Source organism: Siphateles boraxobius, unplaced genomic scaffold, assembly GCF_051911475.1.
Source record: "Siphateles boraxobius isolate OS27281-9 unplaced genomic scaffold, OSU_SipBor_1 20, whole genome shotgun sequence".
NCBI classification, from domain to species: domain Eukaryota; kingdom Metazoa; phylum Chordata; class Actinopteri; order Cypriniformes; family Leuciscidae; genus Siphateles; species Siphateles boraxobius.
This window is the reverse complement of record NW_027508811.1, coordinates 19956672-20076667: the sequence shown is the minus strand read 5'-3', so window position 1 is coordinate 20076667 and position 119996 is coordinate 19956672. Positions and strand designations below refer to the sequence as shown.

The 119996-nt window shown below is 37.6% G+C and overlaps 7 protein-coding genes and 1 long non-coding RNA gene across 18 annotated transcripts; 6 read left to right on the top strand and 2 right to left on the bottom strand.

The window, feature by feature from the left end:
- Positions 1-5382: 5382 nt before the first annotated feature.
- LOC143745299 (RING finger protein 145) lies at positions 5383-12941 on the top strand. Of its 3 annotated transcripts, none has more exons than XM_077237341.1 (11): positions 5383-5631; positions 6041-6376; positions 6469-6577; positions 6686-6777; positions 7595-7836; positions 7915-8084; positions 8151-8291; positions 8368-8550; positions 9259-9406; positions 9512-9868; positions 11587-12941. In XM_077237341.1, exons 2-11 carry the CDS (start codon positions 6208-6210, stop codon positions 12022-12024), a joined length of 2049 nt encoding a protein of 682 aa, XP_077093456.1. In that variant the 5' UTR covers positions 5383-5631; positions 6041-6207; the 3' UTR covers positions 12025-12941. The 3 variants fall into 3 exon arrangements, with proteins under 3 accessions (XP_077093456.1, XP_077093457.1, XP_077093458.1); XM_077237342.1 differs by having other exon boundaries at positions 5479-5706; XM_077237343.1 differs by having other exon boundaries at positions 5498-5631; positions 6185-6376.
- A 4638-nt stretch (positions 12942-17579) lies between these two features.
- Positions 17580-24778, top strand: ube2d3 (ubiquitin-conjugating enzyme E2D 3). 2 transcript variants are annotated; one of them, XM_077237361.1, is made up of 8 exons: positions 17593-17913; positions 18955-19018; positions 19107-19138; positions 19603-19680; positions 19761-19866; positions 22428-22521; positions 23062-23143; positions 24177-24778. In XM_077237361.1, exons 1-7 carry the CDS (start codon positions 17890-17892, stop codon positions 23108-23110), a joined length of 447 nt encoding a protein of 148 aa, XP_077093476.1. In that variant the 5' UTR covers positions 17593-17889; the 3' UTR covers positions 23111-23143; positions 24177-24778. The 2 variants fall into 2 exon arrangements, with proteins under 2 accessions (XP_077093477.1, XP_077093476.1); XM_077237362.1 differs by lacking the exon at positions 23062-23143 and having other exon boundaries at positions 17580-17913.
- Positions 24779-26111: 1333 nt separating this feature from the next.
- On the top strand, positions 26112-40744 carry manba (mannosidase, beta A, lysosomal). Of its 2 annotated transcripts, none has more exons than XM_077237318.1 (17): positions 26112-26497; positions 26602-26696; positions 26837-26942; positions 27079-27252; positions 27956-28079; positions 28212-28378; positions 28510-28614; positions 28701-28852; positions 30511-30628; positions 30710-30796; positions 35260-35427; positions 35509-35727; positions 36823-36987; positions 37999-38143; positions 38300-38445; positions 39645-39905; positions 40102-40744. In XM_077237318.1, exons 1-17 carry the CDS (start codon positions 26279-26281, stop codon positions 40330-40332), a joined length of 2682 nt encoding a protein of 893 aa, XP_077093433.1. In that variant the 5' UTR covers positions 26112-26278; the 3' UTR covers positions 40333-40744. The 2 variants fall into 2 exon arrangements, with proteins under 2 accessions (XP_077093433.1, XP_077093434.1); XM_077237319.1 differs by having other exon boundaries at positions 26146-26497; positions 26602-26700; positions 26841-26942.
- Positions 40745-40957: 213 nt separating this feature from the next.
- Positions 40958-45398, top strand: slc39a8 (solute carrier family 39 member 8). Its single transcript, XM_077237352.1, has 8 exons — positions 40958-41071; positions 41219-41453; positions 42468-42639; positions 43344-43513; positions 43650-43772; positions 43859-44035; positions 44790-44994; positions 45085-45398. Exons 2-8 carry the CDS (start codon positions 41304-41306, stop codon positions 45321-45323), a joined length of 1236 nt encoding a protein of 411 aa, XP_077093467.1. The 5' UTR covers positions 40958-41071; positions 41219-41303; the 3' UTR covers positions 45324-45398.
- A 2608-nt stretch (positions 45399-48006) lies between these two features.
- On the top strand, positions 48007-50193 carry LOC143745308 (putative N-acetyltransferase camello). 2 transcript variants are annotated; one of them, XM_077237355.1, is made up of 3 exons: positions 48007-48134; positions 48319-48391; positions 48668-50193. In XM_077237355.1, exon 3 carries the CDS (start codon positions 48671-48673, stop codon positions 49337-49339), a length of 669 nt encoding a protein of 222 aa, XP_077093470.1. In that variant the 5' UTR covers positions 48007-48134; positions 48319-48391; positions 48668-48670; the 3' UTR covers positions 49340-50193. The 2 variants fall into 2 exon arrangements, with proteins under 2 accessions (XP_077093470.1, XP_077093471.1); XM_077237356.1 differs by lacking the exon at positions 48007-48134 and having other exon boundaries at positions 48272-48391.
- Positions 50194-51598: 1405 nt separating this feature from the next.
- dctn1b (dynactin 1b) lies at positions 51599-99479 on the top strand. Of its 6 annotated transcripts, none has more exons than XM_077237336.1 (30): positions 51640-51696; positions 61993-62244; positions 62344-62422; positions 80364-80395; positions 81585-81605; positions 85928-85945; positions 87525-87545; positions 87632-87805; positions 88609-88806; positions 88906-89110; positions 89615-89693; positions 89786-89945; positions 90773-90877; positions 90982-91173; positions 91285-91398; positions 91614-91766; positions 92605-92765; positions 92925-93093; positions 93591-93659; positions 93734-93946; positions 94042-94203; positions 95150-95281; positions 95363-95488; positions 95565-95707; positions 95850-96019; positions 97585-97697; positions 97790-97976; positions 98057-98130; positions 98211-98300; positions 98383-99479. In XM_077237336.1, exons 2-30 carry the CDS (start codon positions 62017-62019, stop codon positions 98518-98520), a joined length of 3726 nt encoding a protein of 1241 aa, XP_077093451.1. In that variant the 5' UTR covers positions 51640-51696; positions 61993-62016; the 3' UTR covers positions 98521-99479. The 6 variants fall into 6 exon arrangements, with proteins under 6 accessions (XP_077093453.1, XP_077093451.1, XP_077093452.1 ...); XM_077237334.1 differs by lacking the exon at positions 51640-51696 and adding an exon at positions 56554-57029; XM_077237338.1 differs by lacking the exons at positions 81585-81605; positions 85928-85945 and having other exon boundaries at positions 51599-51696; positions 80364-80434.
- Positions 99480-103245: 3766 nt separating this feature from the next.
- desi2 (desumoylating isopeptidase 2) lies at positions 103246-110844 on the bottom strand. The gene is made up of 5 exons (XM_077237357.1): positions 110301-110844; positions 106268-106340; positions 104560-104653; positions 104314-104455; positions 103246-104221 (listed from the first exon to the last, which is right to left on the bottom strand). Exons 1-5 carry the CDS (start codon positions 110337-110339, stop codon positions 103979-103981), a joined length of 591 nt encoding a protein of 196 aa, XP_077093472.1. The 5' UTR covers positions 110340-110844; the 3' UTR covers positions 103246-103978.
- Positions 110845-111885: 1041 nt separating this feature from the next.
- Positions 111886-112759, bottom strand: LOC143745316 (uncharacterized). The gene is made up of 3 exons (XR_013205976.1): positions 112649-112759; positions 112336-112366; positions 111886-111958 (listed from the first exon to the last, which is right to left on the bottom strand). It is a non-coding gene; the product is annotated as an uncharacterized LOC143745316 (long non-coding RNA).
- Between the last annotated feature and the right edge of the window lie 7237 nt (positions 112760-119996).

Here is a 119996-nt window from a genome sequence, read left to right as displayed (position 1 = left end):
CTGTCTGTGTGTCGCACCTGCCGATCTGCATATCCATACAATGTTACAAAACATGTTACTAACATTATAAGTGATCCCAGGCAGAAAAACGTCTCAGGTTATGACTGTAACCCTAGTTCCCTGAGTAGGGAACGAGATGATGTGTCGATGACGCTTTGGGAACGCCCCTGCGTGATTGCGTCTGAAGCACGTGTCAACTAGTCCAATGGCCAGAATGAGCGTCACGGGCGGGTGACGGCATGACCAGGAAAGGATAAAAGCACATCTGATTTAGAACCGCGCTAGCTTCGAAAAATGCCGAAGCAAGTTGATCACAGGGATGTAGGAAGTATGGCAAAGTGACGCATCGTCTCGTTCCCTACTCAGGGAACTAGGGTTACAGTCGTAACCTGAGACGTTCCCTTTCGAGGGACACTTTGGGTACGAGAATGCCCGAACGCCATACAGCCAAGAACCTGTCGTGTTAAACTGTCATGACATGAGAACTCTGGCCCCCGGGGTATCCATGTCTAGGTCATAAAATCTGACAAACGTAAGCGGGGAAGACCAGCCAGTTGCATCACAAACTTCTTGAATGGACACCCCAGAAAGTAGGGCCTTGGAGGGCACCATACCCCTAGTGGAATGGGCTCTTGTGGCAAAGGGTGAAGACTGGCCCAGAAACTGATATGCAAGAGAGATAGCCTCGACTATCCACTTGCTAACTGTCTACTTGGATGCAGGAAGGCCTTTCTTAGGGGGCCTAAAGCGCACCAATAATTGATCAGACTTTCTCCACTTGTCAGATCTGTGAACATAAGTATCCAGTGCTCTGACTGGACAGATGAGGTTCAGTTTCTCCTGGTCTAAATCCTTGAAGGGAGGAGGACAGAAGACCTGCAGTACAATAGGCCATGGTACATTGATTGGAACCTTAGGTACTTAACCGTGTTTAAGATAGAGGAACGTTTTGATCATCTCGGGTGCAAACTCAAGGCATGAAGGAGATACCGACAGGGCCTGGAGATCTCCTACTCTTTTTAGTGAGGAAATGGCAAGAAGGAAAACAGTTCTGAGGGTCAGAAATTTTTCTGAAACAGACTCGAGAGGCTCAAAGGGAGCGACAGATAGACCTTCTAGAACAAGAGCCAGATCCCATGCTGGAATTCTGGTACGAACTGCAGGCCTCAGCCTCAGGGTGCCACGAAGGAAACGTATAATGACAGGATCTCTTCCATTAGATAAACCCCCCAAGGGGGCATGGTAAGCAGCAATAGCCGCAACATAGACCTCCTGGAAGGAGATAACCCTGAAGCAAAATGATCTTGCAGGAACTCAAGTATTGAACCCACAGTGCAATTAACTGGATCCCATTTTCGTAGTTAACACCAAGAGATAAAAACTCTCCATTTCAGGGCATATAGTTTCCTTGTGGACAGAGCTCTGGAGTTTAGTATGTTCTATGAGCTGGCGTTTCTTTTTCCCCCATTTCGATGCTCAGCAAATCTAGTTCCTCGGAACTAGACAGCTAAAGCACCTGTGCTTCTTCCGGAGCAGAAGGAACCGCAGGACGGGCTTCCAACTCCAGAGAGAGAAAACTGGATCAAGAGGGTAAAGGCTAAGAAATAGTGGGGCCCGTCTCAAACCCCGACGTGAGATCCATTTGAGATCCCCACATCAAGAGCTCACGTGCTGCCTCTGCAGCAGCGGGGTCCGAGCCACAGGGAATGCTCACTTGAACACCCTCCTCGAAGAGTGACAAGCGAGAGCGGAGCGTGCGAAGTGGCAGCCTCTCACAATGCTCACAATCAGCCCCCTCGAAGGCTGACAGAGCATGCTCCGCTCTCAAACACATCGAGAAGGGTATTCCTGCACAACCGGAGGCTGCAGTTTCAGGACCCCAGTTCTAGGACCGCAGTTCCAGGACCCTATTTTTTTGTGACAAAACCACCTACCGAACTCGATCACCAAAAACACTAATTTAACCCCTTTCGCAGCAAAGATAACAGACAGCCCCAGATTATTGTTGTTCAACATTCATTACTCGTTAATACATCACACTCTTATATGATCTAGACAAACTGAGCATCATTAGAAAGATTTAAGAATCCAGCTTCGTTATTTTGAATAGAAATCATCACTCATAAAGCAGTCATTCCTGTCTTCTCCGGTTTATTTATGTTCGCATACATGCAATATAGGCTACATCATCCGTCAGTGATGTCCAATGGTGCGCATATTTAGAGAAATAATGATTTATCATCACAGGTTTGTAAAATATTTTGTCAAACATAATAACATTTCTATTCATTTTCCATTGAATTATGCGATCTGAAGAACTCAAAAAGCGAACACAGCTAGCAGTCCAAGGGGGTAATCCATCAGCCGGAAACTGAAGCCTCGTGGGAGCCGCCATTGTAGCAGAACTTCACCTGCTGTATGACCTGCTGTTAGCATTCCATTGACTCCCATTCATTTTGGCGTCACTTTGACAGTGAATAACTTTACATCTGAGGCGTCCAAAGACTTCATTTGTCCATTATTTATTTCTAAAGAAACACGACAATGTATAAAAGGCTCCATTATTTTGTATCTTAAGTTATGGGCTCGTAGAAGCTGTTTTTGTAAAAATAAGCTCAGCGCTCTCTCATTCGCTGTACACAGCTGTCAATCATCTCACGTGGTTCAACGTGACCATAATCCTGCCCTTCTGCCTGATGCGGTCCTGTGTATACTTCCTCATTCTAACCTCCGTGATAACAAAGCTAAAAACGCATCTCTTCACCTGAAACAAGAAGCTAATAAATGTACGATTTCGAGTATATGTGGTTTGTGTGTGATTTTCGTGCGATTTGGGGTATTTTCATATGAATAAAGAATGTTTACAGTATACATGCTAAGCAAGGTGTAGCCATTAGCTGCATAAAAAATGCTAAATATAACATATTTAAACGTTTTTATTTTATTTTATTAAAACCATTTTAAACCGCGACCGGAATATGATACAAATACTCGATGGTGGTTTAAAGTGAGCTTTAAGTAAAAGTGTAATATTAATCTTTTAAATTGTGTCATGTAGCTTGTTGGTACTTGTTGCTCTAATCCACCTGCTGCAGGAGCTTTTCTATTCTATAATCTTATTTGTTAAAAGAATTCACATAAGGTCCCAAGAATAGTTTATTATTTTTTTATAGGTGGAGAGGTGGATCTTGATACTCACCTGGGTCCTGAAACTGCAGCTACCGCTGTATCATCCAATTCGGTAGGTGGCGCTGTTACAAAAAACTAGGGTCCTGGAACTGCGGTCCTAGAACTGGGGTCCTGACTCCTGAAACTGCAGCCTCCGGTTGTGCAGGATTACAGTAATTTCAGGAACAGCTGCGAGAGAACGTGCTTGAGTTGCCTCTCTCTCTCTCTCTTTCTTATATCTCTCTTTCTTTTTTCTTTCTTTTTCTCTTTCTCTGTTCTTTCTTTCTCTCTCTCTCTTTCTTTCTATCTCTCTCTTTCTTTTTTCTTTCTTTCTTTTTCTCTCTCTCTTTCTTTCTCTCTTTATATCTCTTTCTCTTTTTTCTTTCTGTCAGTCTTTCTTTTTTCTCTCTCTCTCTCTTTCTTTCTTTCATGTTAGTTGTCCATATTTGTGAGAGACGATGTAACAAGATGGACGTCCCATACAGTACACACAACTTGTATCAAACCAGTTTACTGTAGCATTTTGGAGATATGTCACTTTAATTGACTTCAGAGGTGTATAAAGACCTAATTTCTAAGAAGTAGAAAAAACTAATAGTCAGGTTTAATACAGGACGTCCCATATAGTATACAAACCTCATATCAAACCATTTTACTGTAGCATTTTGGAGATATGTCACATTAATCGAATTCAGAGGTGTATAAATATCTAATTTCTAATAAGTAGAAAATAACATTGGTCAGATTTAATACAGGATGTCCCGTACACTATGCATACCTCATATCAAAACATTTTAGCAGTTTGGAGATATGTCACATTAAGTGACTTAAGAGGTGTATGAATACCTAATTTCAAATAAGTAGAAAAAAATAATGGTCAGGTTTAATACAGGACGTCCCGTACACTATACAAACCTCATATGAATCCATTTTACTGTAGCATTTTGGAGATATGTCACTTTAATTGACTTTAGAGGTGTATAAATAACTAATTTCAAATAAGTAGAAAAAACAATGGTCAGTTTTAATACAGGACGTCCCATACAGTACACACACCTCGTATCAAATTATTTTACTCTAGCATTTTGGAGATATGTCACTTTGACTTAAGAGTTTTATAAATTCTCAATTTCTAATAAGTAAAAAAAACAACGGTCAGGTTTAATACAGGACATCCCATACAATATGCACACCTCGTATCAAACCAGTTTGCTGAAGCATTTTGGAGATATGTCACATAAATCGACTTAAGAGGTGTATAAAGACCTCATTTCTCATAAGTCAAAAAAAATAATGGTCAGGTTTAATACAGGACATCCCATACAGTATACACACCTCATATGAATCCATTTTACTGAAGCATTTTGAAGATATGTCACTTTAATTTAATTAAGAGGTGTATAAAGACCTAATTTCTCATAAGTAGAAAAAATAATGGTCAAGTTTAATACAGGACGTCCCATACAGTATACACACCTCATATGAATCCATTTTACTGAAGTATTTTGGAGATATGTCACTTTAATTGACCTTAGAGGTCAATGAAGACCTAATTTCTAATAAGTAGAAAAGAACAATGGTCAGGAATATTAAACCTGACCATTGTTTTTTTCTACTTATTAGAAATTAGGTCTTTATACACCTCTGAAGTCACTTAATATGACATATCTCCAAAATGCTACAGTAAAATTGATTCATATGAGGTGTGTATAGTGTAGGCCACGGGACGTCCTTTATTAAACCCGACCATTGTATTTTTCTACTTATTAGAAATGGTCTTTGTACACCTCTAAAATCACTTAATGTGACAGAGAGAAAGAGAGAGAGAAAAAGAAAGAAAGAAAGAGAGAGATGGAAAGAAATAGAGATAGAAAGAAAGAGAGAGAGAGAGAGAGAGAGAGAGAGAGAGAGAGAGAGAGAGAGAGAGAGAGAGAGCTCAAGCACGTTCTCTCTTGCATCTGTTCCTGAAATTACCGTACTCATAGTAATAGGCGCACACGCCCCTTTTTGGCGGCTGGCCTGACCGCAGTGCGGAGCTGTATATATATATATATATATATATATACAAAAATGTAGGATATATATCGTGACAGACAACAATAAATAAGACAATAAGACAGACAGTTTGTAACACAGAGCGCTTGCTGAGGCACAGAAGCTATCGCGGTTCTAAACCGGATGTGGTTTTATCATTTCCTGGTCATGACGTCACCTGTCCTTGACCTGTCTATGTCCGTGACGCTCATTCTCACCATTGGACTATTTGACACATGTGCTTCAGACGCAATCACGCAGGGGCGTTCCCAAAGCGTCATTTTGCAGTTGACGGTACAACCACAACCAGTGTGTGGTCGTTACAGGTGTGGGAACTGTTTATTTTTCGAGGATGAATTGTGTCGAAGCGCTTTTGTTTTGAGACGAAATACTGCGAGCTGCCATGCTGCGATAGCACACACACTGGAGGTGGGAGGCTACCGTCTTTAAAAATACATTGAAATATGCAAAAAGTGACAGTTTGTGTTATTTCATTCCTATCAGGTAACTTTAAAGCAGGATTGAATTACATAATGTATTAAGAAGTTTTGCTAGATTGTGTTCTGGCTGCTAGGCTTGTCTCCAGCTGTTCTAGATGGTCTCCCTACTTGACTATAGCTGTAATTAAAGTTCTCAATACACATTTAAACCCGTCCGAGTAAGTTAGGCCGGGAGAGCAGCTAAGACTGCTTTAAGATGTGTTCGTAGCAGCATTTAGCATGAAGTCTTTTTGCTGAAAGTCAGAAAATAACCCGGAAGGATTGTGTCTTGCGAGCAATCAAAGACGCATTTTGATATCTTGAAAAACAGGGATATGTCATTGTTTCTCTTCCCACAGTTTTCACATTGGATCTACTGATTAACCAGTAACCACACACTGAGAAATGACTTTAACCTTTTCAAGAGTTCCGCCAAACCGGAGCAGAATGCAAGATCTGGATCTTCTGATGTCATAATGTGACAGTCTTCCTACATGGTGCAGGTGGTGATTTTGTCAGTGTTAAGATGCCACGACTTGAAGAGGTAGCTAATGTTGTCCTCAGGGTGCCCAGTATCTTGGTGTTGGACATGCTGTATAAATGTGACATTGACAGCTTCACGGATCATCTCAAAGCGAGGACTGAAGACATGCTCTTCAAGTACAAATATGTAATTTGGAACATATATTACTTGGGTAAATATTATGTGATCATTATGAGTCAACATTATTTTGCAGTATTAGCTCAATTAGCAATGTATTACATTATTGTTGGGTTTGTCCTGCAGGTCACATAGTAAGTGCTGTGGTGCTGCTGTTGCCACTTGGACATATTATCCAGCTCTATCTGCATGTTCTCTGTGGCCTGCTACTTTACATGGGTCATCAGATTGTCAGGTAAAAATATGAACGTGATTTTGGTCATTGCACATTTTTGAAGGGTGTAAATAAATATGGTAGAGTTATTTGTTTGACGATTTTCAAAGGGTTTTATTTTGTTGACAGAGATTATGTTAGAGGTGAAGCTCAGTATGGGTATGATGGGGCAATCTTTTTGGACTCTCCAGCATTGAACCGTTTCGTGACTGCACTCACCAGTAAGTTATGAGTATCACAACCCTTACGGTGATGCCTTAAAGCACATGGACCTTTAAAATACTCTTAAATATGTATTAGTTCAATTGTTTTAGATTACACAATATGATACAGTGGGTCTCAATAAAGTTTGGACACTTAAGTTACACTTAAAAATGTCAGAATTTAATTGCATTAAATACAAAATATCAGACCAAGTAGCATTAGAAACAAATTATGCTATATCCCTTCTCAAAACAATTTTTTCTTGGCTGTGTAAAGTCAGTGAATAAGCTTATTTATATTTAAACATATACGTTTAACAACCAGAAAGACTTTGTGTTTTTGTCTTCATTTTGAACACTTTCTCTATTGCTTATATTGGAACCTTGAAAAATTACAAACTGTATTTTGTGAAATATTTATTAAAAAGTGTGTTTGTGCTATATGTAATATGTAATAAATGCCCCTGATTTCTAACATTCTTAAATGTGGCTTAAGTGTCCAAATACTATTTTGTTTATAGCCACTGCATATAACCATTTTTTAAATTACTTGCTGTAATAAATTAAATTACTTGCTCGCGATTAATCACATCTAACATAAAAGTTTGTGTGTATATATATATATTTACAAACATTTTTGTTAGATGCGATTAATTGTGATTAATCAATTTTACAGCACTAATATATATATATATATATATATTATTTTTGTATGGTTTGTGCAATGGCCCAGTTATCTTTGAAATATTTGTGGATATCAGTATTTATTATTTGTCTAATATTATCAGTGTCTTTTACTGTATCTATCTGTGTGTGTCTGTGTGATCACCTGCAGGTCAGATAATTATCAGTACGCTGTGCGCGTTCCTTATGCGGACTCAACGTGTGTGGCTGTTCTCAGCACACTTGCTCCCTCTTCTGGCACGTGTGGTTTCCCTCCCTCTGGACTGGCTCCTCACGCTCTCCTCTGTGTCCATGATGGTCACAGGGGCCGAGGTTGCCGTCTTTCTCCTCGCCAACCTCTTTGTGCCATACAGACTGGCCAGAGCCACTTACAGAGAAATAATGGATATAGAGGTAAAACACTAAGACACCTGCATATCTGCACATACATCATCTCGGCTCTTCTTTTCTCAAACTCCGTTGTTTCTGTAGGTGACTGAGTTATACAGACTGATGGCAGTCGGGGTGTCTCTCTGGCATGGCTTTGCTGTGCCTGTATTGTTTAGTGTCTTTTGGTTTGTGCTGTTCGGAGTGCAACTTATCACCAATTTTGGCACTATCGCTACTGTCCAACAGGGGCCACTCCTCTACCTCCTGACCAGGTAAACTGCAGGGTGCTCAGTCTGCAATATGAAATGTGAATTGAATCTGACGTGTGTGTTTTACAGTGTATCTGAATGCTGTGCTAGCCCATACTCCCTGCTTGGCCTAACATTTGTGGTGTCTTATACGGCTCTGGGACTCCTGAGTCTCTGTAAGTTCTACCTCGAAGGATTCAACGCTCTCCAGAACCATAATGTCATGCACAGGTAAGAGAAGATGGTGTACATTTATTGTGTGCATGTGTTTGCTCAGTTCAAATGTTTATGTTTCTATATGTTGTAGGGGTGTGACAGAGGGGGTGACTCTGCTGCTGCTGGCCCTGCAGACTGGGTTGTTGGACATGGCAGCTCTACAGCGCTGCTTTCTGCTCTTCATCATTCTCTTCATCGTTCTCACATCTACTCTACAAAGCATGAGTGAGATCACAGAGCCAGTTGTGTTGGGGCTTGGAGCCAGTAGAAACAGGTATGTAATTAGGGCCCAAAACCTAAGGGGCGGTAAAAAAAAAAATCTACCTTTTTGGGCCCTTAACATGCTCATAAAACTTTTGAAACTTTGCACACTCGTTGGAATCGTCCATTTAATTAATGTATTTAATTCACTGGAGTATCAAAATACGTAGCTATAACTTTGTTATACATTGTGATTTGTGAAATATTACTTCAATGAATTTTTCAGCAGCCATCACTCCAGTCTTTAATGTCACATGATCTTTAGAAATTATTGTAATATGCTGAATTGATACTCAAGAAACACTATATGTTATATCAATATTGAGTGATTTTGCTGTCTAATATTTTTGTAGAAACAGTGATAAATTTGATGAATGGAAAGTACAGCATTTATTTTAAATATAAATATTTTGCAACCTTATAAATATCAGTCACTTTACATTCCCTTTTAATCAATTTAATCCATCTTTTCTTATAATCAAAACACTTTGGGGATTGAATTTCCGGAAAAAATATACATTTTTACTGTGATTTTAACATTTCTTGTCCAGCATTATACTGTATATTATTTATTGATTGATTAATTTAGTTATTTTAGTACTGTTCTGTGTTTACTTTGAGTGTCTGTTAAATTTGAGAATTTAACATAATTTTTTTTGTGATTTCAGGTTTTTCAATGCTTGATCAAATCTAAATCAATATGGTCTTTCTCTCTCCACAGGAGTGTGTGGAAGCATTTGCGTGGTTTATCTATGTGTGGGTTTCTGCTGCTGTTTCCAGGATTCATGGCCTATAAGATCTCCCAGTTTTTCAACATGGATTTCTGGCTGCTGATTTTGGTCTCTAGCTGTATGCTTACATCACTGCAGGTATGCTCTGTTTGAATTTGAAACATTTATTTAATTTTCAATTGATTTTATTTTAGTGAGATCCCAGCAGCTGTGCTGGATAGTGATCTTTTAATTGTCTCTTAGGTGACAGGCACTCTGCTGATCTACAGCCTGTTCATGGTGGAAGTGTGGCGCGGTTCAGCCCTGCCCGGTTTGGATGAGATTGTTTATTACGTGAATGGAGTGTGCCGAGTGTTGGAGTTTGTGGTGGCTGTGTGTGTGGTGGCTTATGGGGCGTGGGAGTCACTGTGGGGAGAATGGAGCTGGATGGGAGCGTCGGTCATTATCATCCACTCCTACTGCAATGTGTGGCTACGTGCCCAGGCTGGCTGGAAAAGCTTCTTGCTTAGACAGGAAGCTGCTCGCAAAATCAATGTATTGCCAAGGGCCAGCGCAGAGCAGCTACGAGATCACAATGATGTCTGTGCCATCTGCTTCCAGGTCAGAGCAAGCATAAGTCAGGCTTTCAGCATGCATCAAGTTTTGTCCTCATGGTTGACTTGCAACATATTCAAATGTGCTAGTAGAAGTTGTGAGAATGTTTTTGTTAGGGGTGTAACAATATATCGTGAAACAAAAATCCAACATTATGTATTGTGGATAGCGACAATATGCATCATGTATCGTTTAGACATTATATTTAGCATCAGATGCAATACAATGCAAGCACGTTTAACTTGATTCTGCAGAATCATGAATATTCTGGTGTCACCATTGCCCTGTGCTTGGTGTTGAAGGACCAAATCTAAGCTTATTCAAGTCCATTTCTGATGTTATGCCTTCCTGATGTAATACCAAATTTAGCATTTTAATAAACAGTACTTTTTTAAATACCCCTATTATTCTATTTTAAAGTTCCTTATTTTGTTTTGTAGGTCACCTATAATAGTTTTACATGCATCCAAGGTCAAGAAACACTTTAATTTTCTCATAATATACATGGCATCACCTCATTTCTCACAGTGTCTGAAACAAATCGATCAAGTATTCGGTCTCTCTAAATCCCTCCTTTCAAAGGTTCTGTTAACACCTGGTATTAAGATGCATCTTAGTCGATCGGATCACAAGTGGACGACGCTTACAGAGATAGTCGAAAACGAAATGCATTTGAACAATCACAAAAGATGCCTACTCTCCACCTACTGACGTAGGGCATAAACATTATGGGAAGCGTGGTAGCCAGGCGGGATTTAACCTTCATCGGCTGTAGACCGTAGTTTGAAAATTAAGTGAGCTTTTTTCGTCCATTAGATCGAAAGATCTAAAAAAGCACGTACATTTTCCCGCCCATAGATCCTCCCCTTGAAGAAATCAGGACAGAAGTGGTTGAAAGTGGACAAAATAGACAGATTAAAACACCAGGTGTAATCGGGAATGCATCTCCCTCGTCTACTTGTGATCCGATTGACCAAAACTCATTTTAATACCAGGTTTAAACAGCCTAAGAGCCTGCTTTGCTCTGATTGGTCAGATGGCCCAGTCTGTTGTGATTGGTCTACCACTTACAGCGCATGTCTGAAACGAAACACCCATTTACCATATGTAAATTTCAGCTCCGGAGGCTTCCTCCACGCTTGTAAACAGTGATACGAACAGTTAACATGGCATCGTTATCTGCAGCGACCAATGAAGACCATAGGCTGGCATTATGCAAATTTGTTACAAACTTAAATAGGTTGGAGCAGGAAGTAAGACTGGAATTACTGACAACTCGTTTCAGGCAGTTTAGAATCGCTTCTTTCTTTTAGGAGATAATAACTCCATTTTTCGCGCACTTTGATATTTAAAACTATCAGAACTTTTACACTCACAAACAGCCAAAAAACACACTACATGAAAGTAAATTTCCGAAAAAGCATACTAGGGGCTCTTTAATGGCTTCCATATGTGTTAGAAGTAATCATTTTAAAAACTAACCATTTTAACTTTATTTTGGCTCTGTTCAAAGTATTGTTAAGAGTGTTGGACCGTGAGATCTGTAGCGTGTATGAAACTGAATCGTGACATGAGTGTATTGTTGCATACCTAGTTTTATTAAAGGTAGCATAACATAAATGATAACAGAATAGGATCCTAGGGAAGATCTTCAAAGTAATCGACTTAAACTTTGCATCATGATGATAAGATCCATTTTAACCTTTTTTTTCCCTAACCTGCAGGATATGACATCAGCAGTGATAACATACTGTGGTCATTTCTTCCATGGCAACTGTTTGAGAAAGTGGCTTTATGTGCAAGAGACATGCCCCATGTGCCATGCCTCCATCAAACCCTCCTCGGCCAAACCAACGGCTACGGCAGGTGAAGCTCAGCCGACACACCAAAACCCACCTCCATCAGAACAACACCCTCATCCTGAGTCCCATGAGGAGGAGGAGCGGGGTTCACAGGGAGATGATGTGTGCTCTCCAGAGAGGAACTGTGACAAGTCTGCCAGGAAATACCCTAACTCTGAGAGGAATTGTAGCACAGAGAGTCTCCAACACTTGCACTGTGGTGCTAATGGTGATTCCCAAAGCGTGGCAAATCCTGTACCAGGCTGCTCATCAGATGGGGATCCGAAAGTGGTTTCGCAGGAGCTTAGGGAAGCGGACTGAAAGATAAGCTCAGCCGGAGAAGCATAACACAGAGAAACTGCCATTGGAACAAGACAGACTGACAGTGGCAGAAAACATCTTCGGATGGAAAGCTCAAAGAAAGTGGGACATATCAAAGGAAGCCACAACAGCAGAGGGTTACAAATATCTGACAGAAATGCAGGAAAAAACTGCAAGACGTCCTGCTGATTGTGTGCGTGGACTAATTCTATCACAGCACCTCAGCAGTGTTAGTTTAATAGATACCAAATGATATTCATTTTGAAAAATCTTTTCTTGACATTTGTTAAGATGTGTAATGTTGGATTATTCAATGATGATTGTCCAATCAGGGGAAGACATGAAAGATACACACACAAACAAATTCATGTTGGCAGTTAACTAAGTCTATGGTTTGTATGTGTTGTTTGGGCATCTAAAGGACTTTTCTGTATGAGTTCTTTCAGATACAGATTATGGTACGTGAGTGAATAGCATTCTAAGTGATGCAGAACTGTTAATATCTCTGCCTCTGACTTTTCTGATTCACTCTATTGTGTACTTTTATTTGAACTGAAATTATGTGGTTGTGATGAAGGTGTCCAAGTCATGGTGACTATTCTCTTAATTACAATATGATTTGTGGATGAGTTCTGCCAGAATGAAGGGAGACAATAGTAGACAGAAAATAATAGACTGTTAATAAAGTTGTGTTCAGTGCACAAAGCGAAGGTCATTGTTAATGGGGAGATTCCAGTTGAGTCTACGTTTCACAGAGCAGAGAATAAAGATGAAACGCTTATACAATCACACTCATTAAAAAATTGTTCTTGTTTAAAACCAGTATCAGTGGGATTTGGAGACTGTTCTATGTCCAGTTTAGTGTTTCTTCAATTGCCTTAATGGTTATGATGATTAAACAACTGAAGTTATTGCTAGATGTTTTCTTTGTGGATTTTTTAAAGAACTCAGTCACTTGCAGACTCCTGAAAGTTCATATCATATTGCATTACCTTCTTTTATCGAAGCTCGTTTCTGCTACAGAATAATAAAAAAATCCTCACAATTCAAGCTTTCAAACACAATTGCGAGTTTATATCTCACATTTTTGAGAAGAAATGTCAGAATTGCGAGTTATGAGAACTAAAGTCAGAAGTGTGAGATAAAAAGTCACAATTACCTTTTTTATTTTTAATTCTGTGGCATAAACAAGCATCAATATTCTTTACACTTTACAATATTGGGAATAATTTATCAATCTGGCAAACATGGTGTTTGATATCTGGTATATGTTATTTTCTGTGTGTAAATGTATCATGGTAATACTATACTTTTTTGTACCTTGAGGTAGCAAGTGATTACTATGAATATGGTGTTCGTTGAATACCAGTACATCAACAACAACAAAAAATCCCATAGAACAGTGGTTCTCAACCAAAGGGCCCCAAGATTATTTAAAACCAGCACTAAAAAGCCAAAACAACTAAAAATGAAGACTTCTTATTGTAATTTTATATTTCTTAATATAAATTATTTTAATTCACCCCTCAAAACCTGGATGAATAAGGCTGAGCCTAATTCAAGTAAATTAATCATAAAATCGTAAACTACATGGATTTTTTTTAATGAATACACATTTTTGTAGTTATGCCTAAGCTAGCTAAAATATTTTATTAAAAAATAATTTAAATTTAAAAAAATAATTTGTAATTTAAAAAAAATCCTCTGTGATGATCATTTGTGTGTGTAACCCTGAGTTAATAATAAAGAATAATAAATATAAAGAAGCCTTAAACTCCAACAATCTTTTGGAAATGGGGTGTTTCAACCACACAAACAGCTAATTTGATGAAGCTCCCATTACAGATGCTTTCAGGCCAGGGGTGTCAATATCTGCAAAATTAATCAGATCCAGTTCTCGCCCCGTCTGGCCCCGAGTATAAAGCCTAACATGATTGGTTGTAGCGAGAACGTGCTACGATTGGTCAGCTCAATGTGGCCGTTATCTGATTGGCTTAGGTAAAGGGTGGGTGGAGTACACTTATTCGTGGATTTGTCTGCACGTCGACGCTAGAAGTGTTTCAAAATCCACAAATGCGTGAGGGGATCTACAAATGCACATGAACCGATTCACAAATGCACAAAAAACGGTTCAAAAATAAATGCCAGGCAGAGTTGTGTTTGTGGTATGAACAAAATTTGTAAATATATTTTTTATTTGCAAATATCATTCTATTTATTTGTAAGTTTTATAATTCTTTGTGAAACTCTTTACATGTATTTGTGGATCTTAATCTATTTATTTGTGATTTGTATATCTTTTTTGTGAATCTCTTTACATTTATTTGTGGATCATAATCTATTTATTTGGAATAATGCAAAATTCTACCCCCATAAAGCACCTCTTCAGCTGACTGCACCCATTAGTCTTTCAGAAATTCTTGATTCTATAAATAATTTAAAAAGTAATAAATCCCCAGGTACTGATGGACTATCTGCAGAGCTTTATAAAGCATTTAGTCAAAAATTAGCACCTTTTTTACATAAAATGTTTTTAGAGAGTATTGTGAAAACCAAGCTTCCTCCCTCTTTATGTCAAGGGCTAATAACTTTGATTCCTAAGCCCAATAGAGATCCCCTTCTATTAGAAAATTGGCGCCCGATTTCTTTATTGAATACCGATTATAAAATTATTGCCTTAGTTTTAGCTAAGAGGCTAAAACTTATTCTTAATAATATAATAGATGAGTGCCAATCAGGTTTTATGCATCAAAGACATATTTCTAATAATATACGCTTGATTTTTGACTTGTTGGATTATTCAGACCTTATCTCTACTGATAGTTTTATCCTCTTTCTTGACTATTATAAAGCATTTGATTGCTTAGAACACGAATTTATGTTACAAGCCCTGCACAGATTGGGTTTCGGTAATTTTTTTTGCAAATGTATTAAAATGCTTTACTGTAATGGTAATAGCTCTATACGACTCAATAATGGCACCTCTCCTAGGTTTTTTTTAAAGCGTGGTGTAAGACAAGGTTGCCCTATTTCCCCATATCTTTTTCTAATAGCTACACAATTTTTAAATTTACATATTAAATAGAGCCCTGTGAAGGGGATTTCTATTGCTGGTACGGAATTGTTTATTAGCCAACTGGCAGATGATACAGCATTGTTTCTAAGAGATGTCTCTCAGATCCCAATTGCTTTAACCTTTCTTCAGTCTTTCTCTAATGCATCTGGCCCTTTGCTTAATGTTAATAAATGCGAATTACTCCCCATTAAAAAATGTGCTGCAACCTCTATCTCAAACATTCCCATCAAAGAAAGTGTCACCTATTTAGGAATAAAAATAATAAAAGATACTAAACTAAGATGTCAGATGAATTTTAGTTCCGTTGTGGAGAAAACACAAAAAAAATGTAACTTTTGGTTGTTAAGAGATCTATCTTTGAAAGGCAGAACTCTGCTTACTAAAGCAGAAGGGATTTCCCGCTTATCCTGCTGCTCAGTCTTTATTTGTGGATAAATCTACTTGCAAGTTGATTGATGTAATGTTGCTCAAATTTCTTTGGAAAAATAAAACTCATTATATTAGAAAATCAGTTATTTTGAATTCTTATAATAAAGGTGGCTTAAATTTCATTGATTTTGATTCTCTTAACAATACCTTAAAAATTAATTGGCTTAAACGTTTCCTTCACAATCAATCTTCTATTTGGAGTATAATCCCAAGATATATCTTTTCTCAATTAGGAGGTTTACATTTTCTTTTAATGTGCAATTATTCAGTTAGTAAACTTCCTGTCAAACTTTCCAATTATCATCAGCTGATGCTTATGGCTTGGAGACTTATTTACAAGCATAATTTCTCGCCACACAATTTTTTAATTTGGAACAACTGTAATATTCTACATAAGAGGAAATCTTTATTTTTTGAAAACTGGTTCAATAATGGAGTGATGTTAGTAAACCAGCTATTTGATAGTGAAGGTAATTTATTTAATTATTCAGATTTTGTTTCAGGATACCAATTCCCAGTATCTAGTAAAGAATTTAATATAGTTTTCAAGGCCATCTCTTTGGGTATCTGTATGCTGTTTAGGAACAATAATAGTTCTACAGTGACCTCTGTTTATCCCCCTATTCCTGAATCTACTGTGGTTGGTTCTATTTGTTTTTCAATGCATACATCCAATTATAAAATAAGGTCATTATTTTTGGACCCTGTTACTTCAATTCCTTCCTCCATTTCTTATTGGAATAACCTTTTTGATGATATTAAATGGGCATATGTTTGGTCACTTCCTCAGAAATTCTTTCTAACAAATAAAGTTAAAGAAATATCCTATAAAATAATTCAAAGATTTTATCCAGTTAAACACTTTTTAAAGAAATTTAGAAGTGATATTGATACTTCCTGCTCTTTCTGTGAAGCCTCCTCTGAAACTGTTGATCATTTGTTTTGGGAATGTCTTTTTACTCGGTCTTTCTGGAATAATATTGATGCTCTGATTGTCCAAAAGGTTTTTTATAACTTTTCTTTATCATATAGACACATTCTTTTTGGGTTTTTTATCAAAGACAATAATCTAATTAATGCACGTTTTTGTATAAACCATAAATGTAAATATATGAAAAGTAAACCCCACTTCAGCTTTTTCAAAGAAGATTTGAAGATGTATTTAAATACAATTTCAACTTCTGTTAACAAGAAAGCAATGAAAACATCCAGAATTTGTGCCATGTTTAATATTCTCCATTAATGCTTTTTTCTTTTTCTTTTGTGCCCTCTTCTCTTAATTTTTTTCCCTTTTTTTCTCTCCTTTAATTTCTCTCACATTGCCTCTCTTAATGTATTCTGAACCATAATTTCTGTTTTGTTTTGAAAGATTGTTTATATTTCTTATATGTATCGACTTGTTCTGTTGGTTAATATTGCAATTAAAAATAAATAAAAAAACCTCTTCAGCGGACTGAAACGCAAGCTGTGAACTGGCCACTCCGCTGCTGTGCGTGTTCCGGTGAAAAGACGAACAAGAAGCTGAGCTCGTGACGTGAGCAGTCAAAAGCAGTCATATATTTGCGCTTTTATATATTGCTCATCCAAAGCATCACTGTAATATTATTTTATATTATATGTTATATGAAATAATGACATTACAAAGTCAAACTATTGCAGGTGTTTTTCGTTGCACTTTTTTATTTATTTAAAAAATCTTTCCGTTTTTATTTATTAAATTTTGGAGGTGGGTGAGGTAAAAAAAAAAAATTTAAAGGGGGGGGGGGGGGGGGGACGAAAAAAGTTTGAGAACCACTGGTTTAAACCATGTACTGTGAAAAAAAAGAAGGTTTAAACCTATATCTGTGCATTTCATGTAGAAATCTTTTATTTCCCAGGAATAACATACACATGATGCACGAGAATCCCTTTACAATTCTCCTTGACAATAACAGTTGATAATCTTGGCAGTGTAAAAAATTGTAATAACGCTTGCAAGTTTTTCATCCAGCGCTCACGGTGGCGCTCGGCTCATAATTGCGCGTTGATTCGCCATTTAATCCGCACGATTGGAAGAAGCAGCTAGAAGTGCTAACAACAAGCTCACGGACATCTTGTGTCAGCACTGACAAACTGAAAGAGAAGTGTACACACATCAGCATTACAGTCACCGACAGGGATCAGGGCCTGTCTGGATTTACACGTTTGATTGCCATATAATTTTTAGACATTGAATGTAAGCTATATTTTTGACATCCTGACATATTTAATGTTAGCTTTTATGTAGTTAGCTGGCTAGCTCTCAGGTTAGCTCACATATTGAGAAAGAGAGCGAGATTTAGGGCGCTAGTTATTCAGGAGCCACTGCACCCAGTGGGAAGATGGCGCTTAAACGAATCCAAAAGGTAAGTGAGAAATTATATATGCCAGATATATTATAAACCAGTGTATCTTTAATTATTTTAGTCGTCTAGCAGCGTGTTGGCGTATTGCTTATAAAACGAGTGTGTGCTTATTCTCAGCACGTTACAATGAACGAGTTATTTGTATGAGTATTTATAAGGATATCAAAGCTGCTGCTTTATTTATTACCCCCCTGAAGTCTGTATACAATTATAACATGCCACTGTCAGGGAGTGTGAATACAGGACTTGACAGCTAAGTTAACGTTAATAATTGTTTACGGAAGACAGTCTCGAAGTCGTACCAAAGAGTATAGAAGTTACTTCTATACTCTATGGTCGTACGTCGTATTATAAAATATGAAATTAATAGTACAGATGACAAATTTCACACACTTGATATTGAAACAAATAATTATTATTCATTTTATTACTGTAGTTTTGGCGCGTTGTCTCGTTATGTGGATATTAAATTCTTACCATAGGTTGTCTATATGAAACAAAAACTAAACGTCAGGTCTCCTTAAAACTTCCCTTTTTTATTTGATCTTTAGTGACTGCAAGGTTTCATTTGGGATCCTAAACAGTTTTGTATCCATATTATGAAGTAAACCTATCAGACCATATATTTCCCTGTGTTTCAGTGTGTTGGGAAATTCAAACCTGTCTGTGGTTGTGCAATTGAAAAGCTCTAGAATGATGACTGTTAGAACCCCCCCTGTCATGAAAACCCCTTAAGTGTCTTCCCAACCAACAGACATGTTGAAATAAAAATAAACGTAGTGTTCCTAAAGTGGAGGGCGCAGACAGACATGCCTGTGGGCTCGTTCAGGTTGTGTTCCAGCTCTTCTCCCTCATGACCCTCTCTAGAACTATAAATACACTGTGCTGCTAAACATTCTATCTGCTGGTTTCATCTTGCAGTCACTATAGTGATAAAAGAGGCCAGCGCCATTATTGACCCTTCATTATGGAAAGTCTGCTTCTTTTCTGTAGTTCTGCATGCTTGTGTTTCATAAAACTTATTCGGGATCTTCCCTGTAGGAATTGACTGATTTGGCACGTGATCCTCCTGCACAGTGTTCAGCAGGTCCAGTGGGGGATGATGGTGAGATCCTGGATTTGCATATATTGTGGTGTTTATGGTTGTATGCATTTACTGTAAACTGATGTTGTTCATGTGATCTTTTCTGTAGTGTTCCACTGGCAGGCAACAATCATGGGACCGGTGAGTACAATAAAAAGCATTGCTGTAAAAGCATGTTACTAAATATCATAATACTGGCAGTGAATGTACACTACAATTTAAAGGTTTGGGGTTCGTAAGATTTTTTTAAATGTTTTTGAAAGGGGGTAATTTTGTGAATTAAAAATAATAATAATTTTCTATTTGAATATATTTTAAAAAGTAATTTATTCATTTGATAGCCAAGCGGAGTTTTCAGTATTATTACTCCAGTCTTCCGTGTCACATGATCCTTCTAAAATCATTCTAATATGATGATTTGGTGCTCAGAAACTTTGTAGAAAAGAAAGTTTATTTTAAAAGGATTCTTTTGTAACATTTAAATATCTTCACTGTCATTTTTTTATCATAAATTTAATGCGTCCTTTCTGTGAAAACAAAAAAGAAAATCTGGCCCCAAACTTTTGAACAGAATTGTAATTTTTTCCTTTTTTATATAAATACAGAATGAAAGTCCATATCAGGGTGGTGTTTTTTTCCTAACCATACACTTCCCTACAGATTACCCCTTTAAACCACCTAAGGTGAGAACTTTGGTAAAAATGTTTTTTGCCCTTTGTGTGTTTGTTTGTAGGTGTGTATAACATTGTTTTCTCTGTGTTAGGTTGCTTTTACTACAAGAATCTACCATCCTAACATAAACAGTAATGGCAGCATCTGTCTGGATATCCTCAGGTCCCAGTGGTCACCTGCACTTACTATTTCTAAAGGTACATGCACAGTAATAGATGTTGCTTTATTAGAAAATGGTCAGATAGAGCTTGGGCTGTGACTGTGGTGTGTGTATATATATGCATACATACAAAAATATATATTGTTAGTGCGTTTCATTTGAATAAGTGTGAACGTTGCCATCTGTACACTGGTGCGCACCAAACAAGTGGACCGTGACCCCTGAAAAGATGGGTCTCAGGCCCTGTCCACACGGAGACGCGTTTAGCTGTAAACGTACAAATTTTTTATCGGATCGGCGTTTCGTCCAGACGGATCCGGCGTTTTGGGAGACTGAAACCGCTATTTTTTGAAACCGGGTCCCAGGGTGGATAAATCTGAAAACGACACCCTTGCGTCTTTGTGAGTACGGCCAATCCGTATATTTTGTGAAACGATGATGTCATCACCCCATGTGTCGACTAGTCAGACGCACTAAATCAGTAACAACAACTGCGACTACTTGCTTGAGTTCATGCTTTAGAAGCTACTGAGCCTCTTTTATTTCTTTATTTATTATTTAGGCCTACTTTATTGTATTTTTATTTTATTTCTTTATTTTACTCTTTATTTTTTTATATTTCTTTCTTATGCTATGATGCTTGTATTTTGTCTGATTAAGACATTTTGTATTTTGTAGGGATGGGCATTTCAAGCAAAAATAATATTTGGCGATCGCTGGGACTTATTTGATTATTATTCAAAAAACACACCTCTGCCCCTCATGCTCACCCGTGACACGGCGTTCGCTCCGACATTAAATTTCTCTGTACTGTAGGCCTACATGTTGTAGCCATTAAAGAAAAGTCAGTTTCATATTTATGTTTAAATAATACGTTATTTTTTCCATTTCATATATGTTGATTATATGAAAAGTGAACAGCGTGAGTAGCCTAATCATAAGATGCGCAATATCGAGACCCATTTTGACCACTTCATTAAGTTTTGTTTTATATAAATCCTTTCTTTAAAGTGAATTTCGTTTTGTATAAATTGAATCTTAATTTTAATCAATGTTTTGAGCATCAACCAATTGCCTGGATTTAATAAATTAGAAGCATATAGCAGACAATAGCCATCAGGACACGGAGGCGCCGACTCTCGTCCCGCGTATAACTTGCATCCCACGTGAACTGGAGCTTGTCTCATAAATGAACAGAAACTCAGAAATACATCTAAGCTTGAAATGTCTACTTTTAAACAAAACAATTCAAAACGAAAAGAAACAGAGAACTCTCTTATAATCCGTTTGAAGTGTGCATTTATCTCTATAAGCACCTTCACCTACTGCGAAGGTGGCGAGTCAACATCGTCACAGAAAACACTAGTTTATTAATAAATAATTAAAATGTCTCCTTTCTATATTTGACACATTCATAATGATTAGGCTATTTGCCGTTTCTATTTTGTACCAGGCCATTTATGGTTTTTCATATTGTTCAATAAAGTTCTTGGTTAAAAAGAAAGAAAAAAAGAAGCTACCATTCCTAATATTATTGTATAGCCTACAGCGCAAGGTTTATGCGCAAGTCTTCTTCTCTGTTTTTAGTGTAGGCTATCTGTGTCAGAATTACAGCGCCTCGTACTGGTGTGGCATGTATACTACATCGGTTTCAGTGTTTTCGTGTACGCAGATATTTCTTGAGACGGCGCCGTGTTTACGTAATTTTTTTTTAGAACGAGGGAAAAAAAAGATCGGATAGGGAAAACTCTGGCTTCGTGTGGACGTGGCCTCTGTCTGCTTCCAAAAAAACTCTAGTGCGGTTCGAAATAAATATTAACGCAACACGGACATGTAAAGGCATGTAAACGAACCAAAAACAGGACATGATGCCACAAGATGCGACCATAAAAAGGATATGATTCGTTCAAGCATACCTGTTTTATCCCATCATTCGTTACAGACATCAGAATCGCGTCTCCTCGCAGCAGATGTTCGTTTGTGTGTGTGACGGAGGGATTCCTGCCGCTGTTTTAGCTCGGCACACAACATTGTTTTGGATGTTTGACAAGTTCCATCGCTAAATAAGTGTTTTTTTGTTTTGTTTTGTATCTTTAAAAAAATACTCTGTGAACGCTAAGCGAACCAGGACTAAATGTATAATTTTCACAGGACAGAACCATCTCTTGTCCCTTTGTCTTTTCATGAAGTTCCAAAGCAACTGACACTTGTTGTAAAAGGTCTACAGAGCAGATTTTATCTTCCGCAGGTGCAAGACATTTAGCCTATATTTGATGTTACACTGCCAGCGAAAGTGAAACTAAATTACCAGCGTGTGCAAAACGCACTATACAAATAACCTTGATGTGCAAGTCTAACAAGCACAAACTGTGTTAAATAGAATTTGACGTGCAAGTAAAAGGGTATCTGTCCTACAGCATTTTTCTGCTTCACCACAGTAATAAAGGATGCAAATATGGTAATTAAAAGTGAACGAAAGGAAGAAACTTTATAATCTCATGCTAAAGTGACTCGAGGGAAGATTTGGGAAAAGAAACAAGATTCCATGTCAAGTAGAGTAACTCATGGAATATTGTGTTATATGTGTCCTCTCTGTAGTTCTCCTGTCCATCTGCTCACTCTTATGTGACCCCAATCCAGACGACCCTCTTGTGCCAGAGATTGCCAGAATCTATAAAACAGACACAGAGAAGTACGTACAGACTGAAGCACACAAGTATTTTTACACGCATGCATGCGCATATCTGATATGTTGTTTTTAAATTGTACAGTATTTGCTATTTTTAACATTTTGTTCTTAAATATTTTTTTATATATATTTTCCTAACTTTTTACAATTTTTTTGTCATTTTTTACTGTTTATTTGTTATCTCCCTTAATTTCATTTCAACTGAAAACTGATTTTACTGTCAGAAAAACAAATTTTGTATGCAGTCAGCAACAAATAGAATCAGATGAGCTTGCTACACAGATCACAGCATTTTATCACATTTAACATCAGCATCAAACCTTCATTTAACAACATTTTGCAGTTGTAAAAAATATGTAAAAGAAAAAAGGGCACCTAATGTTAGTTTTTTCTTCTGAAGTGACATAGCTGTGGGTAGCATTTTAAAAGAAAAGGCTGTAAGAACAGCAAGGACTACAGTCCTTCGAACAGTTCGAGAAAAGGCATGTAAATATAATAGAAGTGAATAGACATATCCTTCTCTAACACACCATGCTCTATCAGGTATAATAGAATGGCAAAGGAATGGACAGAGAAATATGCCATGCTGTAGGTGAAGGGCAACTCTGCACTGTGAACATTAGAGGTACTGTAGAGAGAGTGAAGCACTCCGCTTCCTGTGTGGTGCAGCATGAGCGTGTGGCTACAGCAGGTGTGCATCACTAATATATGCTATCACGTCTCTTCTGAAACAAATGACTGAAAAATGCACAGGAAAGTCAGATTTGCTTTTCTATTTCTCAAATGCAGCAGTGTCTTCTGATTTGTTAGGGTTTATTCAGTCCTGCATTAAACCTTACCGTAAGCATGGCTTTTAGTCAGCCATAACGTCTTACAGTAGCATGATGGTTTTGTTAGGTATGTAAAAAATTGTTAGCTGTAAATTGTATTGGCTGAGCATTTTTGGTTTGTGTAAGCTAGTTGTACTGCATGAGAAGCATCAGAATGCTAGCAGAAATATAGTATTCATTTAAACTATAAGCATCTGAAAACTAAGATTTTGTTGTTAATGAAAATGGGGAAGTAAAAAAGTGATAAACTGAAATGCATCATTATTAAAGGTGCAGTAAGCAATTTCTGAGACAAACTGTTGAAAATGTAAATCAACGCCTAAACAAACATTTTTGCCAATATTTTCTCCATTTAATAGAATCCTCAGTATCAGTACAGGTATCAGTGATACTGGCCTTCATTCATAGTGCATAGTAAAATATCCCATTAAACAAGTATTTAAAATATACCATCTTTATGTTGTTTCTACATTATTTTGCAGATTAAATGTTTAAGTATTACAATATAAAATATATTAAAAACTTTAATGTTAGATGCGATTAATCACAGAAAAATGTGAGCTTAATTAATTTTTATATTGATTGACAGCACTAGTTTGTACATAGTCCTGTCTGTGTAAATAGGAGACAAAAGTGGATTGCACTGATTCATCTATACTTATGTGAGCTGTCTGATGTGCCAGTTGTTTCTAAAGAAATCGCTTACTGCACCTTTAAAGGAGCAATTACATGCTTACTAGAGTCATCAGAAAACTGCTTTTTGGAAGCAATGGCTGCATGAAGGTTCACTGGATATTAAATGCTTAATGTTTTTTTCCCTCTTTGCAGATACAACAGAATAGCACGGGAATGGACTCAGAAATATGCCATGTGATGTTGGCTGGACACATTAACAAACTGTTTGTTCTCTCATGTTTTGGACACTGTTGCAAGACCATATTTCTCCATCTGTCTCTTATGGAGGCATAACCCCAGTTTTATGCTCAAACAAAAATGCAGGCCTGCTTCTGGCCTTTCTACACTACAAAGTTTTGAGATGGACCTCGTCAATCTGACGGAAGCTCATCCACACTCAGCTCTGCCTATCTTTGGTCTCTACCAATCAACTCCTCACGTCACAACACGTATGACCACAGTGTATTTTCTCTGAGCCGCTCGGAGAGCGAATGTCTTTAGGTTGTTCTGCTTTTTTTGGGGCCTTACTCCTGGCGTGCATGCAATCACAGGAGAAAAGGTCAGATGTTGTACATCAGTGGGAGATTGGGACCGATTCCTATATTGTGCTTGATTGTAAAGATTTGCAACATTCGGATCAGCTCTTGGTCCAACCTTACACAGCTGTGACACTGAAATACAACTCACTCGATTGGCTTAAAAATCTATTTAAAGTCCTACTACTTTTTCCCTTCAATAAAGATGCATAACTCGTTTTACTGTGTGGTTCTGTTTTTCTGTTAGAAATTTTTACTTTTCACTATTTGTATTTAAATGATTTAGATGAATGTGTTTTTCCACATGAAAGTGGTTATGGTTTATCACTTGAAAGGTCATGAATCATTCAGAATTAAAAGCATAATGAAACGTGCTCTTAAATGAGTGATTTTTATACAGCATTTCTATTGGGGTTTCGTTACTGAATGAATTGGTGTTTTTAAAGATATTTAAGTGACTGAATCTTTTCACTTCCTCTGACAGACTTTTAGACTTTGACAATGAGAATGACTTTTTGTTGTAAAGTGTGTGAATGCTTTCCCACCTTCAAATACACAAAAAAGCCACTTACTGGCGTAATGATGTAAGCAGCAACAAAAGAACACCTGAACCAATCGTTGAATGAATCTTGTGAATGGATTTAAGATTCTTGTTATACAAAGATGAACCTAAATATAAACACGTAGCAGTGCAGGCATAATAAAATACTTCATAATTTCACTGTTTTTTTAATACACTTTTACAACCACATACCTTTAACTTAAACGTATAGTTCACCAAAAAAAATGAAAATCCTGTCATTAATTACTCACCCTAATGTCGTTCGAAACCCACCAGACTTTTGTTCATCTTCGGAACACAAAAGAAGATATTTTTGATGAAATTGAGAACTTTATGTCCATTCATTGGCAGCTATGCAACTACCACTTTGATGTAAGTATAATGATGAACACTGCTAAAAGCTGAGCCACTTTCATGATGCCTAAAACCCAGGGTTGGCACAAACTAAACTGAAACATACCTGGCTATCCACCTAAACCAGCTTCATAGTATAGGCCCCAGTTGTGGTAAAGGGAAGCTCATAGCTCAAGCATGTTCACTTGGTGTGCGAGAACCAATGACATTCATTCTCGTGTTATGCAGCACGTTTGAGCTTCCGCAAGAACCAATGACGTTCGTTCTCGCGGATCAAGCATGTTCGGTTGAGCTTCTGTTTATGTTTGCTGTTTAATGTTTAAATGTGAATAAAAGCCTAAATTCAATCTGTTCATCATATAAAGCAACCGTGTGTCTTCAGAAAATTTGGGCTAAACCGCTCAAGTCATAATGGATTAGTTTCAAGATCTCTTTATGAACTTTTTGAAGCGTCAAATTGGTAGTTGCAGAGCTGCCAATGGAGGGAAAGAAAGCTTTTAGATTTCATCAAAAAGATCTTCATTTGGGTTCTGATGATGAACAAATGTGGGTTTAAAACGACATGAGGGTGAGTAATTAATGACAGAATGTTCATTTTTGGGTGAACTATTCCTTTAAACGCTACCGGATGTTATTGCTTCCATGTGAGAGAGCAGCTGATCGTCCTTGTGCTTTTGATTTCAACCGGGAAGTGCAGCAGAAAACACTAAGAGGGTGGTGTGTTTAGGACTTTACGTTCCGTGGTTCAACAACGTAATATAGAGATGACTTTGGTAGTGTAAATTTTGCCATGATCAATAGACATGAATCATGCGGTATGGTCTTTTGCGTGCTTTTACCTTTTAGAGGCCCTTTTTCTTGACAGCACATTTGCGTCTGAAGTGAAAAGTCCCAGTCTGGGAGTCGATATCATCTCTCTGAACGGGAAATGGCAGCTACTGAACTCAAACTCATCTGTTTCTCTCAGTGGCGAGGTACCAGGATGTGTTCATACTGCTCTGCAGCGTCAGGGATTCATCTCGGTACATTCAGACAGACACATTTACATTGTTTCATTCAAAGTCAATATTAAGACTCCAAACACTGTTAAATTCATGTTCATAAAAACTTTATTCTGTGTCAACAGGATCCATATTATAGGTTTAATGACCTGGCCTACAGATGGATTTCACTTGACAACTGGACTTACACCACATCATTCTCAGTACCTACTCATGTTAGGCAAGTCAGAAAACCTCCAGGTTCAACTAAACTTGCCCTCTGATTTGTACCATACACCTAGAGCTAGAATGTCAAGAATACTATAATTATAGTTATATTTAGACAAGACTACAGATCAAATACTACATGCTCTTTTACAGAGAGAAAAAGAAAGCCGTCCTCGTGTTTGAAGGAGTCGACACAATCTCTACCATTTCACTCAATGGAATCTCAATCGGAAAGACAGACAACATGTTTCGCAGATATGTAAATGAATAACCTACTATTTTGTGTGCAAGCGCAAGTTTTTACAATTGTTCTTTGTGTGTATGTTTATAGACTATAATAATAATAATGGTTCATCTTAAAAAAGGCTTTATAATAAATCATATTTTGTCTTCAGGATTTTGAAGTTACTGGATTGCTCAAGGATCAAGAGAATATTCTTCAAGTGTGGATTATGTCAGCTGTGACATATTCATCTCAGAAGAGTCATGCCCACACTGAATACAGGGTACCACCTGATTGTCCTCCTCATGTACAGAAAGGAGAGTGTCATGTTAACTTCATCCGAAAGGTAAGAACCATGTCACATTCACAAACACAAATGGATCATTAGAGTAGGTCATGATTCTTTTTTGTTGTTGTTGTTGTTAAAGTACTGAGATTAAAGGGGACCTATTATACTTGTTATACTCTTCTTTTAGTGTGTAATTTAGCTGTTTTGTGCATGTAAGCTATCTGCAAAGTTGCAAAGTCAACTACAAAGGGAGTTTATCTCTCCAACAGAAAGCACTTGCCTCTAATGGCTCATTTGTTGTCCTGCCATTATTTCCGTAACGTAGATACAGTTACAGTACGTACCATGTAATAGATCTGCATAATGCTACCTGCTGGATAGTTTGGCTCGTCCTCAAACAAAAGCACTTATAAGGCCAGGAAGAGTTTAAAGCTATGTCAAGGAATTATTTTTTTCACCACAAAGAAAAAACATTACATGGAGTAATTGAAAAATCAGTCATTAAAATGTATTTTTCACACTATTTCTTCACACATTATACACACATCCTTTTGTTGAGTTCTTACCATTTTTCTAACGACTGCTTCCTGAACTGTGCTGTTTGATGCAGGTCAGTTATATGGACATATAGTTTTTGCCGTGATGTAGAGAAATGACATGACAGTTATAACATCACATCTGAAATGTGAGATTTGTAATAGCTTTTTCTATTATTGATTTCCTGATTGTGATTAAGTTTTTGGTCTCTTGGTGTTTTGAGGCTCAAAGCTCATTTAGCTGGGACTGGGGTCCATCTTTCCCCACTCTGGGCATCTGGAAGGGAGTTCAGCTGGAAGTCTTCAACACTTTAAGGGTTCTAAGTTTTACCACAGTTCCAAAATATGGTACACACATATTTTGCAAATGAATGAGAAGGGGTTTTAGACATTAATATAATAGCAAAACAAATCAACATAGAAAGCAAATTCCCTCTTTTTTCCCCATATTCTTCTCAATATGTCTTTCCCTGTATCCAGACTCTGCACATTCAAGCTGGAATGTTGAAGTGGAATTGTTCTTCGATGTTGTTGTTGCATCTAAGGGTCTTGTCCTTCTGTCCATACCGTTATTGATTTCAGAGGAATTTCAACTGTCTCTTACACCTGGGCAGAGTAGAAAGTCCTTTGTCTTCCAGGTCAACCAGGTAAAATCAGTTCTAGTTTGCTTGATGATGACCATCATGTGTCATATCAACCCTTATTCCTCATTTCAGAGGTAATATCACACTATATATACTGCATATATGATGATGATAAATGATGTGTTCACTTCAAGAGTGTCAGTTTGTGGTGGCCCTTTGGACATGGAGAGCAGCCTCGCTATGACCTGAAGATGGATATCATCTTGGAGGGTGGAGAGACATTTAATGCACAGCGAAAGGTAACATCTTTCACTGTTCTTCTTATTTTCTAAGTCTTGCTTCAGTCTGCATTATTGCACTCTTGTGTTGTGGTGTTCTGTTTCAGGTTGCTTTCCGCACAGTGGAGTTGATCCAGGAGCCCATACCCTCCTCCCCTGGCCTCAGCTTCTACTTCCGGATTAATGGGAAACCAATTTTCCTGAAAGGTTCAAACTGGATTCCTGTACATGCATTTCAGGACCAGGTTACCACTGACATGTGAGAAGATTAACAACCTAAAACACACTGGTTCATTGACCAGATGAATTCTATTTACAGGTCCTTCTAAAAAAATTAGCATATTGTGATAAAGTTCATTATTTTCCATAATGTAATGATAAAAATTAAACTTTCATATATTTTAGATTCATTGCACACCAACTGAAATATTTCAGGTCTTTTATTGTTTTAATACTGATGATTTTGGCATACAGCCCATGAAAACCCAAAATTCCCATCTCAAAAAATTAGCATATCATGAAAAGGTTCTCTAAACAAGCTATTAACCTAATCATCTGAATCAACTAATTAACTCTAAACACCTGCAAAAGATTCCTGAGGCTTTTAAAAACTCCCAGCCTGTTTCATTACTCAAAAAAGCAATCATGGGTAAGACTGCCAACCTGACTGCTGTCCAGAAGGCCATCATTGACACCCTCAAGCAAGAGGGTAAGACACAGAAAGAAATTTTTGAAAAAATAGGCTGTTCCCAGAGTGCTGTATCAAGGCACCTCTGTGGGAAGGAAAAAGTGTGGCAAAAAACGCTGCACAATGAGAAGAGGTGACCGGACCCTGAGGAATATTGTGGAGAAGGACCGATTCCGGACCTTGGGGGACCTGCGGAAGCAGTGGACTGAGTCTGGAGTAGAAACATCCAGAGCCACCGTGCACAGGCGTGTGCAGGAAATGGGCTACAGGTGCCGCATTCCCCAGGTCAAGCCACTTTTGAACCAGAAACAGCGGCAGAAGCGCCTGACATGGGCTACAGAGAAGCAGCACTGGACTGTTGCTCAGTGGTCCAAAGTACTTTCTTCGGATGAAAGCAAATTTTGCATGTCATTCGGAAATCAAGGTGCCAGAGTCTGGAGGAAGACTGGGGAGAAGGAAATGCCAAAATGCCTGAAGTCCAGTGTCAAGTACCCACAGTCAGTGATGGTCTGGGGTGCCATGTCAGCTGCTGGTGTTGGTCCACTGTGTTTTATCAAGGGCAGGGTCAATGCAGCTAGCTATCAGGAGATTTTGGAGCACTTCATGCTTCCATCTGCTGAAAAGCTTTATGGAGATGAAGATTTAATTTTTCAGCACGACCTGACACCTGCTCACAGTGCCAAAACCACTGGTAAATGGTTTACTGACCATGGTATTACTGTGCTCAATTGGCCTGCCAACTCTCCTGACCTGAACCCCATAGAGAATCTGTGGGATATTGTGAAGAGAAAGTTGAGAGACGCAAGACCCAACACTCTGGATGAGCTTAAGGCCGCTATCGAAGCATCCTGGGCCTCCATAACACCTCAGCAGTGCCACAGGCTGATTGCCTCCATGCCACGCCGCATTGAAGCAGTCATTTCTGCAAAAGGATTCCCGACCAAGTATTGAGTGCATAACTGAACATAATTATTTGAAGGTTGACCTTTTTTTGTATTAAAATTTTGGGGGCTGTATGCCAAAATCATCAGTATTAAAACAATAAAAGACCTGAAATATTTCAGTTGGTGTGCAATGATTCAAAAATATATGAAAGTTTAATTTTTATCATTACATTATGGAAAATAATTAACTTTATCACAATATGCTAATTTTTTGAGAAGGACCTGTAGTGTGAAATCCCTTTCAAACTTTAACGGTCTTGTCATGTTTCTGGATTGGCATTTCAGGATCACAATCCTGCTCCAGTCTGCACAAAAGGCGAATATGAATGCTTTAAGAGTTTGGGGTGGTGGAGTTTATGAGCAAGGCATCTTCTACAGCCTTTGTGATATGTATGGAATCATGGTAAGCTTGTCATATGAAATCCTCCACCTGCGACATGATTTAAATGCAATTGATTTGGTTATTTGTTTGCCCTTATTTCAGATTTGGCAGGACTTCATGTTTGCCTGTGCGCTGTACCCTACAGAGACGGATTTTATACAGACAGTGAGGGAGGAGGTCACGCAGCAGGTTTGCATACACAGTACTCTCATAAATTCTGTGTTCACCTCAAATAAATGACAAATAAAAGGGCCAATGACCTATATAAGTCTTAGGAAAAACTTTAATACATTTTTTTTAAGAAAAGTTCAAATGAAATTATTTTAAAATATCATAATACAATATATTTTCCTTACATCTTGAATACATTTGAGTGTACACACCTTAATTTTTCTTTAAAAAAAAGGTTTTTATTACAAATATGAATTATTACTTCATAAACATCATGCCCTTTCTGGTGTGTCGCACCACATGACATTTTACAACCTGATGGTAACTTTGCATTTTCAAAAAGTCCTGATATAGTCATGAAGGTCTTGTTAACTAAAACTAAAATTATTAAAAAATGTTAAATAAAAATAAATCTGAAACTACATAAAATATGAACATTTATTTAAAAATGTATGTACTGTATAAACATGTAAATTAGAAATGTTGCTTTGTCAAGTAACTGAAATAAAATACCGAGTAATATAATAATTTGAAGTAATAAAATGACTGACTAAAACTGAAATAAATATAAATTAAAGGTAAATAGAAATATTTATTCATTATGATAGCATGACAGTTTAAAAGAAGCTCATCGTAGAAGAAATTCTTAATGGTCATCATAGAAGAGGTTTATCATAGAAGTCATTGTATGTATACACGGCAATTTTATGTATTCCTTGATTGAATTAAAGATCTGGGCCCGTATTCATAAAGAATCTTAATGCAAAGAGTAGCTCCTGGTGACAAAATTCTAAGAAAATTCTTAGAAATATGGGCGTTTACTCTTAAAATTAAAGAAAAAATCCTAGTAAAGAAAAAAGTTTTTCAGAAAGCATCTTAGCCCTTAAAAGAGGTCTTAAGGTCAAAATTGTTAGGAGTACGGACGAGGACTTTTAAGAGGCTTAAGAGTTTCTTTAGCAGAGGAGAAAATGGCAGAAAGACGAAGAGGGAGAAGAAATGTGTTGCAGACAATAGATGACAGTGAGTTAATAAGACACTATAGATAGATCGTGCAGGGAACATGTTTGTGACCGATTTTATTAGACACAATAACATCTCCGACACAGCGCAGGAATGGCGTATTGCCAGAAATTAAATTACTACTTTTAGCTTAGAAGTGATTCCAGAACATTTTCAGTGAACTCTGAGCAAGGAATGGATGGAAAATCCTATCTTAGTGAGGAGGTGTGGTTGACCCCGTTGCTAGGTATGAGTCATCATTTCAAAAGCCGTGATTGGTTGATCCTACAAGTTTGATGAAAATGAACTTTTGGTGATAATGAGCAAAGGATGTACCCTCAAATCAATAAACATAATTATACACTCTAATCTTATGCAGACTGTAATTGTAAATAATATTTCACATTTAAGAAAATATCTGTAAAATGATTAGTAAGCTGTAGGGGTTATAGCCTAACATTACAATCTAAAATATGTGAAAACTTAAGCTCATTACACCCTGTTCAAATAATGATTTGTGTCTTATTTGCTCATATTAATATCCTAGCTGGCATATTTTGTACTTTCACTGCCATATGGACCCCATTGAAAACAAAATGGCCTATCTCAAGGGGCTGTCCTTTATGAAGTAGAAATTGCAACGTTACAACTCAGTGTGGTCTTAACGAGGGTAACACAGCTTTTTTCAATGTCTGTAGCGTCTCAATAATTCCCTGTCATCCAGTGTTTGCAGGACATCTCTCCTGCCTCCTCTGTCGGCCATTTTGTGCAGCTGCTTAGGGGGAACTCCTAAGCCACTAAAAGTCCTCTTCCCTGCTCTTAGCAGATCTCGCCTTAGGAGCCCTTTTAAGCACTAGGAATCTTGAGGAATAGCTTTTATATTAACTGGGATTTTTGTGTCACTTTTAGAGGAAATTCTAAGAAAACGTCATGACACTGAGAATTTTCTTAGAATTTGGCCACTAGGAGCCACTTTTTGCACAAAAATTCTTTAGGGATACAGGCCCTGGGCCCGTATTCATAAAGAATCTAAATGCAAAGAGTAGCTCTCTAGAGACAAAATTCTAAGAAAATTAAATTTAAAGAAAAAATCCTAGTAAAGAAAAAAGTAATTCAGAAAGCATCTTAACCCTTAAAAGAGGTCTTAAGGTCAAAATTGTTAGGAGCACGGACGAGGACTTTTAAGAGGCTTAAGAGTTTCTTTAGCAGAGGAGAAAATGGCAGAAAGACGAAGAGGGAGAAGAAATGTGTTGCAGACAATAGATGACAGTGAGTTAATAAGACACTATAGATAGATCGTGCAGGGAACATGTTTGTGACCGATTTTATTAGAGACACAATAACATCTCCGACACAGCGCAGGAATCGCGTAGTGCCAGAAATTAAATTACTACTGTACATTAAAGCTCCAGTAGGTAGCTTTTGTAAACAAATATTTGTTAAAACTGTCATTATGTCCTGAAAGTAGAATATGAGACAGATAATCTGTGAAAAAAATCAAGCTCCTCTGGCTCCTCCCTGTGGTCCTACTGCCATTTGCAGAAATACACCGCTCCCGGTCAGAAACAACCAATCAGAGCCAGGAGGAATGTCTTAGCAGTGTCAATCACGCTCGTGTACGCGCTGATCACCCCTCTCTTGCACAGCGCGAGCGCGTACCGTCGTTCGTGACTCTCCTGTTCAAACTCGTTCATCCAAATGAACAAATCTTTTTTCGAGTAATTTGTTCATTCAACGAACGAAATGACTCGAAAAAAGATTTGTTCATTTGGATGAACGAGTTCGAACAGGATCACGAACGTGCATCACAGAACAGAGCAAGGCGAGCATTTGTGCTTATAAAACTTAGTTTTTTATTTATTTTTGAAATGACCAATCGTTTCGCTAGATAAGACCCTTATTCATCGCCTGGTATCGTTTAAAGCCCTTTGAAGCTGCGCTGAAACTGTCATTTGGTCCTCGAAATGTTTGTGTCCTATTGAAGTCCATTATATGGAGAAAAAGCCTGGAATGTTTTCATCAAAAAACTTAATTTCTTTTCGACTGAAAAAGAAAGACATGGACATCTTGGATGACATGGGGGTGAGTAAATTATCAGCATAAGTTTTTTTTTAAAGTGAACTAATCCTTTAACGTTATCTTAGTAGCTATAACTTATAGAAAGAGTGCAACCTTATAAAGTTACATGTATTGCAAAATACATAATGATTTGAGGACCAAGTTTGTAGTCAAAGTATGGGCAGGCCATAGTCAATGTAAAGCATATTGTTGATGTTTCGTCCCTATTAGTGAATGTTCCATAACTGTTTATAATCCGCCGTCATCGGTGGTCCTGCTTACTAGCCTGCGCGTTCACGGCAGGCTCCGCTGTGGGGGAGGAGCTGTGGAGGGAGGGCTGTAGCGTAGCAGAGAGCAAGGGGGTTGGACCTGTAAGTTGTGCTTGTTCAAATTTTCAGGCTAAGTCAACATTTTCTCAAAACTCCCTACTGCAGCTTTAAGATATTTGGCAGCTGGGAAAATGCATCAATGCAGCAGTGATGATTTGGGTCTGTCACAACCTTCTGTAAGCAGAGTGATCACAAACAATTACAGCATTCCAGAACCTCTTATTGTGTCGCAGTTCATTTAGTTTCCACTGGACATTCCCACATTGCAGGCTCAAAAAAATGCATTTATGAATATAGCAGGCTTCCGCACAAGCAGGGGGAATGAACTGTAAATAATTTATTATTAACCGCTATAAGCTCCCACGTCTGCTTCTGCTGTGACACCCGGCCTGAATTTTCCTTTAAGGATTGCCTTGTGTTCATCCACAAACTGGGCTCACAGTAAACACTGTTCCTCTGTCCAGTTGAGCTTTCTTGTTTTTTTATTCCATGTTTGCTACATTAAAACCAACATTCAAACCACCACTTAAATAGACTGGAACAATTTTTATCATTCTAATCCAATCAAATACCTTATAGGAAATTAACAGTATGGTAAATAAAAAAAAAGGATTTATATACAAATATATAATGTGTGTGTGTGTGTGTGTGTGTGTGTGTGTGTGTGTGTGTGTGTGTGTGTGTGTGTGTGTGTGTGTGTATGAGAATGGTCAAATAGGAAAAATTACGCATGTAATTTCAAAGTGAAGGCTTAGAATAGGCCCTGTACTTAAAATCACTCTTTTTTTCCTTCTTGGACAACCAACCAATCACAGTTTTCAAAAGATTGTGTCATACATAGCAACGGAGTCAGCCCCGCCTCCTCACTAAGATAAAAGTTTTTGTCTTTTCCTTACTCAGAGTTGCTCTCAGATCAATCCCGAATCGCTCTTAAGCTAAGACTCCTACATAAAAGATTTTAAGCTAAATTAAGAGTTTTCTGAGAGGATTCTTAGAATCTTTATGAATACGGGCCCTGATGCTCAAAAAATTAGCCTTATCTCACTGAACTACCAGTCATTGTTTGTACTTTTATGGACATTTATTGTTGTTCAGGTGCGACGGTTGAAATCTCACCCCTCTGTGGTCATATGGAGCGGGAACAATGAGAATGAAGCTGCCATAGCAACCGACTGGTTCAACATACCTGTTCCTGAGCGCCCACTGTACGTGAAAGATTATGTCAAACTGTATGTTGAGAACATCAGAGACATTGTGCTGCAGGTGAGACTGAGATATATATACACAGACTTGCATCAAAGTACTATCTTAAGTCTTATTAATGGATGATGTGCTTTAATTAAGGAGGACAGCACTCGTCCTTTTCTAGTGTCCAGCCCAACCAATGGGGTTGAGTCTGCGAAGGAAGGCTGGGTGGCTCAGGACCCCTATGACCCCCACTATGGAGACACTCACTATTATAGCTATTACAAAGATTGCTGGGACTGGACTGCTTTCCCTCGCACACGCTTTGCCTCAGAGTATGGCTTCCAGTCCTGGCCTTCATTGTCCACACTTAGTAAGGTACTACTCTTAAAGTCTACCTGCTTTCTGAGATTTTTTAATTTTTTAGTTTGGAACACCAAGTACCAAGTTAGGCCTGACTAATGTCACTAGTTTAAAAGGAGACGTGTGTCCTTTTTATGCACAAGTAATGACTCTCCATCTTCAATTGTTTGGACAAACAGATAGTCCCACCCCAAACACATGCCATTGGTTAGAGCCAATTTCAACAATTCATCAGAGCACATTATTCACAAGTGCAGTAAAAAAATGGCCTTCGTAATCTTTCATTGAAACCTTTGTGTAAAAAAAAAAGTACACTTTAAAATATTTTTTAAAAAGAATACTTATGGAAATAATATACTTAAAAAAAATACTTTAAGTACAAACTGAATATAATGTTTTTAGACAATTGCATGTTAATTGGAATTAAATGAAAATATATTATAGCTTAAATTTATATCAAATGCCAGTAGCTGAACTTTTGAGTGTTTTCCCCGCAGTTAAGTAGGATGTAAGTACATCTTTATATGTAATTTCAGTAATTACTTACAATGACTGCTAATTACCTTTTGTAATTCTATTGTCTTTGAAATATGGTTATTATACATTAATGTAATTTCTATTGGAACTTGTTTCATGTATTTAAATATATTTGTAATCACACATTTGAATTGAAGTTGCAATATAGTACATTTAAATATCAAATTTCCCAATACGGTTAAAATTATAATAAAGTTCTTGTACATGTTTTTTAGTATGTTAGCCAACACATCAAAATAAGTGTATTTCTTTAACACACAACAAAAGATACTAAACATGATGGTTTAAAATGTACTGTACAGTAAAACTTTTAATTTGACATTATTACAAAGTGCACTTTTTAAAAGTGTACTTGAGTGTGTTAAGAAACATAGTCAGGCAAATGTACTCTTTATGTACACTTAAATGGCCCTTTATGTCATTAATATATTATCTGCAAGTACAGTTTTTTTTTACTGTACTTATAAGATTTTAGTAATTTTGTAATTCAATACAATTAAGCGCACTTCATTTTTAACAAGGGAATGAACATTTATAAGCCCTCTTATTTTTCAACTTCTCCCCTCCAACCAGGTTTCAGTGTCTTCAGACTGGGATTTCAGCAGCAATTTCTCATCTCATCGGCAGCATCATGAAGATGGAAACCAGCAGATGCTAAAGCAAGCAGAACTACATTACATTCTCCCCAACAGCACAGACCCAGTGCAGAAATACAGAGACACTATTTACATCACTCAGGTGAACATTCTATAAATGCACTACAAGCAGTTTTGGGGGTAACTTATTACAAGTAACTTGAGTTACGTAATCAGATTACTTTTTCAAGTAACTAGTAAAGTAACGCATTACTTTTTCAATTTACAACAAAATATCTGAGTTACTTTTTCAAATAAGTAACGCTAGTTACTTTTTCACATTTATTGACTGACAGCTCTCCTGTCCCCATGTTGAGAGAAATAAAGTGAGGTGTTGTGTGCATTTGCATTGAACATGCATTTACTCATCTCACTTGCACAAAAACATTCAGTATTCCTCAAAATGAATAAAAACAGTCAAATGCAATCTCAGAATTTTGTGCAAAAGTTTTATAATTAACTATGTTAAATTACACAAATATACTTTATGTATTTAATCTCACTTTATTAACCAATGTCTTTGCTGCTGACCTACAATGATCTAATTCAACCATACTAATAAGCAAAAATGACTTTAGATTAGGTTTAGAAATAAGAGTGTTGAACTTCCTTCTCCTGTATCCTATTGTTATTTAATCAAGAACAGCAGCAGCTGAAAGGTTTGTTTGAGCGGCGCCCTCTACTGTACAGTAGTAAATATGCATTTCCTTCAGCCTTAGGCTTATTCATTTAACTTATGATGTGAAAGGGCCTTAACAATTGGCAAAAATAGATTGTTTTAGCTGTTATTAAAAAACAAACAAACAAGCCCATGCAGGTGAGAAAAAGTAACGCAAAAGTAATGTAACGTAAAGTAACTTTCCCCAACACTGACTACAAGTTTTGCCATCTCAGCAATAAATGACATTTTAAAATACAATAAAATAGAAAACAGTTATTTTAAATTGTAATAACATTTCACAATATTACTGTTTCACTGCATTTTTGATCAAATAAATGCAGGCTTGGTGAGAGACTTTTTTTCAAAACCATTAAAAAAAACTTACAGACCCCAAACTTTTGAATGGTAGTGTACAGTGGACATGTGCCTGATATCACTCTTTGGTTTGAACAGGTGATGCAGGCACAGTGTGTGAAGATTCAAACAGAATTCTACCGCCGCAGCCGCAGTGACATCGTCGAGGGCAAAGGTCATACAATGGGCACTCTTTACTGGCAGCTCAATGATATCTGGCAGGGGCCATCCTGGTCCTCTGTAGGTAAATGAATAATGAATAACTACTATTGCTGTTCATCACTATATAGAAGAAAGCCTTCTTGTTTATTAAACGTAATTTTAATGGTATAACTTTGTACGCTCACATTAACAAATGATTAAGTATGCTTCTTGACTGGGAAATCTCTCGCACATTCAGAGTTTGGTGGTAAATGGAAAATGCTGCACTACTGGGCTACAGACTTTTATGCTCCTATACTGTCAATGGGGGTTGAGGATAAGGGAGACCTGCTGATGTATGCTGTCTCTGACAGTCACTCTGAGCAGCACAATATCAAAGCCAAGGTAGGAGGACAGTACTTATTAACACCTTTTTTGTGGTTATTTTACAATAGAATTGAAAAAAGATTGTGACATATTAATTTATACTTGTAATATAGAAGCTGGGTTTGCACCACTTTTTACCTGGACTTATGAAATCCTGCTCTGGAGCAGAATTAGCACTACTTTTTTTGTAAACTATCAAGTGTTAAGGGGCGTTTACACTACACTTTTCTTTCCATTGACTTCCATGTATATGTATGTGAATGTGTCAGACCAGAAACGCAAGCTTGTGTGAAAAGTTTTGCATTTTGCTGCATTTCTAAGTTCAAGTTGGGCAAACTCTGACCTGCGACTTCGCATTACGTGAAGACGTGTGACCAGTAGAAGATTGAAACGTCACGATGTGACCTTGTTTGAATTAAAAGAATGCATATTTTTGCAGTAAAGAGTAGATTGTATATTTTTACATTTTGAATTTATTACTATTTGTTTTATGTTGAATTCAGTGTGACATCATTTCACGACTGTTAGTGTCCGTGTAAATTTCGTGTGCTAAAAGTCTAGTGTGAGCGTGCGGCTTATGTCTCAGTGCTTCGCAACCGATACCCAATGTATTTTATTTAAGTGCTGATGGAAAACGTGTCAACTGGAGTGAGGAACAGACAAGAAAGTCCATTCAGGAAAAACTTGATTGTACAGTCAGCAATATATAAGGATGTGCAATGCTACAGCCCTTATGTAAACATATTGCATGCAGAATTCATCCAGTCAATGACATTGACAAGATGTCAATGAATAAGAACGTTTACCCAGGGTTTAGGAATGTACAGAGTGAAACCTCGGTTTATATTTAACCAGGATTAATCTGTTAATTAATTATTAACCTCATGATTGTTAATTATGAGCAGTGTGAAATGTGAAGCAAGAAAACCCAGGATTCTATTTACCAAAGGTTTGGAATGACCCAGGGTTAACTATTTCAAGTGTGTAAACCCCTATACTTCATCCTTGAGTTTTAAGAAAGTAAAATAGTAAATCATTCATATTTCTAAAATAGCATGTTTCCAGTTCTTTGTTTTGGGCAAACCATATCTAGTACTTAAAGGCTTACAAGTACTATAGCGTAAACATGCTTTTGTTTTAGTTTACTTCATGACAAATATGAATTAAAATTCATAATTTTAATAATGCTTCTATATGCTGTATGTTTGTTTTCACAGGTGAAATTATACAGCTGGAGCAGCTTTGATGCTGTGTGTTCTTTAGAGTCTAATGAGACTACAATAAAAGCAGGAGGGAGCACCCTTGTGTTTCAGCACCCTATATCTGCTCTCCTGACGCAATGTGGGAACTGCACACGCCGCTCCTGCATCGTCACCTTTCATCTCAGTAGCCCGGAAGGTCAAATGATCAGCCCTCACAATCACATCTTCCTCAGCTCTCCACGGCATGCAGAAGCTTTGCAGAAACCCAACATCACGGTGAGAGAGACACATTCTCAACCCACACCGTTTACTAATGCACTCACTTCAGCTAATTCACTCATTTGCCATATTGCTAAATTGGGTTTCTTCACAAACAGAGGCATTACTAAATGTAATTGACAACTGGTGCTTTTTCTTAGGAAACGAATCCCTCAAATGACTTTCTTTTTTTGTGTGTGTTTGTGTATTGCAGTTTACTGTAAAGGATGCTGGAATTATGCAGAACTTTGTTGTGACTTTGTACTGCTCCTTTCCTGCTGTGTATGTTTGGCTGGATATAGATGACATTCCTGGTGAGTTTAATGTCAATGGCTTCCTGATGCTGTCTAAAAACTCCACAGTTACTTTTGTAGCATGGAGACCCACCACTGCCAAAGAAATCACTGCAAATCTTCATATCACGTCTCTCAGAGATGTCTACTGATTTTAGGGTGCGTCTAGTTGTCTGACTGACAGCTTCTTTACAATCTTCTATTCAAATGAAATTCATAAAAATATTGTGGGTGCCCTTTGTTCCCTACTCAGGATGGCCTTGTTAATTACTATTAAAAAAATGTTGGTAACAATTTACAACAAGGTTCTATTTGTTAACATTAGTTGCCTGGATTAGTTAATGATTAATTGTAGTTAATATTAATTTCATTTGTATTCAAAAGTCAAAAGTTGTATCTGTTAATATTATTTCATTGATTTGAGCTTACATGACAAATATTTATCAATAGTTATTTTTATTAACTAATTTTTAAAAGGGATTAATAAATACTATAACAAAGTTCATAGTTCATTTTTGTGTAATACTTGAATCAATTGAAATAAATGGGTTGCAATAATATAAAGTGTGTGTGTGTGTGCATTTTTATTTTTACTTAATGTGGCTATTTTTGAAAACCCATAGTCATGGTTGATCAGTAAAATAGGCTTCATTGAGAAATGTGTGCAAATATTGGGATTCTTTTCAATGGCTGTAACTTCCTCCTACCATGAGATTGCAGACCTGTACACGTTGCACGAGAGTCTGGAAAATGGTAAACAAAGACTTCATTGACACAGGAGCGAGTGAGGACCGCTCGTAGGCTGGTAGAAGCAGTGTTTGGGCAGCAGTTGCTATTCTTTGACCCTCGGTGCAGAAGAGCTCTGGCAAGGAATGGAAGAAGGCGCGTCAGGTGTTTATTACTATCACTGATTGCCTCTGATTAGTAAAGCTGAAGAAATATTTTTTACTCCCACGTCCACGAGATTGCAAATCATTTCTAAAAAGGAAATGAAAGAATTTGTGTTCTCATTTATTAACCTGCTGCTTCTGTTATTAGCTCTTGTCTGGATTCTCTCCGTCTTGACCGTCGACTGCATTAAACTTGTTCTCGGTAATATTATTCTTATCGAAGGGATAGAAATATGGAGGAAAGTTTTCTTCGAAATGTTTTGCGCTTCTACAGTGAAGAAAACTCGCTGTCCACGGGGAACCTGGAGAACTTCCTGCACCTCATTACCAGCCGCCGCGCGGCATCTGTCGATGATGACGCCAATCCGCTGAAGAACACGGAGGTGAGAATGTGTCCCAACAGAATAATTCACAGATATTACCCTGCTAATCATTATATGGTTAAATTTAAAAGAGACATCAATACAAAATGTTATTTTTGGGAAGATCACCCAGAAACTGTTTTGCACCTCTTGGTATTTCTCACACACCTGAACTTTTTAGCAAAACCTCAGCAGATTCATCATTGACCATATTTATAAAGACTTTGCCTTATTGTGGAATGTTTTATTTTGCTTTTATAGAAGCCAAAGTAAAGAAAATATGTAGCCTACTTCATTATACATTCATTAATTCTTTTGGCAAAAATTCACATTCATAAATGTAAATTCTTCGCTAAAAACCTAATTTTGTACTTTTTTCTCCATGAAGTTGTTCATTATATTAATCTGATTTCTGGCAACAAAAAGGTCAATTTATGGTCCTCTTTCTCATTGTAATGGTCTATAAGCTTCTGGCAAAACTGTGTTGTATTCTTATTTGTTTGTTTGCTTTTATGTTTGCATATTGTTATGTAGCCTATATGTTGGTAAATGAATATTAATTAAAAAATAAAATTAAAAAAGAGAATGTGTCCCATCTCAGACATTTTCCTCTTCATTTCACTGTTTCGGCTACGTTTTCCCCTAGTTATAATATAAGAAGACAAGCACAATTTTTGCCATACAACATTTTTTTTCTAAGAGAACAAGTGAAAAGGAGAAAATTGAATATTTTAGATGAATCAAAACATGTTTAGTTGTCACCTGTTTGAATGCATCTTCTGTTTCCATTGTGATTTAGTACCTGAAAGTAGGAGTTCCCTGTTTCTATAGAGGTCGAAAACCCTCAATAAATTATCTGAAACTCCATGATTGTTTTTAATGATTTTCAGATATGGAATTGATACCAAATCATTTACTAAACTTTGCATATCAGACTTTATACTTGTTTATCTGGTGTTGCTAACTTGTAATATATAGGAGCTACTTAGAATGAGATCTGTTTTGTCTTATGGCCTTTTGTTCTTTTCTTGATAGTGTTCATCTGTGTCAGAGCTGTTGTCTGTCTTTGGATTGGGTAATGCTTCTGTGGTCAGTCTCAGTGATCTAGAGATGATGTGTCCAGCTATTCTCAATCAAGTCCTGCTCCCTGCCTGTCCTTACCTCCCCTCAAACCTTAATGAATCTGCTTCTTTACCTGATCACAAAGGTGAGGGATTACCACAAACCCCTTCAGTTTAGTGACAGTGGCAAACGTGTATGAGCAATGAGGAAATGTGATTTAAGTAAATAGTCTGATATCATCAGTTGGGGTTACAGATTGATTTTGTAATGTTTATTGTGGGATTAAAGTGTATTTATAGTTCAATGTTTTCTTGTCTGTGGTTTGAAACTACCAAGTATTACACACTTTTGTGTAATCTTGGTTTTTAACTTTTTTTGTTCATGAATCATGATGGTTAAAGTTAATATTATTATCACATACATCTGATCACATGCACAGATTATTTTAGTGAAGAAGGAAGATTTCCATGACCCATCATCACATTGTTGTTTCACTCAATGTGAATCAGACCTTATTTTTTTTAAAGTATCTGAAGTTTACATCATCAGTTTTTCATTTCACATATAGGGAAAAAAAAAGCCTTTGTCTGATCCCATTTCATATGGTAATGATGTCCTCTCTAATATATTATACAATAGAGAGTATTTTACCAATAGAGAAATAATTCACTTCCCATATTAGGTTTCCGTATTGGGATGCAGTTAGTAGAACAGATAGAACAAGTTACGTCATAAACTAAATCTACAATTGTTTTTCTCACTTCTTGTATTGACCTGATGTAAATATTTTCAGCATGCCTTAATATGTGTGTAAATTCATTCCTCAACTCTTTTTCCTCCTTCCTGTAGTTTGGGGTTATGGGTTCCTGGCTGTGACAGTGATAAACTTGGCAGCTCTGATGGGTTTATTTCTGGTGCCTTTGACGAAAAAAACATATTTTCCAAAAGTCTTGACGTACTTCATTGGACTGGCCATTGGGACACTGTTTTCAAATGCTGTACTGCAACTTATTCCAGAGGTAAGAATGAGTTACAGTGAGATTATTAGATGATGTATGACCTATAAAATGGCTTACAAGTGTTATATAAACAGTCATAAAACAATTACTCAAAATCTTCATGCATGCTGTCCTAATTCACTACTTTTTTTGCCAGGCCCTTGGCTTAGATCCCAGAGATGATAACTATGTGCTCGACGTAGTTGGTATTTTTGGAGGATTTTACATTTTGTTCTTCACTGAACGAGTTTTAAAGATAGTACTGAAAGCAGATCCAGAGGTAAGAGCTTAGACGTGTTTGGACGTTGTTCACTGGAACAGATTGAGTTGTTTTAGGCCTAACCCAATGGTTCACCTCCCCTGCAGCTCGGACACAGTCATTTCCCTCCTCTGGAGTCATCTGATGTCACCATCTCCACCTTCAGCAATGACATCGTCATAAGCAACATCAGCGGTGACATAGTCACAAACGACACTGATCTTGAATTGAACTCTATCAATGAAAAGTACAACAATCCATGTGAGCGTCCAGCTGTTGAACAGGTAACACAAAATGTATGCATTTATAACTCTAACACATAATTAATTTGTGCTTTGCTGAAAATTCTTTACCTAATTGGGTGTTTCTGGGCAAAATTATCGGCCTTTCTAATTTCTTGTAAATCTCTCATCATGCTATATTATCACCAAATAATTATTGGATTCAATCTTTTGTTAGCTTGTTTTCATTTCAGGTGTTGCATTTCAGGTTTTGTATTTCATTTTTGGTCGGTCATTTTTTTTTTAGTCCAATGCGATAACATTAACTTGCATTTTCAGGAAAAAGAAAATCCTCTCCAGGTCAAAATGACTGGAACACAACATGAGGGTTATTATTGCTACACTGGTATTTTCCTGTTAGTACTTTGAGATGTTTACCAGATTCTCTAGATAACGGGCATGATTTCCTGATGTTGTAAAAGTACAATAAACATTAGACTATAAAGATTATTGATTTACAGAAGTACATTATTGATCTGCTCACATAGAGTTTTTGCATTTAAAAAGTGAGGACAGTGGAATGAAAAAAAAAAACAGTACTGGCCAAATACTCCCATAAAAATTGCAGCGTCCCACGCATGACGCAGTGTTCCAAAATGCAATACCAAGTTTAGATATAAACTTGCTATTTTGAGGGGGAAAAAGTCAGAATTGTTAGATAAAAAGTTGCCAAACATGTTCTGTGTGAAGTGCTTCTAAGAACGTATTTTGTGTGAACGGCCTCAAACAAAGTATATTTTGTGTTAAATTTGTTCAGAATGCGTGCGCTTTACTAGCTTGTCGCTGGCTTAAAGGGGATGGAATGTCTAATATAAAGACTGTGGCGTGGATGATCACTGTCAGTGACGCCGTACATAACTTCATAGACGGTCTGGCCATCGGAGCGTCCTTCACAGTCTCTCTACTCACCGGCTTCAGCACCTCTATTGCCATCTTCTGTGAAGAGTTCCCTCATGAGCTGGGTAAAACACAGGAATAGAGACCTATCATCAAAAGATCATTTCAAAATGAATTTTTAAGACTCTTTTAATTTTCTTTCTGTCTCTCTGTAGGTGATTTTGTGATTCTGTTGAACTCGGGCATGAGTGTTGGTCAGGCTCTGTGTTTTAACTTGCTGTCATCGATGAGCTGTTATTTGGGTCTTGCATTAGGGATCCTGCTCGGCAGAAGTTTTGCTCCAAATGCTATCTTCGCCATTGCTGGAGGAATGTTCCTCTACATCTCCCTTGCAGACATGGTGAGACATCTTACTTCTAACTGTGGAAAATGTTCAAATGAATTCCAACAATGACTACCTGACTGTACATCATCCCAATTATTAAAACTCAGCATAAAACATGGGCATGAAATATTGATTTGAATTTAAATCATTTTGATAATCTTAACCACAACTACAATATACTAAACAGCTTGGCTGTATCTGAAATAGCATCTGACAAAATAAGTAGGTACTTGCTTTGAAACCTTGATTACTTCATAACCACTAAAAAAAAGTATGTTCTATATAGTATACTTCATAACCACTAAAAAAAAGTATGTTCTATATAGTATACATGCGTGTACTCTGAATGTACTCTGGACATACTACATTCGTCATGTGCCCTACACTTGATGTTTACTGCCATTCACAAATCCTCTCCCGTGGCCTCATGGGATAGTAAAGTGTTCATCAAATGCACACTTCAGAATCTCGTCTGAGGTTATCCGGGGACTTTTTGCCTACTGTTTAATGAGTACTGTGAATTTAGACAGTTCTTTCTCACACACTGCTTTCCGTTTACTATATAGTAGGGAAGTATACGATTTCGGAAGCAGCTCTGGAGTCAGGACAAATCGGGTCCTCCCTTGAAATCGGGTTTTCACTAGGACCAAGCGATCCCATTGGCTCAAAGAACTTTGAATGGGTACTCTCTTTAGTGCCTGATTACAAATCCTACAAAAATCACGTTATGATATATGTTGTTTGAACTATGTTATAATGACCATTAAATGTCAGTTTTTAGTTAGCTTAAGTACTAACATAACATACAAATACACGATTAGCCTGATAACTTGGCTTATATACCACGCATTTGCATCCATTTGCATTATTTGACATCAGCCTAGAAATATAATAACAATATTATGCAACAATATTATGGTGATATCATATTAATACTGAAGTACTTAGAGATCAATAAGTGAAATGCATGGTGCCAAAAGTGGGCAAGTCTGTGGTGTGATACAAGACACATGAAAGTTGCCCAGACGAACAAACAGTGTTGTCATGGATGACAGTAAAAATTGCCCAAAAACTTTTGAGTGAGACTCTGTATCATGTTAATCACAGTCTTTAACCAAAGAATGTGAAGGTTAAGATTGTTGATGTTTGTCGTTTCATTAGGGGATAAATCTGTGTATTTAAATCTTGTTTCCTTCTATTGTATGAGTTTCAACAGGGGCTTTCAAACTGGGTTCTGGGGTGGAAAATGTATATCAAAATATATTTTAACTATGAAAATTAAAAGCCACATATTTTTTGAAAAAAGTATTTACTTCTAAAGATATTTCTCTTAAATTGTAATGTTGTTTTAAAAAAAGTTTAGCTGTTAACATAAAGGGTATATTTTTCCAGATAATATTTAAATATTTTTTATATATTCATATATTACTGGTTATATAATATGTGTGTACACACACAAATATATGTATACGTATATATGTATAAGTATAAATATATGTGTGTGTGTATATGTATATGTATATCAAAGGGTTTGGGAATCATTTAAACAGAACATTAGTGTGCTGAAAGTAAAACTAATCAATACTAGATCACATTATCAATAATTAATACGCCACTCACGATTAAAGACCAAATGTGATGAGGCATTTCTGTTACTGCTCTCACACTGAGGCATGACTTTCCATTATATATTTCTATTTTTAATGTAACCCATTTTTATTCTTTGGCTTTTGATATTATTTGAGAGAGATTTTTATTATTATTGTACAGTACGATATGTTGTCTCAAAAATAAAAAAATCAACTTTGCATCAATCAGTTATGACAACTTCGAAAGAAATTGTTCAACCAAAGAGTTATATTGAGTTAGGGGAACTTAATTTGTAACTTTAACACATATATTTGAGTTAATTACTTTAAAAAAAAATCCATCTAAAGCCCCAGAACTAATTAATCTAATCTATTTCAGTTAAAATCCACAACTATCATAGCACACTTATTTAGCATGTATATTTAATGAAGAAATAAGATAACTTGTCGCTGTCATTGTTATTATCGTTGCTTATTGAATCAATCGTGTTTATCTTCTTCAAGTATCCTCAGCACAATGGTAACCACAAAAACTTTACCATAACAGATTTTTTTTTTAAATGTCAAACATAACAGCAATAAGCAATAACAGGTTTTTACAAAAACAAATAGTTTCTGCTTGAGATGCGTTTTTTGCCATTAAAAAGTTTTATTTGAAATATACATTTTTGTAAGACTTTAAATTTGAGAGAAATTCAGATACTTTAAAAAAAAATCTATCAAATCATATCTCCCATATTTCTTGTGTTCAGTAAATGGCGCTAGATTTCATTAGAGACTGCAGACTTTCGACACTGCCATCTAGTGAATTTGTGACTGTCTGAAGAGATTTAAAAAACGGATTGGGTGTTTTATTTGACAGGCTTACACAATCGGGTTTTGATTACAAAACGAACCAAGATATGCTATATCACACTGACTGAACAGTGGCTCGAAAACACATTTATTTAATTGGACTTTAAATCAACACCTATATAAGAAAGAAAAAATGACAGTAATTAATTAGTGGAAGGATAGTTACAAGGATAGTTCACCCACAAAGTGAAAATTCTGTCAAAAAGATATTTTGAAGAATATGTGTGACCAAACAGTTGATGGACCTTAATGATTGTATGGAAAAAAATAAAAAATAAAATTGTCCTTATAATTCCTCTCTCCAGTAGATGGCGGTAGTGCTGCTTCCTCTCAAGTTGACATTTTTGAGAAGTTGAGAAGAAGAACCGTTGGGACAAAGTAAAGCATTGATGTCAGTTTACAGTTTATGATTTCAGTAGTATAATTTACAGTTCAGGTAGGTCTATATTATTTGTATATATAGAAAAAAAGGAAATACAGAAAGAACGTCACTTTCGATTAGTATAATTTAAATGCATGTGGTTACAGTTAATATTCATTGCAATTGACATTGAAAATCTCTCTAAACACTTCCGTAAACAAACAAATGCCTTATATATTTCTTCGCTGGGTGCCGACAGTCATCGAGTAAAGGTCAATAACCTGGAAATATCATCTTATCAGGATCAAGGCATTCTTGTGATCGAGTAATTTGTGAGTATCTGTGCCACTATATAATGCTGTGTCTTAATTTGATACAAATACAAACACTTAAGGCTGGAAAAGTGATATTTAATGCTGTTTTTAAAGTTTTTAAATGAAAATGTTTTTTTTTTAATTATTTATCATTTATCGATATCTAGATGTCATGTAGATGTGAAATCTTGTTCATTTACAAGACAAAATTATGATAAGACAGGTGTAAAAGAATTTTATACCCAGTCTTAAGCTTTCTGTGTTATAATTTCTGGTGTCATGCTTGATTTGAAGGTCATGGCAGAGGTGCAGTTTCGTCGCTACCGAGAAGAAGATCATGAAGAAGTAAAGGAGGTTTTTACTGTTGGTATGAGTGAGCACATCCCACCTTCCTGCATGCACGTTCTCAAACAGCCCCTAGCGCAAATGTTTCTGGGATGTGTGTTTTGCGCTTTACTGACCAGCTCAAAGTCCATCCTTTTGCCTGTACTAGCAGTCACGCTGCTTTTGGCCGCAGGCCGTCAGACTGTAAGTTACATGTTCACCAAGTACATTCAGACTTCCCTTGATCAAGATCTCAACCACATTCAGCAGACCTACCTGGATCCACCTAACGCCTGCTTCTGGGTGGCTGAGAGCCAAGGTCGTGTTGTGGGTACAGTAGCGTGTTTACCTGCAGAGAAAGATGAGAACTTCCTGGAACTGAAGCGGATGTCGGTTAAAAAGAGTCACCGTGGACAAGGCATTGCCAAAGCGCTGTGCCGTATGGTGGCAGACTTCGGTCGTGAACGAGGTTATCTAGGAGTGATGCTTCACACCTCGGTGGTCCAGACAGATGCACAGAAGCTCTATGAGCACATGGGCTACCAGAAGGTCAGTGAATTTAATGCTCCAGATGTGATTGCCAAGCTGACTAATTTCACATTGATAGAGTACCAACTCATCATAAAACACCATCACAACTGAGACTAAGATCTGCAGTTTCACTAAGACCAGCATGTTATTGATGAACAGGCTTTTTGACACTGGTTCAGACCACTAAATAAGCACACCATAATCATCATTTGTCTATTTCTTAATCATTAAAAAGGGAACTCTTCTTTTATAAGAAACTGTTCATATAGGGGAAACAATCTATTTCTTATATGAGTTCAAATTGTTGTTTTAAAAATCTGATTTACTTTAAAAACCCTGAATAGAAGCAAAACACGATGTCCAGATCTTGTCTAAGCATCATTAGTGTACCTGTGTCAATGAATGAGAATGAATATTCGGATGTGTACTCGAGTCCTTGAGATAGCTTGTTGTTGCTTAAGATCATTTCAATGTATTTATACTGTACATAGCCTGTTCTCTTCTATGAAAAAAGAAAACAGTGCAGATTTCTTTAAATTTAAGTATATGTAGTTGGTCAATGAGAGGCATGAGATGTAAATGCCTTGAAACTGACAGATGCTGTTCAACAGAAACTGCGTGCAATGCTAATGATGTCACATTTCCACCTCCGTAGCATTGGTGTTGATTACAATGGCAGCGAGAATGTGACAATTACATATCTGTATTAATAGTTTATGCTTATTATTAACAAAATAACATAATCATCTCTCCAATATTATCAGATGACCTATATAGTTGAACTTTTACTGTTTTTTATTTTTAATTTATGAAAGAATGGAAAAACTTTGATTGTCCTGTGACTGAATGATTAAATTACTCTAAACATGCAATGCAACATTCATCTGGATGAAGTGATTTGTTCTAATGAGACCGAATGTAATTTGTTATAACAGCATAAATCAATAAAAACTTTTTGAAATGTACTGTGTTTTAACATTTTTATTTAAAATGTTAGTAATGCATAGAACATCTATTTTCAGTAGAATTGAACATCCTGAGACCTGATTTTTATTTAGGTTTGATTAGCTCTGTGAGCAACATCAGTGGTCTAAAGTTGCAAAGATCATGTGATTTCTTAATCGTCTGATAATAGCACGTAGCTCAAATGTTTAATTGTACATCTTGTGTAATACTATAATAACCGTTTTAAATTGAACCGGCAACATTTTTGGACAACATTTTCATAGATGCCATCTATTTGTAATTACACCTACAATAACAGTACTAATAACAGTAATGAAGCCACATGTCTTCATTGTAATATTTAGTCTTTTCCACTCTGATCTCAGTACTAAAGTTTAGATGTTGTGGTATCAGTGAGAATCTGGTGGACATCAGGAACTCCTACATGCAGATTGGCAACACAAGCTGCTTTGGGGTGGCAGAACTAAAAGGGTCTATTGTCAGGACTGTGGGCATTTTGCCCTGTGTGGATGAGACAGGTGCTTGGGAACTGAAAAGGATCTCTGTAAAAAGGGAGTTTCGGGGTCGTGGCCTTGCAAAAGCTCTTTGTAAAACAGCCCTGGAATATGTTGCCAGACATGATGTGAAGAGGGTGGTGCTTTTCACTTTTATGGTCCAAACTGATGCTCATAAGCTGTATGACAGCACTGGGTTTAAAAGGAGGAGTTTGTCTGGCTTTCACTTCCTGCCAGGTTGATCAATTTCATGGTGTTTAAATACGCCCACAGCAGGACTGGTGGTTTCATGTCATGCTAAAATAATAAAAGAAGACAAAAAAGGAAAAGAAAAGTTGTATTCATATCTGTCAAGATCTCTTTGGTGGAAAAAAACATTTGCCTAAATTTTTTTATTTGATATCAAATAAGCATAATTTTGAAATAAAAGAATCTGTTTAATTATAAAGATAACTTAGAAGAATACAGTGCACATTGATATCCCATTATTTATCTAATTTAAGCATTAGAGGCACAAATCCCACATGTCTGATAAATTATGTAACATAAAACGAATCGTTAAATCCAAGGCTCATTCAACTGTTACCCATACAGGATATCAACAACTATACTCCCAAATTTGTTTAGACTAAATTAACTAAAAACCAATATTAACTTAATATAGGGTAAATTTAATAAATTGAAATCCTGTTTACATTACCCTGTTGCCTTTCTAGCGTTTTTATATTTGTCTACTTAATCGGATTTTTAAACTGTATTTACATATGTCCTCATGTCCAAGCAACTTCTTTCACTGAGCCTGTTTAAAAAAGCTAATGTCATTAGAATGGAGCTTCAGACCCTATTTTGTATCCTATGTCGAGCCAAGTGCCAAAACTCCCATTGGAAGCAGTGGCGCTCCGCTCCCGCTGTGTGTGACGTAGCGCTCCTCAGGAAGTAGCTGTCACATCCACATTGTACGGGAATAGACACAACTCGCTTATTAAGAACAGCACTAAAAACATCACGGTAAGTTCAAATGCATGGTTTGAAATAAAGAACATGAAAGAACCGTTTAATGGCCACACATCCTCCATCTGTTTTTGCGATTGTAACTACTAATCATTCTCAGTTGAGGGATGTAGCGGGGGTAGTAACTGTTAGGCTATATAAATAGGCGGTGGCTGATCGATAGAAGAATTGATGGGCTGCTGGCGATGCGTTCAACCTACCATCCAATTTACTGTTGTTGCTATTCACTGCTACAGCTTTTACGTAAATTACAATTAAGATTGTAGCATTCTGTAATATTTATTTATTTGTTTATTCATGGGGGAGGGAGCAGACGGACCAGGCAGGTTCTTGATCTGTTTTTCATCACTGCACAGCACAGAAAATAAGCAAGTGTACGCAATCGCACTGCTTTCATACTTATTTTATACTATAGTTTCATTCTTCTTTCATTTATGCTCCAAATAGTCATTAAGTATATCTTTAGACAATGCTATTTTACCTTCATTTAAGTAATGATATCATTTCTATATAAATGATAAATGTACAATTAATATAATGATACTGTTTATCTGCGAGATGTAGGCCTATACACTTATATAAATAAATGTGTGTGTGTGTGTGTGTGTATATATATATATATATATATATATATATATATATATATATATATATATATATATATGCATACATGCATACATATACACTGTATAATTACAACAATTAGTTTTATTTTTTATCATTATAATAAGATTTTATTTATTTATTAATCATCAAAGTATAGTAAATCTCCATACACATTATAATAATATCATGCACAGTCATGTTATTACATGACATTTATGTTTTTTTCAGACACATTCTTACAATAAAGTATGTTACAAGTCTCACACCATTGTTAAGGGATAATTAAAGAGACAGTTCATCCAAAACAAAAACAAAAAAACAGAAAAAATTCGCTGATCATTTACTCACCTGAATGCTGGTAACCAAAAAGTTGAGGGTAGGCATTGACTTCCATAGTATGGAAAAAAAATACTAGGGCAGTCAATGGCTATACCATCAACTGTATAATTCAAAATATATTCTTTTGTCTTCAACAGAAGAAAGAAACTCATACAGGTTTGGAACAACTTGAGGCAAGGCAAGTTTATTTATATATCACATTTCATACACTATGGCAATTCAAAGTGCTTTACAGAAAGGAAATAAAATAATCACAAAATAAAAGCAAGGAAAATTAAAACAGTTATAAAAGTAATTAAAATAGATATATGATACAGTTATAAAATGAATTAAAAGAGTAAAAAGATGATACATAGATAAACTTCTCATCTGGCAAATCACTGGTGTATCATATTTTTCACAACTCCCAGGGTGAGTAAATGATGACAGAATTTTTATTTTTTGATGAACTATCCCTTTAAGCTAAAACTGTGTTTATAAGTGAATGCTCTCGTGTTCGATGCATTCTTTTTTTGTTCTTCTCCTTATATTGTTATTCTTTATATCCTCTCTGTCCCTATGTGTATCTTCTGCTTTTTCTATCAATCAAACCTCATTCCGTCCCCTGCTTTAAAAAAGTTTGCATTTAATCACTATAAGCCATGAACCAACCAGCTACGATGTGAATCACAACATTACAAACTTTTATTTGAAGCAAAAAATATTTGAAAATTGGACAAAAAGACAAAGGTACAAAACTGTGTACTTAATGGATTTAATGAGGGAAAGAACTACAATCCCATAAAGCATTGCGAATGGCATAATCAGATTAAAACCATGATGGAATATAAAACTATTCATTTTTGATCATATATATATTGAGAAATAATATATTTGAACCTTACCTGATTAACTCGAGTATGTCATTTGCGGTGCTTCATGAGAGTGCAGCATTTTTAGTGCGATTTGTTCCCCAAGACTCTGATTTGTGGAATTTTCTGTACAGCATCATGGGTAAATTAGTTTTTCACCAGGAATTCCACTTTTTTTTTAAACAAGTTGAAATAATGTGAACAGATGGCTTTAACAAAAGCATATTGACTGACTCACAGTAGCTCTGTTTTTAAATGTAGTTAAGTTTTTGTTATAAATCAATTTCCCTATGGAGAAACAAATCGTTTTTACTTCCGGAACTCGACTGTTGCACTCAGTTCCTATAGCCTGATAGAGCACAGATGAGAGGCACTGTTTCATAGAGTGGTCAGAGAAGAGAAGCTCTCATTGTGTGATTTATGCATTGTTTGCATGTCTGCTCAGATCGACTCACAATTGCTTACTGGTTTTTGTGAGCACAATGTTTTCAGCTGTGCACCTGTCCCTTCTAACTGTATAACATGTTGCAAACATCAGCATTTGCTTTCTGTGCAGAATGTGTAATACAGATATAAGCCCACAGGGATTCAGTGCAGTTGTCATTTATAAAGAGCATTAATCCTGTCAGTGTGTTTGTGTTTGTGTTTGTCAGTCTGCTGAGGTTGTGCACACCTCTACTGACTGAACTCACTCTTCTGTGTTTGGCTTTATATCGGATGCTGCCTGCGTCATATTTGAATAGGGCTGGAGAGGAACAGAGAGGCTGTATAGAGATCCAGTCTTAAAGAGACCTGCTGCCTTAAACAGTCTTATTTACTAAGTGTGTGAAGAGTTGTGTGTGAATGGATTCCATAGTAGGGAACCATAGTAGGAAAGAGTGCCGTTAAAGCCAGCGATCACCTCCATACAAAGTCGTACATGACCTTTAGTAATCCAGTGGTTAATATATAAAGGATAATGAACCGTCAGCTAGTCATTATCACAAAATAAATCCCAATAGAGTAATCAGGACTCTTGTATTACCCTAACTGAGCTTATTTTGCATGAATGAGGTACATTATCCTAGGTTTTACATTGCTACTTACCAAATTAATAAACTGACATAAATATTTATTTAAGTTTAAATTATTCAGTCTGTCGTGGCGCCCACGACGTGATGAGACTCTGACGTGGCGGCCATGACGGTTGGAGACTCTGATGTGGCGGCCATGACGGCTGGGTCCCAGTCGAGCAAGTGGAGTCCTCCTCTACCTCACCCCCAGTGAAGGAGGAACCACTCGTTGAGAGCATCAGCTCAAAAAAATCCATGAATCTCCCTCGAGGATCATACCTGGATAAGGGAATCTTGATTTTAAAGGGTTAGTTCACCCAAAAATTCTGTCATTAATTACTCACCCTCATGTTGTTCCAAACCCCTAAGACTTTCGTTCATCTTCGCAACACAAATAAGGATATTTTTAATGAAATCTGAGAGTTTTATGTCCCTCTATTGACAGCCGACGCAACTTCCACTTTCAAGGCTCAGAAAGGTAGTAAAGACATCAGAAAGTTGATCCATGTGACTCATTTACATTTATGCATTTGGCAGACGCTTTTATCCGAAGTGACTTACATTGCATTTCAAGGTAGACACCCTGAGAATCAAACCCATGACCTTGGGGGTGCAAGCGTCAACACTCTACTGTTTGAGCTACAGGAACGCATGCTCCAGTGATTTAACCTTAATTTTATATGAAGCAATGCGAGTGCTTTGCGCGAAAAACATTATTTGGCACTTTATTTACAAAATATCATGAGAGCACTACGACGCATGCGTGTTGTGTTTACGTGAGAGCAGACACTGCATGCGTGTTGGAGATAAATATTTTGTAAATAAGGTGGTAAATTATTATTTTTTGCACAAACAAAGCAATCGTGGGCTTAGAAGTGGTAGTTGCGTAGATTGTCAATAGAGAGAGGAAATTCTCAGATTCCATTCAAAAGATCTTATTTGAGTTCCAAAGATGAACGAATATCTTACGGGTTTGGAACGACATGAGGGTAAGTAATTAAATGACAGAAATTACATTTTTGGGTGAACTGTGCCTTTAACTGGTCATTGAGTCTAGCATAATAAAAGGAAATCAAGGCACTGTCATGGTAGTGAGTCTGATGAGCAAGCTTCAAAACCTCACTAGTATGGCCCTCGAGGGAACAATCATCCTGAGTAAGAAGGAGGAGGTATTTTGCTGCTAGATCCATACTAATGGTTGGTTGGTCATTCTGTTACGGATGTAGCAGGGACAATGTGTGGTGAGGATATTTAGCAAGCAGTCTTTTTTGAATGAACGCATAACACAAAGGTAATCCAAACTAGGAGCCGATGGCAATAATCCAAACAAGATGACATAGGCAACACAGGAGACTTATCAGCTTTACATTGAGGTATAAAGACAACAACCGACAAACACAATGATATAAATATACAGAGTAACAAGATAACGAGGAACAGGTGTGTGTGATGAGTAACCATAGAGACAGACAAGGCCAAGGGTAACTATAGAAACAAGGTTCTACAGAAATTAAACACAGGATATGAAAACCAGACACAGTAAGACTCCTAGAATAAAAGAAGCAGGGGAATGGTGACACTGTTCTTTTTAGTTTGTATTATACAACACTTTTTAAATAGCTGAACCAGTGTTATTTTAGTATAATTTATATATTATTATAGTATTTAATAATATTTTGAATTAGCATTTATTCAGTTGTCATTTTAATTTTAGTTTGTCATTTTGTCTTTTTTAAATATTTTTTTTAGCTTTATTTTGTATTTTAGATTTAGTTGTAGTTATTAATAATAACACTACACTGTAAATCATACACTATAAATAATAACTTTGGTCATCCTCTCTTATAAGGCCTTATTGTAAAGTATGTAAATGTGAGAAGACCGGGGGAATGGGTTCTCTGTCTTTTAATCACCCAAAGAATACATTTATATATTAAATATGCAAGTTTGATCATTATTCGGTATAGGAGGGCTTTAGGACCCAGTTCTGCCTCTTTTGCTCTCCTGCAGAAGGCAGCACAGACATTAGCGCAGTTGCACTGCTCTCACACACTCACCTAGCAGCACAGATCAGTCAGCCAGACTTACACACACACACACACAGACACACACACACACACACACACACATCACATTCTAACTCAATTTAATGCTGGGATCATTCTGACAATTCACATGCTAGCTGGTTCATCTGAGCTCAGACATCCAGCAGGACCTCCACTGGTATCTCTCCTGTGTCCTCTCTGGGGTTCAGTCTGTGCCTCTGCTGGAGCTGAACCAAACCCTCTCAGACACTCATCGTATGGACAAAGGTTTGAGTGATGTGAGTTAGGTGGAGATAGAAAGGCAGACAGAGAGATAGGGAGACAGTGGGTTGGGGGATTGAATAGACTGCGCTGGTTGCTGAAGCAAGGCAAGCAACCGTTGTCAACAGCGACGCAGGAGCAGCATGTCTCAGATGAAAAGATACACTTACAGCAGGGTGAGTGACATACAGTGGACACTCCTTTTGTCACACACATACTGTCTGTCTGCCACCCTTAAAAACCTACAGTGAACACATGCTTGTTTCTTTTTTATTGTAGAATTCGTATGTGCTGTGCAGTGATGAGCAGGTGTACAGTATATATTAGCTCTCAGTGTGGACATGCAAGTGTGGTAGCATGTGTCAGACAAGAGCATGCGTGGGCTCAGTCAGTGTTCTGGAATTTGTAAGGCTCAGCTATTAGCTAAAATGCATTTGCTTGTGTACAAAATGCTATACAATCAATTGCAGTGTGTTTTTTTATGTATGAGGCAGTTTTTACTGCAGGCCAGTAATGAAGCAGTGCAATTTTTGGCACATTTGCTGAGTAACACAGCAACAACAACAAAAAGACTTTATCTTTGACTAAAAGCATTTTGTCAGATCATATTTAATTAGATTCTTTTAACTTGATTCCAGCTCAAATCCTAATATTGAACCAAAGCCTTTACTGTAGCTCAACTTCATTCTCTCAAGCTGACATGGTTAAATGTAGTAATAACTTCCTGTCTAGATCTCCAGACATAAATCGTATGCCCTTTTCCTGTATAAAACATTAGCACTACGAACATAAAACCCCAGTTTAAATGGATTGTTAGGGGATAGTAATGCATCCCCACAAAGATAATAAAACCTGAAATCATTTACATTATGGGGAGCAGCCAGCGAACACATTAATAAACTTACCAGACATGTCTTAATAACAACTAAAAATGCAAAAAGGTTTGCGTGAGGAATGGTTAAGGTTTAGGGTTAGAAGATAGAACATCTCAGTAGTTCAGTATAATAACAATAGAGATCAATAAATCCATACCATGATAGAAAGACAAATGTGTGTTTATTCATTCCTGTGAACTTACTTCTGAAACCTTGTTTCGGATAATTAGAAGTTCTATAATAGAAGAGGTTAGTTACTCAAATATAGACCTATATTTAATATTTACACACTTTCACATTTTAATAAATAAATGTGGAGAAAGATTTGATGGACTATAACTGATTCTGAAAAAGAAAATGACACTCATCTTAAACACGTATATATGGAAAAGCTCCACTGCTTAAGCTTCATAAGGACCTCAAAATTCAAATTCTTTGGCTTTTACTTAAAGGTTTTTTTTTAACAAGCTTCACAAGATCTATTCCAAAAATAACATTCCTTAACCCATAGTTTTCAACCCTTACTAACACAGTTAGTGACTTATTTCTGCTGAGTCATGAGTCAGTTTTCTGTAACTCCTGTCCTGTGCTCACAATGTAATATTCAGCTTAATCTTTCAACATTAGTCAGCAACATCATTAAATTAAATATGTCTGTATAATGTATGATTATGTCACCTTGAGCTGTTGCCAGTCTTTGCACAGGTCTGAGTTTTCAAGTTGCGAAGAGGTCACATCTATCATTTGTGTTCTCTTTCTATTGTTACATTGTAACCTGATGTTCCAACCTATTTAGAGTTTACAATTAGAGTCAGCAAGAATAATAAAACACTGCAAATATTGTGCCTTAGCCCTTAGCTTGTTACCTTTACCTTTATGTGTCTGGTGCTTATTTTTAGTTTCTGAAATAAAACTCATTTTGGACCCCATCCTCTGTGTGATTAGAAAGAGTTGAAATGACTTAATAGAAGTGAAATGGAGCAGGTCTCTCAGGATCAGCTTGTGTGTGTGTGTGTGTGTGTGTGTGTGTGTGTGTGTGTGTGTGTGTGTGTGTGTGTGTGTGTGTGTGTGTGTGTGTGTGTGTGTGTGTGTGTGTGTGTGTGTGTGTGTGTGTGTGTGTGTGTGTGTGTGTGTGTGTGTGTGTGTTTCTGCACACTGTGACTGCAGGTAACAGTGCTTCTGTTTCATCTGGAGTCTTCTGCAGTAAAGATAAAGGCTGCGTCACAAACTTGTTTTCAGCCATGCGCTCGAGTCTGAGTGCTCCTAAATAACCCCCAATTGTCCTCTCAGACATGCAATCTGGAGGGCATGAGAGACTAGTTCAGATACCTAATGAGGAGTCTGCAAAGGACTTCACCTCCCCCAGATAATCTATTCAGTTTGAATCTGATTGGCTGAGCTGCCAATATACAAATCTGATTGGCTGGAGGAGTGCCAATAATATACGTTCCAACAGCACTGGGACTTTTCACTGTGTCACTCCACTTGTCTTTTTTTGTGCATTTCTAGAATCCAGACAGACTGTCACTTTTTTGACTGCATGTTACACTGTTATGCCAGTAATTCATTCGTTCAAAAATGCTGATTCATTCTAGAACGAAAAACAAATTAACTGCCTTTATTAGTCATTGAATGATTAATTCAACTAATTTGTTAAAAAAAAAACACAATATCAAACAGGATCTGTTGTGACTTTGTTTGGAACTTTTTGCATTGGCACAGCAAAAACAGTAAAATAAACGGACAGTGTTGTGTATTAAAGGTAGGGTAGGCAATGTTTTACATAAACACCTTTTGTTATACTGATTGAAACTCTCTTCACATCCTGATAGAAATCAATAATAGAATTGGTCTAAATATTTTTTTTAAATTACATATATCTTCAATGGAAGTCTCAAGACCACAAATGCTTTTTCCAATCATTGCATTCGGTCCAAATGCAGTGATAGGATGTCCTATCTGCCTGTCAACCTATGTATTTCCATACCTCTGCACACCCTGCTCTCGCAGACATCACACGTCATCAGTGTGTTCTATGAGGCTTTGCAGAGTTATAGAAAGACAGTCACAGAGCGCCGTAAACAAACAGTAGACGCCTTTTACAGTTCCTTCTGAACCAAAACAACAAGCTTATGCTGCTTTCACACCACGTTGTCGTAATTACCATATTTAAGAGATGGCAACACGTGACTCTCTACCCAGAGCTGTACACGCCCTTTAGACTTGAAATTATGTGTTTCTATGGCAACACTATCAATGCCAAAATTAATCTGCAGCAGTCAGGTGGTACAAATAAGTGGTGAGGTCTTTAGCGTCCTTGTTAGAGCGCCCACTACCTCCACTTCCTAATTTAACTCTGTCTCTCTTGACGCTTTGCAGACTCTGCTGTGTGCATTGCGTTCATGTGTTTTGAACGAGGCGGGGCTTTGGAGATGCTCTGAAGGGAGGGTGGGATCTTATGCTTTCAAACTTAGCTATACAGCATCGCTAGCCTCTCTGAAGCTGCCTACCCTACTTTTAAATGTACATTTCTCAACATTAACTTCTTGTTTATTGATCTGTTGTATAAAAGCAGTATTGCAGAGTCATATTGCTTCCTTCTCTAATAACTTCTCAGAAATGTCCCGGCCATCTTTCCTAGTTTGTGACGTTTAGTAACAGAATTAGTAATGGAAGCCTGAATGCATCTTATCAACGGCCACCCTTTGGTATGCTTTAATATTACTGTAATATCAAATTAAGTGACAAAAATATCAAACAAAGTTATAGTTTCAAATAATAAAAAAAAATAATGTTAGAGATGTTCTCAGAACTAATGTCCTTTTCCATAGCCATTTTTGCACTGATTTTTAACTGGCAGAGAGAACATGATCCACTAACGTTTGACAACCAGAAAGAGTCCAAATTATTTTAAAACCTAAAACCTTCCTTTAAAAAAGCCAATTGGTTCAATATATTGGATCTAATGATATGGCATTCAGACATTTTAAGTGTGACTAAAGTGTTCAAATATTAGGTAACACTTTATTTCTGTAGTCCACTTTAGATATTCTACTAGCTATAAGTAACTTTGTCAACTAGCGGTCATTAGAGTATTAGTAGACTGTCTGCTTAAAGGGTTAGTTCACCCAAAAATGAAAATTCTGTCAGTATTTACTCACCCTCATGTTATTTCAACCCCGTTAGACCTTCGTTCATCTTCAGAACACGAATTAAGATATTTTTGATGAAATCTGAGAGCTGGATCACTCCTCCATACTCCTCCATAGGCTTCTTCAGGGATTGAACTGGCCGGCCTCGAAAAGTTATTAAAGACATTGTTAAAATAGTCCAAGTGACTACAGTGGCTCAATCTTAAGTTTATCAAGCGACGAGAATGCTTTTTGTGCGCAAAAACAAACATAAATAACGACTTTATTTCAACTATTAATTTCCTTCTCTTTGGGCCTCTAGTCAGTTAAACTAGTGTAATTGCGTAGAGCTACGTCACACGTAGGCTCACTATTGGCCGATGCTGGTCATGTGGGTGATGGGTGACACGTACAACAACAGATCGTACGCTGTTAAACTAGTAACCTGACTAGAGGCCCAGAGAGAAGAAAATGAATAGTTGAAATAAAGTCGTTATTTTTGTTTTTTTTGCACACAAAAAGTATTCTCGTCGCTTGATAAACTTAAGATTGAGCCACTGTAGTCACTTGGACTATTTTAACGATATCTTTAATAACTTTTCGAGGCCGGCCAGTTCAATCCCTCAAGAAGCCTATGGACTAGTATGGAGGAGTGATCCAGCTCTCAGATTTCATCAAAAATATCCTAATTCGTGTTTCGAAGATGAACAAAGGTCTTACGGGGTTGGAACAACATGAGGGTGAGTAAATACTGACATCATTTTCATTTTTGGGTGAACTATTCCTTTAATATCTGCTAAAACTTTATTTTGATGCTCCCCCAACAGACATTCTCCTGACTATAAGTGACTTTGTGAGTATGTCAACTTATTCTTCTAACCTTAACCTAACAGTCTACTACTGAGAGTTAGCTGACACGAAGTTGCAAATGAATGAAAGTTAGTTGACATGTAGCTGCAAAGTTACTTATAGTTTGCAAAACATGATATCTATGGGGGTCTATCAAAATAAAGTGTAACCAAATATTTTAGGGGCACTGTAAGCAAGAACATCTGGTCAGTTCTGGTCATCTGGTCTACCATTTAATCAAAAGCTCTTTTTGTCATTCAAGGTTTTTTCTCTCTCATTCTCAGACCACCAGCAGTGGCAGCAGCAGAATGAGTTCAGATGGAGGTGGGCGGCCTGTTAAGGTGGGGTCTCTTGTTGAGGTCATCGGTAAAGGTCATCGAGGTACCGTGGCATATATTGGAAACACCCTCTTTGCCTCTGGAAAATGGGTGGGAGTCATTCTAGAGGAACCCAAAGGGAAGAATGATGGGACTGTTCAGGGCAAACGATATTTCACCTGTCAGGAGAACCATGGTATATTTGTACGCCAATCACAGGTACTCCCACACATGCTTGCTGCTTATAAACACTAACGGGTGTGACGGGTGAAAACATGTACAGTAAATGTTCTTGGAAACTGCTGTGACCTCTTGCAGATTCAGTTAGTTGAAGATTTGGCTGACACAACATCTCCTGACACGCCAGAAGCTGCCACCTCCAAAATGCTGAAACGAGGTAGGAAATCAGTTTCATGCACATCTGCTTGCAACCATTTTTATTTACCATGAAATTGTAATCATCAGTAGTTAATACCATATAGCAACTGTCAAAATGATTGATTGACAGGTGGGCGTGGCTTTCCTTTGATCTTCCCCCGCCCCGTCCGGTTCCTCCCCTTCCTGTCCCGCCCATTGTCCCGCCCCTTCCGGTTCCTCCCCTTCCTGTTACCTTTGACCTAGTTCCGCCCCTTCCTGTTACCTTTGACCTAGTTCCGCCCCTTCCGGTTACAGCTTATGTCAAAATGATGGATGTGTGACAGTTAGTTTGGTCGTTTGAAGTTCATTTGATCAAGAAAAGGGAGGTATTGGTCTTTGATATTAACATAAGCTTTGATGTTACAGTTACAAAGTGATGTGACAGTTAGTTTGAGATGTATTGGCTTTGATGGTGACAGTTACTTTGATTGTTTGAAGTTGGTGTTTTGGTCACCGCATCCCTGAGCTTTATCAAGGGGAGCTGTGAAAGTGATAAGAAAAAAATGTACAACTATTCACTGGACCAAGCATTATGTTCATTTAAATAAAATGGTGAAAGTTTATCTGTTCTTTAAAAGAATATAAAATAAAACCTCACACAAAAAGTTTAAATAAAATGGAGTCACAAAAATATTCCAAACAGTTAAAAATGTATTAGAGAGTTGAAGAAAAAACATACAGCTTATGTAAAACCTCACACAAAAAGTTTAAATAAAATGGAGCCACAAAAGTATTGCAAACAATCCATTGTGTGGATGACCTTGCTCTGTCTTGCACTGACGCTGAGCGCACGCGTCTATGTGTGTGTGTGTGTGTCAAAGCAGTAAAGGATGCGCCGCGTGCACTTATCTGTCTGTTTAGATGAAATAAATTAATCTTACATGTTTTACAGAACTCTAGAAAAATCACACGCTATAACCGGATCTCTCTGAAATGTATCTCCAATTATAATCTTTTTTGGCAGTAACCCAGTTAGGGATGCGTCCGCTCCACATGAAACACAGGCTTTGTCTGTATGAGACTGTTAATTAGGTCAGGGACGGGGTCGCCAGATAAGACGCTCACACACGCGGTGCAATGGCGCCATCTAGTGGCCAAGGAACACTGTTTTTCTCCATATCCAAATATAAATACAGATGTCCTCAGGCCAAAAATCATCAGAAACATATTTTCCTGACTCAGCTCAATCATCTCTACTTGTCATCAAAATGCAAAACTGTGAGTATTTCTTTTCTCAATATTTTATCTGTTATAATAATATGATTTTGTTCCATCATCTGCACTATGCAATATTGGTACTAGTTTAATATGATTGTTTATACATTATTGTTTTAAACATGTATGCATTGTGCTATTGAAGTTTATCTACTGTAACTCAAATCTCCATTATACTATCTGTTTAATGTTTATCTGTTGATGTTGGTATTTTTTATCATAAAATTATGATTTTTAAAAAAAACTGTTTTAAACTTTCATTGGACTATGGGGGTTTTATCTGTTAGAATAATATGATTTTTTCATCATTTTAATCATGCAATGTGCTATTGCTTTTATTTCATTATTTTTAATTTTTAAAAAACTGTTTATTAGTTTTTAACACTCATTCATTATGATATTGCATTGTTTTATCTGGAAAATTTAGATGTAGAACAGATTGATATAGATGTTTTGTTAGGATAATTCTATCTGTAATGTGTTTTATTTAAAACACCATTTGTGACTATTACATTGTTTCATCTGAAAGATTTAAAACATCATTAATATAAATGTTCTATCTGCAATATGTTTCATTTAAAACATGACAGTCATTCTAACCACGTAGCATCCACTGTCTTTTCTTATCATACTGTTTTATGATCGATATCAATTCTGTTTGGCCTGTATATAGTTTTTTCAGAAAACTTTAAAAATTATAATGCTATGGTTTTTCTATGGACTTTTATTATGAAAAGACTAGGCTTTTCTAACAGGAAGTGTCCGGTGTTTTGCTTAGCTAGCAGCTATGCTGTGATTCTGTTTTTGCTATGTATCATTTCTGTTTGCATTAAATCTGCGTTTTACCATCGCGTTGTTTTGTTATCTATTTACTAAGACAGCGCTGCGCTCCCGGTTATTAGGCATGCCTTAGCACCACTCCTGTTAGAAATGCATGGTTTAGCTTAGCAGCGCGTGCTACGTTGCTAACTGCTCTTAAATATGTCTGACATCATGTATCAAAACTAGTTTTGATCCGTATCTGTTTCACAAGGCAGATCGATCTACTTTTGATATATTGGCTGTTTTATTTTTAGACCTAAAAAGCTTGTTTTAGTCACTGTCTTAAACACACCATGTTATTGATACAGGAACTAAGCAACTCTCCGGCGCCACCTGGTTACCCGGTGTTAAAACTACATTCTGTTACGGGGAAATTACGCCCTCTAGTGCACCGTTCTGGTATAACATCCTGTTATGGCGAAATTACGCCCTGTAGTGCACCGTTCTGGTATAACATCCTGTTATGGCGAAATTACGCCCTCTAGTGCACCGTTCGGGTATAACATCCTGTTATGGCGAAATTACGCCCTCTAGTGCACCGTTGTGATATAACATCCTGTTATGGCGCCACCTGGTCACCCGGAGTTAAAACTGCATCCTGTTTTGGTGAAATTATGCACCCTAGTGTACCAGGGAGGATATAACATTATGTTATGCTGAAATTGTGCCTCCTTGTGTTCCGGGGGTGATATAACATGCTGAAAAATAATGATTATTATATATTTTATTTTTTAATCATTAATTTTTATATAATTTTATTTTTTAAACATTTATTTTTTATTTAAATTTTTTTATAATTAATTTTTTTTTTTTTTTTTTTTTTTTTTTTTTTTTTTAAGCATCTGTCTGTAGGCGTGTCATCAAACAAGCATATAAAACGACTTACAAGTGTTTCCATTCATAACAGGATTTTTTCCCCCAGGTCCGAATTCCGAGAGCGGCGCTTTCGATGACACCGATGCATGTGAGGACTGATCTTTTTCTATTCTTTTATAAATTATTAAATAAATTTTAATTATATTTTAAAATAAATAAAAATGTAATTCTCTCTTTTCTTTTTAAATTCGCAGCAGCTACTCCGGTGATTGATGCAGACAACGCATCGGATGGTAAAACAAGACCCATCGTCGATGTAAATTTTTTTCTAACGGCTATGAGAAATCTGATTTATTTATTTATTTATTTATTTTAGATTTCATATATTTTATTACACAACCTGACTTCCCCCTGACGGATCACACTCAAGAAGAGAATGAAGACCTCACCAGTGTTGAAGTAGCAGACGTAGCTGACCCCACTCCGGCTCGTGCTGAGGATCAAATAGCCCTTACCGACTCAGCTTTAGACCAACGCCCCGGACCAAGCAGAGAGTCTTTGAGAAAGAAGACTAGAAAAACGGATCGTTCTACCTCACCGATCAGTCCTGAGAGAAAAACAACCCGTTTTGTCCCGGCGATCAGTCCTGAAAGCAGTCCTGACAGGAAAACTTTTTGTCCGACTCCACCGAACAGTCCTGAGCCGAGTCTTGACAGTGTATTTCTTTATGGTAAGACTATCTACATTATTTTGTATTTAAACTCAAATTGAGTCATAGCATTAAGATTTTCGAGTTATATTTCTACACAGCTGGGTCCGGTAGAAGCCCTGACACCGTGACTGGTTGGAATACACCTCAGCGCATCGCATGGGACCAGAGTTCTTGGACAAGCGAGCACGCTGAGTTGACAACCACAAACGCTGGTCAATCGCCGTATCCTTTTCTCTCACCGCCGGAAGAAGAGCCAGCTGCGCATCACCCGACTGATGAACCACTTAACGATAGTTCTCTGAGCCCTAGGCTCATTAATGCAATAGAGACATTAGTGGATGAGCTTCGTGACACACAGGTTGATAGAAATAACCAATACATCGAACTACGCGATGTACAAGATGCTATAATCACCAAATTGAATGCACTGCACAGTGAGAGACCAAACGAAACGCGTAGCAGATTAGACGCATTGCGCAGTGAGCTTCGGGCCTCTCAGCTCGAGACACATAGTCGACTTGACACACAGGATCGCTTTATTCAAAATTTGGCCGATGAAATAATCAGACGTAACCAAAGTATGCAGGCAGCCATCTGTCAGGATTTTGATAGAATCGGTCGCATGTGCGCCGAAAACCACCGTGAGCATATGCTTTCGATCCATCATCTCATTCTCACCATCCTATATGAAACAGCGGAGTAATCCTTGTACCCCATTAAACTTTCACGGTTGTAGTCATTTTCTTTAGCTATCATCTAGTATACTCTATGATTTTGTAATACTTCATTTGCGGAGTAATCCTTGTACCCCATTAAACTTTTACGGTTGTAGTCATTTTCTATAGCTACCATCTAGTATACTCTATGATTTTGTAATATTTCATTTGTACTTTTTACATGTACTCTATGATTTTATGCATGCTTTGATTTTTGTTTATACTCTATGTTTTTCATGTATGCTTTGATTTTGTAATATTTCATCTATGGTTTTTACATATACTCTGTGATTTTTATATTTCATGTTTTGGTCTGAAATCTAAAAAATGGATGGTTCAAAATGCTTTTGTGCAGGCGCTTGTCAACCAGGCCAATGTCCCGCAGAACTGTCACCGGACGAGATTGAAATGCTAAGTATGCTGCCTGACGAGCTTTTAACGTATACAGATTCTTTAGACCAGTATTTGTTTAATCTAGAATCTTCACAACACTCGGCCGATTTGGATCTTTTTGAATTAGCCGTAAATCCAAATATGAATTTGTTCGATCATGTGCTAAGCGTAGACAATGATCCGGTTGTACAATACGGCGGTGATTTAAATAACCCACCCACACCATGTACCGACGATCCTGACCACGAGAACACAGAGCCTCCCGCTAATGATGCTTCACAACCATCCACATCCGCAGCAAGTAATGTTGATACTTCACCCGACGATCGATTAAGTCCTCCGGACATTGACGCGCTGATCCGTCAAGGTGGTTACGTTAACGGATATCACGTTATACCACGACCTCGTTTCAATAGTGTCTCGTTGAGAAGATCCATGAATCTGCGAGTGATTAACTCTCCAGATTTAGCCGTTTATCACACTTACTTGCACGACACGCTGAGCGAGATTGTTACCTTCGCTAGAGATATTGGTGGTAATGCCCCCATCATCAATATGACCGTGTCGGCTCCCAGTCTACAAACACCCATCAGCGCCATTTTAACACCTGGCAATAATTACAACGCCGATTTGCTTTATGATCAAATTGAAAAAGTCCTCCAGAGCGAAGACCGGTTATTATCGGACACTGCCGTAGAAGTAGACGCGTCAGTTGTTTTCGCCAGACAAGGTGGGGGTGGTCAGCGTCGTAAACTTACAGATCTTGCTGTTCATGAGGTGATTAAAAGAAAAAAAACGAGTTTATTTTGCCCCGTAAATATATCAAATAATTTGTGTTTCTCCATTTGTCTCGCCCGTTTTCTTAACCCTCAACACCCCGAGAGCGAGTTAGAAAAACTGGCTGCCGCTATCCAAAACAGCGCGGGCTTCTCAATCCAAGATCCAATCGCTTTTAGCGACATAGCATCGTTTGAACGCGCGCTAGACATTAAAATTGTGGTATTTCACAGATCTAATGCCTCGGTCTTAGAAACGTACAAAAATAACGATTACCCCCACCCCAAAACGGTGTTCCTCTATCTGGACAACGACCATTACTACATGATTTTGAAATTGACCGCGTTCATCGGTTCGCCATTTGTGTGTGAATTTTGCTATAAAAGTTACACATGTCGCAGAGACCATCGCTGTAAGCATGTTTGCAACATATGTTTCGACGCAGAATGTTACAGATTCCCTAAACAAACCATCCACTGTTCTGACTGTTTTCGGTACTGTAAATCGCGCTATTGCTTTGAAATGCATAAAAAAAATTCACCTCCCGGTCATGAAAATATGGCCTGTGATGTTATAAAATACTGCAAACTATGTAACAGACGTTACACGGTTAAACCGGGGGCAAAGAAAAACCAACACATATGCGCCCCGGACAAATGCGTCCACTGCCACGAAATTTTGTCGGATGGCGGGTCGCACCAATGCTTCATTCAGCCCCTAGCACCTAAGGAATTTTGCGAGAAATACATCTTCTACGATTTTGAAACGCGTTATGAAAACGGCAAGCACGTGGCAAATTTTGTTTGTGCGATCACGTTCCAAGGAAAGAAATTTGTCGCTCGGGGTACTCAATGTATTGCTAAGCTAATCAAGCGCTTCAGACAACCTCGATATGAAGGCTACTGCTTCATAGCTCATTACGCCTCCAGATTTGACTCTTTTCTAATCCTGGAGTATTTCTGCAAGGCCGGGTTGACGCTCGATCTCATCATGCAAGGGTGCAAAATAATGTACATGTATGACGAATCGTTTGATCAACGATATATCGATAGTTATTCATTTTTTCCTTTCGCTCTTGCGAAAATGCCTGCGGCGTTAGACTTAACGACGACAGAAAAAGGCTACTTTCCCCATCTGTTCAACAGGGTCGAAAATGAGAAGTATTTCGGACCGTACCCGGACAAAAAGTTTTACAACTACGATAATATGTCGGACAAAGCTCAGCAAAAGTTCGATGAGTGGTACACCACAGTTGAGGGCAAGTGGTTTGACTTCAAGAAAGAACTGTACGAGTACGGCGTTAACGACGTGGTCTTATTACGTGAAGGATGTATGAAATATCGGAAGTCGTTCATCGAATGCGCAAAATTAGACCCTTTTTCCTTCGTGACCATAGCAAGTTGCGCTATGGGAGTCTTCAAAACACAATATCTCCAGAAAAATACGCTGGCTCTCACGCATAACAAAGCGTACGTGCAACAGAGCAAGACCTATTCGAGCGGTTCAATTGAATGGCTCGAGTTTGTCAAAAAGACACGAAACGTTGACGTACACCACGCTGTAAACCACGGCGAAGTATCCTTCGGCAAGTACTTTTTAGACGGTTACTACGAACAGGGCGGGGTTAGATACGGCTTAGAATACGCTGGTTGTATCCACCATGGACACTGCTGTCGCTTTGAACCTCATCAGACGCACCCCTTGTCAGGAGTACCCTATGGAGTTCTCAGGAGACAGTTTGACGATAAAGTCGAAATTCTGCAGAACGCGTACGGTTTGCAAATCGAGGTTCTTTGGGAATGCGAATGGTGCAACATGAAAAAGACCGACCACTCTGTGATAGAATTTATGAGCGAATACTCTCCCCCAGAGAGACTGAAGCCGCGAGACGCTCTCTTCGGTGGGCGCACTAACGCTTATAAACTCTATCACAAGGTGACCGATGGTGAGAAAATAAAGTACCTCGATTTCACCAGTCTCTACCCCTTTTGCCAGGCTACGAAAACCTATCCGATTGAACATCCACAAATCATTTTCAAAGATTTTGAACCCATTGAAAATTATTACGGACTTATCAAAGCGACCGTGCTCCCTCCCCGCAAATTACTGCACCCAGTTCTCCCTTACAGATGCGGAGGAAAACTCATGTTCCCATTATGTAGAACCTGCGCTCATGAGGAAAACCAGACCACGAGCTGCAGTCACGCGGATCAGAAAAGATCTCTCTCGGGGACCTGGGTTAGCATCGAGCTTTTAAAAGCCGTCGAGAAGGGTTATGCGGTGGTCAAGATAGACGAGGTTTGGCATTTTCCACAACGGTCAGACACGTTGTTTGCCGGTTACGTGAAAGCGTTTTTGCGTTTGAAACAACAAGCGTCCGGGTACCCATCGAACGTCGTCACGGACGCCGAGAAAGAGACTTACATTCGCGAGTATTTTGAAAAAGAGGGGATTCAACTCGACCCTGAAAAGATCAAGTACAACGCCGCCCAGAGGGCAATCACGAAGCTAATTCTGAATTCGCTTTGGGGAAGGTTCTCGTTAAGAGAGAACTTACCTCAAACGATCCTGGTGAACGACCCCGAAGATTTCACCAGAATCGTTTTTGGCAATACCGACACGCTGACGTATTTCACATTCGTCTCAGACGACGTAGCTCTCGTCCAGCATAAACCCGCCAAAGACGATGTCTGCAAGACACGCGACGTTAACGTGTTTATAGGGGCGTTTACAACGGCGCATGCCAGACTGGAATTGTACGAATTGATGGACAGACTCGGCGACCGACTTTTGTACTCCGATACAGATTCAGTCGTCTTTGTGTCTAGGGACGGAGACTGGGAGCCGGCTCTAGGGGATCATTTGGGAGAGCTGACGAGCGAGCTAGACGACGGCGACTTCATAACGTGTTTTTGCTCTAGCGGGCCTAAATCTTACGGGTACAAGACGGCCGAAGGTAAAGTGTGCATGAAAGCTAAGGGGATCACGTTGAATGCCAAGAATTCCCGAGCCATCTGTCTGGAATCACTGATTGGTCTGGTTGACGGGTATGTGCTGTCGCATGACAGTACCAGATACATCCTGGCTCACACGGAAAACATAGTGAGGAATAAAAAGACTCTCACATTGCACAACAAATCAGTCGTTAAAAAGTTTAAGGTGGTGTATAATAAACGCAGGCTTTTGCCCGATTTCACCACAGTTCCTTATGGCTACTGATCAGATGATGCACAGAGGATCGCTGGATGTTTCCGATTTTGATTTCAGACTTCAACATCCATTTAGTTGTGTTATAAGCGGACCGTCCAATTCTGGAAAGTCTTATTTTGTTAAACTTTTGTTGGAGAAAGGTTTGAATATAATTTCAAAGAAAATTGAAAACATTGTATGGTTGTATGATTGCTGGCAACCTTTGTACGATGATGTACTGAAATTTTATAACATTAAATTTGTACAAGGAATACCCGAGAGTCTGAATGATGATGATTTACTACCCGTTCATAAAGCAAATCTTCTCATCGTGGATGATTTGATGCAGCAAGCTAGCACCAGCCTGGAACTCCAGCGCGTTTTTACGCAGTACGTCCATCATAGAAACGTCAGTGTCTTCTATATAGTGCAAAATTTATTTGTGCAGGGCAAGTCCAGCCGAACCATCAGCTTAAACGCCAATTACATGATTCTGTTTAAAAATCCTCGGGACGTCAATCAAGTAGCGCTGCTAGCACGTCAGATGTACCCGGGGAACACAAAATACTTTATGGAGTGTTATCAGGATGCGGTCAACCAACCTTTCGGCTACCTAATGATAGACTATAAAGCTAAAACTCCGGAACCGTACCGTCTCAGAACAGGATTGCTTTCAGACCGTCAAGTGGTTTATATTCCGAAAAAAAGAAGAAGAACGTGATATATCGTCATGTCAGCCAGACTTTGTAAACATCTGCCGGTGTTGAAACTGCTACATAAAGCATCTCCTAAACAACGACGTCTTATTTTACAATCGGCGTCCGACGAATTCATTTTAGCGTTGTGTGAAGTGGCGCTTAACATCCTCTACGGTACGATCCCGGTCACTCGACAACAGTACCAAAAACTGAAAAGGAGAAAAACGGAAATCAAATTTGTGGCCAATAAAAAAATTGGTCTAGCGGCCAAGAAACGAGTCTTCAACCAAAAGGGTGGGTTTCTTCTACCCCTCCTAAATATAGCTCTGCCATTTCTGTCGAACTTGATAGCCAACCGTTAGGATGGAGTACGCCGAGAAGATGTATTTAGTCCCGCACCATCAACTGGATAAGATCAAGAGTGAAAATGTTCGTGAGAGCATTCAACAAAGTGTGGAAAACGATTTGGATGATGCCATAAGAAACATTTTACACCGCGTCGATTTGAATCCGTACGAAAAAGCCAAGCTTTACTCAAATACCCTGACCAGGTTTTTGACCATCGTTAGACAAGGGGATCGTGAGAACCGTGTTTTAACGCTTTCGTCACCCAATACCGAGCCTATAGATGAACAACCAGCTGCTGCTACTGCTCCCGTTGTTGAAGACATTGATGATGGTGGGGTGAAAGTGGTGGATGAAGTTCTGAAGAATGTGCCTTCGAGAAGTGTGAAAAACACCAAATACATATTAGACAAGATGTCTAAAGCTAAAGGACTCTGCGCCTGGAACGAATCGGGCGAGTTTGTGTTTAGGGGTAAGCCCATACAGGGCTCACACATGCTTGATTTGTTAAAAAATGTGACGGCCCCGCAAAAGATTCACGATGACCGGAGACCTCTAGGATGGATGGAGTTTCTTCAGGCTTTTGCCGAATTAAACATCCCTTTTTCTACAGTGTCGAATCAGCAGGTCAGACGCACAATTAACTCTCTAAAGAGAAAACCCGACACACCTCGTGTTAGACCTCCTAAAAAAGCACAAAGATATTCACGACCCGAGTCCGAAGACGCTGTGTTTAAGTCACCGGCTATTAATCGAAGAGCATGGCTGGAATTTTAACGAATTGTATCTTATGATTAAATAAAAGACGACAAAAAATATAAATGGTTTTCAGCTTTTTTTTATTTTTATTTATAGGTCAAACATGTCTGCACACAGTGAACGCAGGATAACATTTTATCATTACAAACATACGGTTTTAATCTCTTCACAAAGAGGGAGACCGTTTTATCATTTTTGATATAATCATTGGTGTATAGTTTCATCACATGGTTATAGTCGTAACCTCTGGCTAAATGATATAGAAAAAACAGACAGTGTTGTCCGCAGGTATCCGATGAATAATCCTGGACGCGTCTGTCGGAATATAATACGTCAACGTCGTTGGCAGATAGAAAGTTATTAATGCTGATCGGGAAGCGGGGGCTGTCGGGTGGATTGCCGAAGCTGTCGAAAAAACAAGCCGCCCCCTCTTGGGGTAGATAAATGGCGATCCAATGCTGGCCTGGGAGCCTGGCAGGGTCAGTGTTAATGATACCCATCGACGGTAAGATCCTCAAGGGTTTTTTGGGTAGTTGATCGCTCGGTAGAACGCCGAGAAAATGAGTCCTGCAAGTGATTTTATCCATGATGGCGGTAAGTTGTAGGGTGTTCATCTCTCAATAGTAGTCGATCAGTACCTGTCTGCGGTTAGACACTTCAAGGATGCTGTCGAAAACGGAGTAAATTATCAAATTAATGGTATTGGGCAATGGTTGTCTGAAACGCGCCTCGACTCTGATATTCCCGGACTTGATGAGCGATACGTGCTGACCGCACTCTTCATCCGGGGTGAGGTTAAATGCGTAAAGTGTGTATCCGTTCAGGAAATCATTCCTGCCGATACAGAGCGGCTGATCTTTAAGGTGTCTCCCTGTCGTCATAGCCAGCTGATAAAATTCGCGTACGGCCAAACCGTCTTCGAAATTAGGCTGTAGAGGCTTCGAGGGGTATTGTTGCCCATCTACGTAGACGGCTAGGAATTCCAGATCGTAATGTTTGAACGCAAATGGATTTTTAGTGTAGGAGCCGGTGAATGCGTCGTTGTCGACCATAGCTATGACGATAGACTTTGGCAACCTTCCTAAAAATAGATTTTCTTGATTCGTAACACGAGAGCCGGCGGGTATGGAGAAGGATTTTAGACAGACCCTATCGACGGGGTACTTGGCCGTTGTCGAGAGAAGCGTCTGGGCGTGAGCCAGTCTCACCGACGGTGATACAGAAACTTTCTTGACAAATAGGGACGCCGCCGTTATATGTAATTTGTAAGCTACGTCGTCGGACCTCATCAGACAGAATTCATCTTTTGCTCGAATAAAGCGTATCTTGATGTCAATTCCATTGATCATCAGTTTCCCCTGGAAGAATATATCGCTGTGTATGGGGGCAAGTAGCTCCACCTCCTTGCTTTCGGCGGTGTAACCCGATCTCTTTGTCAACCCCGCGTTACGACCAGCAGGGTCGTTCACATCCATGTAACCGGCCGTGTCTTTATGAAACAGCCCGGCGGCGAAAGTAGATTCCAGCGTATCTTTACCGTAGTTGATCAGACTTTCCAGAATGCAGCGATACGGGTAAGTACTCGAGCTTTGAGATATTAGGCGATCGCCCAGCGTCACATCGACTTGGGAAAACATTGTTGCAGCCGGATAATTAATCAGCGCGACCTTAGCAGGGTCCGCGATTTCTTCACCATTCGGCTTCGTGATTTTCGCCCGTAGATAGAGCATCGTGTTATTGAGATCCATGTAATCATCGCCGTTGCCGGCGATAAAAAACTCAATCGGAGCTGAGTCGGAAATGGCTGATAATGGGGTTATTTCTAAATAACTGCTTTTCTCAATCATGGTCTGCGTCAGCGGGACCGTAAATAAGTCCAACTCGGACTTGATGCATTCTCCTGACATCTGATGCAGTAACGCCATGTTAGAATATGGTTTTCACGGTTCTCTTGACCGACGCGTTTCGACTAACAGACTTCTTACGCTTTCTACGTACGAGTGAGCGCTTGTTTGATGCGCTCGTTGTTTTCTTCTTCTTCTTCGCTACCCATTGACCCCGCCTCCTCACACCGGGTGGTTTAGTCATTCTCTTACGGGCCATGACCATCAGACCGGATCCCTCTTGAGCTTTAGCATTATGCGAACGCGTCAATACGTTAGAGACGACGTCGGATACTATATTTTTAGCGGCTGACTTTAGGTGGGGTTTTGCGATGCTAAATCCTCTTTTTAACAGGGGTACTGCCATCCTGAACAGACCTCTGAAAAGACCCCCTAACCCCGCACCGTACATAACCCCTCCCCCGGCATAGCCTGGTAAACCCCCACCCGCCTGATTTTGGTAGTAGCTGACATAGTCCGCGGTGTCTCCGGGTCTATAATAAACCATTTTTTGGTTTAAAGTGTAGTTTTACGATGACTTTCCCGTAAGAAAATGGTACTTCGTGGTTTTGATCGTCCTTCAACTCTATGGTGATGTCGGTGATGTGATCCTTGCTGATCGATGCGTAGTGAGGGGTGTCGTATCTAGCAATGACCGTGTCGTTGCCTTTTCCCGATATATGTACGCATCTCAAAAGGGGTACGTGAGAATCGCCGACCGCTTGAAATTTGATAATATCTGTGTAAACGTACAATGTGTAGAACCCTGCGTTGATGTCGGATTGATGAGGAGCGTACGTGATGACGTTCTTGGAAAAATCAGGTTCATTATGATAGTTTAAACCTCCGAGAGGTTTTAGTGTCATTCCTAAAATAGTGGCGAGTCTCCCTTTGAAGCTGAGTGAAACGTTGGGTTTCGCGTCCAGAAACACTTTGTTTTTTAATTCATCGTGATGCAATACGGCCGTTGGTGCGATAAGTTGATTTATAGCACGGAGGATCGCGCGAATGTTTGCGTAGTACCCACCGCTTATGTATAATTTCGTAATTATAGAAAAACGAATATCTGCCTCTTTGGAGGGATTGCTATCCGGGGGTTCCGGGGCCGTATGGAGGATGAAATGACCATCCTCGTCATTAAAGCTATACCAGCTTCTAGGATATTCGATTTCGGCGAGCCCCACCTCCCATCGTCCTTCCAAGTTTATAGCTTTTGTTAGCCTGGTTGTATAGCTGGATATGCGATTTTGAGGATAAACCGCAGACGATGCGTTGCATGGTAACGTGATGTAGAACCCGTGGTCGTCCATGACGGTCCTCCGCTCGTATGATCTCATCCGTTAACGTCGCCGTGTTTTAAGGGGATTGCAAGTCCACCAGAGTTTTTTTATCTATATAACTGTTAAATTTTGAAGGCCATCCTAACCATTTCACTAAAACAAGCGTAGATTTCCCTTGTTTTTTCTGACCTAAAATCTTTTCCACCTTAAAAGATTTGTTTTTACTCACATTTATTTTCTGTAGCTCTTTTTCATAAAAAACCCCGTCGATGACTTCACCGTCATAATCCGTGAGTCTGTAGACGGGAGGTTGGCGCGGAATACGCGAGGATACGGTAAAAAATTCTTCCGTGTAGTTCTGCTCGTAACCTTTGGCGAACGGACCTCTCACTTTAGAAATCCTGACGACGTCTCCGACTTTAAAATTAAATACGGGTTTCTCGGTCTTCTTTACATCGTCGTACAAGTTTTGAAACACTTGACCCTCATTGTCTTTGCTGACGTCGACGGGTCTCATTTTGATACTTCGGTGATAACTGGTGTTGTACCCCTGCATAATGTCCTGTAAAACATCTATGTATCGTCGGGAATTTGTGGCCGTTAAAAATCTCCACATACGACTTTTTAAGGTTCTATTAAATCGCTCCACGACGCTGGCTTTCAAATCGGTAGCGGTAGCGAAATGATTAATGTTGTGCTTTTTCATGACATCTTGAAATTGTTTGTTAAAAAATTCCTTCCCCTGATCCGTCTGTAATTTCTGCGGCACACGCCCCTCTTCGAGTATAGACTTGAACGCTCTAGTGACCTCAGCTCCGCTCTTATTCTTCAACACACGAGACCAGGCATACTTTGAGAATACATCTATACAAGTTAAGAGAAATTTATTACCGTCATTCTGATCAGAAAATTGGGTCATGTCGACTAGATCGGCCTGGAACTGCGTATCGACCCCGTACACCACCACTCTATTTCGTTTGTATTTTATAGGCGCTGTTTTGTGTAATGTGTAAGCGTCCTCGCCAGCCAGCCATTCTGAAACCTGTTTATCGCTTAGACGGACCCCGGTATCTTTAAAGACGGCGTCTTTTAATCGTTTTTTACCCCCTAAAGAGCCGGGGTTGGAGGGTGTATAATAAGCCTTTTTCATGAGCTCCGACATGCTACCGTTTCAACAGTTGCAAAAAGAATGACACGTACAAGCGGCTTTAATCAATCTTTTATTAAAAATGTTGTAGGATATGATACAAGTCAAATGGTTATAATAGAAGATAGTAAACATGCATATTATAAATCAGACACTGAGTAAAATGGTTATAATAGAAGATAGTAAACATGCATATTATAAATCAGACGCCAAGTACATTGAATATAACGATATTAATAGAACAGAAAAAAATCTAAGTAAATTGAATATAATGATCTTAGTACAAAAAACTAAGTAAAATAACTACATAGTAAAGAATGGATATAATGAGGTTACATAATATTATGCTGAATCCAGCCAAAAGAGAAAGTCACGGCAGGCCATCATGTTACGATCTAGGATGTAATCAACATACATTACAACAATTTTGTCGACGTTTTTAATCACGTCCACAATTTTGACCACGTCATCATCATCATCAGAGTCATATTGTTTTGAATTCTTGACCAGTTCGGTACACACATCCGCCACATAAGTACAAGTACATAACACATCGTTGACCCGAAGCGGGCGTTGTGATTCACACATCATATCTAGAACCTGTTTTATCATATCACCGGGCGGATCGTTACCGTTAACACATTTGTCCGTCAAATCATCCCATGAATTAGACAGTCCTCTTATATGAACCATTTGTTTCTTGAGATTTGCCTCACGCACAGTGTCATAACACGGAGTATCGGGGTGGGATGCGTCCATAATAATCTTGCTCATTAGATCGGTCATCTGGATTCTGTAATGGTCTTTAAACATGAATTCCATACAGCACTTTAGGCTACAGGCTGCACCCATGCTGGACTCGGCCTGGTCACTCGCCATTCACGATTGGAAGACCTTGCCAGAGATCAACGACGTCGTTGATGATTTCCTTGCAGGGCTTGTCCAGAAGTCTCACCCTGATTTCTTCTAGCTTAGCGGTGATGAATGGTTCGTCTTTTAATTCGTGTAGAATACTCCCGACTGTTCCTTGAATTCGGTGGGGTTGAGATTTTAACCCACACCGGTTCAGGAGGACACTGATGATGGAATGAAAATAGGGTTTAAACAGCTTGCCTGAAAGTTCGTCAAAGTGTGTGTCGAAGTAGTAGTTGGGAGGGTCAAACAGACAGGAATGCTGCAGCTGGCTGGGATGATCAATCTCACAGCCCTCGCAGTCGGCCTTCAGCTTGTCAGCGATGAGATGCTGCAACAAAACCACGGTCGCGGCTTTTATGATTTTGAATCCAATGTCGCTGAAACATCCGTCTGTAGCGTCCAAACCGGGTTTAGCAAGAGACACAATGCTGATGATTTTAGGTGTGTCGCTCGATTCCAAGTCTTTGCGGGGATTGATGAGGTAAGTCGGGTTGTGAGTTTCAAGGTTTTCGCTGGATGGTGATGAAGGTTTGCTGCAACCGCAGTCGCACTCGATGTACGAATCCCAGTCTAAGCGGCGTTTGATAGTTTTAGTCGGAGGCCAGTCGTTTTCGAGGTCCGATGGTTCACTCGGAGCCCAATCGTTTTCAAAGCACGGTGCTAAGGCTATGCGACGTCTGGTAGTTTTGGCCGGGGCCCAGTCTTTGTGGTGGTGGTCCGATGGTCCGCAGTCGTCGGTCAGAATATGAGGGGTTGCGTTGTCGTCGGGTGGGTCGAGAATGCTGCCGAAAGAGATGCCGCAGCTGCACACATGCACCGGTTCTGAAGCGCCTTCTTCAGCCATGGTTTATAAATGATGGTTGGGAGGGTCCGATCGCCGGAATTTATGAGCGCTGTAGTAGAGGTGGGCGTGGACCATGGTTTAAAAAAAAACGACGCTTGGGAGGGTCTGACAGGCGTGCTTTCGCATGGCTGTAGCGAATGGGGGCGGACGGCTTGGTGAATGAACTGCTGCGCACGCATCTCTCAGGTTGGAACAGCTGCACTTTGATTTTGTTGTACCCGTCATGCATGTCGGCCCATTTGAACAATTTGTTGATGGTTGAAAAAACATTACTCATTATATTCAGATCGCCCCACTTGAACAAAAATTGCATTTCATACAGATTGTGATGCTCATTAGGCAGGATAACTCCAGACTGAGTGCTGCTGAGCTTTGTCTTGTCTTTACAGCAGAATATGTAGACAGAATCATTAGGCTCCTTATTAGTATGGTCACCTACCACACGGTAGCGGACATTCGGAGTTACTCCATCCCACTCTGCAGTGTACAAAGGCTCTTCGCCGGCGTCATTCAGATCCTTCCAGACAAATTTGTAAAATAGAGACCAGTCTTTTTCAGGAAATACAACACACGGGTCTTCCCCAGGCTGGAACTCTCCTGGACCGTCAACGGTGTAGAGCATAACAACTCGCGATGGTTTGTGAAATTTGTACCCAAATACACAGTTACTAGACATCATGAATTCACCTTCAGTCCATTCCGAAATTTCATGGAGAAAATTGGTTAAACGGATGTGGCCGAAAGGTTTTCTCGGAGCCATAGGCAGACTTTCCAAAATCTTGCTGCTCAACCCCGCCTCTGGGGTTTTGGGGGAGGATAAACTGTCCATGCTTGTGTAGCTCATGTTTCTCTTTCTAGTTTTTGTAGAACACGGCTGACCCATTTATACATGCTGCTGCTCAGGAATGCAGGGGCGGTGACCAAAACACCAACTTCAAACAATCAAAGTAACTGTCACCATCAAAGCCAATACATCTCAAACTAACTGTCACATCACTTTGTAACTGTAACATCAAAGCTTATGTTAATATCAAAGACCAATACCTCCCTTTTCTTGATCAAATGAACTTCAAACGACCAAACTAACTGTCACACATCCATCATTTTGACAGAAGCTGTAACCGCAAGGGGCGGAACTAGGTCAAAGGTAACCATCCATCATTTTGACAGAAGCTGTAACCGGAAAGGGCGGAACTAGGTCAAAGGTAACAGGAAGGGGCGGAACTAGGTCAAAGGTAACAGGAAGGGGAGGAACCGGAAGGGGCGGGACAAGGGGCGGGACAGGAAGGGGAGGAACCGGAAGGGGCGGGGGAAGATCAAAGGAAAGCCACGCCCACCTGTCAATCAATCATTTTGACAGTTGCTATATGGTATTAACTACTATCATCTTATTTTATCTTTTCTTCTCAGAGATAATTGAAGGTCCAAGGTCAAACAAAGTGGTGAGTGAGGAAAGGGATCTAAACATATGAACATATATTGTTTCTCATATAATCTCCAGTGGTCTTTTGAACTGGTGTTTAGTATTACTTAGCTAGACTTTTACAGTTTTTTTTACAACTTTTACAAAAAGTAATCAGCAGAAATGTGTTTAGTTAGACCCACCTCTGATGACCTTGAAAGTTGCATATAGTGCCAACCAATCAGATTAGAGCTCACCATTTCAGGTAGCTCTTGCCATGTTTATGTGTAATATACATTAGATGGTCTGTGAATAGCCTGTGGTGTTTCATCATCTATTTTAGGTTAAAAGCATTGTGAATTACCTATTCTCTCCAGCAGAAGGGGATATAGTAACACTTTCTGGCCACGAACTACTGCTCATCCTGTATTTGTCTGTAAAAGTGAACCATGTTTCTGAATCCTGTCTTATTTTCATGGGCCACGGCTTACATTAATTTAACAAGCATGTCTTTGCACTTTGTAATTCTTCCCAGTCCCAACCAAAAAAATACACAAACACACATAAAGTCCTTCTATTTATCACGTCTCTTGTAAAAAAGAAGTGTGCTTAATTCTACTGAATCTAGTGTATTTCAAATCTTGCTGTGACATACTACAGCACAAGTGAAGTGCTTGATTTTAATTTAATTTTAACTGTGTTATTCGATATTACATTTAAAATGAAAATATTTTAAATGTAACAAACGGCATCTTAATCATTACAAATTTCTGATTATAAATATATTTCAATAAATGATACAAGTTTCAATAGAAATTACATTAAAGTAAATTTTAGTTTACCATAAATGTTTGTCACTACATTCATAGATAGAAAAAAATAAATACTAAATTTTCATTGAATTGTGAATAACATGCAATCAAGTGTTTGGAAACATTACATTCAGTTCACACTTAAGCATATTTATCTTTTTTTTAAAATATGGTTAATACTTATTTTCACAAAGGGTCCTAAACCTGCCCTCACTAATACAAACATGCGTGAATGCAACTTGTCTGTTTTTTTCATAGACTTTTTATAAGGTTTCTGTCTAAGAAACAAAAAGATTATTACACTGTTTGTGTAGAAATCGGTGTGTTTGTATGTGAGAGACATTCATGCTCATTACAAACACACTGACTGATCAAACTTTAATCTGTCACCTCTTCCTCCTCCGTCTGAGTGTGCAGAGAGGAACCAAACCAAAAAAGGTGCTGCATGTTTCTCTAACATCTGTTTCAGCAATGATCATACAGCTCTGCAGTGTGTGTGTGTGTATGTGAATGTGTGATGCGTCTTTGTTACTACATTGTTTATATTCATTTTATGTACATTTATTCATGTGTGCAAGTGCTTTGCTAGCTGGATGGCAGTGTTCTTTGGCAAATGGATGCTTTTAAATGGATTATATGAATAAGCATGCTGAGTACAATGTGTTTATGTGTGTGAGACAGGCCTAGTGACCATGTCAGTGAACAAATGTAACTTGTTTTTTGTGTGTTAGTGCAGTATTCACAATTACTTTGTCACTGAGATTGCACACTTCTTAAAAGTCATTTTAAAAATGAGTTGTGTCAGTGTGAATTTAAATAATATGCATTATTTTCTACATACTTAAAGTTTTTAATGCACATTTATTTCTTAATGTGAAAGCTGCACATCTACATGTATCATAAAAGACAGGCTAAGTCCTACATTTAACCTCTACATACATATTTATCTTGGTTCATCCTCAAACATTTAATAACAAATATTTTGTATCTATATACTATCATTAAAAAATAGTCTAAGACCTCATTGAAAATCGGAGATTTAAAATGTAGTTTACACCTAGAAATAAACAGAAATTTCGAGGATTTTGAATAATTTAAAGCAAACTACAGCTGTAGGTTTTATTTTACTATGCAAATAAAATTCATAAAAAACATAAAGCACACAGGAAAAGGCATATATTTAATACAACATAGTTGTATGTTCTTTCTCGTTTTTGCATGTATTCAGAATTTCTTTGTATGGCCAAAAATGATGTCTGCACAATTTGGCATGTTTCATTGCATTATGATAAATTAAACAATTGACTCCAAGCACAACTACGCAATTTGCTTACAAAATATAAAAAATAATAATAAATTGAATAAAGGGTGAAGATTTCAATTGTTTTAGGCTGTATATCACCTCTGGCCACTACTTTATTTTTACATCACTAAGAAATTATGCTAAAATATAATTTTTTACTGTATTTTTGTTTTATTTTTTACTGTAATTTTACAGTAATGTACTGTGTTCTTTGTAGAAGAATCAATTTGGGTTCCCCAAAGAAATTCGGCAAACAGTTCTTGAAATAACCATTTTTAGTGTGAAACAGTCTAAGGAAACTTTTTCCACTAAAAAGCTTTTTTTTATTTTTTATTTTTTTTGCATTGAAAAGGTCCTATGGATGTCAGAGGTTCTTCATGGAACCATCAATGCCAAAAATAACCTTTATTTTTAAGAGTGTATCATGATATAGACTATGTTTGTTGAAAGACCGAGAGATTGATTCCCCCTGAGCCGAACCTTGTACGGCATCCTAGCTTGGCATTAGCTGTTTTGTCATTAGGCCACCAATGAAACATTGAACTTGAAAGCCCTGTGTGTGCATCCCTGCATTTTCTTCTAAATGTCAGTGTTTGAGGGTAATGGTATTTAGGGGGATATCTGGTTCAGGCTGTCAGGATTGTTTGGAGCTCTTGCTATGAGGATATAGAGAAAAGGGCCTGTATTTAACTGGCTTACAACCTTCACTTCTTTAACATTAGAAAACAGTGGTAACAGCAATGAATTCAGCATGACTTATGTAATAGAAACAAAGCTTGTTCAATATGGGGTTTATTTGTTTATTTTCTTAATTAAAGCTAAACCACAGTGTTAACCTTTTACTAGTGATTTCACCACACCCACCAAAGTTACTTGATCTTAAGGATAATCAGTGATAGTGAAATGGTCATTTGGTGGAATTATAAAGGACTTAAGAAACTCACAAAAGCTGTGTAAGTGTTTTGAAACCTGTTTTGAAACCCCATCCAAAAGCAAACAAGTGCAGAAGATGGCATCATATTTTTTAAACAGTTGCATTATATTGTGTTAACATTATATATAAAATTATTATATCATATTATTATATTTAAAATATATAATATTTAATATATAGTAGTTATGTAAAATTATAAATCAGTATAAAATTGTATATATACAATAATATCTTGAGAACGGTGAATAAACATATGAACTACTCACTGTAAGTAGACAGGTTCTGTGATATATTCCAAATTTTGCTACACTTGCTTTATTACAGGACATCTGGAATGTTGTTAAGTGTTTTTAGTTTTAGTTAGTACTAACTTACAACTAGTAAGTATCATGTAAGTAGAGATGCAGGACTTAGATATGGCACGACAAATGAATGGAATGGGATGCAGAGAGGAAACAGTGAAAGACATATTATTCACTTTTGTTCATCCCCTTCTCTGTTTTCTACTACACATCACTTTTCTCTCTTGCAGAGCTGTAATGTGATACATCAATCTGTCTCCATCCTTCTCTACCCTGTTCTTTAATGGATCTGCAAATCATGCTGTAACAAACCACAGCCATGCATTTTTAAACATACAGAAACACATTTTAAATCTTAGAATGTTTTATATTGAATTAGGGGTAACACTTTACAATGAGGTTTCATTTTTTTAACAGTTAACTATATAAGTTAACATGAACTAACAATGAACAATACTTTTACAGCATTTATTATACTTAGTAAAATGTAAACAAATACAACTTTGGATTTTAAAAATGTATTAGTAAATGTTGAAATTGCCATTAACTAAGAAAAAAAATGTAGAAGTATTTTTCATCAGTTCATGTTACGTAACCAAAACCAACCCAGACTTCAGCTGACTTTTTTCTTTTTCTGGCTAACCAATCTCAAGCCGGAAAAAAAAGATGACTTTTGTTTTTTGTTTCTTTTTGTTGGCCAGACAAAAGCCAGAGTTCAGCCTAATTCTGTTTTAGACAATACACTAATTCTGTTCGACACCAGAATCAAGCCAGAAGTGCAGAATGTAAGCCAGATTTGGCACAGACTCTGTTGCTATCTGGGTACCTGGTTCCCTGTAGTTAACTGTTTGGTGGCTGGGTACCTGTAGCTAACTAATGCATACCTGTATTTAACTAATGGGAGACTGGGTACCTGTAGTAAACTAATGGGTACCTCTAGTTAACTAATCAATACCTGTTAACCAATGGGTGGCTGGGTACCTGTAGTTAACTAATGGGTGGCTGGGTACCTGTAGTTAACTAATGGGTGGCTGGGTACCTGTAGTTAACTAATGGGTGGCTGGGTACCTGTAGTTAACTAATGGGTGGCTGGGTACCTGTAGTAGTTAACTAATGGGTGGCTGGGTACCTGTAGTAGTTAACTAATGGGTGGCTGGGTACCTGTAGTTAACTAATGGGTGGCTGGGTACCTGTAGTAGTTAACTAATGGGTGGCTGGGTACCTGTACCTTTAGTTAACTAATGGATTGCAAGGTACCTGTAGTTAACTAATGGTTGGATGGATACCTGTAGTTAACTAATGGGTACCTGTATTTAACTAATGGCTGGCAGGTTACCTGTATTTAACTAATGGAGGCTGGGTACCTGTAGTTAACAAATATAACCTTATTGTAGAGTGTTATTGGATTAGGATTAGACAATGTTTTTGGGTGTGCATAGCTGTTGAACTTGTGTAGATATATCATCAATTTAAACCATAAGTTGGTAAAACAGGTAGAATAAAACATGGTCTGACTGCACTCATACTCAGACATGTTCCTGCCGCTACACTGGCCTGAAGAGCCCATAGATATAATGGGGTGTTGCTAGGATGCAGACTAGACTCCCATCAGTCCCTTCCTTTCTCCCTCTTTCTCCTTTTGTTACAGCCTGTCTCTCTCTCTCTCTCTCTCTCTCTCTCTCTCTCTCTCTCTCTCTCTCTCTCTCTCTCTCTCTCTCTCTCTGTCTGTCTGGAGGGAGGGGTGTATGTGTAGTGATGTAATGTACTTGCTAAGCAGTCGTTGGCACATCAGAGCGGCACTGAGAGCTTATGAGTGGAAAGAGCAGGAGAGCGAGAGATGGATGCAGACAGAGAGAGACAGCTACTGTTTAGCAGAATCTCAAGGACAGCATTATAATCAGAGAAGTGCTTAGAAAAGGGCTTGGTTCTGTTATTGTTGGAGAAAAAGGATTAAAATTGCTGCAGTGCAAGAGAGGAGAGTCATTTCAGCTGCAGCAGAGACAACCTGCAACACCGTCGCTGTCTGTGTGTGTGTGTGTTTGTGTGTCTAGCACTTGCCAACTGCTGTGTTTGTGGCTTTGCTGTGGGCTTGGCCTGCTCTCATCTCGATCTCCTGCTAATGTGACTCAATCCTTTTTCCTGCTCTTTTTCTGCACCTGGTGTATGTGTGCGAACCTGTTTGTGTCTTTTTTTCTCTTCAATCGTCAATATGATGAGACAGGCACCTACGACTCGTAAGGTACAGATTGTTTAATACTTCTGTGGCATGCAAAACTCTCAGTGGTTTATTGCCTTACTAGGGTGTTTGTGATTCTGGTGACAATTTTCCTTTTGTTTTGTTTTTTTTCTGATCGGTGGTATGTTAGCGCAGGTTCTTATTCTCAGCATTGTATTCATTGCTAAAAAGTTAATTTTAATTAATTTGTTTGATTAGTACATTTTGTTCTTTTAATAGACAAGCATAACTAAAAAGATCTGATGATACAGTGGCCACTAAAAGTATTTAACTTGAAAATGTATGAATGTTTTTGCATTTTAAAACAGAAAAACAAACCGTGTGGTATTCATTTAAAAGAATAAAGCACTTTAGTAAGAAAATAATCCTGGTTTCAGTGAAAACAATATATATTGTATATAAATTATTCTGGTTTAGTGGATCATATTCATAGGTGATGTGATTTTTATCTTTAAGTGATTTTCCTTTTATAGAGAAGTTATGCTCAAAACAATTTGTTGTAGAATTTTATTTTTCTAACTGAGAGATTTCTAGGAAATTTCACAAACAATTACAAAGAAATTGCAAGTAACCCATTGACTTCGAAAAATAGTTTTCAATAAGTGTGATTCTAATCTTAAGTGTGACGTTTGGGGCAGTTTTAGGGTCAGTAAGATGTTTTTTTTTTTTTAAAGAAATTAATACTTTTTTAAGGATGCATTGAATTGATCAAGTTTGACAGTCGACATTTATAATGTTACAAATGATTTCTATTTCAAATAGATGTGGCTATTTTGATCTTTTTATTAATCAAAGAATCCTAAAAAGAGTATCAGTTTCCACAAAAATATTAAGCAGCACAACTGATAATAAAAAGATTTAAAAAAACAAATCAGCATATTAGAATGATTTCTGAATGATCATGTGACACTGAGTAAGGATGCTGAAAATTCAGCTTTGCCATGAAAAAATTACATTAAAATATATAAAAAATAGTAAACAGGCATTTTAAATTGTAATAATACTTCATAATATTAATATTTTCACTTTGTTTTTGACCAAATAAATGCAGCCTTGGTGAGCATAAGAGACTTCTTTTAAAAACATTCAAACATCTTGGCCCCAGATATTTGTACGATAGTGTAACTTATGTAAATGGCATATAGATTTAGAATATTTCACTATTATGTGTATGTACAACAGGTTTGTCTGAGTTGTAACTATCAGATGATCTATATAACAATACAAACATGTGCTGACCGTCTGTGTGTGTGCATGCTTGTATGTAAACGAGCGTACTAGTTTGACCCAGTTGGTGCCAGGCACTCTGCTTTGTGGGCAGACAGACAGCTTCATAGAGTGGGTTAGTGTTTGACTCTTCATGTGCTAAAAGAGTATTTTTGTATGTAAGGGACATGAGACAGACAGCAGAGCTTGCCAACATGTGATGAGATAAACATGTGAAGGTTACTGAGGCTCACAGACAATTTTGGAGTTCTTGTTTAATGCATGTGCCTCCTGTTTTTTTCTTTGATTCTCCTTTCTTCATCTTTCTACTAACCTGTGGTGGTTCTAAATCTGTGTTCGTTTGTCCTGTCCTCAGACCACGGCCAGAAGGCCCAAGGTGAGCTCAGTCCTGCATGTCACATGCATAATTTGAGAGTTATTGTTAGAAATTGAGCGTCAGTGATCTCTGCGTCTCTCTTTCAGCAAACGCGGGCTGGGGTGGGTGTGAAGGTGGGCTCTGGATCAGCGTCTGCTGGAGAGATGAGCAGCAGTGAACCCAGCACACCTGCCCAAACACCACTGGCTGCTCCAGTTATACCTTCACCTGTGGGAAAACTGCCATCTCCTGGGGCTCCTCCCTTCCCGGGCCCCAGCAAGGTCAGATGCTTTTAGTCACACATGGTTACAGACAAAAATTAACCACTGTTTCTTTTGTTGTTGTTTTTTACTAGAATTTGCCAGTGTGTTGCCAACTTGCCATGTATTCACTTTTGCATCATTTGCAATGTGAAAATCTCTGTAAAGGTTTTCAGTTGTCAAGGTCACAGATGTTGTGAAAGAAGTTACTGATCGGTTGTCACACGTTGCTGCAATGAAGAATACGACTCAGGAGAATATGACAAAAACATCGATAGTCTTTAATCCAAAACAAGAATACTCAGGAGAACTAGTAACAATGTAAAACTCAGATGACGAATAATGAACAGAGAAATCAAGGCTTAAATACTCAGGGATGTAATCAACTGAACAGAAACAGGTCCATGAAACTAATTAGCAACAAAGGAAACTAACTAAGGAACACAGGCAGGCAAAACAGGGACAGAAGGGTTTCATTTTCACTGTGTTCTGTCCCTGTTTTGCCTGCCTGTGAGACATGTGATGTGTGAGAAAAACCAAATGAGGGGAAAGTAATTGTAAAACAAAATATGACATGTTAGCAAAATACTTTTATTTCGTCATTTCTAATCAAGCTGTAATTTTACATATATAAAATGTTGGCTATGAAATTTCCAAATGCTATTAAACATAATACATATTTTGAGATGTGATGGAAATGAATGAATTCTCCTGTGATGTATCATGTATCTACTGTATGTACAAATCAAATTTACTAGAGTGAAAAAAAGGTGTTGTAGGAGATTTTTTTTCTCAATCTCACAATCTCTGCACTCTGCTTGCAGGAAGAGGAGTCACTGCGTGCCCAGGTGAAGGATCTGGAGGAGAAGTTGGAGACACTGAAGATGAAGAGGATGGAGGACAAGGCAAAGCTGAAGGAGCTTGAGAAGCACAAGATTCAGCTGGAGCAGCTGCAGGAGTGGAAGAGTAAGATGCAGGAACAACAAAACGAATTGCAGAAACAACTCAAAGAGGCCAAGAAGGTATCAACTATATTTTTACTTTGCAGTAATAGTCCAGAATACTGTATATCGTGATAAGTGTCATTGTGTGGATAATGAAGCTAACTCATATTAATGTAGGAAGCTAAGGAAGCTCTTGAAGCTAAAGAGCATTACACGGAAGAGATGGCAGATACAGCAGATGCCATTGAGATGGCCACCCTGGATAAGGAAATGGCTGAAGAACGGGCCGAATCACTGCAGCTGGAGGCTGACGCTCTAAAAGAGAAAGTGGATGAGCTGACCATGGACTTGGAGATACTCAAACATGAGATAGAGGAAAAAGGTACAAATAATTTATCTTATGCTCACCAAGGCTGCATTTATGTGATTTAAAATACAGTAAAAACAGTTATATTGTAAAATATTATTACAATTTAAAAAGAACTGTTTATCATCTTAATATATTTTAAAATGCAATTTATTCCTGTGATCCAGAGTTGAATTTCCAGTCTTCAGTGTCACATGATCCTTAAGAAATCCTTCTAATATGCTGTTTTGGTGCTTTAAAAAACAATTTTGAAAACAAAATGGTGCGGTTTCATATTTTATACATACGGTTTCATATTTGAGTTTTTTTTTTTAAATTCTTTGATGAAAGTACTGCATCTATTTGGAATAGAAATCTTGTAAATAATAAATGTCTGTACTCTCTGAATTGATCAATTTAATGAGCCCTTGCTAAAATAAAAAATTATACATTTCTTTCCAAAAAAAACTCCTTACTTTTGAATGGTAGTGTACATTTCAGTACATAAATCACCACAATTATTAATCTATGAAAATTCAGGTTCGGATGGAGCAGCGTCTAGTTACCATGTAAAGCAATTAGAGGAGCAGAATGCTCGACTGAAGGAGGCTTTGGTGAGGTGGGTCTGTGTTCAGTCCCATTGTTCAATTGATGTTGTTTGATTTGATGGTGCTCTATGAAGATTATAATATCAATTGCTCTGTGCATTAGGATGCGTGACTTGTCAGCATCAGAGAAACAAGAGTATGGAAAGCAACAGAAACAAATGGAGAAGAAAAATTTTGAGCTGGATACACTTAGATGCCACAAAGAAAAACAACAGGAGGAAATGAAGATGGCTGAGAAAACTATCGATGAGCTCAAAGAGCAAGTGAGTTGTGCCAGTACTAAAACTAAGAGATTTTGTGACAGCTTTTTATATCTCTGTGTTTTCTTCAAAACCTTTGTAACTTTGGACACTCAACTTTGCTATATGCACCATGGTACTAAATTAATATCATATTCATATACCATGGTACCATCTCCAAAAATGCATGGCAATACCATAAGGTACTCCAAGTTTAACCAGTTATTAGGATTCGAACTGTTATTTCCATTATGGGAGGCATGCACGCTAACAAGGCAACTAAAGCCACAGCCACTGGCGCACCTCTTGAGGCCACGGAATTGAGGTTTACACGCACAGCTCTTACTGGCCTGGATTACACTCACCCCCCTAAACCTCACTCCCATCTGGGTCACGGCACCAAATTAAACCAGCCCTGTTTGACCGTGGTTGCTAGTGTGCCTCTTGAGCCCAGGGGAGTGAGGTACATGTCCAAAAATTATGCTAATTTACATAACTTTATATTGTTTTGCCATGTCCAAAAATCAACTTTATGTACTGTAGTACTGAGTGAATATCATAATAATGTACCATAGTACCATATCAAATAAAATGTGGTAATATCATATGGTACTTCAAGCCATCTCAAAGAATACTATAGAACATGTTTTTTTCCATTGCATGTTCAAAGGAAAATAATAAAATGTATTTAATATTATTTAATTATTATTGAAATGTAATATATTTATATTTCATATAAAAAATTATGTAAAGTTATTGTCAGCATAATACCATGGTCATTTTTGGTGCTTTTCCTTATTGTGGGTATATGGTAATGGTCTGTATAATATGTATGTGCTTGTGTGTGTCAGGTGGATGCTGCTCTCGGGGCTGAGGAGATGGTGGAGATGTTGACCGAGCGTAATCTGGACCTTGAGGAGAAAGTACGGGAGCTCAAAGAAACTGTTGCAGATCTGGTGAGTGATCAAAGAGAGTGTGATGTACAGTATATTGAGGATGTGATGTGTATGTGGTTCAGTTGAGTATGTTGAGCAGTATTTGTGTGTATGTGCTGATGTAGGAAGCCATAAATGAGATGAATGACGAGCTGCAGGAGAACGCCAGAGAGACGGAGCTTGAGTTGAGAGAGCAGTTGGATCTGGGTGGTGCCAGTGTCAGGGAGGCGGAGAAGCGCGTTGAAGCGGCACAAGAAACAGTGGCAGACTACCAGCAGACCATCCAGAAATACAGAGAGCTTACTGCACACCTACAGGTTCTGCTGTACTTCACAACATACAAACCACACCACATTAATACTGCTTAAAATGCCCACCTTAATGTATGTCACATAATTTGTGTGTGTGTGTGTGTGTGTGTGGAGCAGGAGGTGAACAGGGAGCTGATGAGCCAACAGGAAGCCAACGCTGAGCAGCAGCAACAGCCTGCGGAGATCTTCGATTTCAAGATTAAATTTGCTGAAACCAAAGCCTATGCCAAGGTGAATCCAGAGAACACATAAACAGTCTTTCTAACACTGCTATTCAGAATCCAATTCACAAATTAATGAATTAGTCAAACGGATTGGTGAATCAGACTGAGTTGAACACAGAAGTCATTGGTTTGAATTATGAACTGAATTGTCAGATTGTGTCAAACGCAAAAATAAGCCATGCGTCTTTCATATAAAAAATGTATGTCTATTTGTAATTCTAGACCATAGAAATGGAGCTGCGTAAAATGGAGGTCACTCAGGCTAACAGACAGGTGTCACTGTTGATTTCCTTCATGCCTGACTCCTTCCTGAAACATGGAGGAGATCATGACTGCATTCTGGCTCTACTGCTCATCCCACGACTCATCTGCAAGGTGAATGTTCTGAATATATGTGTTTTACATTCCAGGGAGCGTACAAAGCATTTGCAAATTACTAATGTGTGTCATATCAATAGCTTTTACTATTTTCATAACATATTATTGCATTGCTGTTGGCGATTAGTAGAGGGGAGTAAGGCGTCAATGATTTGTCTGGTTAGCTTAGCCTCAGCTAGATGTCATAACTACACCATTCTGCTGTCAAAACATGTATTTGATTTCCCCTGTTTTCACGTTTATGGGTGAGTGACTCAAATTTTAACACCAAGGCTTAACCCAGGCCTTTTCAGACTTTTAGATGCCATTGACTCCCAAATATTTTAAACCCTTTGTGTAAGGAACCCCATCCTAAAATTCAAAAGACATATATATAGTTTCTTGCATAAAAACTCAATTTATAGGCTACTGTGAAAAATTAGTATTATAAATGTCTACAATATTATTTGTTGTTACATTATAAAATGTTTGGGTACTCACTATAGTACTGTACTGTTATTTATTTAATGATTTTAAAAAAATATTTATTTTATATTTATTTATGTAATACAATTTATGTATCACTCATTTACTTATATATTTTAATCATTTTTATTAGTTTGTTTTAATCAAATTTTTTATTTATTTTAATCTTATTGTTTTTATTTATTTATTGTTTATTTATTTACGTATTTATAAATAAATAAATAAATCTAACTGAAAAAATATTGGCTTAACTAAAAAATATGACTTAACTTGTTTTCAGCATGTGCACAAACCACCAAGCCACAGTTCCCATCCAAGATTCCTTTTTGTGAGTTTTGGTTGAATGTGTTTGTGTGTGTATATGTTGCAGGCAGAGCTGATCAGTAAGCAGGCTCAGGAGAAGTTTGAGTTGACTGAGACGTGCACTCAGAGGGCCGGGATGAGAGGAGCCGCCGGAGAACAGCTGAGCTTTGCTGCTGGACTCATCTATTCTCTCACACTGCTACAGGCAGCACTGCACAAATATGAACAGTAGGTCTACCTGAACTTGCACCTTCTGAAGTCTTAACCACCTCAATCGCACATGAAATATGTCAATAAGTGCCATTATTTCCTGTTGAAGCAGAAAGTTCCCTCAAAAGGCTTGTTGTTTTTTAAAATGTGATGTCTCCCTCTATCTCTCTCATGCAGTGCTCTGAGTCTGTGCAGTGTGGATGTGTACAAGCGTGTGGGTTCTCTGTACTCTGAGATGAGTGTCCATGAGCGTTCCCTGGATTTCCTCATAGACCTCTTGTACAAAGACCTGCTGGATGAAACTGTCAATGTGGAACCTCTAACCAAAGCTATTAAATACTATCAGGTATCATAGCATAAAGTCACTTTTTGACACGTGAGTAACACACACACACACATATATATATATATATATATATATATATATATTTGTGTGTGTGTGTGTGTGTATGTATATAAACAGTATGTTACTGACCCCAAACTTTTGATAAAGTTTGGAATAAATATCCCATTGATGAAAAAAAAACAGTTAGTGATGCTGTAATATTTGCATATGATATTGCAGTTGATCACTTTTTTTCTGCGTTATTTCATACATGAATGTTCTATTTAAATTATCTGTCAAAATGTTTACACTGCCAAAAAGAAGCTTGTTATGTTATGCGTTGATTCTCATTCCCAACTGAAGCGTATCATGATAGCAGCAAAGCATATCCAATGCCACATTTACAAACCTAAACCTGAAGCCTAAACTTACCTAAGACTCTACTATTGTTCGCCTGGTGTTTTCTTCAGAAAGTGCAAGTCTAATTATCTATTGACATATATTTCTTTTTATTGCAGCACCTTTACAGTATTCATCTCGCTGAACAGCCTGAGGACTGTACTGTGCAGCTAGCAGACCACATCAAAGTGAGAACATCACTTAGACACACACGCCGGGTCTGTTACACACTTCTATAACACATCTTCATGTGTGTCTGTAGTTTACCCAGAGTGCCCTGGACTGTATGGCAGTTGAGGTGGGGCGTCTGAGGGCCTTCATACAAACGGGACAGGACGAGGAAGGGTTTTGTGTGCTGCTGAAGGATCTGGACACTTCCTGTAGTGACATACGACAGTTCTGCAAGAAGATCCGCCGTCGTATGCCAGGCACAGATGCACCGGGCATCCCAGCTGCCCTCAGCTTCGGGCCACAGGTGATCTTATTCATGTACTCGATACGTTCAATTCTATACATACAGTATCTTCGATATCTCAGCCTTCCATTGATGGGGTTTATGTGTGTGTGTAGGTGTGTGAGACCCTGGCAGAGAGCAGAAGGCAGCTGGCCTGGGTGAATGCTGTGCTCCAGGAAGTGGCAGCAGCAGCCGCTCAGCTCATCGCCCCTCTCAGCGAACATGAGGGACTTCCAGCCCTCAAACTGGAAGACATGGCCTTTAAAGCAGCTGAACAGGTATGTTTGGGTGAATCCTGTGAAAACATGTCTGCATTACCACAAAATAGAAATAACAAAAAATAATGCACTTCTGGGGTCAGTAATATTTTTTTAAGAAGTCTCTTATGCTCACCAAGGCTGCATTTATTTGGTCAAAAATACAATAAAAACAGCAATGTTGTGAAATATTATTATGATTTAGAATAACTGTTTTCTATTGTAATATATTTTAAAATGTAATTTATTCCTATGATGTAAAGCTGAATTTTCAGCAGTAATTACTCCAGTGTTCAGTGTCACTAAATCCTTCAGAAATCATTCTCATATACTGACTTGCTGCTCAAGAAACATTTCTTATTATTATCAATGTTGACAACAGTTGCTGCTTAATATTTTTTAAGAAACTGATACTTTTTTTCAGGATTCTTTGAAATCTTTCAAAACATAAATGTCTTTCCTGTGACATTTGATCAATTGAATGCATCCTTGCTGAATAAAAGTATTAATTTCTTAGATATAATAATAAATAAATAAATATATATATATATATAATATATGCTTAATACTTTTATGCTAGATGCGATTACTCGCAATCACGATTAATCGAGTTGACAGCACTAAATATATTATATTATATATTACTAAAAACATCTAACATAAAAGTTTGGAAATACACACACACACACACACACACACACACACACACACACACACACACACACACACACACACACACACACACACACACACACACACACACACACACACACATACACACACACACACACACACAGACAGACACACACACACACACACACACACACACACACACACACACACACAGACACATATATTTACAAACTTTTATGTTAGATGTTATTAATTGACTTGACAGCACTAAATATAATATAATATAAATGACAATGTGCGGATGTAATTTAATCTCTTTGGATCTTTTTTTCAGATCTATGGGTCACAGGGCATAAACGCCCAAGAGTGTCTGCGGCAGTCATGCAGTGTTGTCATAGCAACCATGAACAAGATGGCTACCGCTATGCAGGAGGGAGAATATGACTCTGACAGACCACAGAATGGAGTGAGTCTGGGCCCTCTTTTAGTGTGTCCATCTGCCTGTATAACAATGGCTATGAATGTTTGTTGTGTATCTATTGTATAGATATCTCCTGTTGAAGTCCGAGCAGCGGCGCTAAGGGCAGAAATCACTGATGCTGAAGGACTCGGTCTCAAACTTGAGGACAGAGAAACTGTCATTAAAGAGCTTAAGAAATCCCTTAAAATAAAGGTAGAAACACTATCTCTCAGACATAACAAAATATTAAAATGTGAAAATGCTGAGTGAAAACTGGTCTCGTTCATAGGGAGAGGAACTGAGTGAGGCCAGTGTGCGTCTCAGTTTGCTGGAGAAAAAGCTGGACAGTTCGTCTAAAGATGCGGATGAGCGAGTGGAAAAGATTCAGACGATCCTAGATGAGACGCATTCACTCCTGAAAAAGAAAGAGAAGTAAGAGATGATGGGGGTTCTTGCACATATTTAGGCTGCAGCTTGTCACCCTAACTCCTAATGTGGGTCTTAATGCCCCAGGATAGTGATAGAGATACTATCCTGTAAAAAAGGCAATTAATATGGGTATTATAATCCGTAGGGAGTTTGAAGAGACGATGGATGCTCTCCAGGCTGACATAGACCAACTAGAGGCAGAGAAAGCAGAGCTTAAGCAGAGAATCAACAGCCAATCAAAGATGACCATTGAAGGCCTGAGAGGAAGTCAAGCTTCTGGCATCGCCTCCATTGTGACTTGTGGCATCACTGCTGGTAAGATAAGGGAATCAGTTTAGCTTAAACTAGTTCAAATGTCTTTCTTAAGTCATAATTTTAAACTGTCTAATATGTTTTCCATTGTGTGTATTCCTTGTAGAAGAACAAAAAGGTAAATCTGTTGTCAGTGTTACATTTAAATATCTCCAGTTCTCCACTCATGGTCTCTCTGTGCACTGCATGTGTGCATGCAAGTTTTTCTTGCTTATGTTACTAGGTTTAATATTTAGTTTGTGCTTTACAAATATTTCATCATGCTTCCCTTTCATAATTTGCATGTGCTGTAATTTAGGCTTACTTAGTGCACGTCTCTTGATTACTGTCTTTTATTGCACATAATGCTTGATTCTGATTGGTCAATCGTGACATTCTGCTCAAATAATTAAAAAAATGCTTAACTGTTTGATTGAATGATTTCCCACACAACAGTTAAGTTTCCTTCCTTATAGCTTTCTGCATGGTATTTCATGTGTCCCATAAACTCTGTGGTCTCTTTCTTCTCATCTAACATACTTAGTCGATCAAACATTATGACAAAAATAAACTTTTTAGGTAAAAAAAAAATCAATGAGTGAAAAAAAATTTGAGTTTATTTTTGGGATAATGTGCATTATCACTTACATATATGCTTTGTGAGCCTATCTAATATTTGAATCATAATATTTGAAATCTCAATTATTATGATCTCCATTTAGTGGTCTATTAAGAAAATCCTGAATGGATTTTATAGAATCCACCTAGAAGATCCTCCCTTTGAGATGTCACTGTTTTATTATAATAGTTTAATAAACACTGGTAAGAAACTGTAATATTGTATTATATAATTAAAATTTTAAATAACTATTTATTATTCTACAATATATTTTAAAATGATCCTTCCGAAATCATTCTATTGTACTGATTTTGGTGCTCAAGAAACATTTCTTCTCTTTATTAGTGTTGAAAACAGTTGTGCTGCTTAATATTTTTGCGTGATAATTTTTTTCAGGATGCTTTGATGAACAGAAAGTTCAAAGGAACAATATTTATTTGCAATATAATCTTTTGTAACACTATAAATGTCTTTACTTTCACTTCTTAATTTTTACAGTGTAATGAGTCCTTGCATTAATTTCTTTAAAAAAAATCTTACCGACCCCAAACGTTTTAATGGTAGTCTATATAATTTTTTTATATATATTTTAGAGAAATATATCAGTTGTCTCTGTCTTTGTTAAAGTGATAGTTAATCCAATAATGACCCAAAAATAAATTCTTTCATTATTTACTCACCCTCAAGTTGATGAGTTTCTTTGTTCTGTTGAACACAAAAGAAGATATTTTGAAGAATGTTGGTATCCAGACAGTTGACGGTAGCCATTGACTTCTATAGTATTTTTCCTACTATGGAAGTCGATCGCTACCGTCAACTGTCTTGTTACCAACATTCTTCAAAATATCTTCTTTTGTGTTAAACAGAACACTGACACTCATACAGGTTTGGAACAAGATAAGGGTGAGTTAATGATGACAGAATTACATTTTTTTGGGGTGAACTAAGCCTTTAACGTATAATTCAATAGGTGTGTGTGCAGCTGCAGGAGTGCAAGTGATGGATTCTCCACTGCTGACTCAACAGATTGAAGCTCAGCGACTCAGCATAAAGCACTTGAAGAACGAGAACAACAGACTGAAGGTCTCTCCTACTTCCTCACAAGCACATTTCCCCAATGCAGGCACCAAGGATTTAGTCTCACTTTTGTTTTTGTGTGTGTGTGTGGACCGCAGGCAGAAAAGATGCGTGCTCAGCTGGCGTCTCTCACTCCTCTGAATGTGCCAAAGCTGGGCTGGAGAGAGGGCTGCAGGCCGGAGGTGTTGTCTAGTGCCCTCTACCGAAAAACAGACCAACTACTGGACACTCTGCTCCAGATGAGTGCCAATGTGAAAGTGGTGGACATCACAGGGAAATCTCCAGGTCTGTCATAATTAGACTTAACACAGATTTTCTGTTGGTTTTACATGAATTATTTAAGCGCATATGTGATTTGGTTACAGTGACTCCTAGTGCGCAGCTCCTAGAGCAAACTGCAAGGCTGCAGTCGCTCAGTGACACCCTCGATAGGCTTAAGGTAAAGCAAAAATGCTTCAAAACTATAGACAACATTTACATGTCTCTTGTATTTAACTTAAGCAACCTATTTCTTTGAAGGATGAGGTTGCGGAACATGTAGTAACTCATAGGCCTGGTGCTCAAGTCTCGTCCGATTTTGCCACTTTTCCCTGCACTTCCTTTGTGAAGGTAAGACAGATGCATAAAATGAAATTAGTCCACATCGTTTGGGTCTGTATAAATCTCTCATTCTTTCTCTTTCCGCTCTCAGGCAAAGGAGGAAAAGAAAGGAGATGCTGTGTTAGTCGGCCGTGTGATGATGCCATGCGCCCAAGGGCAGGAACAGGTGCATCGTCTGGTGCTTTCCCAGACACAGTTACAGAGAGTTCATCGCCTTCTCCAGACTTAAAATGACCTGTCGCCTCTTTACAAAATATGAAACTTATAAAGTCAATCTCCAAAACCTCAAAATTTGAAACAACAGATATCCCAGCTAACATTGAACATTCTCAGAACTTTGGTTAATGTTTTTGTCTGAAACGCTTTAGTTGGATGTTTGTCTAACGTTCTCTTAAAGTTATTAACAAACGTTCCTCCAGTAATATTAATAGAATGTTTATTCAAAGTTATCTGGTCTTTAATAATGTTTTTCAAAATGTTAGCACAAAAAACGTTATTCATACATTGTTCTTGGAACTTTATTTTTCTGAAAGGTTTTATTTGGACATTATTTTGTATAATGTTTGTAAATGTTATTCTTGTTTCAGAACATTCATAGAACATTTAATTTTTAGTAACGTACGCATAATGTTTGCAAAATTATAAAGTGGAAACATTCAGGAAGTTTTGAACATTTAGGGAATGATCTGAAATAACGCTTTCATAACTTAATGGGAACGTTAGCAAAATGTTCTTAGAATATTTTTTTTGTTAGCTGGGAATTAAGGAGAATGCATTTATGGCCAGAAACCACTGCTTCATTTAGTGAAGCACACACAAAATCACACAAAGCTTTGCAGATGCTTGACATATCTACCACACCAAAATTTGTTAAAATGATACAAAAAGGTAAAAGATTTGGAACATGAGACATGCTGAGGATGTTTTATTAACAAGGCATGAAATGGATGATTCAGCATGACCCCTAGCATGAACCCCTTTCCTGATTTGGATTTCCAATGACCGATGTTTACAAGTATTTAGCTAACAGGATTTCAATTTCAACCATGTATGTATTTAATTAGTGGTGCTTTCCAAGTGATTAGACTTATGATTTTCAACGGACGGACGATAAAATGGGAAAAAATCCAATAAAATAGGAGTAAAGACCAAAGGCATGTGATTTGACCAGTAAACAACCACCAAAAACACAGGCAACCGCAATTGTATCGCAACACATTAAAAACCTCTGGCAACTACTGTACCTGAAGCAACCACTGCTTACATTTTCTTCAGAAAAATAAAAAATAGGATAAAAATCTAGTTGACCAATTAATGGTCTGGTCTCATTTACTTTCGTTTGGCGAATTTTCATGAATTTTCAATGACGAATTACAGTCATTTCAATTGGGAATGCCCATGCAAATTTGGTGGATTCTCCACATTGATAGAGAGAAAGCTGCTTGATTAAAAGTGATTCTGTGTGAGCTGTGCCTCATACGTTGCTATTGACAATAGACAATGGACCTTTTTTGCTCATGAAATAGCACCAAAATTTCACTAAAGTGAGCTGACCTTAAAAGACCTCAAACACTTTTTAGTTATTCTGGTCAAAACTCTCTTCACACCCTGATAGCAATCAATAATAGAAGTGGTCTAAATATAAAAAAAAAAAATATATATATATATATATATATCTTCTGTGAAAGTCTCACGACAGAAAAATCTTCCAATCCAATCATTGCATTCGGTCAGCGAATGTGTTTCCATACCTCCGCACACCCTGCTCGCGCAGACATCACACGTCATCAGCGCGTTCTGTAAGGCTACAGACAGTCACAGAGTGCCACAAACAAACAGTAGCCACCTTTTGCCGTTCCTCCTAACCCAAAACAGCAAGCTTATGCTGCATTCACACCATGTCGTAACTGTACAAGATGGCAACCCGTGATGACCCGACACAATCAATGCCAAAATTAATCTGCAGCAGTCAGGTGGGAAAAGTTAGAGCTCTTTGGTTGTTTACGGTCAAATTTATTGTAATGTCATGTGCTTTAAGACATGAGAAAATTTTACGCCATCTTAGCCGTGGCTTTGGAGACGCTCTGAACGGAGGGTTGGATCTAATGCTTTCAAAGCTAGCTTGCTATTGCTAGCCACTCTGAAATTGCCTACCCTACCTTTAATAATTAGGTGTTTAAGATATAAAGGTGAGTATCAAACATTTGATTTGAATCATTTCATACATGTAGTGCATTCAGAACATTCTGAATCAGGAGGACAAAGATGGAAAAAATTCCCAATTTTAGGGCTCTATTTATTCTGTTATTGAGTTCACGTCAAATAATGCAACTTAGATCTGGTACATTTTTCTTTAAAACACATCAGATGCAGTGATCGCCTGGCACAGCCCTCTTAATACTCAAAATAGTTATTCAGGTGTCAGAAAGACAGGAAAGAGAGTATGCTTTTCAAATAAATAATAAGTCAAAGATTTAACAGCTCTGTGTGCTCGATTGTGATGCCTGAATGTGCCATGCCAATGTGCTTCTGTAAAGAAAATACAATTGTCCTTTTAAGTGAATGATCAAATTTAGTGCCAAGCCAAGGCTAGATAAAACATCATGTGAATGAAGCTGTAGGCTCAAATAAAAAGAGGACATTAGACAACGATATTTATTAACTGTTGTATATTTGCTCCAAGAGCTTGTCAGTATTCAAGTGTTCTTAAGTTAGCAATGGTTTGCTTTGTTACTATTAATTTATTAACCTATTAAGTGTACAAAATGCATAATGTTGCTTACAGTATTGTTGAATGTGTTGGCATCTTGTTAATTAATTTTAATAAATTATTATGCCATTAATTGCATATTGTTTGGCTTTATCTTTTAATAAAAATATTGCCTCATTAGTATAGCATAAGTCCTGTTCATTTGAAGAGTTCGCTTCATCAGAATTATCCACACACACATTGGATTTGGCACAGGTTTTATGCCTCCTTCCCTTCTGACACATCAGAGCTTGCATAAATAAAACTAAAGGAATACATGGGACATACAGTATTTGCATTGACTAACCAGCAATGAAAGAGCTTGTAAAAACCGGTTTGCATAAGAACCATAAAAAGGGTGATAGCTAAAACTGTTGAATGTGTCCTCTTTATGTTACTCTTACAAAAACTGATCTGTTTACCACAGTAAAGAGCAACACACAACTCTGCATCACTTACTGGAACTGAAGGATATGTTCTTTTTAACATGGCATCAGATGGGATATATTAATCACAATTGAACTACAAACTACCAGTGTGATTTTGCAAAATATGGATACCACCAGAATATTGGACGGTAATAACACGGCTCCTCACAGCAATGGCACTAGCAGAGTAGACCAGATCCAAGAGATCATCAGATGGATCACATTTGCTGTTGGGCTTCCAGGAATCGGCGTCTCCATCTACCTCATGGGCATGCAGGCAAAAACTGGCAAGGCTGCTCCTGTCTACCTCATCAGCCTGCTCGCATCCGATATCTTCAACATCCTTGGGCGGCCGAAGGCGTCTGCGGAGGACACCAAGAATACCAGTATGTCGAGTATGGATATATCCTCCCTGATATTCTACTTCGGCATTATTTCCAACATCGTGTTCATGGTCTGCGTTGCTCAGGAGCGATATCTGTTGGTAACCTGTCCACAATATAATGCCTTCTGCATGAAAATCAAGCAGTCGAGCATGATTTCATTGGGTGTGTGGGCAGCTCCATTTGCAATACTCTTCCTGGCTTACCAAGGATATTTCGTCTTGTTTTCCATAACACTTCTTCTCCCACTACCACTCCTAGTGTTTTTCTTTCTGGATTCTTTCAGAGTCATATGGTGTACAAAACGGCAAGCACCTGTGACTAACAGAAACAAGATTCTGGGTATGCAGGTGGCCATCTTGGGTAATTACAGTATGCTTTATCTCCCCTTTGTCCTAAATACACTGCTCAAGGCATTGTCTCTAAGCTCCTATGTTTACTACTTGGGACTTGTAGCTGATCTTCTTCTCTATCTTGGCCCACTTGTGGACCCATTCCTTTCAATCCTTCTTACGAATGGAATTGGTGACATTTTGAAGGCCTTTCCCTGCTGTGCGAGGAAGAACACGGAGGATAATATGGAGATTGTCAATACAGACACAGTAGAAACAGTGTCTGGTATGTTAACTATGCTCTGAGGATAATGTGCATAAAATTGATAATCAACAAATCTTACTAATAATTGTTCATTTTGATTGTTACATTTTTACAGCTTAGTTTGAAGGGTTGTCACCCAAAAATGAACATTCTGTCATAATTTACTTACTCTCGTGTTGTTTCAAACATTACTTTCTTCTGAGGGACACAAAATTAGATATTTTGAGAAATGTCTCAAATGTTGTTTTTGTCCATGCAATGATAGTCATAGGTCAACAAAACATTCTTCATAATATCTTATTTTATGGTCTACTTAAGTCAAACAGGTTTGAAACAACATGAGGGTGAGTAAATTATGACAGAATTTTAATTTTAACTATCCTTTTACGATGATTCAATGCCAGAAAGTGTTCAATGTTATGCCAAAACACTGCATAAGAAGACAAAGCAAACAGCTACAATAGTTCAAATTTGCCATTATAATAAACTTAATTGATAACTCTTGAGTTCTACTAACAGGTTCAGTCATTTGAAAAATATCCGGCTTGACACAAAGGGTGAAATAATGTTTTATGACAGATGTGCTACTAAATGCCCTTTAGATGTAATGTGTAAAATATTGATGAGATACAGTAATGTACAGTAGTGCACTGTAATAACCCGTTTAGATATTTAAAGAACAGATCACCGCCAAAAAATTTTGTTAAAACGAAATGGGAGTTAGTAAATAATGTGAATTATACTATATATTTAACAGCATTCTTTTGTTACCATTGAGTTGTCAGAATTAACTCTTGTTCGAGAACTTGTATACTTTCTTTAATATTCATAAAATGGAATACAAATATTGTTCCAAGTACATAGAAGACTCTAAAAACTAAAAAAGGTTTAAAACATCTGAGGAAGGATAGGATATTAAGTCTGCCACTAAAACCGAACAGGTAGAGAAAGAGTGAAGAGCTCTCGGAGCATGTAACGGTAAAAATCTTCAGGCACAGTCACCATAGTGTGGGAGTCATTACAAAACTTGAGGAGATTTGGCTTTTGTAATCCGCACAAAACAACACAATCATATACGGATTGGAACACAAGAAATCTGTAAACAAATGTTCTCCATAAAAAAGGTCTCTGACTAGGCGCTTTCTTTTGGAATAAGGGGGAAAAGGCTTGCGAGCATCTCCAGCGAAAGAAAAGCGTTAAAAAAATAAAAAACAAAAACGGTGATTGAACAGAGCCATTGTATTCAAGTCCTGAGTTTTTAAAACAAAACATAAAAGGCCAAAAAATTAAATAAAAATAAAAACACTGACAAACCCAAGGAAATTTTTACAGTAAACAAGACTGATAGTTTCCAGGCCTGTAATGATCACTTGAGCATACTGAAATAAATCAGTGAAAACAGAAGGTGGGCTTCATCTATTCCGCTGGTGGATTGCTAGTCTCTCAGGAGTAGGGGAGAGGGGTCTATTGGCAGCAGAAGCTGTGGTCCAGCTCTAACCAGAGGTGGCCTGTCAGTCAAGGCAACGGGGTTCATCGGCGCGGTTGGTGTCGGGTAGGTCTGGGAGCGGGTGCCACGGCACAGGAAGGCGTTGAGGCAGAAGCCGCAGCATCCTCGGCCTCCTCCAGCTCTCCCTGGAGCTCCTGACTAACACTGGACTGCAGTGCTGCCGGCGTCAACCACTCCTTTGGCAGACAGCTCTGAAGGAAGGGCACACAAGAGCTGAAGTAGGCCAGTCGGTTCACCCAGCGTGGGATTTCTCGACCACAGAGGATCTGGGGCAGACGTGAGGAGGATATGGTGAGATTTTTGGCTCTTTTGGCAACAAGGACCCACTAGATTAATGTATATTCTTCCCTCGGCTTACCTCTGATAGTGCTGAGGAAAAGTGATTGCAGTTCTTGTGCATGAGGTGGTAGGCGTTCCCCTTATATTCCTTCCCCATTTCCTCCACAATTCTCTCCACATCCTCTTCTGCGAAGTCTGTGCTACCTAAAACAATGGCCTCTCTGAGAAAGCAAGTAGAAATTTAAGAGGGCGTGAGAGGCGCTGAGATGTTTTTACAAACATACCCTTTCCTATGATCGCTGTGGAGACAAATATTCTGACTCACTTGAATTTGAATGTCTCTCCGAGCTCTGTGGCTTCACCAGGTGTTATCTCAAATATACCTGAAAAAGGATAAGGATGTCCTCCATAGGCAAACTCTGCAACACAAGAGAAAGTACGAGTTAGGGTTGTGCGATATGACTATTAGAACCATTCAAATGTTTTCACGATCTGCCTTTACAGAGAGATCGTTAGTATTGGGCTACAGTGCACATTTTATGATTTGCAAGCATTTTAAAGCCTTGCCAGTTTAAACTTTCAAATCATTTTACACGCACGCTGTTCTGATATACGGTTTTCAGTGCGCACACACCAGAAGCGTGCAAACAGGAAGCCAGCTGTCACAGCACATGAGTACTGGACCAAGTTCTTTTTTTCTGTCTTGTTGTCTCTGTCAAATACATACAAGGTTATGTCAAAATACACAAGGTTCACATAAAAGTAGTCAGTTATACTGTATCTTAAGTGAATGTAATTTGTTTGAGATTACATTAGATCTATACATTCTGTCTTAAAATGAGTGCAGCCCAATAAACCTGCTGCTGGCTGTGTCAATGTTAATCAAACAAAGGAAAAAACAATTAACTCACTGCTCTTGACTGAAGAAATTTAATTTAATTAGCTATAAGAATCAGTGAATATTTTATTCATACAGTGAAGACTATGCAGTGTTGTTTATTTTTTTTCTTTTGATTATCAAATTACTTACTTGAATGCTGCTATAAAATAGACCTATTGTTCCTGAAAATGTTTAAGCACTGTTTATTTCATTTGTATTTATCGTATATTGTGTTTGTCCTTTTAGTAGTTTGCATCCTTGTACTTATTTTTAATAACAAAGATACAATTCTTTTTTTTTTTTTATAAAATACAGTGAAATAAGATTTTGGCCCACCCCTAGTTTGGCCTAAATGGTCCCATAGGTTTGTTATTCTTTTTTCTCTTATGTTTTGTTGCCTTGGAAGGCTTTTTTTTTTAAATAGGGAAATTAGTCTGGCTGTAGGCTACTACTCAGTAACTTGCACTAACCAATTTTATTTATTTTTTGTCATTTTTATTATTATTTTTTAATATTTAGTTTTAATTTATTTTATTTCAGTTTTTAGTAATTTTAGTACTTCAACTTATTTTATTTCAGTGAGTTGCCAAGGAAACATTTTTAATTTGAATTCAGTTTAAGATTTTACAATCGAATACATTTTATTTTAATTAATGAAAATGTATTTGAATAGCTTTAGTTTTTAATAGTAATAGTTTTACATACACATTGCAATGTAGATGCCTGCTATGTTAATGTACTATAGGTCAGATATTTATCTGTTTGTCTAATTAGGGTAAAAGTCAAATAGCAAACTTTGTTGATTAGTATCTTGTGTTGGTAGTGCAATTAACATCTGCTAAAAACACATTAGTTTGTGTCCTTAGTTTGAAACAACCTGTAAGGCTGTGGGCTCTTATTTGTCATTTTGATCACACAGAAAATATTCAAGAATGCCAATGCAAAATAAATGCCAAACAAAACAACTTTTCTTCTGGCACAAACCATTCAAAATGTCAAGGTCTTTTCCTGTTGCATCAACATATCATCTATGATATGAGGTTTAGTCATGTTTAGGAACTCCCTTCTTTCTTTGTAGCAGTTATTGGTGCAAGTTAACTGGATTTCTGAGAAACTTGACCCATTTGTGTCCGAGTCATATCGTGAGCCTTACCTCTGCCATAGATCTCAATTCCTGAGTGAAAGACTCCAATTCCCAGAGAGGTAGTGAACTCATTGATCCAGTACTATAAGGAAACATAACAAGTCTGAGCGACATACTGCCAAATGGTAAACGTTTTTCAAGGACAACTGGAATGATTTGCAATGTTAGGCTAAATCTGAATAGTATGGAAGCTTGTTTCCGCCACTAAATAAATAAATAATTGCAACTTTTTATCTCAGAATTCTGACTTTTTTTCTCTCACAATTGCGAGTTTACATCTCGCAATTATGACCTTATTTATCAGAATTGCGAGATATAAAGTCGCAATTGCATGTTATAAAGTCAGAATTGCGTGTTATAAAGTCAAAATTGCGTGATATAAAGTCGCAATTGCTAGTTATAAAGTCAGAATTGCATGATATAAAGTCGCAATTGCGTGTTGTAAAGTCAGAATTGTGTGATATAAACTCGCAATTGTGAGTTAGACTATAAAGTCCAATTCTATGGGGGGAAAAAAGACTGACTTTTTTCCTCTCAGAATACTTTTTATCTCACAATTCTGACTTTATAACACTCAATTCTGACTTTATAACACACAATTGCGACTTCATAACTCACAATTCTGACTTTATATCTTGCAATTCTGACTTTATAACACGCAATTGCGACTTCATAACTCACAATTCTGACTTTATAACACTCAATTCTGACTTTATATCTTGCAATTCTGACTTTATAACACACAATTGCGACTTCATAACTCACAATTCTGACTTTATAACACGCAATTCTGACTTTATATCTTGCAATTCTGACTTTATAACACACAATTGCGACTTCATAACTCACAATTCTGACTTTATAACACGCAATTGCGACTTCATAACTCACAATTCTGACTTTATAACACGCAATTCTGACTTTATATCTTGCAATTCTGACTTTATAACACACAATTGCGACTTAATATCACGCAATTCTGACTTAATATTTTGCAATTCTGACTTAATATTTCGCAATTCTGACTTAATATTTCGCAATTGTGAGAAATAAAGTCAGAATTGTGAGATAAAAAAGTCGCAATTCCCTTTTTTATTTTTCATTCTGTGGCGGAAACAAGCTTCCATAGAAAAGCATTTTAAAAATGTGAATTTATATACTCAATAAAATAGATTCTCAATTTCCATAATAAACTATTATAAATTATGGACATTCCAGTGTACAGTACTACCATATTCTTAAGGCATCTTAAAGCACTATTAAACCAAAATATTGAATAAACACATTATTTCTACAGATATTTGTACAGATTCTGTGGAAATCTGTTCATTTTTTTCCCCATGGGTGGCCCAAATATATGATGCGTTTATTCAAGAGCTAGCTATAAACATCAAAAATATATTAAAAATATTGAATAAACACACAAGGGATGGGGGATGTGTAGAACTGAATGAGCGTTAAAATTCTGTGGAAACCTGTTCATCTTTTTGAAATTTTCTGTGGGTGGTCCAAATATTTGAAGTGAATATGAGACAGCTATAAACATATCAAAAAACATTCGCAATGTATATTTGGACCAGTCCAGGTTTAAATTAATGGTTTTCTTATGCACATTATCTCTACAATTACTCTACTAATCCATTATGAACTGCTGTGTAACCATTAAAGTATGCTGATTTCAAAATGATTGCTGTATCAAAATGAGCAAACATGCATTGCAGAGTAATGTATGGATATGTACAGACAGGCAAAGTGACTGACTGAGCACTTGACAAACCTTTACACCAAAATCCATCCCATTAACAAGTCTGTTAGTAAGTTGCAAGGAAATACCTGACAGCTGCCCCCAATTGATTGTGTGTCACCAGAAAATAAGATGACCAACGCTTTTCAGCATTAAGTGTGCAGCAGTAAATCTAGCTTAGTAAATCCTGCATATACCTAAAGTAGCCAAGATGCATATCACTCCAAAATATAAACTAAGGATTTTGGCACAGTGTAAAATGATTTGTTTTGTTGAAACCATTTAAAATAAGAAGAAAAAACTAGACAGTTCTCCAACTCCACCTCATTCAGTGTTGTGAAATAAGATACTTATCCCCATGGCCTCCATTATGTCAAAGCCTATTAGGCCTATACATATCCTCCTTCATCACAAAACTGGGGATTAGTCTCTCTCTGATCAGCAACTAGCTTCTAAGTGTGGTTTTCAGCAAGAGTACTCCCATGCCAATAGAGATTGGATTAGAAAACAAAATCTACAAGCTAAAACTTGAACTATATGGGAGATCTCACACTGATCATTTTCTATGGGAACTGCTGTAAGGGGACTTTTCATTTTAATAAAAAAAACTTATAGTCATGCAATGTTTAAGGGATCATGGGTTTATGATACTTTAACATTTATAATAAATTGGCCCTGAAATTACAAGCTACACATTAGAAAGCGCATGCCATTAGACTGTCAAAAACATTAGCACTGACAATTTTCCCATCTCTAGCTAAATGGGCTGTATAAATCTCCTACTAAAGCGATTCCCATCCAAATTACAATTACTTGACAACTTCAAAAAACCTGGGCAGCTCAAATTTCTAGTCTTAATCTTTATGTGAGAACATTAAGATAGCCCAACATAAGTGAGGAGGCCTAAGGAAAGTATACATTTCCATGAGCCTGTTTCAAGGGGTCAATGAGACACATGAGACGACCAAATCTTTAAATGGAGACCATTCACATTACTTAGAGATCAATGACACTTAGAAGGTAAGGCCAATATTACCAGTCAATTTTTATAGTCTCCTTTCAACCCACAATAGATTTGTGCATTTGGTGTAAAATGAACGTGCTATAATGTATATGAATAATAGGCCTTCCACAACACAAAGTGACTATTTTAAGTGCTACATAAAGTGGTTAACTTCACATTATGTAAATAAAACATTATAAGATAGATAGATCAAATAAAAAATAAAACCTCTGTCAAGATAGATTAAATGGATCGTTAGAATTCCACTGTTAAACACTATTTTAAAAAGTTGTTGAAATAATGTGGACTGATGGCTTCAACAAAAACATATACCATCGTTTAACAACCTCGTAGCTAAGCATACAGTAAATATGTCTTTAACTGTTTATAATTTACCGTTACAAATAAATTACCCCATGGAGAAAATAACTGGGATTTTACTTCTGTAACGGACTGTTTGACTATTTCCGCTCACTGCCTCGCTCTGAAATTCGGGCGGAGAATAGAAAACTTGAAGTGGAGTTGTACTCGAGTGATTACAGAACGCTTTGAGCAAAGATCTCCCTGTCGCTATTCTCCACTTTATATAGCCTACGATATTCCAGTCCGGAATTTAGTCTGTTCCGTGATTGTTGACACGCAAAGCTTGACGCTTGTACGATATTTTGAAACGTTCTGAAACGCAAGTTACTTGATATGAATGTTATTTATCATTTGACTATAAAAGAACTGTTACTTGAATTTTGCTGTAGTGTTATAGTCTGATTTAGAGTCCAGGAGCTCTCTTATTCGCGTGATAATAATTAATTGAGCAGTTTTCGAAAGCAGAAAGAATACAGTGTTTAGCATGACTTCCCAACAGTGTTCTCAGATCACACAGCTGGATTCAAATGACAGTTGAATTAACTGGGTCGCAGCTTTCAGACAGATGGTCGTACACAATTCTACAGCTGATACAATTGATAACCTTTTACTGCAGAGATGTGGTTAGACTTACGTTACATATTGTTTAAGGAAATCAAGGATGAATCCTCTGATAAGCTGCCAATGAAATTTTGCACACATTTCCTCAGACTATAAAACATTTACCTCTATCTTAAAGCATGCTGACATGGCTGTGCCTCAAACCCTAGTAGCAAAGCAGACTACGTACGCGTTCAAACGTGTCCCAAATGTTGCCCAAGTAGGAAGCTCGCTTTGTTTTAGGACACAGCCATTGGGTGTGTTGAACTAATGCCAATACTAGACACATCGGTCATGAGTGAGTTATCAGTATTTGTTTTAAAGGCACCTACCATATCATAAACGTTCAGAATAACCGGCTCGTTTGCCATCACAGGTATGTATGTATTTGTCTTTCACTTTAGCTGCCGACCAGCTGCTGCTGCTGTGGTCCTTCTCCTCCGTTTGTCTTTTCACTCTAGCACCCGGAATTATGTTTTTCCCCTCGTAAGCACCACTGCTGAGTCCTCTTGACTTTTACTGGATTAAAACAGTTTAGATACATCTAAGAGCTGGTCCTAAAGGGGTTTTCATTGATGAATTGTGAGGCCACTTCTATTTAGTCCAGCTACAGGGAGTAGCGACGCTGCTAGGCTAACTGCCATTTAGCTTCTTGACCAGCGGAGGCAAAAATGAAGGGCACACAAAAGATACAAATATCCGTGAAGTCTCAGCCATTCAGACGACGAAGAGATATTTACAGTGAACGGAAATGAAAGCAGATGCACTAAAGATAAAAAGGAAGACGTTTAGAACCCGCGATGTGAGCAGCCTCCCCCGTTTTATTTCAGTGTCTCACTGATGCGGGTGAACTGAATGCGCGTGCCTGATGATGATGCTCAGCTGCTGCCCAACCTCACAGCAGTGCATTACTGCCACTCTAATGATTTTATAGAACAAAACACCCTCCACACATCATTACATCAATGTATCGTATCGATACACACCCTTACAATGTTAAAAACAAATATATGTCAACATTTTACTAATAAATATTTATTGATAAAGTTTTTTTGTGAAATAGAGAAAAACTATATGCTATGTGCTTTGTGTTTGGGGAAGGAATGACAATTAACATAGAGAACATAAACATTAATTTGGTTGTGTGATTTAATAGTTTTAACAATGGCCACAGTTAATTTAATCTACAATGTACATGAACGGTTTAGTATAATTTAAACAGATAATTCGTTCTGCTTGTGTTGAATGAATAAAGTAATGACAGGAGCCTATCTAAACTATAATTGAAATAACTTTGGCAATAGTTTTTTAAAATATATAAAACATAAACTGTGTAAATCATTCATATGTCCATTATTACATAAATTGTCCCAGTCAACTAAATGCAAAAATCTACACCGAAAATGTAATTCTGCTTGTGTTTAATGAATTAGGCCCAAAAATATCTGTAGAAGATGGAGCAAAGTATGATGAGTAAAATAAAGGCCTGGATCAAAACCATAAAGACAAGCGCTGGTCACACCTGAAAAAAAAAAAACAGATAGTTTTATGGATTACTAAATATCTGATATTATCAGGAATAACAGGAGAAATTAATAGCTTACATTTTGATTCCGTTTGGACTGCAAATACAGCATGAAGATCACAAAAGCTGACTGACTACAAATATTAAACTGAAAACTATCTTTGAATTATTAGTATCCCCAAAAAAGCTTCAGTATGACGACCCCAGATCCCGAGGGCTGTTCACGGCGCTTCTCATCAACTAGCAAAGATTTCCATGTTTGGGCCTCATGAAGGCAGGCTACCTACAGAGCCAAAGGAAGGTTTTGTTTCTACAACAACACAATGCCAAACACACACACACACACACACACACACATCTGACGCATATTGCCTGATGCATGGTTGGGCTGAAGTCTTTTCGATTAAAGTTCTCTTACACTATAAGTTAGCATCAACACTGCGCACAGATTTGTCTCCATCATATCTAAAGAAAATAAAAATATCAAAACAGTTGCACAGTACATCCACTGTAACAATCTTCTTCCTCTAAACATTGTATTTGTGGCTCATATTGCTAATTGTTTCTTGTGAGCTGTGAGACTTTAAGAGAACTCATGACTATCATCAGTTACCTCACATGTATTTCACTGGGAGAAAAATGGATCTTGTTTTTTTTATAGAAAAACATGCGGTCATGGCATGCGGTCCTCATAACATTGTTGCTTTGTAGTTGTTGTTTTCAAAAATATGTTATGTTACTCCATGACAAAAACAACACACTTCTCATATTTATCTCATATGCTGATAAAATTACAGCATCAGTATCTACAAAAAACACAGGCCTATAGGACAGATTCTCACCAGATCCTTTGATGGATTACTAAGCACGAACCTGCAAACGACACATTGAGAAAATTATTAAGTACTACATTGTTATAGGATATGATTTCTAAATGATATTGTTACATAATCAGACAACACTTGTCACAACACGAATGTGTCTGTTCGGTGGGCAGCCCACAAAAAAATGGGAAATTTATAGACAATGTATGCCTTAGTGCTGTAGTATCTACATGCACAGTATATAGTTTTCTTATCAAAATTTTCACAAATGTTTTTACAAATAAGAAAAGGGAGATTCATCACCAACCCCACCATTAGACAAACAACTTACCTGACTTTTTAGTGAATTGCATGAATTACCAATCTTGGTTGGTAGCACCTATACCACTTGATAGAGACTATACCACTTGATTTTGAGCTGGATGACCTGGATGCCTTCATACAGTTGAATTTGTCTGTACAACAATCTTTCAATGATATGCAATTTAAAGCACTCACAACAGATCAGTGTTGTTAGTCCTTTCTCTGTAGTCTGCATCCTCATAAATGCTAAAGGTCTGAAAGAAAAGATACTCTCAATAAATATGACAGTGTAATACCAGTAAAATATATATTTGTAAATACTTGGCTTATATGAGCATCACAAACAACTCACTCCCTAAATGCTATTTTAAAGCTCCAGTAGGTAACTTTTGTAAACAAATATTTGTTAAAACTGTCATTATGTCCTGACAGTAGAATATGAGACAGATAATCTGTGAAAAAAATCAAGCTCCTCTGGCTCCTCCCTGTGGTCCTATTGCCATTTGCAGAAATACACCGCTCCCGGTCAGAAACAACCAATCAGAGCCAGGAGGAATGTCTTAGCAGTGTCAATCACGCTCGTGTACGCGCTGATCACCCCTCTCTTGCACAGCGCGAGCGCGTACCGTCGTTCGTGACTCTTCTGTTTAAACTCGTTCATCCAAATGAACAAATCTTTTTTCGAGTCATTTCGTTCATTCAACGAATGAAATGACTCGAAAAAAGATTTGTTCATTTTGATGAACGAGTTCGAACAGGATCACGAACGTGCATCACAGAACAGAGCAAGGCGAGCATTTGTGCTTATAAAACTTAAAGTTTTTAATTTATTTTTGAAATGACCTATCGTTTCGCTAGATAAGACCCTTATTCATCGTCTGGTATCGTTTAAAGCCCTTTGAAGCTGCACTGAAAACTGTCATTTGGTCCTTGAAACGTTTGTGTCCTATTGAAGTCCATTGTATGGAGAAAAAGCCTGGAATGTTTTCATCAAAAACCTTAATTTCTTTTCGACTGAAGAAAGAAAGACATGGACATCTTGGATGACATGGGGGTGAGTAAATTATCAGCAAAAGTTTTTTAAAAAGTGAACTAATCCTTTAACGTTATCTTACTATTTATAACTTATAGAAAGAGTGCAACGTTATAAATTTACATGTATTGCAAAATACATAATGATTTGAGGACCAAGTTTGTAGTCAAAGTATGGGCAGGCCATAGTCAATCTAAAGCATATTGTTGATGTTTCGTCCCTATTAGTGAATGTTCCATAACTGTTTATAATCCGCCGTCATTGGTGGTAGAGGTGGGCGGATACTTTCGATACTGACATGGTATCGAAAAAGATCGATCCTCACATAAAAATATCGATCCAAATGTGTTTTTTTACCAGTAATTTTGATTAATTTAGAACGCAATTCAGCGTTCTAAAAAAAAGCTTCTAAGTTTAAAAATAAGCGAATAATTGTGTAGGGTAGAACTATTTCTCCTAGTCATCTGGATACAAGATGAAACCAATCAATCACAGAGAGCGTTTGCTGCTGGTGCTTCTGTCTCAGTGCGTTTGGGAAACGAAGCCTTGCTTAGATGACAGAGAAACAATCGGGAGTTATTTCGCAATAAACAAATTAAAAGTTTACATAACGGTTCAAAATGTTGACGTCAGTATGATTTGTTTAATGAAATTAATATTTTTATTCAACAAGGATCGATGCATTAAATTGATCCAAAGTGACAGTCAAGGGTTTTACACTGTTAAAAAAAAAAAAAATTTAATATAAATACTGTTCTTTCAACTTTGTTCATCATGATACATTTTATGCAAAATGATTTGGTTTCCACAAAAACATTAAACTGTTTTCAACATTGATAATAATAAGAAATGTTTCTTGAGCAGCAAATCAGCATATTAAAATTAATTCTCATCATGAAGGATCATGAAGACTGGAGTAATGATGCTGAAAATTCAGCTTTGATCATGTTGGGGAATCTCTTCTGTCTCATGTACAAGTCTAAGTGCTGTAATGCCAAGCAGAAAAACTAGGTCACACGGCATGTAAGGACAGGGCATATGAGGACAGGGATAAGAGAATGGAAAAGTATCCAAAAAACTTGTAGTAGAGATGCAGGTGTTAGGAAGCACTGGAAGAGAAACATATGTAAGATGTTCCACCAATAGGAGAAGGTCTAGGGGGAGATGTTTTTAATGGTGGCGAGATTACGAGGAAGAAAACAGATAATAATACAGATGCCCATTGTGTAATAGGAGACTAATACAGATGCCCATTGTGTAAAAGGATAATAATACAGATGCTCATTGGGTACCAACGATAAGAAAAAGGTATAAGACCTGAATGTCGACCACTGTAAAATCAGATGGCCAGCTGGCATCTCACTTTGTTGAATTGCTCAATAAAGTTACTTTTTCTGTGACCTGGAACTTCGACTCTGAAAGATTTTCTCTGAAACCTGAATTAGAGAACTCTGAAATCTGCAGACCAGAACCAGAGCCCTTAAATCTGCCACAACAATCACAGGAATAAATGACAGAATAGCCCATGTTAAATTGTAATAATATTACCGTTTTTACTGTATTTTTGATCAAATAAATGGCTAGTGTACAATAGTGCATTTACTATAATTAGGGTAGTTTGGTAAAAGTCACTGACTAATTACAGGCGAGTTGAGAGCACAAATCACAAAATATTTAGTGGTCATGAAAACGTATTCAGATTTAGCATATTAATGATGCATTCACCTCATAAATCATGACACGCTGCTCTAGCACAGGAAAGTGCATGTAAGTTAAAGTGCATGCTTTTAAAATTAAAAAGTATTGGTATCGGTATCGATATCGGCGATACTGGCCCTGTATTTACTTGGTATCGGATCGATACCAAATTTTGCAGTATCGCCCACCTCTAATTGGTGGTCCTGCTTACTAGCCTGCGAACTAGCGTTCACGGCAGGCTCCGCTGTGGGGGAGGAGCTGTGGAGGGAGGGCTGTAGCGCAGCAGAGAGCAAGGCTGCCCTACAAAGGCTAAGAGCAGTATCAGCAAAAACGCCAAACTGAGAAAAACAGCTTTTTGTGTTTTTCTTACACCAAATATAAGCATCCAATTAAATTTAACAACAAATGGTACAATTAAATAGATCAAAGGAAGGTGAATATTAAACATTTCGTTTTTTGACAGTCAGGCAAAATTTGGTAGTTTTAGAGGCTATACTACGCTTTGCCTTTGCATTACTGCGTATGCTTACATGGCCATACAATAACATATAGCAGTAAGTGTAGCAAGTGATCATAATCACTTGTTTATATCATAAATCATAATCACCCAAACCTTTGCACACAGCTGCAGCAACTGCTTATAGTTGTCAAAAGTACAGTATATGTTAATTATAACCAAACTATTAAAATTATGTGGCATATTATGTAAACCCCCGTTTTATTTTTTATTTTTATAGACCGTTTTCTCTATCTTCATTCTTTCTGTTAAGCTGCGACTTTCCATCCCCTTTGGCATTATAATCATATTTTTCAAAAAACAAACAAAAAACACGCGTTATTAGATTCATATATTTTAATTGTATCACAAAAGTGCTGTTTTTTTATGGCAATCATTAACGTATTGCTTTTATTTCAATTTGGGATAGGTCTTCACATGTAATTACAAACAGTTTAAGTTTAATCATTCAGGGAATCAATATATCAATAAATGAAATATGAGCTATATACATATACAGTATGCTATAAAACCTGACTCATGCCACACAAAGGCAAACTGCAGTATCATAGTGAAACCAAGGCAGACTGCAAGGCAGACTGCAGTACGGGCAGATACTGCATTCTGCCTTGGTTTCACTCTACTTTTCTATACAATACTGCAACTAAAAATGTAAATTTATATAAGAAATTTATTAGGTAGCCATATGAAATTTTAACAGATTGTAGAGCAGATCCTGCACTTTTTATTTGTGCAAAAAATTTTTTTTGAAAAATTGAATATACTGCTCTTAGCCTTTGTAGGACAGAAGTGGGTTGGACCTGTAAGTTGTGCTTGTTCAAATTTTCAGGCTAAGTCAACATTTTCTCAAAGCTCCCTACTGCAGCTTTAAACACAGCTCATAAAGACTGGCTTTTCTAAAAGACCCTTCTTGTCCAGACCTTGTTTATAGAATCCAGATGGTGCACACTCTCAAAATGGGTCATTTCTGTGATCTGCAAAACATGGTCATTGGTTACATTCATGTTTTACCTTTATGGTAAACTAAATACACAAGTGTCTCACTTTCTTATCCTAGACTCTTAAAAATAAAAGTACTTTGTTGGAATCTATAGTGAAGAACCTTTCCATTAAACCGCTCTAGAGTGAGTAAAGGGCAACATGTGTCAAAAATGATTGATTGTTGACCCTCATAAAAATTCCTCAAATCCACTAATGTAACAAAGTTACAAAGTTAGAGAGAGTTTTTTCCTTCACATTCATTATTTAAAAAATGTCAATGTTCAATAATTTAAAATGTTTTCAGAAAAAAGTAAAGCAAGTTAGATAATGTCTTTCACGTTCGATTTGTAAAAGATACCAGAAAAAAGGTTAAAATACATTTCTAAAAAACAGTTTTCAAACATGCACCAGCATTAAAACATATCAAACAACGTGCGTTAAAATTACATCAAACAAATACAGTTTTCTAAAATACATTTGAAGAAAGTTGTCCCTTTACAATCACATAGCATTTAAATACATTAAAAACCCTGTATAGCCTACCATCAAAATATATGGCTTGGCATACATACATTTCAAGATGTTACAGAAGAAATATAAAAAAAAAAAAAGTTAGAGAGAGTTTTTTCCTTCCCATACATTACTTAAAACATTAAAGACAAATAGGTAAATGATTAATCCTTTAAAAAGTTTTCAGAAAAAAATGTGAAACAAATTAGAAAATGTCTTTCACAAACAATTTGTAAAGAAAACAGAAAAAAGAGTAAAATGCGTTTTCTAAAAACAATATTTCAAACACCAGCGATCATCAGACATATCAAACAACAGCGGTTAAAAAATACATTAAGCTAATAGTCTTACGTTTTTTTCCCCCACATACAGTTGAAGAAAGCTTTTTCTTCACAATCACATAGGCTACATTAAAGACATAAAGGATGTAGGCCTATACCGTTACAACACAAAAGCCAATTATCCAGATATTTTAAAACATCAGAAAAAAATGTAAAACAAGTTAGAGAGTGTCTTTCACTTTAAAGAATCCAGAAAAGGGGTAAAATGCCTTTCTAAAACAATATTTCAAACAACCGTCAGCATTAAAACATATCAAACAACTTGTTAAAATTACATCAAACAAATAGTCTTAAGTTTTCTAACATTACAATATACTGCTAAAGTTTTGTTTCATTTTTAGGCAAAGCATATCTCTTACGCTGTTACGTGAAGACGTCCTTTTTCACTGATGGCAAAAACATGAATGAGAATAGATCGGAGTGTTAAGCCACACCCAGTCTCCGCCCACCTAATACTCCCCCCAAGCAGAAGAATAGACACGTGCAGAGTTGTAGATTTAAATGGTGGTAAAATAAAAACACTAAATAACGTTTACATTAGTAATAGTTGTTTTTAAAAAAAGTTAATTTTTTAACTTTTAGCGTTCATTAACTATTCGCTCTTAGCTCTTTTCAGACCAAAGAATCAAGTCTCACCCTTTGCAACAATGCACACACACACACACACACACACACACACACACACACACACACACACACACACACACACACACACACACACACACACACACACACACACACACCAATTTGTATAAAAAGCTTTAAACAAAAAAAACGGCTGTTTTAACAACAACAACAAAAGTTAGTGAATATTTGTGGAGGAATAATAACACACACAGAGACGGAGCCAAAGTGAGTGCCGTTTACTTCATAGTTCAATCTAATACAGATAAGCCCAAGGCGCGAGAGTGCCCCACCCCCTTTACCGTACCCATTTACTCTAGTACACTCTCAATACCATATAAAATACATGCTGCAAAGTGTTTTTTTCAGGCTAGTCTGGGTTACAGAAACACGCGCCAGCCTCTCGTTGCATTTCATTATATAGACAGACCTAGGCAGAAACCTCTTTTCCAATGTAAACATGAGTTCACAGTGGGAATTCACATTAATCACAAGTCCAGACTTACTGGGGGCAGAAGTTGATTTACATGGAACCATTTGCTAACAATGGAAATTTGATTTGAGTTTACACCTTCTGAGAGCTTGAGGCCATTTGCCTGGAAGACACACCCGCCTATGTTTGCGAATTATCTCTTAACTCTTAAATACCTTATTACCTTTTTGGTTTACTTCTTTGAGATTAAGACCTTGGCACCAGTCGCACTGAGAAATTTCAAATGATATCAAACATGTGTAATACTGTAAGATAATTATTCACATTAACCCATATAGATTTCCTTTATTCTCTCAGAGAGTTGCGCTCTCTTCCAGTTCTTCCAGTTTCTCTAGTCTTACAGATCTTTCAAGCCTAATATTTTCAAGCATCTGTCCTTTAGCACAGTCCTCTTAAACTATTACAACTGAATCACATCTTACTTGCACTGGGAGATGCACATTCATTAAAGCTTAAGGGTGTTAGACAAAGTTCCACACTCTGGAAAAAACTGCAGATAAAATAAAAAATTATGTTTGCACAGAAGTAAATTCTAGAGGTCAACTTATTAAAAAAGTAAATACAGCAAGAGCCATTTAAAACAAATACAGAAAATCCACTTGTAATCCGTTTGAATGTTTGTAAATGACATTTTATCTACTAGTCGATGACGCTGTTTACATTTTGTTTCTTTTTGATTTTGTATAGTTTTTAAAGACTATAGTCTCCGAGCGTGGTGGTCAAACATGTTCGTAGGAATTTATGAAAAACATGAACAAATACAGCATAAAGAGAATTAAATAACAGTCCTTCTACATGAGAGTGTTTAAGACTAAAAAAATTATATTTCTTCTAGAACATCTTTCTGGTCTGTCTACGAAACACCATGAAGGGAGTTTTGCTGTTAAAGCTATAACACTTAAAGATGTGCATTTCACAGCACAGTCATGCACGTTTCTTTTGTGTATGTCTCACAATGTGTTGACACTAGTGTTTTAGGCATCGGTCTTTTAGGTCTGATCCAGAAAACAGACGTTGTGTTTTATGTCTTAATAATTTGTTCATCTTTTTATGTAAACATGTGGTAAGCAGTTTTTGGCCTCATCAGCAGAACACCAAAATGTTTTAAAGCAACACCAAGGAACTTTTCCTCTGCGGTCGCCCTATAGGTTGGAAGCGGAATTGTCCATTACCGCTGTC

Coding starts and splice junctions, on each gene's coding strand:
- dctn1b (XM_077237334.1), top strand. CDS start 56,997: ATGTCTCAGATGAAAAGATACACTTACAGCAGG. Junction 62,423..80,363: donor CTCCAAAATGCTGAAACGAG/GTAGGAAATCAG, acceptor TTTTCTTCTCAG/AGATAATTGAAGGTCCAAGG. Junction 95,708..95,849: donor CTCCTGAAAAAGAAAGAGAA/GTAAGAGATGAT, acceptor TATAATCCGTAG/GGAGTTTGAAGAGACGATGG.
- manba (XM_077237318.1), top strand. CDS start 26,279: ATGAATCATGCGGTATGGTCTTTTGCGTGCTTTTACCTTTTAGAGGCC. Junction 28,379..28,509: donor TTGTCTTCCAGGTCAACCAG/GTAAAATCAGTT, acceptor GTTCACTTCAAG/AGTGTCAGTTTGTGGTGGCC. Junction 36,988..37,998: donor ACACTATTTACATCACTCAG/GTGAACATTCTA, acceptor TGGTTTGAACAG/GTGATGCAGGCACAGTGTGT.
- LOC143745308 (XM_077237355.1), top strand. CDS start 48,671: ATGGCAGAGGTGCAGTTTCGTCGCTACCGAGAAGAAGATCATGAAGAA.
- LOC143745299 (XM_077237341.1), top strand. CDS start 6,208: ATGCCACGACTTGAAGAGGTAGCTAATGTTGTCCTCAGGGTGCCCAGT. Junction 6,778..7,594: donor TTTCGTGACTGCACTCACCA/GTAAGTTATGAG, acceptor GATCACCTGCAG/GTCAGATAATTATCAGTACG. Junction 9,869..11,586: donor TCTGTGCCATCTGCTTCCAG/GTCAGAGCAAGC, acceptor CCTAACCTGCAG/GATATGACATCAGCAGTGAT.
- desi2 (XM_077237357.1), bottom strand. CDS start 110,339: ATGGCAAACGAGCCGGTTATTCTGAACGTTTATGATATG. Junction 104,456..104,559: donor GGAGAGACATTCAAATTCAA/GTGAGTCAGAAT, acceptor TTGCTTTCTCAG/AGAGGCCATTGTTTTAGGTA. Junction 104,222..104,313: donor TTTCCTCAGCACTATCAGAG/GTAAGCCGAGGG, acceptor CGTCTGCCCCAG/ATCCTCTGTGGTCGAGAAAT.
- slc39a8 (XM_077237352.1), top strand. CDS start 41,304: ATGGAGGAAAGTTTTCTTCGAAATGTTTTGCGCTTCTACAGTGAAGAA. Junction 41,454..42,467: donor ATCCGCTGAAGAACACGGAG/GTGAGAATGTGT, acceptor TTTTCTTGATAG/TGTTCATCTGTGTCAGAGCT. Junction 43,514..43,649: donor TACTGCAACTTATTCCAGAG/GTAAGAATGAGT, acceptor TTTTTTTGCCAG/GCCCTTGGCTTAGATCCCAG.
- ube2d3 (XM_077237361.1), top strand. CDS start 17,890: ATGGCGCTTAAACGAATCCAAAAG. Junction 17,914..18,954: donor CGCTTAAACGAATCCAAAAG/GTAAGTGAGAAA, acceptor TCTTCCCTGTAG/GAATTGACTGATTTGGCACG. Junction 19,867..22,427: donor TGCACTTACTATTTCTAAAG/GTACATGCACAG, acceptor TCCTCTCTGTAG/TTCTCCTGTCCATCTGCTCA.